We start from the raw sequence: 144,179 nt of genomic DNA on the forward strand, positions 1-144,179 counted from the left end.
GGGAGAGATTGAGCGGGATCCCCCACACCAGAACATCCCATAGCCTAGTGGCTAGAACAGCTTGTGCAATGTGAAAGCCTCAGGTTTGTATCTCTTTTCAGATCAGGCAGAGGGGGGAAACTGAAGCTGGATTTCCCTACACCCCAGGAAAGTAAGCTAACCACTAGGCTGTTGGTTATAAGGGAGGGCCTCCTCTTCCCCCTCAACACGTTACGAATCTAGTCCTTTGCTTTTGTAAAAATGCCTGCAATGGAAACACATTTTTTATGTCAGGACAAAATGCAATGTTTAATTTCAACCAAACTGAAGATTTTTCTGACTTTGATTTGCTGAGAAAAATTGTTTTTGGTTCAATCTGAATTTATTATTATTTTGGTATTGCCAGAAAACTGAAAAAATCCATGATTCACTCAGTTCTACTCAGAAAGTAGCCTTTCAAAACTGTGTGAAGAATGGACCTGGGAGGATACTGTAACTACTACTTACACTTCATCACCTAAAAAAGGAATGTTTAGGCTATTTTAGAAAACGATTGCCTTCACACGGAAGAGTTGTTCTGTCTGAGCTGCTACACAAATCTGTGGGTTTTTTTTCCTAACCTGATGCTAATTTTTCACATGTATAAACAAAAAAAAATTTTTAAGATTCTTTTCCAAGATGTGAAAAAACACTTCATCTTTCTCTGAAGATCTGCCTCTTTACTTTCTAAAAGATTTAACCCATGGTTTCATGCTCTTTTCATGACACATCATGGTTTCCCCAATGGCTCTATACATAACAATGTATTTTCATCATGTCTTTCTTCTTTTGAGGTAGCAGCACTGATCAAGCCATGTCCTAGGATAACGACACAGATCAGTGGTAGCTCCTATTCACAACAAATAAATGCCCGATGGTTGTTAGCATCTAAAAACACTTTTTCTGCAACCTAGTACTGAAGACAAAACTTATGAACCTTTCTGAAAAAGACACAGGAAATGAGGCACCGTATTTCTTATTGTCTTAAGTTATTATTCATTGTATTTATTAGGGCAATGCCTCATGGACCAGCTAAGAATGGGACTCTTATGCTAGGTACGGTGCAGTTAGTTCCTGCCCCAAAGAGCTTACAACCGAGGCCACGTCTAGCACTGCAGTTTACCTACAGAGCTGCACCACTGAAGCGCATGTATTGAAGACACTCTATGCCAACAGGAGACATAACACTGTGCTCCTTAGTGCTTATGCCGGCGTAACTTATGTCATGGTGGTTTATTGACACTCCTGAATGACAAATTATGCCAGCATAAACTGTAGTGTAGCGGGGCCAGCTCTAGGCTCCAGCTAAAGAAGCTGGTGCCTGGGGCAGCAAATCTGAAGGAGCGGCACTTCGGCCATTCTAGCGGCAGCACTCGTCCCTCGGGGGCACTTTGACAGCAGCTTTTTCATTTTCCCTTCCTCAGCGGCGGCACTTCGGTTTCTTTTTCTTTTTCGGCAGCAGCTTTTTTATTTCTTCTTCTTCTTCGGCGGCTGCTTTTTTTTTTTTTGCGCTTCGCTCCTTGGGCGGCAAAAAAGGTAGAGCTGGCCCTGTAGCATAGACAGAGTGCTAACTAGAGAGGGCAGGGCAGGGGAAAGGATAGAATGCACATACACAGCAAACACACTAGAATCCTAGGACTGGAAGGAACCTCAAGAGGTCATCTAGTCCAGTCCCTGCACCCTTGGCAATTTATTCCAGTGCTTAGCCACCCTGACAAAGTTTTTCCTAAATGTCCAACCTAAGCCGCCCTTGCTGCAATTTAAGCCCATTGCTTCTTGCCCTATCCTCAGAGGCTGAGATTTTTTCTCCCTCCTCCTTGTAACAACCTTTTATGTACTTGAAAACTTATGTTCCCTCTCAGTCTTCTCTTCTCCAGACTAAACAAACCCAATTTTTTCAATTTTCCCGCATAGGTCATATTTTCTAGACCTTTAATACTATTAGAAATGCTGACCTTCACTCAAGTTAGTGCTGACAGGCAGAGGCGGAGTTTCATGGTCAGTACAAATTAATTAGAGTTAGATGTCATACAGGCACTCTATTCCTTTAATTAGCGTATGTTATCAGCTTTATCTGTATGTTTTTGATAAAGAATAAGGAGACACTTCTGTAAGCTTTCCACTAGCCTTAGGCTCTACTTTACAAGTGCTATTGTGTGCCCCTACATGATATGGTGGACAGCACTGAAGTAATCAAAAACTTCTTGCTTCTCCTTCTGTCCAGGGGCAATAGTTACTCTAATTCTGCCCCTCCTGGAAATCACTGGTTTTAGGTGCATTTGGTCTACTTGCCGTTTGCCTTGAAAGGAGAGTATGGCTGCACATTCATTTATAGTTGGCATCTTGGTTTAACAAAAAATGTGATTGCAAGAACATAAGTACCTTTTTGTGTACTCTTGCATGCCTGCACAGTACAAAGACAGTTCTAAGGTAACAATAGTTGTTAGAGAAATCAGGAGAGAGGAATCAGCCAGAGACTCCAAGTAGTAGAAGCACCCAAAGCAGGTACTGCTGCACTGTGGCCTTGCTGGTGCCACCTCCTCTACACAATTCTAGGGTTTGGCATACTGGGGAACTCCCCTGAACGCTCTTGGGTTACTAGGACCCAGGTGTTGCCTTCCCTCCCCCCATCACATGCAGTCTTGAGGGGAAAATCTGCAGAAAGGAACCAGCTAGTAGAAACAGCTGCAAATGTTCAATTTCTACCAACTGCTCACAGAAGAGAGGAGGAAAGGAAAATAAGTAGATCTTAAGCATCTAATTTGCCATAGGTCATGGCACTGACCTATCACAAATGAATTCATTATCCCAGATATGAAAAATTGGTAAGTTCTGCTCCTCCAGTAGGCGTCATTAAAGGTGGGACACAATGTCTTAAGGCATAACCAAAAACATTATGAAACAAAGATGAATCAGTGCCACAAACTTATTTTTGCTTGAAAGACTAGTTCTATAACCAGATAGGGAATTAACCCACCCCACCCCAAAAAAAAAGAAGCTAGCAATATTTTGTCATGCTACTATTTTAAAACCTATTTATTGAAATCTTTTGGCACATTAGTGACTGAAGATAAAACATGTAACTAATTCTGTCATATTCTGTAGTTCAGTCAGTGCAATGTCTTTTTTACAGTAATCATGAATATTAATTAAACCTGAAAATGTTAAACTAACCCTGAGGGTGTGCTTTAAGCTTCCAAAACCAAAGACATTCAAGACTTCTATATACCTACTCATTCTGTAGTGCCTAAATATTACGGAAGGGCCTCCAAATACTTGATGATCTTACCTGTTACTGTGCAGTGCAAGTTCATTAGTAACTGAAACCACAACAACATAAGGCTAGAGGAAGTATTGTTCCCGAAGAGAGAAAAATGGAAACCTGGGGCTGAAGAAGAGTCCTACATTCAAGCTCTACACCTCCTTGTGCATGGTACCTAGTACATTTGCTTGGATGAACTATCCTTGGTTCTTTCTGCACTGTGAAATGACACAGATGAGAGACCAAAGTGGAGAGCAAGTAGTGGAGCACCCATAGGAAGACACATCTGGAAGAACAAGGCAAGTAACCTCTCCTTCAAGTTGTGTCCCTATGAGCTCTACTTCAGGTGTCTCCCAAGCAGTATCTGTAGGACAGAGCTTTGGAGCCAGATGCAAGACTGATGATCTGGCCTAGCCTGTACATGGGCATAGTGCTTTGAGAAAGTGTGAACAGATGCCCATTTTTGCATATCTGGCATATCTTTCACCCATGCCATGTAGGTGGATTGGTATCTAGTGAAATGAGCTGTCACATTCTTAAAGGATGCTTAACATTAGTAGCCTCTTAACAAGTAAGGATATAGTAAGAAATCCATTTTGAAAGCCTTTAGATGGAAATTATAAGCTTTTGATCTCACTGCAAGTGAAACTAAACAGTCTCAGAGACACTAAGCCATATGGTTCTGTTCAAATAGAAGGCTAACTCCCTTCTAGCATTCAGAGTATAGAGGGTAGATTCTAGCCTAGAGTGTTGAGGCTTTGGAAAAAAAAACACAAGAACATAACTGATGTGGAAATTAGAGGATATTTTGGGTTAAAAATTTAAGATGTGGTCATAAGGAAACCTTTTTCTAAAAGAAAAAGGTCAAAGTATCTGCCATTCATGCCCCCAGTTCTCCAACTCTGTGGAAATTATGGTAGCCAAAAAAATTGTTTTCTTAAATAAATGTAGCACAGAGCAATTAGCTAGTGGCTCAAATGGAGAGTTCACGAGGCAATTAAGGATTAAGTTAAAATCCAATTAGGAGTGGGTTGTGACACTACACCCCATATTCTTCATAGAGATATTATATGAGTATGACATAACTAAGATGTGTTATATGCAAGATGGGTCATGTGAGGTATCATTGGAAAGGTTACGATTTACTGAATGTGATTATCCTGTTTGTATGCATGTATCATTTCAGTATCTGAAGTTAGGAATATTTACTATATAACAATTACAAGCGGGTTTACACCTGGGGAACACACACTAGACAGTATGCAATCAGCCTGGATGGGCCATTAGGGAGCACAATAGGACTTTGAAGATGCTAATCTCCCACCTTCATGAGAAGCTTCCTGGGATGCTGTGAACAACCTTTGACTCATGACTGCTTTGACATTGCAGGATCATGTCATCTGGTACTCAACTCCATCTTGGACTACTAGTATTTTTCCACTAATAGGGAGTGGGGATCAAACTGGGAAAAAAAGATTTCCGCCATAGGTAAACCCTATTTAAGGCAGAGAAGTGAGTAAATGGGGTTCATTCTTCACTGAATCCCCACCCAGGATGAAACAAAGAGAAAAGGGTGAGGGGGGAGGGAAGAGCTGAGCCCAGGCTGGAAAAGGTGTCTGGCCTGTGAAAAATGCTGAAAGCTTTTAGGGGGAGAAACTACTACTTGTAACGAGTTTCTTTAATGTATTAAGCTTAGTTTGCATGTTTATTTTATTTGTTCCGTAATCTGCTTTGATCTGTTTGCTATCTCTTATAATCACTTAAAATCTATCTTCTGTAGTTAACTTGTTTTTGTTTTCTCTAAATCAGTTTGTGGAATTCATAACTGAGGGGGGCAAAAAGCTGTGCATATCTTCCTCCACATTGAGGGAGAGCGTGAATTTAATGAGCTTAGGCTGTAGCGTTTTCTGTGCAGCACAAGACAATACACTTGTGTTTATACTCCAGAGGGGGAGTACACTTGAGTTCTAGGCAATTCCCTAACTGAGTCTTCCCATGAAGAGCTGATTTCAGTGTCTGTATCTTTTTGCAGCTGGGGAGTGTGTGCGTTGGAGGAGGCTTGAAGGCCTGGCTCAGCAGGACAGTGTAAGGGAGCCCAGGCTGGTGGAACAGGTGGGCTCAAAGGTACCCCAGTACATCAGGTTGCACTCTGGAATGGGGAGTAACCCATCACGTGGGTTTCCTTATTTGTGGGAATAGGTTAATCAATTTGTCATGGCTCAGGGCAACAGCAGTTATATTTCCCTTAGTGGTTCAGCAAGGTCACCCACTCTCAGGTCTTCCGCTCAAAAGAAGTACATTAGGAACATATTTAGTCCACCCTTTATACTATACTGTTCAGAAGTCTTCACGAGCTCCTGGAAACTCCAAATCAATTAGTAGACAATGGATTTTCCTCACTGGGGCCTAGCTTGAAAAGGGTGGATTCAAAGTGTATCATTTGCATTCCCCTTACACCACCTAGGAAATCCTAGTAAAGCCACTTTACATGTATTGTTCCAAAAGGCCCTTTGAAGTTCCTAATATCTTCCAGTGATTGAATTAGTCAATCTCTTATAGAAGTTACATGCAATTCCACAATAACTCATACACAATTGCATTTTAATACAATGGACTCCAAAAGTATTAAAGCTAATTCAATAAGAGAACAAGGCAGGAGAAAGAGCTATCACAGCCGTGGGTGACTGCTTTGAGCAGCAGCTAAACTGCTGGGCTTAAAAGCTCATCTGCTGACTCTTCCAATCAGGCAGTGTAGCCAGTTAGGCAGTCCACTACAGGCCGGATGCACTCTTTAGTTTGCCCTGAGACTGGCTCTGATGCAGGCCCTGTTTCCTGATATGATTCCCTCAAGTTTCTAGACTAACAGATTTACTTCCTAACATACCCGAGTAAAGTTTATTTTAAATTCCTAAATTACACCTTTGTTCTTATACATTTCTTTTTTATATAATTTCATAATTCAGGTAACCTAGTGAGTTCAATTCAGTCCCCAGAGTAGCTAGTTTCCCGATTATCCAGAGTGGCTCCCGCAGCAAGTTACTCAAGATTTACAGTTATTTCAAACAGGAGGAGAAAAATTTGACTCAATATGTTTACAAGACGGTTCACTTGCAAGTCGGTTCAAAAAGAGAATACAAAAAAAACTTGTTTTAGCAGTGATTAACTTGTCACAGTTTCATGGTTAACTGAACCTTTGCCCCCTACTCACCCTTATCTTCCTGGAGAACACCCACTTAAGATTTCAGGTTCTTGGGCAGAGACCCCCACCTCTCCCTCTAGACCAGGGATTTAGGCTTGCAGTCCCTCTGCACCTCACTGATTTCTCTAGCAAGTCTGATTGTGGTCTGTCACCTGTGGTTAACCTTTCTCCAGGGGCTACAATAGTGTATACCAGTTACCAACCAGCTTTCACAAAGCCAAGTACATTTATTCTCAGGATAAAAGCATTACAGAGAAAACATGTAAAAACAATAAAAATCCCTACACACATGCTAGAAGCTTATCAGAAGTTATCCGTCTTATGGGTCCCTAGTAAGTAAGTCTCTCCAACACTTCCACAAGAGTTGGGGTCCCATTTGCACAGAAGTCCTGTCCATTTGCTGGATCAGAAAGAGAGCCCATTGTCATTATAAACTCGATTTTATACCAAAAGCCCTTTTTGCTCTCTGGTAAAAACCAGTCTGAACCAGCATACACAAACCTCCTCAGGGGCTGATAATTCTCTAGAAGTGGTTACAGCCTGAGTGATTTGCCTTAATCACCTCCCTACTCTTTTATTTCCGGGAGGAGCTGTGGTAACACTCCCACAGTGGAGCTACATACAATCCCTGGTCCACTGTGATACATAAACCATTCATGAAACTTAACACGATGTGGTCCCTTGAGATACTGCATGTAGTTGCAATGTCTGTCACAGTACCCTCTTAGAAAGGTATACAATACTGGTCTTTAGAATGTGATGAAAGTAGACTGAATGTCATTTTTTTCAACAAGTTGTACAGAAGCAACATTTTCAGTTAAGATACGACAAACTACAATATTTACTTTTTTCCTAAAATATTTTCCTGGACCAATCATCATGCTATTTATGTCAATATACCCTTATTTTCACCTCAAAAGCAAATATTTTCTCTCGTACCTCTATCAGATTGATACTTTATATCCGGGGTAGGCAACCTATGGCATGTATGCCAAAGGCGGCACACGAGCTGATTTTCAGTGGCACTCACACTGCCCGGGTCCTGGCCACCAGTCCGGGGGGGCTCTGCATTTTCATTTAATTTTAAATGAAGCTTCATTTTAAATGAAGCTTTAAATGAAGCTTAAAATAAACATTTTAAAAACCTTATTTACTTTACATACAACAATAGCTTAGTTATATATTATAGACTTATAAAAAGAGAAGGTCTAAAAATGTTAAAATGTATTACTGGCATACAAAACCTTAAATTAGAGTGAATAAATGAAGACTCAGCACACCGCTTCTGAAAGGTTGCCAACCCCTGCTTTATATAAATGATAGTTCAAAAGTTGCTACAAAAACACATCTAGACAGTTACAATGTAAAAATAGTGTTTATTAATTCTTGGAATACTTCAAACTTACTACATATTATCAAAGTTAACTCATTATTTAATATATTTCATTTTTTTTTTTTTAAAGATGGGCTGTCAAAAGAAACACCAGTCTTTGTATGTCTGATATCGCTGCATAAGGCTGTATCTATTTAGCATTAAAACTTTGGATTTGTTCTGTTCTTGCACATAATTTAAGCTCCCTCACATAAAATGTAAATAGCAATCACAAAACATAAGGGGGTTTGTGAGTGGGAAAGCCATAGTTTTCCAAGATCTGCCACTCATTGTACACTCAGTCATGAAAATACTCATCTAACTGTGAGGTCCAAACTGAGATGGATGACCATTTGGAGAAGCAGGTGGTGGGGGTGGAGGTGGGGGCGGGGGGAATGGGAATGGTGGACTATAAAAGTTAGAGTACATGTTGGGCCCTGTCCACATCATGTTTGGATTTGGGGGTGGAAAGTGATGCATCTCATTACCAACAGGTCCAAATCCTGGAGGAGGAAAAGGATACTGAAGCATTATGGGATTTTTTTGTCTGTGAGGCTGTGGAAACATTGCAGATTCTTGATGTAGCCTGTGATCTGAAGAGTACAAGTGCGGAGGTCTTAGTTGTGGTCTTGAGAAGCTTGGATTAACAGATGGATGGGGAAACCTATCCCTTGAGAAGCCAGGATTAAATTCTCTGCCACGATAGCCTCTTGAATACTTTGAAGTAGGCTGTTGTACAGGCTGATGCTGAACTTCATTTTTCTCACCTTAAAAAATAGCCACAGAATTACTTTTTTTTGTTTGTTTTTTGTTTTTTTAAGTATTTATATTCAAATTTTGGAACTTGTACTATATTTAAAACAGCTTAGTCTAAAAGTCTGGCAAAACAGGTGGTCTTCTCTTCCTCTTTAAAATCTAATACTTAAACAGTATACGAATAAAAATATGCAACCCTCGTTTAAACAAACTCAAAACAAGGACTAGATTATGCTTAGTGTTTATCAGCTGATCTATTTATGTTTTAAAAATGATTAAAAACAAACATATGAACTGTAAGGTATCTTTTAAACATCTAAAATTAGAAAATGTGTCATTAGTGTGGTCAGTGTGGTCAATAAATTACCATTTGTAAACAAAATGTTAAATGAACTCCATTAGGGTGGTGGTGGGGTTTGTTTAAAAAACAAAACAAAACAAAACAAAAAATGCTGAAACAGTGACATTTAGTGGGTTTTTCTTGTAAGATTTGAAGGCTTGAAAATTAGTAGTAAAAAGAAGAAACATCAACTTTTTCCCCCCGCCAGCAGACATGGTTTATTTACCGTAGAAATACTCAAATTATGAATAGCACACACTAAAGTTTTCTTTACAATAAAATTTAACGAGTTTGTTTTGAGTAGAAAAAATATAAAGCTGAAGATGTAAAATTTGTGTTCTGATTCTGTGCAGGAGTTTTCAGATTTTAACTCCACTGAACACTGCTAAGAGTACTGGTACTGGATTTACCTAACAACCAACCAATTGTTTATTGGGTAAATCCAATACGTTGCCTGCAGCCGTCAAAAAACCCACCACATTTTGGTCAGATAAGAAGCCAAGAGATGGTATTTATGCAGAGTTGACCAATATATGCAAGGATAAGTATATCACATTATCAACATGAATTATTGATTCCACATATATTAATATGCCTTAAGCATACAGTATCAATATAACTTTACACTGTATATCTATTTCTAGCAGTTACAGAGCCTGTTTTGACCTATGTCTTTTTACAAGCCTGTTCACTTACGCTAAGTATCACTTTACAAAGTTGAAGTCAGCTTTGACATTAGAACACAAGAAATGTACCAAGGGCAAAATACATTAATGTTCTGACCCAGTACAAGCTGAGGAGGTACCTTCATGAACCAGTATCTCAAATACTAGTATCCAAAATAAGAATAAGGATGGAACAGAACAAGAAGTTAAAGAACTGGGTCAAACTGGTGGATTTTAGTGATATGTACAAAGTTTTGTAACTTGCAATATCATTTATAGGATGATAAACACGCCTAGTTAAAATGTGTAACTTTGGGAGCACCCCTTGTGCATATGTTGAATTTACCACCACCTGCACAAGACAGATTCCCTGAAACTAATATCCTTTAGCAATAAACCTGACTGACAACGGTTATTTGGTCTCTTGACTACATTTCATACCAAACCAAAGTATGGTCAAGCAATTGACTATACAATTTATCAACAGCAATATGCAGAATCTTGATTTCACCATTTAAATTTTACATGTGTCATGCAAGGTAGTGTCAAAGGATATCCCCTATATTAACTAATTATTTAGTTTATCAGAGTAAGCACATAAGAGGCTTAATCAGGATTTTGATTTTTATGATAACAAAAAGCAAGTCATGGAGCCCTTAATTAAAAGGTATTTTGACTCACTTGGGAAGATAATTGTAAAAGCATGTACATTTAAAAAAACCTGAGCTTATTATTCCACTGAAAGGAAAATCAGGATATCTTCGGTCATAAAATATTCACAAGGTTCAGCATTAGTTATCTAGGGAATTTATATTTTTATTGACAACCCTACTGTTGTAAGAACTGAGCCTACAGGTTAATTATGAGCTCATCTGTTAAAAAAAAAAAAGCAAGCAAGTTCATAAGAGGTCACAATCTATAACAAATGTCAATGGGAAAAGGTGCAGAAGCAAAACAGAAAAACTCAATTAGTCCCAATAAAAAAGGACTGGTGATATAACTCAAGGACTATGTTAAAATCATGCTTGGTAAACAAGAAAAGTATGGAACTGAAAATCAATAGGCCAAAATTGGTGTTTCAAAAACTAGGCCTAAAAATTGGTGAAGAAAAATAATGAAAGAATGGATTATTCCATCCAAACCTCCCTTTCAGGGTCCTTAAAAAACAAGACTTTAAAAAAAAAATTAACAAAAGCAGCAGCTGATTGCCAGCAGCTACTGAAAAAAGCTTCCCATCATGGCTGCCATCTCCAGGGTCTCCTGGGACCCAAGAACTTCTTTATCCTGAACTGGAAAGATGTCTTAAGAAAACTGGGTGGGTGAGTGAGAGTGCGCTAGATGACATCACCAGCTCAAGTTGAATCCTGAATACTTTCAGGGATGTTAGACTTTCCCAACTACTTGACGCTCTGTGTGTCCTTTTCTTTCCCCATCTTACTTCTTCCCTTTCCTTTCCCCTTCTGTCTAATAAAAAGCTAAGATTGCATATTTTGTAACACTGCTATAAGCCTTTGGCCAGAAAGTGGCACCTTACAGCAGTGCCCTGACCAGCCCAAGGCTGCTACCAAGTCTTGGAATGGCTGATAAGACTGTGTATTTCCATGGGTGAGGTTGCAAGGGAAAGGCAACCCCAGGCATAGAAGCTGCATTTTCTCTCTGTTATTCTTCTCTCCCCTTTTGTGTTTTTGTCTTATATCTTCTTAGGAAACAAGATCAGTCTTTAACAGCAACAGCAATAACAGCTCCAGCCTATCACAACTAATTACCTCTCTTTTTCCCAAAAAGGACTGCTATAACTATCTTTGATATCATCAAAAAGACTGTCAAACAAGGGTTTTTGTCCTTCTAAAAATTCTCTTCAGCTCAGGGGAAAGGGAACAAGGGATGTTATTAAAATGAAAGCCTTATTAATACTTTACATTTTAAATGCTTAACTGTTTTTCCTTCTTTTCTGTACCTTTAATAAAAGTTAGTAGGATTTTTAATGGCATTTACCATAGCACTAAGCAGGCTGAGGTCTTTGTATACCAAACACTGAACCCAGTTTAAAATGTTTAATGTTGAACACTAACTGGGTTAAGTTAACACCTTTGACTCGTTGGACCCATTTATTCCATCTAAACCAGTACACCATTATATTGTGTTTGCACACACATGCAAACTTAATATTAAGTGTATATAAAATCTTCCATATAACATAATACTTAAGCAAAGTAATATTTTTAGTTCACAATAAAGTTCTCATTTAATCTGTAAATATTTAAGCTCATCTGATAGCAATTCTTTGTTCCAATTTAGTGAGTTATGTTTGTATTTGGCTTTCAGACTCAAAACCAAAAGAGAAAAACAATGGTGAACTCTTGCAAATTCCAGGTCACCACTAGACTAGTGCATCAAGGACAACTCTTGCCAATGATTTAAGCGTTAGACTATTCTAAAAAACTTTGGTGTGTTTGTGAAATTTCTATATATACACACACACACATCAACATAACAGATACTCCATTTTTCCAGTAAAGAATTGACATTATTTAAATGTCAGGTACACCAGAATCCTTGCCAGACTATGTACTCTTTAATGGGTTAATGTAAAGGTGGGGGTGGGGGGGTTAGGTTCCAGGGAAATTTTTTTTCACAGATAAGACATTATATACATATACAGTACAAGTTTTAAATAATTTTATACTAACAATTTCATACTGTACTCACCAATGATGATTGTGAAGCTTGGTTGAGGCAGGGGCATAGCGGGACAGGGGCTTGCCCCACTCCACCCACTGGGCATTCCAGCTAGGGAGTGGGGTCAGGGTGCGGGGGCTTGCCCCGTTCCATTCACCTGGGGCTCCTGTCGGGAGCGGGATGGGGGCGTGGGGGCTTATCCCGTTGTGCCTGCCCAGTGCTGCTGCTGGGGAGCGGGGTCAAGGCAAGGGGTCTTGCCCCAGTCCACCTGCCCAGCGCTCCTGCTGGGGAGCAGGGTGGGGGCTCAGGGGCTTGCGCACTCCCTGACTGGAATGCTGGGCGGGAGGAAGGGGCAAGCCCCTGCACCCCCACCCCACTATCCGGCAGGAGCACTGGGCAGGTGGACTGGGAGGAGACACACAACGTAATAAGGGAACATTGCAGGACTTTAAAGGAGTATGTTCTCTAATAGGTCAGCGACCTAACAACAAAACAACGTTAACTGGGACAACATTAAGTGAGGGGTTACTGTAAATGATGAACTGAGTGCTTCATCAAGATTAAATGTTTTCATTTAGTGGATAGGGTCTTCTCTCTCTATTTAATGCCTCTGCACTGAGGCAACTATGTCCTTCCAGCCAAGCTGACTGTGATGCAGCTCCCATGAAGTCTGTCAGTTTTGATATATGTTGTCTAGAGGGGGACACTAATGAGTCATTTCAAATGCATCCGATGAAGTGAGCTGTAGCTCACGAAAGCTTATGCTCAAATAAATTTGTTAGTCTTTAAGGTGCCACAAGTACTCCTTTTCTTATTTCTCCTTTTGTGAGAGTTTGTGACAGCTGCCCCCACTGTGTTCTCAGCTACTGTCAGCTATGGAGTAAAGAACTGAATTCCGTTCCTAACCATGTTTCATCAATCACACTAGACCAGCAGATTTACTTTTACTGGATAGTACATAAATTCACAATTTAGAATATTCATTATATGTACCACAGATACTTAATAAGTTATGTATATTTACATAGGAAAAAAAAGCAATCATTTAGTAAAACAATCTCCTCATAAAACTTATTAGTGTGTTTATCTGTATCAAATAGTGCAAGTTTAAGGGATGTGCCCTCATGTGTTTTTAATTACAATTTTTAAAAGAATTGAAAGATTTCATGATGAAAGGTACCAAAGCTCCAATATTAAACCAGTATGAAATTTAAAGAAATATCACTATGCTTTTTAGACTTGGTTTGAGGGACTGAGGTTAAACCATTTATTTTTTCTATGGTATTTACTCACTTGAGTCATTCATTTCTGATTTGGGTTTCTTTCTTTCTTGATTCCGAGATTTCTTTTTCTTTAGTATTCCCTGCCTCTCCATTTCATCATCACTGAAATCTAAGGCCTTAGAGAAGTACAAAAAGATGATATTTAGAAAAATTGTCAAAAAAATTGTTATACATTTAAAAGTCAACATTTTAACTTTTAGAATACTTTACACAGGTCCTTTGGAAAATAGGTTGATCAAGTAATTACAGACTATCATAATGCATATGCACAAGGGATTTAAAATTAAGATTTCACGGACAACTTTAATTCTATCATTTCCTAACTTCTGAATGCTTAATGTAGTTTTTTGGATGTAATAACTATATATGTGTATATAAACATACATGCGGTATTAATAGTTACTGGATACTGCCTACAATGTATTTTTACTCATTAGAAGTTAACACAAAACAGGGTCAACCAGTTGTTACACAGCTAATAATTCCTCATTCAAAAATTTGAACTGGCCAGAAAAACCCTCTGCAATATGTTGGCAGCAAAGGCATATTTAGGCCTGATAGAAGTGTGTTGTGAATTTTAAGAGTTTGTCTGATAATATTTAACAGCGTAAGCATAAGCAGAACTGCACATTTGTAAGAAACTGCATGTTAATCATGTTTATGAGTAAAAGACCAGATAAAGTAACTAAAAAAAGCTAGAAAAGATCCACTTGAACCAACACAAAACTTGTAATGATGGAAAATGAAAGTTAACATAGTAATGAGAGACTTATGCATACAAGAAAAGAAAATTATAAATAAGTAAGTTTGTGTAACAAAGGGAGGTTGACGTTGTATTGTCCAGTGTTGGAGGCGATTATGATGGGATCGTTCTGATGAGCTTCCTACTTGTAAGTAACTGATCACCACTTGCTAAGCACTTTGCCGTAATAAAGATTTCTTAGACCCATGTACAGATTAAGTGAATCTCAATCCAACACAGCACATACCATAAATCCTCATATGAGGGGATGGAGAAACATGAATTTTTTTTCTTTTCTTCCCTCAGTCCAACAAATTCCCAGCTACTAACAAAAATATTGATGAAAAGTAAAAGGCACTTTGGCCCAAATTTTAAAGGTATTTAGGCAACTCACTCATGGAAATCAATGCCTAAATGCTTTTAAAAATCTGATCCTTCTAATTATTCAACTGCCTAAAGGTTGTAGTGAGAAATTAACCATTTACACAGAGGACAGGATGCTTGTTAAGCACTCATTATGACGAGTCAAGCTTGAAAAATAATCCAAGACAAAGTATTTTGTGAATAGTGCTAATCAACAGCAACAAAAAAAAAAAAAAAGGTTACTCACTTTCTCGTAACTGTTGTTCTTTGAGATGTGTTGTTCATATCCATTCCAGGCAGGTGTGAGCGTGCCGCATGCATGCCAGCCGGAAGATTTTTCCCCCCAGCAGCATCCATAGAGTTGACCTGGGCGCCCCCTGGAGTGGCACCCAATATTGGGCCCCGCTGATCCCCCACCCCCTCAGTTCCTTCTTGCCGATTATTCCAACAGAGGGGTAAGGATGGTGGGTATTGGAATGGACATGAACACCACATCTCGAAGAACAGTTACGAGAAAGTGAGTAACCGTTTTTCCTTCGAGTGATTGTTCATGTCTGTTCCAGGCAGGTGATTCACAAGCTAGAGCTCAGGAGGTGACATCGGATTATCCACAGAAAAGAGCACAGTTTGCCCAAAAGCCGCATCGTCCCTGGACTGTTGTGTAATTGCATAGCGTGACAAATGTATGCATCGAGGACCACGTAGCTGCCCTGCAAATTTCCTGAATAGGGGCTTGTGCCAGGAACGCCGCAGAGGCCTGGGCCCTGGTAGAGTGAGCGGTTATCTGCGGAGCAGGCTCCTTTGCCAGGGTATAGCATTCCCTAATGCAGGACATTATCCATGACGATATGCGTTGAGAAGATCCTGGGAGGCCCTTCATTCTGTCCGCCACGGTTACAAAGAGTTGGACGGACTTCCGGAATGACTTAGTCTCCTATATAGAGAGAACTAAGGCCCTATGCACATCCAGTGAGGGCAGTCTACGTTCCCTATCGGGAGTGTGGCTTGGGATAAAACACTGGGAGGAAGATGTCCTGGGTCATGTGAAAATGGGAGACAACCTTTGGGAGAAAAGCCGGATGAGGCCTGAGCTGGACCTTATCCTTATGAAAAACTTTGTAAGGGGGCTCAGACGTGAGGGCCCCGAGCTCCAAAACCTGTCAAGCAAAGGTAATTGCCACAAGGAACGCAACCTTGAATGAGAGATGCAACAGAGAGCAGGGGGCCAGAGTTTCAAATGGTGAGCCTGTAAGCCTGAAGAGGATTAAATTGAGGTCCCAGGCAGGGACAGGCTGATGCGCGTGTGGGAAGAGCCTTTCCAAACCCTTAAGAAAACGACTGACCATAGGGTTTGCAAAGACCAAGAGACCATCTAAGTCCAGATGGAAGGCGAAGATATAGTGGCCAAGTGGACACTTATTGATGACCGGAACTAGTCTTGATGCTTTAAGTGAAGGAGGTAGGCCAATATAAATGATATGGGGGCAAGGAGCGGCGACTGATTACGTTGCTCCGCCCAGATGGAAAACCTTTTCCATTGGCCAGGTAAGTAGCCCTGGTAGAGGGCTTTCTACTACCCAGGAGGACTTGTCTGACCTGGTCCGAACAAGACAGCTCTGCAGCACTTAGTCATGAAGCATCCAGGCTGTAAGGTGGAGCGATTCCAGATTCAGGTGCTGGAGTCAGCCCTGGTCCTGTGTGATCAGGTCAGGGACCAGCAGTAAGGCGAGTGGGGCCGCTATGGACATTTCCAAAAGTGAGGTGAACCAGCGCTGACATGGCCACGCCAGCGCTATTAGTATGACTCGGGACCGGTCCCTGCAGATCTTGAAGAGCACTCTGTGGACTAGGGGGATGGGTGGGAAAGCATATAGCAGGCAGCCCTCCCATGAGAGAAGGAAGGAAGGCATCCCCGATGGACCCCGAAGGAACAAAACATCTGACATTTCCTGTTGCCCGGAGTGGCAAACGAGTGTATCTGGGGAGAGCCCCAGAACAGAAGACTGAGCTCACATCTGGCTGAAGGGACCACTCGTGGCCGTTGAAGATCCGGATGAGACTGTCCGCCAGCATATTTCACACCCCTGGGAGGTATGAAGCCTGCAGGTGGATCGAGGGCTTTATGCAGAAATCCCACAGCGCAAGGGTTTCACGGCACAGGGGAGAGGAGCATGCACCCCCGTCTGTTGATATAAAACATCACCGAGGTGTTGTCCATGAGGATTGAAACACATCTGCCCATTATGTGCGTTTTGAAAGCGTAGCATGCCAGACATACTGCCCTCAGCTCTTCGACACTGATGTGAAGAGCAAGGTCCATGGGAGACCAGAGGCCCTGAGTCTTGAGGTCCCCTAGGTGAGCCCCCAACCCAGATCTGAGGCGTCTGACATCAAGGTGAGCAAGGGCTGACAAAAGGTACCCCTGTGCAAACCATTCGAGGGTCAAGCCATCATAGGAGGGAGTCCAGCACCAGGCAGGGCAGGGTTATGACCCTGTTCAATGCATCTTGGGCTGGTCTGTACACCGCCAGCCAAGACTGGAGTGGGCGCAGCCTGAGCCTGGCATGCTGCACCACATATGTGCAGGAGGCCATGTGTCCCAGCAGCTTTAGACAGTTCCTTGCAGACGTCGTGGGGAACAGTCTGAGGTTCTGTATGATGTCCTGAAGTGAGCGAAACCTGGCCTCCGGGAGGTACGCCCTGACTTGGGTAGAGTCCAGAACCGTGCCTATGAACTCTATCCTCTGCAACAGGGACAGGTTAGATTTCTCCTTGTTCAGGAGGAGACCTAAGTCGAGGAAGGTCCTCCTTATAAACTCGACCTGAGCCTCCACCTGGGCTCTCGAGTGATCTCTGATCAGCCCAGTCATCGAGGTATGGAAAAACCTGCATCTGGTGCTTGCGCAAGAACACCACAATGACTGCCATTCATCTTGTGAATACTCGGGGGCAGTCGACAGTCCAAACAGGAGGATGGTAAACTGGTAGTGGCCTCTATTCACCACGAATCTGAGACAGCATCTGTGATATGGGACTATTGCAATATGAAAATACACGTCCTTCAAGTCAAGGGTAGTGTACCAGTCTCCTGGATCCAGTGAGGGGATAATGGAGGTTAGTGAGACCATGCGAAACTTGAGTTTCTTTACATAGTTGTTCAGCTGTCGCAGGTCCAGTATGGGTCTGAGGCCCCCCTTGGCCTTCGGTATGAGGAAATACCAGGAGTAAAAACCCTTGCCTCTGAGCTCCTAAGGAACCGCCTCCACTGCCCCTACCGAGAAGGGGGACTGCACCTCTTGAATTAGAATTAGTTGCTCATGAGAAGGGTCCCTGAAGAGGGATGGGGCAGCAGGTGGGGGGGGGGCAGGAGGGTACAGAATTAGATGGAATATCCTCTCTCTACCATACGGAGCACTCATCGGTCTGAAGTAATTCGAGACCAGGCACAGTAGAAAAGGGATAGACAGGATGAGAAAGTAAGATGGGAAGGATCCAAAGGTTGTACTGGCAAGCCGTCCTCAATCGTACCCTCGAAAGGGTGGTCTAGAGCCTGGTGGGGCCCTGGGCTGGCCTGAGCTTTGTCCAGAGGGTGGGCGTTGCCTCCTCAGAGTGCTCCTGTTCCACCTACGCGGAGCATCCTGGTGGTTTTGGGGTTGGTAAGGATGAGGGCAGGTTGAGGCCTAAAATGTTTGCGCTTGAGAGCAGGCATGTGAAGCCCCAGCGACCAAAGGTAGCCCTCAAGTCCTTCAAGCTGTGAAGTCTCTTATCCATCTTCTCAGAGAAGAGAGCTACACCCCTGAAGGGAAGGTCTTGAATGGTCTGCTGGACCTCGTGGGGAAGACCAGAGCCCTATGGCCAAAGTGTGGGAGGCCACATCCGCTTCATTTAAGGCCGCTTGCAAAGACGCTCAGGAGACCAGTTTCTCCTCCTCCACAACCACAGAGAACTCCCCCTGAGCTTCCTGGGGCAGAAATTTTGTAAACTTAGCCATAGATGAGCAGGTGTTATGCCCATAGCGGCTTACTATGGCCTGCTGGCTGGCTATACGAAGTTGCAGGCCTGCTGTCAAGTAGACTTTCCGGCCAAACAGGTCCAGTTTCTTGGCATCCCTGTTTTTAGGGGTGGATCCTTGAAACCCTTGACGTTCTCTCTGATTGACCACGTCGACTACCAAAGAGTCTGGAGGAGGGTGGGTGTAAAGATGTTCATACTCTCTAGAGGGAACAAAGTAGCGGCGCTCAGATTTCTTGGCTGTAGGTGCCAGAGAAGCAGGAGTTTGCCACAAGTTCTTAGATGTTTCTTTTATCGACTTGATAAATGGCAATGCAGCCTTGGATGGTCCGGAGGGAGCCAGGATGTCTGTCCTCTTCCACCTCCTCTGCGTGAATCCCCAGGCTTTAGGTGGCCCGCCTCAAAAGCTGTTGAAGAACCTAGTTATCCTCCAAAGCTGGGGCCGTCAAAGTCCCCTCGACCGCTTCATCGGGTGAGGACGAGGAAGAGAGAACAGGAGGTGGGCCCAGTTCACTGCCTTCGGCCCCTCCAGGATCCCTCGGCACGCGGTACTCAGGCTGTGGAGCTGGTACTGATGAAGAACTCTGCGTCGCAGCTGGTGCCGGGACAGATAAATCCAGCGGGACTGATGCCATCAGGATTGGTAGGGAGGGAGCTGAGGCTTCTGCCAGTGCCGGAGATGGCTGAGCTATCAGTGCCGAAACCATGAGTCGGCGGGGACACTCCGCCCAAGGGCTGCACCGTCATCAACGGTGCCGTCGCTGACTGTGGCACGAACACCACCGAGGACATAGATACTGTTCTGGAGCACGGACCATGGACTTGACCCTGGCTCTGATGGTATGCCTAGGGTGTCCAGAAGGGCCATTGAGCAGGTGATTGCCACTGTTGCTACCATGGTGCCAGGTATGGTTAGTGACTGCGCCGGGACCTGGACCTTCTGCTCCGAGATCTGCTAGATCAAGCTGAGTCCACCTCCAACTCAGAGGTCTCCAAATAAGACGACCAAGGAGGAGCAGTCCCCTGGGTCGCCAACAAACAACGACTCGATTCCGGGGAGCGGTGCACTCCCTGCGTCTGTGCAGGCGGTGCCGGAGATGGAGACCTATGGGCCATCACGGTTGGCTTACCCCTGGAGTGGAACAGGGAGCTTGCGGTCACCAGAGATTCGTCCCTCCTTTGGGGTGAGGGCGGCACCGGGAAGCACATCAGGTCCGTTGCCACCGCAAACGCGTCGATTGTGGTTGTATGTCCACCAGAGGGACCAAGGAGGGTTCGGACTTGACTGGACCCTGGTGCAGGAGTTGATGAAACCCTGGGCGGAAGCGGTCTGTCCCGAGCCACTCACAGAAGGCGCCAGCCCCTTAGGCTTCAAGGAGGGTGATTGGTCCCTTACTGGCCTCTTCTGTACTGGCACCGGAGATGGAGAACAGTGACGAACTGAGGCTGACACCCTACGGCTCAAGTAGTGGCGGTGCCGGAGGGCTTTAGAATCCTTAGCCCGGCCCATTTTGCATGTCATTGGTACCAGAGTGCTGCACACCGAAGAGAACATGCTCAGTGCCTGGTCGTTGGGTCCCAGGTCAGATTGCGGTCTCAGAGCTGCCCCCATGAGCAGGAGTTTTAGTTTTTAGTCTGTGTCCTTAAGGGTTCTTGGGCAGAAACCCTTGCAAATGCGGCACTTGTCCTTTTGGTGAGTCTCACCAAGGCACTGCAGGCAAGACGAGCGAGGAACACTCTTGGGCATAAACTTTCCACAGGACTCACAGAGTTTAAACCCCGGAGACCCGGGCATACCAGCAAAGGGGAAACGAACTATCTAACAAACCACTACTAACTATATGAAAAAGTATAGAGAATAACTCTTTACACTCAGAACAAAGACACTGCTAAGGCGCTTACTCCAAGAGCGAGCAAAGTTCCAGCTAGCCGTCACGGGTGGTAAAAAGGAACTGAGGGGGTGGGAGGTGGGCGGAGCCAGATATTGGGTGCCATGAAGGCACCACTCCAAGGGGCGCCCAGGCCAACCCTAAGAACGCTGCTAGGAGAAAAATCTTCCGGCTGGTGTGCACACCTGCCTGGAATGGACATGAATAATCACTCGAAGAAAACACCAATACATTTGAACTTAATGCCTCTTACTTTAATCCACAAGTACAGAATATAAAATATACACATTTTATACAATAGAAGTTTCACAACAAAAGTAAATTTTAAAACTGCATGGCAGTGGCAAGAACACTGCTTGCTGAAAGCTGGAGTAATAGGAGGAACACACTTACTTTAAGAATATTGATCTTTAAAGACCATTTTCCACTATTATAATGCATTCAATACTTCTACAACATTTGTATTCTGATTTAGCTTGGCTATGCAGCATTTGGAATTCTGGCTAACAATTCAATTAAGATTAATATTTAATTAATATTAAAAAGTCACAGCATACACACACACTAAGAAGAAGTCTTGTGGTGTGATTAGTTCTTTGAGAACTTGCTCCTTTGTTCTGGACTTAAAACAAAACAAAACCATAACTACAGTCAAAATTATTTTCCTACTATACTAAGAACCCATATTAGTAAGTGCAGAAAAACAAAATGGGCACCTGTTTCTATTAAAGGCAGTGAGCTAACACACTGCTGAAATGCTTGGACTTAAACAAAAATCATTAAAAAGGTAATGCAGACCAGCAAATTGCTATATTTAGACTTGTTGCATTACACTCATAAGTGAACCATAAAAGTCATGAAGTATATGCCAACATAATGTTTATTATTGAAAAAACCTTTCAGCAATTTTTTCCAGTCATGATTCTTAAAAGACCATGCATAAACTTTGCTCCCACCCTAGAACAACTAAGGTACCTCCTGCAGCTAACTTTTTTGTTTCATTTAATGTGTTGTAAGAATCACCTTATGGAAGAGCTGCAACGACTTCCCCTTAGCATTGCAGCAAATGGACCAATCTCAGAGTTTGCTAGAAAAAGCTGTGTGGCTTAACTGCCCAGATATCATCATGTGACCCCAAAGATGGGGGCCCAAAGCATGGGACAATTGAGTTCATGGTTAATCCAGATCTACTTGAAAACAACACTTCTTTTCTGACAAGTTTGTAAAGGCGGAGAGTTATATGGGTCCCTGGTGCCCGTGCTCCACCAATATTTAAGAATGTGGGCCTGGCTCCACCAATGTTTGGGCTTATTGCACTTTGGGGGGGCTCCACACTTCAGGGGGATGAGGGGTCCAGGGCAACCAGGAGGGTTAGTGGGGGGCCTGGCGCTGGCAGCAGTGAGCAACCTGGCCCCAGCCTGCCCTTGCTCCACCCCCATTCCACCCCTTCCCCCAAGTCCCCATCCTGCCTTTCAGGCTTCTGCCCCATCCCCCAAGCGATGCCTGGAGCCAGCGGGGTGGGGCAGGCTGGTGCCGGGTCACTTGCCGCTGCCTGCATCAGGCCCCCCAGACCACCCTGGACCCCGTATCACCCTGAAGCGCGGGGGCCCCCCTAAGTGTGGTAAGCCCAAATAATGGTGGAGCCGGGTCCATGTTCTTTAAATATTGGTGGAGAATGGACACCACAGACCCACCAAAAGTTATATAAACCTGGCGCCATTGCATTAAGCCAATATTTTAAAGAGAGAAAAAGGAAAAGAGGCCTGAAATGAGTTGACCTAAATGTGAGAGAATAGAAGTTAGGTGCTTCAGTGCTTTTGAAAATCCTACTAGGCAAACTGCTCAATATTTAGGCACCTAAATACCTGAAGAAATCAGACCCTAGTTAACTAGAATATGGTTTAATACTAGAAATTAAAAGGAGTATTGGATCATAATTACAGAAAAGTGACTGGGCAAAAAAGAAGGTCCTTCATCCAGCAGCTGGCCACGTAAGACTGCTAGGGACCCTTTTGTAGCCTGTATTGGAGAGAGCTCTTGTACAGCACCAGTAAACCCTGGTTTTTGAAGGCTGTTCTAAAGCTCAAGTGATGCTGAAAAAGGTGGAATGAGCCCCATTCCACAAATAGGAATGCAAGGGCAATGCTCTCAGAGAAGAACTACTGCTGGATAGCTCCACAACTTGTTTCTGGAAGCAGTCTCCAGAAAGAAAGTTTTCTTACTTGTAAACGGGAGTTCTTCAAGATGGCTCTGCATATTCACACATATGGGTTTTGCATTGCCTAGTGGTGCCTAATGATAGAACCTTCTCCAAGCAGCATCCATTAAGAGCGCTCTCTCACCCCCTGCCACATCTTCCTTCAATATCTCCAAATGTTCTGAGGGCAAGGCTATACAAGGGGATGCAATGCCCTCTACCACCTGTGTTCCTTCCACCACCAATACAGAGACACAGAACAAAAGGGCTGAGAAAGAGGGGAAGGCAGGTGGGAAGTAAATAACCTTCATTTCTTCTTTGAGTTCTGCATATTAGATAAGAACAGCCTCCTGGGTCAGAACAAAGGTCCATCTAGCCCAGTATCCTATCTTCTGACAGTGGCCAAAGCCAGAAGCCCCAGAGGAAATGAACAGAAACAGGCAATCATCCATCCCATCACCCATTCCCAGCTTCTGGCAAACAGAGGGTAGGGACCCCATCCCTGCCCATCCTGGCTAATAGCTGTTGATGGACCTATCCTCCATGAACTTATCTAGTTCTTTTTTGAACCCTGTTATAATCTTGGCCTTCACAATGTCCTTTGGCAATGAGTTCCACAGGTTGACTGGGTGTTATGTGAAGAAATACTTCCTTGTTTGTTTGTTGTAAACCTACTGCCTATTAAACATATAGCACAACCTCACTAATTGACAACTGTGACAGAGCCATCCATCACACATTACCAATGTTGTAAGCCAGTTCCCAATTCAGGAAAGCAGTTAAGCACATGTTTAACTCTTATCATGACACATGGGTCTCGAACGTAGGGTTCATAGTCACGGTCATGCCCCAACCTGCCACCTCGCAGTCTCCATTTATAGGTAAAGAATAGAAGCTGCCGCAGCTTCAGTGGAATGAGATTGTACTGTTGCAGGAACAAGAATGTCTGCTAATGTGTAACATTCAGTAATACATTTTAATCCATCTAGAAATAGTCTGGGAATAACTGTATAACCCATGTGATTTTTAACATAAAACATGAATAATCTAGATGATTGTCAAAAGTTTTTAGTTCTACCTAAATATGCAAGAGCTCTTACTTCCAAAGTATGTAAAACAGATCACCCTTATTAATGTGCAGCTTTGGAAAATAAATATCATCAAATTAATTGTCTGGTATGAAAATCAGAAGCCACTTTTGGCAAAAACCTGGGATCGGTCCCAAGAACCACCTTATGTTTATGAAAGGACATAAAGGGTGGATCAGCCATCAAGACATTCAATTCACTCTCACCCTTTTGGCTGCTGTTATGACAATAATGAATTCCATTTTAACGGACAAATAATAAGGAACACTCATCCAAGAATTCAAAAAGGTGGCTTCTCGAGCGTAACTAAAACCAAATTAAGATCTCAAGGAGGGACAAGATTTCTCAAAGGGGGAATGCATAATGCATTGCGCCTTCACAAACCTCTTAACTATATTATGCACAAGCAGCCATCTACCATCTACTAAAAAATGATAAGCAGAGATCTATTTGAAAGTTCAGTTGGCAGCTGAATGAGATAACCCCTTAGTTTTTAAGGTGCATTAAATGTTCTAAAACACAAGGTATGGAAGCCGAGACCAGAAAAACCAGACTTTCACTTCATCCAAGCCACAAATCTGGTCCATTTCAAATAACACAGTCTACCTCTCTAGAATTAAGCAGTATATCCTGAACCAATGAGGAACATGTCTGTTCAAGAGCCAGAGTCTGACCATCCAGGCCGTCAGGCAAAAGCACTGCTGGTCTAGATGAAGAATCCTGCCTCCTTGCTGAGACAGAAGACTACATACAAAGACCCCATTGAACAGCTGAAGGGGATCCATAAGCCACTGTGGATACCACCAAACAGGAGCAACCAGAAGCAACTTAACCCTACCCTGACTTATCTTTCTCACTGCCTTCTGAATCAAAGGAAGCGGGGGGAGGGGAGCATACAAATGGCCCCTTTCCATAGTGTAGAATGAAAGCATCCGATAAGGATTGACTGTTCCTGTCTGCACTTGAATAGAAAAGGCAACACTTTGTGTTGAAACTCATAGCAAACAGGTCTATGTCTTGCTGATCCCAACTGGAAAATATGCTCTGAAATTAACTGATCCTTCAGCAACCATTCATATGTTTGAGACTGTGCCTATTGAGACAATCTGCAATTGCGTTCTGACCTGCTAAATGTAGGACCACTGGATAAATGTCACCAAGAATGCACCAGTCCCATAATCTAATCACCTCCACACATAGCTTAGCAGGGTGAGCACCCACATTTGTTGGCATAACACATAGCAGAACTATTTGCAGAAACTTGCCTTGTGAGGGAGGAATGAGGGACAAACAAATGGCTCAAGTCCAACACAATGTGCAAGCCGCTCTCTTGAAAAGACCAGTGACCTCAAACTTTAAGTTCGTTCAGATGCACCCTTCATCTCTCCCAACATCTGTTGACACACATGAAGTTACTGTCACCAACAGGAGACTGAACTGGACACCTCTGCAAATGTTTGCTGACTACCACATCATGTGCGTCCAGAATGTCTCAAGGCATGATGACTAACATTTGAAGATTGTACAGATTTGTTTGCATACTCAAGGCCATCCAATGCTACACTGGTCTCATTCTGAGACATGTAAATGGAATCCTGTAAGTAGTAGCTGTCATGAAACCCAAAGAAAAGATTAGTATCTTGGTGTCATCTGCAAACTTGCATATCTGAATGTTTAAAATATATTGCAATATCTTTTAAAAATTCTGTCCTATGGTAAAAAGGCTTTCCATGCTCCCGAGTCCAATATGGAGCCTAAGAATAAAAATTCTGAGTTGGACAGGATTTGATTTTTTGACATTGAGAAGTTGTCCCATGTCTGAGGAAAGGGTGGTTGTAAAAGCAATGAGGCTTAATAGATCCTTGCAAATGGCAGCCTTCAATAGCCAATCATCCAAATAAGAGTAAACATAAATACCCTGCATTCTCAACGGAGCCACTACCACAGAGAGGCAATTAGTCAAAACTCTTGATGCTCGAGGCAGGCCAAATGGCAGCACCTTGTCATGGAAATGGTGTTCTGCTGCCACAAATGAAGGTACTTTCAACGATTGTCAAATGATTGTCAAACTGGCTCTGTGGGTATGGGGAAAGCGGTGGATGCGATATACCTTGACTTTAGCAAAGCTTTTGCTACGGTACCCCACAGTATTCTTGCCAGCAAATTAAAAAAGCATGGATTGGATGAATGGATACAAGGTGGATAGAAAGATGGCTAGATCGTTGGGATCAACAGGTAGTGATCAACTGCTCGACGTCTAGTTGGCAGCCAGTGTCAAGCAGAGTGCATAGGGATCGGTCCTGGGGCCAGTTTTGTTCATCTTCATTAACAATCTGGATGATGGGATAGATTGCACCCTCAGCAAGTTTGCAGATGACACTAAGCTGGGGGGAGAGGCAGATACGCTGGAGGGTAGGGACAGGGTCCAGAGTAGACAAATTGGAGGATTGGGCCAAAAGAAATCTGATAAGGTTCAATGAGGACAAGTGCAGAGTCCTGCACTTAGGATGGAAGAATCGCATGCACCGCTACAGGCTGGGGACCGACTGGCTAAGCAGCAGTTCTGCAGAAATGGACCTGGGGTTTAAATGGACGAGAAGCTGGATATGAGTCAACAGTGTGCCCTTCTTGCCAAGGAGGCTAATGGCATATTGGGCTGCATTAGTAGGAGCATTGCCAGCAGATCGAAGAAAGTGATTATTCCCCTCTATTCGGCATTGGTGAGGCCACATCTGGAATATTGCGTCCAGTTTTGGGCCCCCCACTACAGAAAGGATGTGGACAAATTGTAGAGAGTCAAGCAGAGGGCAACAAAAATGATTAGGGGGCTGGGGCACATGACTTATGAGGAGAGGCTGAGGGAACTGGGCTTATTTAGTCTGCAGAAGAGAAGAGCGAGGGGGAATTTGATAGCAGCCTTTAACTACCTGAAGGGGGATTCCAAAGAGGATGGAGCTCGGCTGTTCTCAGTGGTGACAGATGACAGAACAAGAGGTAATGGTCTCAAGTTGCAATGGGGGAGGTCTAGGCTGGATAATTTGAATCTCTGTTAGGATTGCATTCGCTAGTTGCCTTTTGTCATCCAGCAAATCCTGCACACACAGTGCCATCTTTGGAATTCATAACAGGCCACAGCAGCTTGGTAATTTGCCACCCTAATACCAAGAAGAGAACATTTTTATTCCTAGAGAATCAATCTTCTTTCCCTCTCTATCAGCTGAGGTGAAGTGTACCTGTTCAGACTTCAACCTGCTACTAGCAGCAGCCACTATCAATGAATTAGATGCAGGGTGTGTATGGAAATATAAAAACCCCTCCAAAGATAGCTGACATAATTTGTCTGCTTTCTTGGCTATAGACAAAAAGCAAGAGTGGTCCAAGCTGTCTTACCAGGCTGGAGCACACCAACAAGGATTGGTAGACATGGGGAAGTAGCCCCATGAACACCGGATGAGATATCTTCTCCATAGGCACTGAAGGAAAATTCAAAGTGGACACCAGGTGATCCACTAAAACTTACCTCAGGTGGTGGCTCTTGGTCATTCTGCCATGATGCATCAGACCCTTTCTCCCTAAAAGATTGGGCACAAAAATGTTGAGAAGCTTTTAATAGCAATCTAATTAATTGGTTAACAAGAGATTCCTAATTCTGTGACTTTATCCAAAGTAATTACTTTACAAAAAACAACACTAAGATAACAGATAGGCAGCTATGCCACCTTAAATAAAACGTAAGTGGATTTTGAGCTTGTTTTTAAAACAATTTCTAACTAGTTAGAAATACATTTCACAGCTTGGTAGATCATGCAGTTACTACACACCATTTCTACAATGCTCCTACTTTGAGTGAAGGCTTCATATAGTTAAAATTAAGCTTTGGCTGAGTACTTTTTCAAATATTTTTTTTAAAGCCAAATTGTTACAGTAAACTGGGGTACCTGTTGTATGGCCATTCTCTTTCCTAAGTGTCTGTTTTGATAATGGCACAGCATAGTTTGGAGGAATAGATAATGTTAAAAGGAGGTTCTTCTTACTTATGGCCCTGTGTCCAACCAACTCATCCTCCGCCATATTGCCACTTCAGGTTTCAGCTTACCATTGTGTAATGCCAACAGACCCTGTTGTCAGCAGGCGGGATCAAACCTGAGAGCTTAGTGCATGAGCCTCTACCACTACAGCCAACTTGCTGTTAGCTAAGGCTGCAGAGCAGACTCAATCTCTCTCAGTGGTCTCAGTGCCACTTGATGGGACAGAACATCACACCCAGAAAGTATGTGGGTTACGTATGCACTCCCCTTTTTCCCCAAACCACAATGATTACACACTACCTCTTGCTATCACTTTCATCTCATTCCCCTTTCTGTTATCAGAAACCCCTCACACACACATCCATCACCAGCTAGAGAATGCATTCAACTATTCTAGCAGGTTTCTCTGTAGAAAGATGGCTTAAGGAAACAAAGGTAAACACTTCTTGCTTAACACAGAAGATGAACAATTTCCAGTCCTGAGTTAAATTTCACTCAAAAGTTTGTAAAAAACCTAAAGATATCAACGTAAAAAGCAAATGCAAAAATGGTCAGCTTGACTATTGTCCCTGAATTTCCACTAGTCAGTCTTCTGCGAATTAGCAGGTATGACAAGTTAAATTGTACTATCATCCATTTGTGAAAACATCAATACTGTATGCCAAACTTAAAATCATGATATTTGAGAAAAAGTATGCAAGCTTTTTTTTTTTTAAAAAAAAATGAAAATCTCTCCACATTTCTTACAAATAATTTAAAAAATGCTTTGATCTGCAATACCAGGATATTTGCTAAGAAAATTTGTTTATGCTAATGTTCTATTTCAGTGGTAAGCCATGGCTTGAGCAAAGCACAGTGGAGATTTCTAGAAAGCAGTATTGCGGTTCTATTATCCTTTTAAGTTACAGCACCAAATTGAGATGGATCAGAGTTACATTGCCTCAGACTGTGCTATGGGAGGAATGCTATCTCAGAAAGGCAGAATTCTCCAGTCTGCACTGAGCATGCTCACTCTACACCCCTTCGAACTCTCCAATATACCATTGTGTTCCATCTCCTCCCAACTTTCCCTGCCATTCTTGGTGTGTTTGGCCCACAGGTAGCAAACAGAATGAGCAGTCTCTGCACTCTGTGGAAAGCAAAGGTACGTGGGAGGAGGAAGTTAAAGTAGGGTACAGCCTGGTGAATTTTATTATATGTAATGATGGCCATAGTGGCCACTTGTTTGTTTGTCTGTCTCTTACTGACTGAGTCCTTGGTCTTTTCTTCAAAGACTGATAATTCTGTTACCATAGAAATGCATATACTGCCGAATTTATACATTTTGAGTGCAAATAAGAGTTGTAGGAATTCTCTTCTTCTAAATGTTCTTAAGAATATTTCCTGGGATACGCATTTCAGGTTCTTTTCCAAAAAATAGCCCTCGCCACTTCCTGCAGCTCCCCGTGGCTGGGAGCAGTGAACTGCGGCCACGGGGAGCTGCGGACGGCCGTGCCTGCAGACAGTCAATGTAAATGAACTGTCTTGAGGCCCACCAGCGGATTACCTTGACGGGCCGCGTGCGGCCCACAGGCTGCCCACCACCGATCTAAAGTAAATGAACAGAGAATGACTTGTCTGAAAATCTGGTGGAAGTATACAGTTCAAATGCACATAATGGAGAAGCAAGGGGCCACTAGGTGAAGAAACCCAAACCCGTGGATAAACTCAGAGAAAAGAAATACAGACACAGGAACAACGAATCTAACAAGCACTACAAGCTGAAGAGAAGCAAAAGATAAGACAGCAAGAGTAGAGCTGGACTTGCAACAAAGCAGAGGAAAAGTGGTTTCCTCTCTGAAGTGACACAGTATACTGCTGAGAATAATTTCTTTTGTTCTTATTAATAATGATGCATTTGGTGTAACTGTACAAAGTAAGGAAGTGTGTACAAGCTCACCAAAAAGTTAGTTTTGTTAATAATAATAATAATAATAATAACAATAATAATAAAAAAAATGTAAGTTAAGTAGTAAGTAGCTGGTAATAGCCTATATTTATTTATTTTCCTGCTACAATTTTGGGTTTTCCCTTTTAAATAACTGAAAATTTAAAATTATCCCTTTTGTCTTGGCTTGCCTCTGCTTCCCCCCAAATTTAGCATAGCCTAATCTAGCCTGGGATCTCAGCATATGGATACAGATAAAGCTGCAATAGTGGCTTCAAGCAATCTTAAAACTGAAATTCCCACAGGAGAATTAAGATAGACCCAGAGGTGAAAGTAAGCTGGTGCACCGTACCAGGGTGGATCGGCTTCCCCAGGTGCAATTTAAAGGGCCTGCGGCTCCCAGCAGCAGCTGGAGCCCCAGAGTAGTGGCAGTGGGGCTGGGACGGCGATTTAAAGGGCCCGGGGCGGTAACAGCGGCCAAGCCCTGGGCCCTTTAAATCGTCCCCCGGAGCCCCGCCGCCGCTTCCCCAGGGCTCCAGGAATGATTTAAAGGACCCAGGGCTCCGGCCGCCGCTACCGCCCAGGGCCCTTTAAACTGCTGCCAGAGCCCCTGGCTGCCGCTGTTACCCTGGGGAGGGGGAAGGAGGCATTTGCTGATACACGGTGGGCCGGGGCTGGCTCTGACCTCCCCCAGCCCTGCCCCTTCCGCCCAAGGCCCCTCCCCTTCCAGGGGCCAGAGCCGACCACAGCCCAGCCCTGTACCGGTAAGTCCCTAGACTTACTTTCACCCCCTGGATAGACCCGTAAATTCCTAATGCAATATTACTCAGTAGATTTCACCTAATCAAATACTTTAGCATTTTGAACCCAGCTCTGCCACTGCCTCACTGTATTGCATGGTGAAGTCACTGAACTACTCTGTCTCAGTTTCTCTATCTGTGGATAACAATACTTAATTACCTACTTCACAGAGATATTGTGAAAGATAAACTAAACTAGTTATATTTTATAGCACTTTGTAAATTTAAACAAATATGTAAATGTTAAGTTATTTATTATCTAAGTAGTAAATAAAAGCCAGTTTCAAAATTGAGTTTTAACTGAGAGGATGAATTCAAATTCTTGATAAGGAAGAAACAGATATAAAAGATATAGGTGTACCTGGGTTAAATTTAATGGCCTGTGATATGCAGGAGGTCAGACTAGGGGATCTAATGGTTCCCTCTGGCCTTAAACTCTACAAAACTAACACAGAGAGAGAGATAATAATAATAATAATAATAATAATAATAATAAAATCTTCTATCGAGACGGAGCAGATAATGAAAATAACTACTTCAAAGATTTAAAACCAAAACAAAACTGGCTCAAGAATCTGACTTTCATGCATTATTTTACTTGAAATGTTTTACCAGTTCACATTACGGATTCAGAACACTAGGTAAGCTTGATTCCTACATCTAAAAATCTAATTTTAACCAAATTGCACTTTGTGTATTGAATCGCTAGTACTTGCTTTGTTAGGAACTCATTTGAAATTGCATCTGCCATTATAATTTCTCATAGCAAATGTGGTCACACGTCAACGTCTTTAAAAAGCCAAATTGTGTAACCTTATTATATTCTTAGATAAAATATAGAACTCCTTAGGGTTAAGTACATGGTAAACAAAGGGTAAAAAAGATGTAATTGTCTCAACAACAAGCATTACAAACCCAGGAAATTCAATGTTTCATTTAAAAAATATTCAAACAAACATGGTAAGATATGAAAAAAACACTATTAAGGCACCTTAACCTCATCCTACAATTATGCAGTAACCATACAATTAAGATTCATACACAATAGTGTTTGTAGTCTCAAATTAGAAAATACTTGTTTCTGAAAACATTTGACTTTCAATTTTTTCGTCATGGAAAAGCCATGACACCCGAGGGATGGTGGAATGTCTCAGGAGTGTCTCTCTCCTCAAGCATCGAGGCTTCATTCCCTTTGGAAACAATAGGAGACAGTGGTTACTTTCATATAGGACTTTTTTCTAATGAAGAAAAGGAGTACTTGTGACACCTTAGAGACTAACAAATTTGAGCATAAGCTGTAGCTCACGAAAGCTTATGCTCAAATAAATTTGTTAGTCTCTAACAAATTTATCCGATAAATTTATCCAGTGTTAGTCTCTAACAAATTTATTCATCATCCGATGAAGTGAACTGTAGCTCACGAAAGCTTATGCTCAAATAAATTTGTCAGTCTAAGGTGCCACAAGTACTCCTTTTCTTTTTTGCGAATACAGACTAACACGGCTGCTACTCTGAAACCTGTTTTTTCTAATGACAACTCTAACTTCATTATTCTTGTGAGCTATATGATAGCAATCCTTTTGAAAGAGGGTGATTTTTAATAATTTTCTGTAACACAATTTATCAGGGCCTGCTGAAGGAGAAACATTTCGTTATGAAGAATAAGGGAAAAAATTACTTTTATTCCTGTAAAGCTGCTATAAAGGTAGCCAATGAACTGTAAGTTATAACTATATGGGAAGCCTGAAGAGTTTAAACAGTTCCATTATTAAGATCTCTCAGGACACAACAGTTGTCTGACACAGGGTGCTAAGTCCCTTAGTGGACCCATTTTTAAATTAAACTTTAACTTGGATTTATTTGTCAATTATAAAAAAATGTATTCTGTACCCGAAGATTAAGTGCTATAATTTTGGAGAGGATAAAGAATTTTATGTATGAAGAATTCAGTGTAAGTGTAAAAAACTCAACTCCAACTATGGAGCCACTATAGGGGTTTCCATAAGTTTGCAGCACTACAAGAACAAATTATGAGGAATTTTTATCCAATTTTCAAATATGTAGATTAAAATACATAAAACTATACTACCCAATGGTTCAGGGAAACAGCAGGTTGCCCTGCTGAAAAGTTTGCAATTTCTTATAGCATCTGTGAGAGATACGATTCACACAGGCATATCTTGAGACTATTACATTTAACATTACGAATGTAATCTGTATGGTGTGTGCCAGCCCTTAACAGCATGAAAACATCAAAGACTATTACCCTGAGATGAACCAGATGATATGGAGCCATGGAATATTCATAGATCTTTGTACCAGAAAGTGTTAAATATACTTGTGTTCCTGGCTCACTGTGGAATCTGGAATCTCTAGGGGGTGATTACTGTAAAATACCAGAACTAATTATGCACATACCCAGTGACTGCAGCTTCCCTTGAGGGAAGGGACAATGATTAATTTTACCTAATGTTACTAATTGTTTCAGAAAGCTTGGGTATAAAGGCCCTTGGGGGTATAAAGAGCCAGCTTCAACTGAGGGAGGGGGACCCTTTATTTTGATTCAACAAATTAACATGACTTTTGTCCGAGTGGGAGCCAAACCCTGCAAAAGGGTTGAAAGGACTGGAACCTGCCAAGTCTCCACAGGACTGACGGGGAGACACTGTTAAGTTTAATATAGTGTTTAGACCATTTTATTGTTTATATATATATTCTCTGTAAGGCTTTTATCCCAAAATAAACGTACTCTACTTTGAAAGAGCTGTTTTGTTACTTGTAACTACTTGCCTACACTATTCATAGACCTTAGAGAACACAAAGTGCAAGTGCTGGACTCTGGTCAGGCCTACTGGAATAATCACATTGAAGTGCAGGAGGCCTACAAGCCTTGAACTCCAGTCTAGAGAAAGAGGAGCGCATACCTCTGCCAAGAGAGAGGTTACTGCTTGAGGCCTGAGACAAAGTATAGCTTGAGCAAATCACAGAGGGTATCAAAGGTGCGGTTATCCTGAAACTAACAGCATCTATACTCAAAGAACATAAAACTCGAAAAATCTGGTAACTTTTTTTTTTTTTTTTTTTTTTTAAGGAGAAAAGTAGATGAGAGTGAGGAAAACAAGAGTCATCTTACAAGGAGCATAAAAAGTCATATTTTGGAACACAGTCAGAAAGTAGAAGGGTATTTTATTTTATCTACTTTTTAATCTATGTTTTGTTAATATATCTAACTTAATATTATTAAGGGCTAGAGTCACAAAATTAAGCCTGGAACAAAAAACTCAAACAAAATGTGTTCTAGAGAATTATTAAATCTAGGATTGCCGTGAAGCCTGTTGTAATCCTCACAGTAAGTATATCTGATGGACAGATTAAGGAAGAACACCAAGGTACTGAAGTTGATTGATAAGATACACAAAAAATATGTACCAATATTGATAGTTCTTACCACTTCCGACTGAGCAACCTACTTATTCTAGATATTAAAACCCACTTTTAGTTTTTATTATAAAATATCAATCTATTTTATGCATCAGTGGCAACTGAGTTCTCTGAAATGGACTTTAATTGACTTATGTAAATTCTATGGACCATAAATATTCCCCTTCAATGCATACATGGAGGAAGATCCTCTGTGGACAGATCTCCCACAAGGAAGGGTGACTCGGGCTCCTCCGTGATACCATCTCCTCCCTATATCTGGGATCTGTGCTGGGAAGGGGTGGAAGACATGTACATCATTCTTCACCAACTCCACAAAAGTTGGATAAAAGAAAATACAACTTCTCTGTATCCTCTTCAGTGTTCCTAGAGGCAGCTGTTGCCAGGCGAAGTCCCTAGCAGTGCAGCTAAAGGAGGCCATGAGGCCAGGGAGTGGGATTTCCCACTGGAGGCCTAGAGCCAGTGCCTCTGTTTGACTGGCCCAGCCTACTGGGAATCCAACAGATTTAAGCAGAGGCTCTGTACCCTTTTCCAGCTCCTACCCCAACCCTGAAATAATATATGTGGTAGCTACATGAAGGATCCCTACGAGGTTTCCTCCCAAGGGTCTGTACAGAAAAAGGGAAGAGCTGAGCCCAAATTTATTTTCTTGTGTATTAACTGAATGCATCCAGATTCTATAGGAATAAAAAACAAGATAAGTTTGGAAAAATACTGTTATTGTTGGGTATTGCTGAAGAGACTGGTGAAATTTTGGTCCCCAAGGACAAACAGAAGAGAGGTCCTATGGCAAACTAAACAAACAATACATATGTAAATGGGGGAGGTCATCAAAAAGCAATAGTAGATAGTTCTACACAGCTCTTATCAGTGAATGCTTCTATAGGGTTTGTCTTGAAAACAAGTAAATAAACTGAGACTTTCTGAAGATTTAATTTGAAACTTATTCAGACAAATCCAAGCATCTATCAGCTTTCTTAAAGGCTCCTGAGGCTGTCAAAGGCAGCACTAATGAGCCCATGCTAATCATTAAGCTCAAATGTCAATTATATTCAAGACAGAAACTGGGTTTTAACTGAAAATGACAGTTTTCAGAAAAATTTTTTTAGCCATCATAATACTAAAAATCTGGTGTAGCAACCTGTCCAAAAGTAATATAATAAGCTTTTCTGACCACAATTGTGTTATATAAAACTTGTAAATAGAAATAACTGAAGTACACATGTATATTACCCCAAAAGTATCTAATAGCAGCTGCATAAAGGATAGCCAGGGAAAAATTACTAACAATTCTACTTGCACTGTTCTTCCCTCATCGTAGCATCACCTATATTAAGGTATTATAGCTCCACCAACAAGGAAGCCAGGGAACAAGAATCTACAATTCCAAGTGGTTTGAAGTCAGACACAGTAACTTTTCTACCTCAGTCAAGAAACTTTACAGCAAGAAAAATTCTTTTAAGAGACTCACCACCTAACAAGCATTCCCCTACAGAGAAGGAAGACAATGGAGGGAAGAAGAAGGTAACAGACAGTTATTGCAAAGTATATTTCTGCCGAGATGCAATTAAGCAGCTACAACATGCAGTAAGAATTAAGAGCAGTTAATATTCTCATAGCAGCACAGACTTCATACTCTGATCCTCAAGTGCCTACAATATGATCCACAGGTTATAGCATTGCACTGGGACTCATGAGATCTTGATTCAATTCCTGCTCCAATAACAGAGTACCCATATGAGCGTGGGCATGTGTCTCAATCCCCTCCTCTGTAAAACCATACATAGCACTTCCCTGCCTCACACAGGAATTGGGAGGATAAAAATCTATTAATTGTGAAGCACTCAGAACCAACAATGATGAAACACAAATACTTAGGAGGGGAAACCTGCTTTTTGTTGTGTGCACACAGTTGATTATTCCTGAGCAGCAGAAGACTGCCAAGTTGCTTTAATGATGGAATGTAACTCTTATCTTTGATGTCAGAGGAACAAAAACATCTTTTTCACCCTCCACCCCCAGAATTTCTGTAAGAAAACAAATCTGTCAGAAATACCAGAGCGAAGTATCAAAGGGAACCTGTAGCTCTGGTAGGTCATTACATGACACTTTGCAACCATACTGATTGCCCATAAAACTCAAACCTTGCTATAAGCCAGACAGGGAAACAATGACCAACTTGTCATCCTACTTCTGAGCCAGGCTTTTCTTCCTCAGCATATCACAATACAATTCACATGAACAGAGATACTAAATAACCTTCTGCAAGAAGGGGTAATAATTCTTTTATTTTTGAATTTTGGCATTTATTCTTAAGATTTACAAGTCCATCAAAAGGCTAATTTATCAGAAATATTATTTAATAAACCTTAAAATTAAACTCTTTAGATTGGACTTCATGTTTCAGACAAGTGTATTTTCCTTTTTAGCAGGTAATTATTCTTCATTAAAAGCATTACATTAGCAGCTTTCCTCTGGTGTACTGGTTAACAAAACAAAGTGAGGTTTATGCATAAAACACTGAAACTTTACTTTGTTCAATATGGACTGAACACAGGCTACATTTTCAAAAGAGATCATAGCTTCCCTTATGATCCTGATCTTTGAGCTGTTCCTTTTCGAGAACCTACAATCATCTAGTCAGGAGCAGGACCTGGAGCATTACAATTGCTGTCAATCATCAATGATGGCTGCATAGGAGTTCAATTTATAAGAGACCCAAGCTAGCTGTACTTGGAGCTCTGATTCTCAGGTAATAATCACAAGTCTCGGCATACCCAACTACACTGAAGGAATCTGCTGATGCAGGATGAGAAGAATGCAAAGCCAGTCCTAAATGCTTTGTGGCAGCCTTGCATGTAACTATGGGCTAGGTCAGACAATGTACTGCTACTCAATATGACCACCCCACCTTCCACTTGCAGCACATAGATGCAATCTGAGTTGTGTAATATTAACTACAGTTGCAGAAGTGCTATTTTGTCAGAATGCTAGACAATGAATTTTATGTTATATCAAATTTAGAATAAAAAATCAGCATCAGAGGGATTATTATAATAGTGGTAGAGTCTCTTAGGACAGAAGAAAGCTTTCATTTGTGGAAGAAAAAAAATGCAATACATTGCAAAGAAAAGAGGTGGGTTTTTTTTTGCAGAAATTGTGACAATTACAATAAAATTAAACTATTTCAGACATAGGAAGATTGGAAGTCTGGTTATGTATTTTACATTGTTTTAAAAATAAGTTTCAGTAATTGCTCAAACACTTATAGATTCATAGATACTAAGGTCAGAAGGAAACATTTGATCTAGTCCGACCTCCTGCACAGCGCAGGCCACAGAATCTCACTCACCCACTCCTACAAAAAACCTCACCTATGTCTGAGCTATTGAAGTCATCAAATCGTGGTTTAAAGACTTCAAGGAGCAGAGAAGTCTCCCTCAAGTGACCCGTGCCCCATGCTACAGAGGAAGGCGAAAAACATCCAGGGCCTCTTCCAATCTGCCCTGGAGGAAAATTCCTTCCCGACCCCAAACATGGCGATCAGCTAAACCCTGAGAATATGGGCAAGATTCACCAGCCAGATACTACAGAAAATTCTTTCCTGGGTAACTCAGATCCCATCCATCTAATATCCCATCTCAGGGGATTAGTCTTATTTACCCTGAATATTTAAAGATCAATTACTTACCAAAATCCCATTGTCCCATCATACCATCTCCTCCATAAACTTATCAAGTAGAATCTTAAAACCAGATAGATCTTTTGCCCCCACTGCTTCCCTCGGAAGGCTATTCCAAAACTTCACTCCTCTGATGCTTAGAAACCTTTGTCTAATTTCAAGTCTAAACTTCCTGGCGTCCAGTTTACACCCATTTGTTCTTGTGTCCACATTGGTGCTGAGCTTAAATAATTCCTCTCCCTCTCCTGAAGGAGAAGCTTGAAGATTATAAAGATAATTATTAGAGGAACATATGTACACTACAATATGTACAACTTCGTTATTACAGCATGGCTGTGAATTTCTGGAACAGTTTTCTTTAAAAACAACTACAGAAAACACAAAAGTACATGCAGAGCAAATTAGATCATCTTTGTCAAAGTTGGTAGTACCAAATCTTTACCTATTTTTTTTTCGTTCCTATTCTGGCCAGTTTAAGATACTGTGCTTTGTTTAGCTACATTAAAATATACATTAGATTAATATTTTAATAAGTTAGAGACTCACTGTTTTAATTTCTCTGTGAATATATACTGGGTAAAGTCCTCCACTGATGGTGCAAAATACACAGTATCTTGGATATTAATACCTTTTGCTTCAATATGCTCAGGACTGTTAAATAGCAACACATAGAAGGGATGCAAAACAGGACCAAATATCTCATATATCTGAAAGGAGAAAAAAAAGAATTACAATTTACCTGAAGAAACAACTTCTAAGGAGAAAATCAACTGTGAAATTTTAAATGTAAACATTATTGGTTATTATCAAGACAACATTAGCTAGTGCAGTGGTTCCCAAACTTGTTCCGCCACTTGTGCAGGGAAAGCCCCTGCCGGGCCGGGCCGGTTCGTTTACCTGCCGCGTCCGCAGGTTCGGCCAATCGCGGCTCCCAGTGGCCGCGGTTCGCTGCTCTAGGCCAATGGGAGCTTCCAGCAGCTCCCATTGGCCTGGAACAGCGATCTGTGCCACTGGGAGCTGTGATTGGCCGAATCTGCGGACACGACAGGAAAACAAACCGGCCCGGCCCGGCAGGGGCTTTCCCTGCACAAGCGGCGGAACAAGTTTAGGAACCACTGAACTAGTGCATTTAAAAAAAATAGGACGCATCAAATTAATTTTTTGCATGTTGAGTTTTTGTAATCGGATTTTTTTTTTTATGGAGTTGATTGACAGACTTCTGTCTTCTGTAAAGATCACTGCTAAAAAGTAATTTTCTTCTTTTCATATCTAACCTTGTCACCACCACACTAGTAGCAGTTTCTCACCAAATGCAAACTCCTCATCCTTGCAAACATAGTCTTACCTCCACCCATCTCTCATTATCCTCTTCTACTGCTTTGACTCCCTCTGCTCCTCCCTGTCCTTTTGCCTTGTAACCTCTTTGCTTTCCTTTCTAACTCTTGGTCTCCTCTCTTTTGTCATGTTGCTTGTCAAAGTTCAGGGCAAGGCACTTGTATTTCCCCTCCATGGTCTACCAAGGGCAATCACTCTACATTACTGGCTCCTCATCCGTCACCTTTCTTGGACAGAGAACCACATCTCTATCATTCCTGCCTGAATGGGTTTTTTCCCCCCACCCAGGCTGCACAGTTCCCTACCTACAATGGATATTTCCAGCAAGCTGGACTGCCCAAAGAGCCAGCATCTGCACTTCGCTTTCTCCCAGAGATTAGGAACAGTGTAATTGCCACAGTTGCAAGTGACAACACAGCTTTCTAAGAAAGCACATTTATTCTTAAGGTGAAAGCATTACAGAGAATACACTGAAAACAATAAAAGCATGCTAAAAATCTTACTAGAGATCACCCCAACTCCAATCTCTGTACGTATCAGTCTTTCAAAGTCCACAACTGGGTTTCCGCATGGGTTACCAGGTCATAAGCATCTTAGATTCAGAACCATAATCACCAAAAATAGTTCCATCTTTCCTTTATACTGCTCTTGACTTAAATCTTATCTCACATAACAGGTGATCAGCAAACTATGACCCACTCCTCTTGGCATAGCTTCAGAAGTATGGAGTTTTTTGCATAATCAGAGGTGGGGAATTTGCATTCAACCCTACCCCCCAACATTCCCCAGGAAAACCACTTAACACTTTTTGTTCCAAAAGCCCATTCTTATCTAGCACATTGTTCACTATAGTCCTTTGAACCCCCAGCTCTCACATCTCCCCCTTCAAAATGTTACACACTATCCCAGTTCACAATAATATATAGACCAGGGGATCTCAAACTTTCTTTCTGAGGCCTTCCCAACATGCTATAAAAACTCCAAGGCTCACCAGTGCCACAACAACTGTTTTCTACATAGAAAAAGCAGGACTAGCGTTCGAGCATAATAAGCAGGGCAACTGCCCAGGACCCCACACCATGGGGGGCCTGTGAAGCTAAGTTGCTCAGGCTTTGGCTTCAGCCCTGGGTGGCAGGGCTTGGAATCCCAGGCTTCAGCCTCATGCGGTGGGGCTTCAGCTTTCTGCTCGGGGTCACAGCAAGTCTAATGCTGGTCCTGCTTGGTGGACCCCCTGAATCCTGCCTGGGGCACCCCAGTGGGCCCCAGAACCCTAACTGAGAACCACTGATATAAACCATTTATTTAATACAGTGGTCCCCAAACTTTTTGCTGCTATAGCATATTCATGTTCCCAGAAGAGTGTGGCAGGCGCCGGATGACCAGGCACCAAAATGCTGCCAAGAAGCTGATCAAGAAGTATCGCCGCCGAAATGCCACCAAGAAACGGCAGCATTTCGGCGGCTGGTTGTCCGGCAGCCACACTCCTAGGTGGCATGTTTTCTGGAGGAAGTGCTCCCCTCTCAGTAGGCAGGCGCACCTAAAGGCCCCAGCTGGCGCCTGCGGGCACCGCATTGGGGACCACTAATTTAATACAATGGACCCCAAAGATAATGCAACTTAATTCTATAAGGTCTCTCCAAGATAGGACAGGAAATTGCCCTACCACACTGTCCTCTATACCCAAGGCCCTACCAAATTCATGGTCCATTTTTGTAAATTTTAGTCATAGCACTTTAAAAATCTTGAATTTCACAGTTTCAAATATTTAAATCTTAAATTTCATGGTGTTGTAATAAAACGAATACATATTTAAAAACAGCAAAATATAAACATGTAAAGCCCTTAAGATTCTACATTTCTCAAACTGGGGTTGCAAGGCTATTGTAAGGGGGTCACAGTATTGTCACCCTTATTTCTGTGCTGCCTTCAGAGTTGGACAGCCAGAGAGCAGTGGCTGCTGGTTGACTGCCCAGCTCTGAAGGCACCACTTTGTACCCATATAATATAGGGTACTTTTATAGTATAGGATAAACGTATACAAAAGACAGGTTTCAGAGTAGCAGCCGTGTTAGTCTATATTCTCAAAAAGAAAAGGAGTACTTGTGGCACCTTAGGTAACAAATTTATCTGAGCATAAGCTTTCATGAGCTACAGCTCACTTCATTGGATGCATTCGGTGGAAAATACAGTGGGGAGATTTATACACAGACACAGAGAGAACATGAAACAATGGGTTTTATCATATACACTGTAAGGAGAGCGATGATAAAACCCATTGTTTCATGTGTGTGTGTGTGTGTGTGTGTGTGTGTGTGTGTGTGTGTGTGTGTGTGTGTGTGTGTGTGTGTGAGAATCTCCCCACTGTATTTTCCACTGAATGCATCCGATGAAGTGAGCTGTAGCTCACGAAAGCTTATGCTCAAATAAATTTGTTAGTCTCTAAGGTGCCACAAGTACTCCTTTTCTTTTTGCGTACACAAGAGACCAGATTTCACAGTCCATGACACATTTTTCATGACCGTGAATTTGGTAGGGCCTACACCAGGAATAGTCTCTGTGTCTTTGTCTACCAAGAACTTTCTACCCCTACTTCAGATTCACCTCTTCACGCAACCCTTCCTCCCTTCTTCACATCCACACTGCATCCCTCACTTGTACGGCTGTGTTTGTGCAACTTGTCTTACTTAGACTGGAAACTCTTTGAACCAGGAAATGTGTCCCTATAGGTTCACTATGTATTGTGTAATTGCCCACATTTGCAAGTTACCACAAAGCTTTACAGCACTAGATGATTTGTAATAATCCCAGTATCATGCTCATATTCTTTTTTAATCTAAATTATAATTTTACTTATCTAAAATATATAATTTAGATAAGTAATTCATTTTCTTTTGATATAATTCAAACAGCTTGTATGTAATCTGAAACACTTCTCATAATGGATCAACTGATTTTTCAAAATCTGCATTTAAATTAAGATAATCAGCTTTAAGACTGTTAGCAACCACTATCTTGATGAGAAGTAACAGATTGTAAAAATCTCCTTCCTTTACACCTTTATTGCTTGTTCAATACAGAGAAAGCCTTCACTGTATAGATAGTACACAATGTGCAGAAACATTTTAATACTTAAAGTATAAAAGCAGAATGGAAACTTATTTTACAGACTCTTGGGCTTTTCATTTCTGGCTTCTGATACCGATACCGCCACAAATTGTTGCTATTCAATTGGAAGGTAGCAATTTTTAAGGAAGTATTTTTCAAGAACAATTTCCTTCCCTGTTTAAAACAAAATGGATATAATTCTTTTCAAGTATGTATAAAATAAAGGGAAAAGTACAATTTAATCTAAAAAACCCACTTAAATTCGTTCTGCAATTAGATAGCTTCAAAGTTTTCACTGAGTTCTGAGGAAAAACAGAAGTCTTAATGAAGTCTTGATAAGCAGGTGGATCATACTGAAATTTAGTGGAGAAAGACCTGGCCACATGTGTCTAGAAACAAACATAGTAAGGAAGTGAGATTAAAAGGAACCAAGCAGGGGTCAGGCGTGACAGAAATCCTTTGACTTACCAAACAGAAGAAGTCTGAAGAACCAGTGCCCGATAGTGATAGTTTCTGCAAAGGTTTGGAGAGGAGAAAGAAGGTAACAGAGCCCTATACTCTCCATGCTAGCCAGAGAAGGGGAGTGCAGAGCACACATTCTAAGATAGAAGGCACTATTACTCCAGCTGGTAAGGAATTTTCTTCATCATCACAGTTTTTCCCATCGGAAAATGAAACATACCTGTTAAGGAAATTTTTGTTGGGAATATTTCCCAGATCTAGGATGGATTTTCTGTTTTTTTAACCACAGAAAATCCCACCTCAGAAAAGCCAGTAGGCTGGTAGTTAGGACTCTCACCTGTGATTTGAGAGGCCCAGATTCAAGTCCTCAATTTATCCCATAAATAAATATTATATATATATATATTTTCGTATAAATAATTCTATATTCACTGGGCCAGACAGATAGTCTATAATAACTATAGTCAGCCTAACAAACTGATTTGAGCATAAGCTTTTGTGAGCTACAGCTCACTTCATCGGATGCATTTGGTGGAAAATAGAGGGGAGATTTATACACATACACAGAACATGAAACAATGGGTTTTATCATACACACTGTAAGGAGAGAGTGATCACTTAAGATGAGCCATCACCAGCAGCGGGGGGGGGAGGGAGGAAAACCTTTCATGGTGACAAGCAAGGTAGGCTATTTCCAGCAGTTAACAAGAACATCTGAGGAACAGTGGGGGGTGGGGGGAGAAATAACATTGGGAAAAAGAGTTTTACTTTGTGTAATGACTCATCCATTCCCAGTCTCTAGTCAAGCCTAAGTTAATTGTATCCAGTTTGCAAATTAAATTACAATTCAGCAGTCTCTCATTGGAGTCTGTTTTTGAAGTTTTTTTGTTGAAGAATTGCCACTTTTAGGTCTGTAGATCGAGTGACCAAAGAGATTGAAGTGTTCTCCGACTGGGTTTTGAATGTTATAATTCTTGATGTCTGATTTGTGTCCATTTATTCTTTTACGTAGAGACTCTCCAGTTTGACCAATGTTCATGGCAGAGGGGCATTGCTGGCACATGATGGCATATATCACATTGGTAGATGCGCAGGTGAACGAGCCTCTGATAGTGTGGCTGATGGGATTAGGCCCTACGATGGTGTCCCCTGAATAGACAGGTGGACAGAGTTGGCAACGGGCTTTGTTGCAAGGATAGGTTCCTGGGTTAGTGGTTCTGTTGTGTGGTTGCTGGTGAGTATTTGCTTCAGATTGGGGGGGATGTCTGTAAGCAAGGACTGGCCTGTCTCCCAAGATCCGTGAGAGTGATGGGTCGTCCTTCAGGATGGGTTGTAGATCCTTGATGATGCGTTGGAGAGGTTTTAGTTGGGGGCTGAAGGTGATGGTTAGTGGCGTTCTGTTATTTTCTTTGTTGGGCCTATCCTGTAGTAGGTGACTTCTGGGTACTCTTCTGGCTCCGTCAATCTGTTTCTTCACTTCAGCAGGTGGGTATTGTAGTTGTAGGAATGCATGATAGAGATCTTGTAGGTGTTTGTCTCTGTCTGAGTGGTTGGAGCAAATGCGGTTACATCGTAGAGCTTGGCTGTAGACAATGGATCGTGTGGTATGATCTGGATGAAAGCTAGAGGCATGTAGGTAGGAATAGCGGTCAGTAGGTTTCCGATATAGGGTGGCGTTTATGTGACCATCGCTTATTAGCACCGTAGTGTCCAGGAAGTGGATCTCTTGTGTGGACTGGTCCAGGCTGAGGTTGATGGTGGGATAGAAATTGTTGAAATCATGGTGGAATTCCTCAAGGGCTTCTTTTCCATGGGTCCAGATGATGAAGGTGTCATCAATGTAGTGCAAGTAGAGTAGGGGCATTAGGGGACGAGAGCTGAGGAAGCGTTGTTCTAAGTCAGGCATAAAAATGTTGGCATACTGTGGGGCCATGCGGGTACCCATCGCAGTGCCGCTGATTTGAAGGTATACATTGTCCCCAAATGTGAAATAGTTATGGGTGAAGACAAAGTCACAAATTTGCAAACTGGATACAATTAACTTAGGCTTGAATGGAGACTGGGAATGGATGAGTCATTACACAAAGTAAAACTATTTCCCCATGGTATTTCTCTCCCCCACCCCACCCCCCACTGTTCCTCAGATGTTCTTGTTAACTGCTGGAAATGGCCTACCTTGCTTGTCACCATGAAAGGTTTTCCTCCTTTCCCCCCCCGTTGCTGGTGATGGCTCATCTTAAGTGATCACTCTCCTTACAGTGTGTATGATAAAACCCATTGTTTCATGTTCTCTCTCTCTCTGTGTGTGTGTGTGTGTGTGTGTGTGTGTGTGTGTGTGTGTGTGTGTGTGTGTGTGTGTGTAAGTAAATCTCCCCTCTATTTTCCACCAAATGCATCCAATGAAGTGAGCTGTAGCTCACGAAAGCTTATGCTCAAATAAATTTGTTAGTCTCCTAAGTGCCACAAGTACTCCTTTTCTTTTTGCGAATACAGACTAACACGGCTGCTACTCTGAAACCTATAGTGATTATGGCACTCACATGGGACTGGGGGAGGAAGTGGGGAGAGTAGAGACCTCACTTTTTATTAAACATTTTGAAACATCTGGATTTTGTCCTGTTGCAAAGTAGAAAAGTTTCTGAACTATCATGGGAAAACCTTTTCCCACCCAGCTCTAGACACAATCTCTTTTCCCCATCCCTCTGAAAAGCTGTAACTCTGGTAATCATGCGACATCCATCAAAGCCCCTACATCATTGGTATAAATTTTACAGTAGCTGTCAGGAAGTTCTAAATTCTAAAGCCAAATCAAACCCTTAGATTCAAGCACCTGGAATTGGTACCCTAACACCCCTCCGCTCCCTCTCCTGCACCAAGTATAGGTCTGTTTTCTATTTAAGGCAACGCGGAAAAACTCTTTCTCCTTTGCATGCGTCAGAGTCTATTATTCCACAGGCAGCTGACTCAACAGACTGGTAGAAACAAAACCCTATTATCTTTCTTATCACCAGAAACTTACCTTCTGAAAAGTTGTTGATCAATGTCGGGATACCTATTCTGAAGAGAGCTGCAGATAGTTCCTGACTACACAAAGACTCCCATTCCTAAAATTATACAGCAAGCTTGCTAGTAGTTAGATATCAATACTAAGTGTTGATAAAGAGGTTTCACGATTTTATTTTTAAATAGGAAATGTGCACTCAGTCTTAATTTATACAGAATTATAGCAGGAGCCAGAAGCAACTTAACTCTTTCATTATAAAAAAAAGTTTATTTAAAAAAAAAAAACCCCAACACCCACCTTCATTGTTTGAATCAAAACTTTGAAATTTTCCCGAGCGAAAGCCCTGTAAATCAACTTTCATAAGCAGCTAATGTTTATTAGTCAATTTTCTCAGAGAATATATCTGATTATATCTGAACACAACATTAGCCCAAGGTTAAAACAGCAGCAGAGATCTAAAAACACCCCATACCTTTCCTATAGTTTAGGAGTAGATCCTATCCTCTCCAAACTTTTTCTAGTTCCCTGCACAGTGCCCATTTACTGCTAAAGAGCTAACTGTTAGATCATTTTTACATGCCTGAAATCAAACGGCAGCAGAAACTCTTATCTTGTCCTGTAATTCTTTAAAAGGACAAAGATCTTGAAATCTAGTCAGTTTAAAATAAAATGGGAGAGTTTTTCACTGGTGCAACCCCACATTAAAAGAAAGTCAATGTTTGTAATTTTCAAACCCTTTCTTTTTTGGTGGAAAAAGAGTGCTTCTCCCCCACTGCTGTCCAATTCCCACATAAACAAGAGGGGGAAATGGACTACAGTGAAAATGACTACAGAGCAACAGTTCTCGAACTTTAGGAACCCGAGTACCCCAATTTTGATTTAAAAATTTGAGACCCTCCAAACCCCCACCCCACCCCAACTCCACACCTTCTCCAAGACCACACCTCACCTCTTCCCACCCTCTGCCCCTCCTCTTTCCACCTCCTCCCCCAAGCACGCCCTATCCCTGCTCCTTCCCCTCCCTCCCAGTGCCTCCTTCACCCCACTGAACAGCTGTTCTGCAGCATGCAGGAGGTGCTGTGAGGGAGGGGAACGAGGAGGAGTTGATCAGCGGGGCCAGTGGCCCCAGACATGATTCACTGACTTCCTGGAGGACCCTCATGGACCTCCAGGGATCTGTGGATCAGTTTGAGAAACCCTGCTATAGAAAAATGCTGTCAAATGCACAAAACAAAAAACCTGATGTTTCATTTATAGCTATGTTGAATGTAACTTGTAAGAGAAGGTAAAATGTTCATATATGCATGATTTGAAGTTTGCGTCCCTTTAAGAAATATTTTCATTTACAAGTATGCCTCTGAAGTGCCTTATTGAAAACTCAGTTTTATAAAAACACTAAGACTTTTTTCCTTGAAAGTATTAGAAGTATGGTTAATTATTCTAGCATTACCTATACAGTCTGTTAAATGCAAGATATGTAGGTTAGGCGTTCAAACACATATGCAAAAATAGTCACACTAAACTAAAAAGCTAGCAAAGTAACCTAGCAAATATTTTACAGAACAAACTGCAATACAATACAATAGCTTTTGTGTTTCACACACCTTTCCTGCTGCATGTCGATCTCCTTTAAAAATGATGCTTTCCTCATTTACTGGAGGTAGGCCTTTCAGAGATTCAATTATTACTAAAATACAAGAAGATTTAAAATATATTAACCTTTAAAAATGTATTTAAACAAATTTTAACAAGAAGCAGTAATTGCAAATAATAAAGAGCATGTTTAATTACGAAACAACTTTAAGAAATAAAATTTGTGGATGAAACACCAATGCATATTTGTCATGAGATATACATACATTAAACTGTATTTGAAATACAGTTTCACCCTTATACATGTAATATATCAAAATGTATTTGTTTGCCGTATCAGATTTTATTAGCAAGATGAGGAGTTATAAAAGCACCCACCCAAGAAAGAACAATAACTCCAAGGTTATATAATAAAACCTCTCTTGCAATACTGCAAGAATGACACACTGATGGAGATTCTAGGTAGGAAGAAGAGAAAAGGAAAAGTTATGTACAGGACCAATATTTATATTAGACCTTCATGGGGGAGGGAGATGAATGAGAAGAAATTAGTTCAGATAGAAATTTTTAAAAAGGAACAAAAACAATAGAATAGTTTCACATACTAGGAGCCATCATAGGTACGCAAAACTTGCCTTCTGGCCCAAAATAATGTGGATCCCCTAAAAGCTTCTCATCTTTCAAGTGAGAGCAGCGGGATTATATGAAAAAGTAGCAAGTCACTAGTTATCACTAAGTATAATTTGACCCTGTCAAGTTTGTGGAGAAAGTGGTTTGCTGGTTTAGATTTACTTTTGGATGCAATCGTTCAGAAGACTGAAGTTATGTCCTGGACTATGGGTCTTTAGCATGTTTCAAAGACTGTTCAAAGTGTGTTGGTTTGTTGGGTGGGTGGAGGTGGGTTTGTTTTGGGTAATTTTTGGTTTGTTTTAAAGAAAAACACAATTTGGCTAACTACAGTGATAAATCCTAGATCAGAATGACCAAATAATACAGATTAAATGCACAACAATTGCATAGTACACTATTTGAGTTGCACTCAATCTCCACCATCTTTGCCCAGCCAAAATTGAAATATCAGTCCCATGAACACAGCAAAAGTTGTTAGCTTCTCTACAAAGTTAGTTTGTTCTTGCTTCAAAGATACTGGGCCTTTGAAACTCAGCTGCAGTGAAAATATTTGAGCACAACTGCACAGCTAACAACTTCAAAGAACGGCTACTGTATGTATTATCGAGATATTTATAACTAATTTAAAACCATTATTTATAATTTTTAGAACCTTCCCCAAACCTATTATACTCTGTTTGAATTACAGGACCAGCTGCATCACCTGGTAGAGGATGTGTTAACAGCTTCTCTAAAAAAGAGAGTCACAAGAATCTTTTATAATTAAGTGCTCTTCAATCTAAGTATAGGGGTCACCACCAGCTGCCACTATGGTTTATTGTAAGTAGGGCCCTACCAAATTCACAGACCATGAAATCTGGTCTTGTGTGCTTTTACCCTCTACTATAATGATTTAAAATTGGGGGTCCTGATCCAAAAGGGATTTACATGGGGGTCACAGTATTGCCTCCTTACTTCTGCGCTTCCAGGTGCCCAGCTCTGAAGGCAGCGCCCTGCCAGGAGCAGCACAAAAGCAAGGTTGGCAATACCATACCATGCCACCCTTACTTCTGCACTGCAGCCTTCAAAGATGGGCTGCTGGAGAGTGGCAGCTGTTGACTGAAGGCCCAGCTCCGCAGGCAGCAGCGCAGAAGTAAGGGTAGCAATACCATACCATCGTTACTTCTGCACTGCTACTGAAGACAGCAGCTTCTGCTTTCCAGCTGCCCAGCTCTGAAGACAGTGCCACTGCCAGCAGCACCACAGAACTAAGGGTAGCAATGCTGCAACCCTCGCTATAACCACTGTGCGACCGCCCCATAACTCCTTTTTGGATCAGGATGCCTACAATTACACCACTGTGAAATTCCAGATTTAAACAGCTGAAATCATGAAATTTACAATTTTTAAAACCCTAGAACCATGAAATTGACCAAAATGGACCGTGAATTTGGTAGGGCCTGAATTATAAGTTATAAAATTTGAACATAGCTGTTAAAATACCATGTGAGTCTCTGAGGCTTGACAGCTGCTTCCTAGATACTGCTAGGCAAAATTCTCCAGCTTCAGTCCACTGAGCACACACACATCTACTTGAAGAATTATTAACTTTGTATGTTTTAAATTATGTACAAGTGCCATGGGCTTCAGGATAGTCACTTCTTGTTTATAAGATTGAACAAAACAGTTAAATGACTCAGTCTGAAAAGATGTGAAAGGCACTAACTTGTCCCCAGTGAAGTGAATGGTTGCCAGAGCATTTGCAGAAGAGAAGGTGTGCAGCAATTAAGTGCTAGAAATTTGCTGCATGGAAAAAAAAAAAAAAAGAGGGAAGGCTGCCTATAGGAAAAATAGTGTTCTGCAGACATCGTTATAGATCTAGGCCAAATTCTCTCTCTGGTGCTTGTGTTAACTTAATTTTTGGTTATAAGCATTATCATTTGAAGGCAGAACTGTGGATACATCTGTATTTTGTTTCTACTGAGTCAGTACATCTCAGTTAACTGTATATTTTTTAAAATAATGCTACCATCTTTTTCCTGCCTTTTAAAAAGGTCATCCCAATATCCTGTATTGTGGTTATCCTCCCTTCCAGCAAAGAACTAGACTTGTCAGAAGGGAAGCTAAGATGTGCCAAAACACTATGGCACAGAGGTTATAACTTCATGTTATGTTGTCGCTATAAATATGGAAGCCTTATTGCTTCCACACAGTGCTGCTGTTAAAGCTAATTGTAAAAAAGTGATTAGATTCCTGACAGAGAGCTATAATACTCCATAATTGATGGGAGCTTACTAGAGTGGTATAACTGAACAGGCACTGAGCAGTAGCTTTATTTAAAAAAAACAAAAAAAAAAAACAAAAAAAACCCGATTATAGCAATTCTAGAACATTTATGATACTGCTACCTTAAAATATTTAATGAACATACAATACCATAAGGTACTCTTCATGTACCTGAAAGCCATTACCTTGTACTGAGGTGTTTAGCATATGTTTAGAGCAGTACCAGAAACAAGCATTCTTAAAAGATATAACCACCTCAAAATGCATCAGGGATTATTTGTTTTTAAGAATTGGTATCAGATAGCCTAAAGGCTACTATTAAGACACCAGTATAAGAAGTAGAATATATGAGGAAAAAAGTTCCCTGGAATTGGACTTATAGCGCTTCCTTTAAAGATCTGTTTAGGATGGTGGGACACTAGCACCTCTAAGGGGAGGACCATGCAGACAGGACAGGCTCTCTCAAATATTAATACATTATAAAAACTGCTACAAAGTCATTGTTCTAACAGACCTATTCCTTTAAACACATATGCAAAAAATTCTGTTTTGAACACGGTTTGGTAGACAGGAAATAAGTCTACTGGATTCTTTTAATTAGGTTTTTTTTAATGTATTTTCATCTTTGAAGAAATGGAAGTTTATTCCTTTTGTAGTCTCTTAAAAAAAAAAGTTGATTGTATTCAAGGATTTTATTTATTTTTGCTGCTTTATTGCACAGAATTTAAGATCTGTTCCTTTATTCTGATTTATAGAAATTAGTGTTGATAGTTGCTGGCCCACAGAAAATCAATGGGCCTCCTGGGCACAACATTCAGGAATACTAAATCCAGACTCAACGGTAAATCGTCCCCTCTTGAGGCAGCATAATGCTCAATTAAACATTCTCATCGTCTCATCACCATTAATGTAGACTCTTGATCACTTAGGCCTTGTCCGCAGTAAAGCAGCTTTCTGCATTTTAACTCCCGATGCGTACACACTGCCACTCCACTTAGTGCGCAGAAACTGTACAGTTGCAGTGTTGTAAACAAAAAAAAGCCACCCCGATGAGAGGCGTACAGCGCTGCGGTGCCAGTGTAGACACCCTGGTCGATTACAGCGCTGCACCACAATGCCTGTTCTCACCTCTGGTCATCAGTTTGAACTTTACTGCCCTGCCTCAGGTGACAAACTGTGAGCCCCACACCTTAAATTCCTTGGGAATTTTTGAAAGTCCCCTTCCTGTTTGCTTGGTGATGTGTGTAGTGGTCTCAGCGCATCTTTCCAGGTGGCCATGCCTGCTCCACGCACCAGGCAATCCACTGCTTGGGGCAATATCAAGTTGCTGGACCTCATCAGCATTTGGGGAGAGGAGGCTGTCCAGTCCCAGCTACGCTGCAGCAGTAGAAATTATGATACCTATGGACAGATTTCATAGAATCATAGAATATCAGGGTTGGAAGGGACCCCAGAAGGTCATCTAGTCCAACCCCCTGCTCAAAGCAGGACCAAGTCCCAGTTAAATCATCCCAGCCAGGGCTTTGTCAAGCCTGACCTTAAAAACCTCTAAGGAAGGAGATTCTACCACCTCCCTAGGTAACGCATTCCAGTGTTTCACCACCCTCTTAGTGAAAAAGTTTTTCCTAATATCCAATCTAAACCTCCCCCATTGCAACTTGAGACCATTACTCCTCGTTCTGTCATCTGCTACCATTGAGAACAGTCTAGAGCCATCCTCTTTGAAACCCCCTTTCAGGTAGTTGAAAGCAGCTATCAAATCCCCCCTCATTCTTCTCTTCTGCAGACTAAACAATCCCAGCTCCCTCAGCCTCTCCTCATAAGTCATGTGCTCTAGACCCCTAATCATTTTCGTTGCCCTTCGTTGTACTCTTTCCAATTTATCCACATCCTTCCTGTAGTGTGGGGCCCAAAACTGGACACAGTACTCCAGATGAGGCCTCACCAGTGTCGAATAGAGGGGAACGATCACGTCCCTCGATCTGCTCGCTATGCCCCTACTTATACATCCCAAAATGCCATTGGCCTTCTTGGCAACAAGGGCACACTGCTGACTCATATCCAGCTTCTCGTCCACTGTCACCCCTAGGTCCTTTTCCGCAGAACTGCTGCCGAGCCATTCGGTCCCTAGTCTGTAGCGGTGCATTGGATTCTTCCATCCTAAGTGCAGGACCCTGCACTTATCCTTATTGAACCTCATTAGATTTCTTTTGGCCCAATCCTCCAATTTGTCTAGGTCCTTCTGTATCCTATCCCTCCCCTCCAGCGTATCTACCACTCCTCCCAGTTTAGTATCATCCGCAAATTTGCTGAGAGTGCAATCCACACCATCCTCCAGATCATTTATGAAGATATTGAACAAAACGGGCCCCAGGACCGACCCCTGGGGCACTCCACTTGACACCGGCTGCCAACTAGACATGGAGCCATTGATCACTACCCGTTGAGCCCGACAATCTAGCCAGCTTTCTACCCACCTTATAGTGCATTCATCCAGCCCATACTTCCTTAACTTGCTGACAAGAATGCTGTGGGAGACCGTGTCAAAAGCTTTGCTAAAGTCAAGAAACAATACATCCACTGCTTTCCCTTCATCCACAGAACCAGTAATCTCATCATAAAAGGCGATTAGATTAGTCAGGCATGACCTTCCCTTGGTGAATCCATGCTGACTGTTCCTGATCACTTTCCTCTCCTCTAAGTGCTTCAGGATTGATTCTTTGAGGACCTGCTCCATGATTTTTCCAGGGACTGAGGTGAGGCTGACCGGCCTGTAGTTCCCAGGATCCTCCTTCTTCCCTTTTTTAAAAATGGGCACTACATTAGCCTTTTTCCAGTCATCCGGGACTTCCCCCGTTCGCCACGAGTTTTCAAAGATAATGGCCAAGGGCTCTGCAATCACAGCCGCCAATTCCTTCAGCACTCTCGGATGCAATTCGTCCGGCCCTATGGACTTGTGCACGTCCAGCTTTTCTAAATAGTCCCTAACCACCTCTATCTCTACAGAGGGCTGGCCATCTCTTCCCCATTTTGTGTTGCCCAGCACAGCAGTCTGGGAGCTGACCTTGTTAGTGAGACAGTGCACAATGCATGACAGAAAGGGGCCATGACCGGGACACACTGCAGTGCAGGGTCAAAGAGAAGGAGCTGCGGAACACCTGACAAGGCATGGGAGGCAAACTGCCACTCCACCCACAAACTGCCAGTTCTACAAAAAGCCGGACCGTGATGCTGGGTGGCGACCCCACCTCCATTGCGAAGGCCATCGTGGATACTTCAGTGGCTTGCATGCCAGTCGAGAGTGGACCAAGCCAGGAGGAGCAAATCTTGGATAAGGATGTGGAGCAGGACCCAGAGGCAGAGGACGACTCGGAGGTCAGAGATGCATGCAGCTAGTTCTTTTCTACCCTGAAAGAGGCTAACAAGTCACAGCTGTCGGAGCTTGGCGAAGTGCAAACAGAACAGGAGGCCCCTGGTAAATGGCTTTGATTTTGGGAAAAAGTGAGTTGTTGGGGCGGGAGGTTGCAAAAAGCAGGCTAGTGTCTGTACGATGCACATACCACTACATGCCTAGTCTGAGCGGCGGAACAGGATGTTGATTGACTTCCTCACTTCACAGGAATCTGCTTCAGAAATCTCCATGAAACTCTCATGGAAAGACTGGGAAATCCGTTGTCACAGGTTCTTTGGCAGAGCTGCTTTGTTTCTTTCCCTATTAACGGTAACTTTCCTGCACCACTCTGCTGTCACTGGGCAGGGGGGTGGGGTACAACACCATTGCTGTACACAGGCGAGCCAAATAAGGGCCAGGGCGGACGCTGCAATCTTGGAGAAGACCCTTGCTTGATTTCCTGCTCACCCTCAGCAGGGAGATATCTTCCCTAATGAACACAGCCTGTGGAAAATGTGGGGACAGGAATGATTATCAGGCCCCCCTCTACAGTGCTAGCTCTCCCCAAGAGCCACATGCTCAGCATACAGTAGAGTCCTGGAACACTGATTTACCCTGCAGTTACTCACCATTTGGGGGGGGGGGGGTCTTGTGGCTCATGTGTGATTGCCTGGGGTCAGCCAGTTAGTGACAGGAATGTGAATAGTGGCTGTGTTTTACACCAGTGGTCTGCATGTTCTAAACAATACTGCTTGTGTAAAATGTTGCATTTTGGCTTCACAGAGATGATTTTGTGAGATCAGCCTCCCTCTTCGTTATTGCTGGCTGAATGGCTGTGCAGAATTAGAAAGTGGCCACGAAAAACTAGAGGACTTTCTGCGTGATGTCATGATGCACTCCGAAGCTGAAAAACAAGAATTGAAGTGACGCGACAGTGAGAAGAGGGACCAAAGGGAGAAAGCGGCACACCAGAACAAAGCCATGACGCGGCTCTTAAACATTATGGAAGGCCAAGCGGACACGCTCTAGGCGCTATTAGCACTGCAAACCGAGCAGCTCCACTCCCGACCTCCCCTGCAGCCATTGTCACAAAACTCTTTCCCATGCGCCGCCGCCCCTCTCCCCCCTCCCCCCCAAGACACCATGAACTCACTCTTATCAAGATCGGGGCTCCAGTCTGTACCTGATGCATTCTACTCCTGCCCCATCAAAGCCCAGCCTTGCAGACTCCCAGTACCCACCGCATTCAACACCCAGCCCTCTGCAGTTTAGTCCTGCTGAAGTACAGTACCCACTGCACTGTACTCCAAAGGACAAGGTTGGATACGATACCTGGACATACACAAATCTTTAACCATCCCAGGACCCCACCTCCCCGTGGGACCTTCCCCTCCCCCATACCCTTCAGTGCTGATGTGTTATTTTGTTTCTCTCCCCCCTCTGGTTGTTTTTTAATAAAAAAATTGTTTTAGTTTGAAAGCAATCTTCATTCCATTAATTGAAAGCAAACAGAGCCCTGCAAAGCAACAGGCAATTTTCTTAAACCTTCACAGTGCATTGTCCCCACCAATCACAATCATCTCCTAGCATTACAAGCACTTAACTCCCGAGCATAGCAACAATTATTAGTGGCTTTCAGTTTCAATTTGCATCCCTGGATCCTTATGGCTCCACGCTGTGCCCCTCTAATAGCCCTGGTCTTTGGCTATTCAAACTCAGCCTCCAGGTGCTGAGCCTCAGCAGTCCAGCCCTCAGTGAACCTTTCACCCGTCCGTTCACAATTATGGCGCGTACAGCATACTGCTATAAGCATTGGAATATTGTCATCGGCCAAGTCCAGCTTCCCACATAGGCAGCACCAGCGGACCTTTAAACAGCCAAAAGCATACTCAGTCATTCTGCACTTGCTCAGCCCATTGTCGAACTGCTCCTTGCTGCTGCCAAGGTGCCCCATGTATGGCTTCATAAGCTATGGCATTAAGGTTATAGGCAAGGTCTCCCAGGATCACAATGAGCATTTCGACTTCCCCTATGGTGATCTTCTGGAAGAAAGTCCCTGCTTGCAGCTTCCTGAATAGGCCAGTGTCCTGAAAGATGCATGCGTCATGCACTTTTCCGGACCAGCCTGCATTAATGTCCGTGAAACGCCCACGGTGATCCACAAGCACCCGGAGAACCATAGAGAAATACCCCTTCCAATTAATGTACTTGGTAGCTAGGTGATCTGGTACCAGAATTGGAATATGCGTGCCATCTATTGCTCCCGCACCGCCCCCTGCCCCCCCACGCTCCCCACACACAGTTAGGGAAGCCCATTTGTGCATAGCCATCCACAATGTCACACGCTTTTCCCAAAGCCACGGTCTTTTGGAGCAGGATGCAGTTAATGGCCCTGCACGCCTCCATCAACATGAGTCCAAAAGTCGACTTTCCCACTCCAAACTGGTTAGTGACCGATTGATAGGAGTCTGGAGTAGCCAGCTCCCACAGTGCAATTGCCACGCCCTTCTGCAATGATAGGGCAGCTCCGATTCTCGTGTCCTTCTGCCGCAGGGCTGGGGCAAGCTTATCACATAGTCCTATGAATGTGGCTTCCCTCATCCAAAAGTTCTGCAGCTACTGCTCATCACCCCAGATGTGCATGACAGTGTGATCCCACGCCTCAGTGCTCGTTTCCCGAGCCCAAAAGCAGCGTTCCATTGTGGTCAGCACCTCCATGAATGCCACAAGCAATCTCGTGTCGTAGTTACCATGTGTGGCGAGATCAACGTCCAGCTCCTCTTGCCTTTGTAGTTGAAGGAATACCTCCACTGCCACTTGTGACGTGTTAGTGAGAACGAGCAGCATACTGGTCAGAAGTTCGGAAGCCATTCCTGCAGTCCAAACAGGCAAAGCGTGCCGTACACAAACTGTTGAAAGATGGTGCCAAATGTAGACAAAAGCACAGGGATTGCTGGGAAGCGAAGAAATGCATCACAGGTATTGGGACAGCACCCAGGATGCCCCGCAACCCCCTCTTAGCGGCAGAAAAGGAAGAGATGCTCTGTGGGATAGCTGTCCAGAGTGCACCACTCCAAATACCGCTGCATGGGCCACAAGTGTGAACACGCTCTTGCGCAGGCAGCTGCCAATGTGAACACACAACAGCACTTTCCCTTCAGTGCTTTCTGAGCAGTGATGTAACTGCCAGCGATGCAACTGTCAGCGTAGACATACCCTTAACGTCACTGCAAAACTTCACTAAACATTTCTAAGCAGCAGCATTGTTGGTAATTTTTGCAATGGGACTTTAAACAATAAAGTGTCCCAGTAGGCTAATTTAGTAAAACTGCTATAAGTACAGTGTGTTTCTCACTGTTAGATGTCTAACTTATCAACCAAGTCTGCAAGCATGCTACCATAAGACTACCCCACTTATTCAATCTCTGGGGGTGTAGAAAAACTGAACTACCTTCAGTTCTCTCATAAGAAGCCAAAGTAAACAGTAAATTAAACTTACTGGAAGTTTGTGCTTAGTTCAAACTCACACAAGGGAAGACACCTTAAAAAAAAATTCACATATGCCTTTTTGCTCCAACGTAAACTTTCCCCACCCCTCCATGTATTCTGCAGCAAAACAAACCCAAGTTCTGTGGCAGTCGGAACACAGCAGGCCAGAGGTTCTACAGCAGCTTTAGGTACATTTTAAAATGGAGGTTTTATTGTACTATTTATTTTCCACAGTAGTTATTTATTCTAACATTAAAAATTAGTTTACTACTGTGATAAGTGTGGAAATTTTTGGTAACATTTTTATAGCCATAGCCTCAATCTACCCATCCATATTGTCCTGCTATACACCGACTGTCACGGAGGGAGCAGGGGGCAGTAAGGGATGGGGATGGTTATGTCACATATTTGAGTTGGTAAGAAGGAGCCATCAACAACTGAATGGAATCAGAACATAAGAATGGAGAATCTGGAAGAGACAACAAGACTCTCAATGACTGAACATTAATGATTAACATCTGGAAAGCCAAAGCAGGCTTAATGTGTGAACAGTGGTTACGAACAAGAAATAAAGGAATGAAGTGTCAGGTGGCTGTTAAGAACTGGGCTTGGGAGTTTGGGACACAGAGGGTATGTCTGCACAGCAATATAAGCATAGGGTTAGTGGGACTTGAATCAGAAGACCCAAGTCTAGTAACCATATCCCAGAGTCCCTAGCACCCACCTCCCAATGAAATGTGGCTGCTCTAGCTCTAGGACTGTGATATACGGTGAGAAAAACTTTGAGCAGTAAAGTGCAAGTTACAGGAAGTTTGATCTGCTCACTCACACAGCCTGCTGAGCAGTCACTTTGGTCTGTGCACTTTCAGCTACTGAAACCAGCAACATGGAGAAGGTGCCTTTTGATGAACTTCTCTTGCTTGTGCTTTCACTTGTGCGTCAGGAAACTGGTAGAGCATTCGTGAGGCACTGGTAGCCCTTTAAGTGGCATTTTATGTCACACCAAAAGGTACGTGACCGAGGCGGCAGCAGAATACCACCCCCACCATAGACTCTTACTGGCAGATGCTATAATTGGCATAGCCGCTGATGCCATCTTACACAGACCACCACTTCTGGCACAGGGCCACAAGCACAGATTGGTGGGATCACATCATCATGGGATGACCAGCAGTGGGTCCAGAACTTTTGGATGAAAAAAGCCAAAATTCTGGAGCTTTGTGAACAGCTTGTCCCCATCCTCCAACGTAAAGACACACCGCTGAGGTCACCTTTGCCAGTCCAAAAGTGGGTTGCTATAACTGTCTGGAAGCCGATTACCCAACTGCTACAGGTCCATTGCCAAACAGTTTGGGGTTGGAAAGTAGATGGTGGGTAAGGTAGTCATGGAGGTTTCTGAGGAAATCAGGAGTCTGGTTTATCCCCAAGGAGACAGGCATTAAAGATATTCCTGAGGAAATTACCGATTTTGAGGGAATGGGGTTTCCTAATTATGCCAGGCTTATCGAGAGGACTCATGTGTCCACAGTTTGCCCTCCTCAAGAACCACATGAGTACATAAATAGCATTGTTATGCGGGCACTAATAGACCATAAAAGCATTTTTATGAAAGTCAACATGCGCTATATAGGAAAAGTTCACAATGCCAAACTGTACTCTTATTTTAGAGGCCCTGGAAAAAAAAAAAATAAAGGCTTAAGTAGCAGTTGTAGAATGGCTGTTGAATGTGCTTTTGGCAGATTAAAGTCACATTGGAGGGGTCTACAAACCCATTTGGATGCCAATGTCATTAATGTTGTCCACATTGTCACTTGCTGTGCTCTTCACAACCTTTGTGAAGCCAGAGGTGAGCCATTTCCTCCTTAACAGACCTATGATAGCAAGGGGACACTGGAACAGTACCCTCAACCAGAAAGTACAGCCACCACTGTGGGAACTGGTTGCAGCTAAGCAGCAGAGGTCAGAGGTGCTTTGTGTTCTCACATTATGGACTTTAATGTCCTAATGGAAGAGGGGGAATAGTACCTGTATGAATGTGCTTGGAGGGGAGTGGGCTTCATTACCATGCAATATAAAAGTCAATGACACAAATAATGAATTTGGTGAGGGGGATGGGGTAGCAGAATGGCTGTACAGACCATATTTATTGAAATATGAATCGCTGTACCTAGCTAAATAGAGGAATACTGCTCACTAATGTTTAATTGCTCCTGAACATTTTAAGCTGTATTAACTCAAATCATGATTGCAATGTGTGATGCAGTGATAATAAACTTACTTGAAAACATAGCACGCTTTATTTGTAAAAATGTCTTAAAACAGTAAAAACAGCCTTGGGCAGATCCACAAAAAAGGACCCAACACAATCTACTTCTACATGTCCCCAGGCCCCACATTCTCCTTTCCCTTCTTTACATATTTTCTCCTCACTTGACAGCAGGGGAGATGGATGGAGGTTTCCACTGGAAAGGGGTTGAAGAAGAAAGGCTGCATGGTGTGTAGTTGTCCTGCCCCGCACCTCATGACTCCTGAATGCACAAGCTGCCCCAAAATGGAGATATCCAAGCTACTGCTGGTATCTTGCAGGGTGATCATGCCATGGTGTGGGGGAGGCAGCAGGAGCTGGTGCTCTTGCAGTCATTATGGACAGGAGTTGCTGAACAGTTCTCTCCGTTGAGCTCTGTCCTCTTCCCTTAGCTGCCATTCCTGTTCCAAGAACAGATTTGCAAGTGCCTGCTCCCTCACTGAAACCCTGTCTTCCATTTGGGCAGCAAAGGTTAGCCTTTCCTGCTGCCTGTCAGCGTGCCATTGTTCCAGTCTTTCAGCTCTTTTCTTCTGGTACTGGACCTGCTGGTCTACCCTCTCAAGAACATCAATCATAACGTCATCGTGGAAACACTTCCTTTTGGAATCATCCATGAGGATACGTTGGGCCGTGGATCAAGTTCCTGAAGAACAGCAGGCAACATAGCTTGAAGGTCCTGAAACAGGACAAAGAAACAGCGGGTTACTGTCTAAACTAGCTTTGTGCAGGAGCACAGAATTAATGGATTGTGGAATCTGAAGGACATAAAAGGTAACATTTCTAAAGCGAACCAACACATTGTGAAGGGGATACCTCATACTGCCTCCAGACATAGCCAAGTTTATTGCAGTGCGAGATGCAGAAACAGTGGTAAGTTTAAAACTAATTTTTTCTGTTTCAAAAAAAAAATTGTAACTTAGTGCCATATTTGGGTGGGCAGAAAGGGGTATAGTGCCTTTGCTACAAAAAGGCTTTTTCTGACATTTCAGGCCTTTCATATTTTGGAAGACAACTGTTTTTGTGGTGATCTATTGGCAGAGGGAGATGTTATTCCAAGCTGGTGGATGGAGACCTGCAATGTATACAGCTCATTTATTTAAACATATAGTGACTGAGCAGCACATTTGTGAGTGGAATGCATTGGTCAGCTGTATGGGGGGGGCCTGGAAAATATGCCTTTCCCCACAATGTAGGTAACTATCTGGAGTTTCTGCTTCAGGAAAAGTTTGCTGCTATTAGCAACCAGGTTTGGGTCAGAATCCATGAGGGAATTAACACGATGCTGTGTTTACTCATTTAACAGCTTGTACCATTATTGCTGCATGCAAAACACACTGAAATCTGCAGCTTTTCTCCACCCCACATCCGGCACAGTTCTGGGGTGAAACATGACACTACACTCATACTTTGGAGACATGATTTTGTGACCCACAGACTGCATGGATTACCTTTAATTGAATGGACTAGATTTGGAAATAGAATACTGTTTCCCAAACACACACACACAGTTCACAAGTGGCTCAGTAGACCCAGGAGGAGCGATTACAGAGTCGCAAACTTATTACTGAAAGGAAAACAAGAATGACCCTAGCCAACAACTGTGACATAGTTAAAATAACTTTCAGCTGTCTATGAACATTTGAAATTCCAAGTCACCATTTTGAACTCCATTTGGGGGACTAGGGGGGGAGACATCTAGGTGCTGTTATACAGTCAGCCATTAGTAACTGAACACCAGTAGCCAAGCCTTATTTTTGCATTGCTTCTTACAGCAGAAACCTCTCCCACTACTGTAATAATAAACTTTACATTTGAGTCACACTTACTGGGCTCTGGGGTAGCGTCTGTCTCCATCAGGTTCTCTGCAGGTTTGTCAGTGGGCTGTTCCTTGTCAGGGATGGAGAATGGTAGAAAGCAAACAGTTCTTCCAAGTAGGGTCAGAGAATTTGCTGTTGATCCTGATCCACAGCCTGCTCTGGGATTTTTTTTCATTAAAAAGGAGAGAGTCTATTCAAGCTCCTCACTGGGAGCCTGTTGCTGGCTACCATCAGTTCCCATGCTGCATTCAGGGGCCAGCAGGAGATACCCCTGCTGACTAAGTCATCATGAAGCAGAGTGGACTCTGTGCTGGGTGCAGTGTCCAAAACCCATAGACGACATAAAATGGGCATGTTGTTGATGAGTTGCCTGAGGTGTGGTTCTTGTCCCTAGTCTTCCAGTACTCACTCTTCAGCCTCTTAATACGCTCCCTGCACTGGACACTTGTCCAAAAAAAAAAAAAAAAAAAAAAAATCTGTAGAGCTGCCAGTTTTTTAAGCTATCTTCTGGTACGCATAGTCAGACCTGGCACTTTTGCTGAAGTCCACAATTTTACTGGCCACCAAATCTGGTTGTGTTCTCGTGACCATGAAGCAGCTCGCTTTGCAAAAGGTTTGATCAGTTCGCTCTCCATTGCAAACCCAGGAGGCTCTCTGATAGTATGCTTACAGACTGATGATCAGAAAAGAATGGGCAACGCCAACCTGAGCTGCTGCTGTTTGCAAAGTGGGGGTGGCTTCTTGTTTTCAATAGAGTGGATTGTAGATTCTTGGGATAGGGAGGACGAAGGAAGTTATCCCATAGAATTGTGGGATTCTGGCTAACTCCCAGGACCCGAGTCAAACAGGGTTGCATTTACACTGCAAAGCAATAGGACTCGAACCCTGTATCCTGGCTTAACTCCAGTTCAGACCCTCCAGCCCTGCGACCCTCGATCCAAGGTTAGCACAACTGCAGTGCAGATGCAAGAGGAGTTAGGCTGGAGCCCAGGCTCAAGAATGGGCTTACATTGCAACGTAGACATATCCAGAGACAGATATTGGGAAACACCACAGATCTCAGAAGAGAATGGAATCTTGGGACCATTGCTACCAATATGGATTCTGACTTAGACTTGGTTTTAACCTTAGACTTGCTCACCTAAGGTCTGCCATATGTTCTATTCCAGTTGACTAATAAATGCCATCTTGTTTTGAAAAGGCTGCCTGCTTCACTGCAAATACTTTGCTGGTTGCATTGCTCCTTCAGAAGGTACAGCCTCTCTCAGAAGTCTGATTTCAGTTGGACTTTGTTGAAAGCAACAGTAAGAAGCGGGTGTGCTACAGCCCAAAAGTTCAGACTCAGAATCGGGGGCTGCATGACTCGAACTGAAAGAAGTATGGCCCCTTTGGGCCTCACACACTGAAAAATAGGGTTGCTCCAATCCCTTTAAATCTGCGACGTATACATTTTACTTTTCAGTGCACCACAAACTTTTGTATTTACAATGAATCGTTACATTGTAGACAATATGAAGTTGGATGCTTTGCCAGTGTGGCAGGGGCAATGTAGACTTTAGTATCCAAAAGGAAGGACACAGTTTGAGATTGTGGGATAAACAAACTACCTGAAGGCAAGGCCATAGGAAGAAAGCCCATTCCCAGAAGAATTAAAAGGAAAGAAAAACAGAGGTGCAGAGAGGTAGTGACATGCCCATGCCTCACAGCAGGTCAGTAGCAGAGATGAGAACCTAAGACTTGATTTAAATTCTTTATACAAATGATACCTTGCTTAAATTATGTGAAATGCTAACGGCTAAAGTGATAATTGAAACAGTTGACTCACATTGCCATTATAATGTTTCAGAACTGACAACCAATTGAGATTACTGGGCCAGTTCACACATCTCAACTATTACATAAGGCAGTCTGCAGACTCAGGGCATGGGGCAAGCTCATCACATAGTCCTATGAATGTGGCTTTCCTCATTCAAAAGTTCTGCAGCCACTGCTCGTCATCCCAGATGTGCATCACAACGTAATCCCATCACTCAGTGTTTCCCGAGCCCAAAAGCAGCGTTCCCGTGGTCAGCGCCTCTGAGTTCTACAAGCAATCTCGTGCCATAGCTAGTATGCATGGAAAGATCAATGTCACACTCCTCTTGCCTTTGTAAGAAATAATTCCACTGCCATTCATGACATCTTAGCAAGAGCGAGCAGCATACTGGTCAAGAGTCCTGAGCTCTGAACAGTCTGAGACCTGGGCTATTAGAGGGACACAGCACAGGGCCGTAAGGATCAGGGATTCCTTGAGGCAGCAATTGGAAGCTGAAAGCCACTGAAAGCAGCTGAAAGCCAATATTTGTTGCTATGCTCGGGAGCGTAGTGCTTGTAATGCTAGAAAGTGATTGGTGCAGACAATGAAATATGTGGGTTTAACATAATTCTATGTTGCTTTGCAGGGCTCTTTTCGCTTTCAATTAATAGAATAAAGATTGCTTTCAAACCAACACAATTCTTTTATTAAAAGACAACCAGAGGAGAGAGTCAAAACAAAAAAAAAATCAACAGCAGTGAGGGGGATGGGAGAAGGGAAGGTCCCAAGATAGGAGGGGTCCCAGGATGGCTACAGACATGTGTATGTCCAGGGATCATATCCAACTTTCTCCTTTGGAGTACAATGCAGCAGGTACGGTACTTCAGCGGGGCCAAACTGCAGAGGGCTGGGTGTTGAGTCCAGTGGGTAGTGGGAGTCCGCAGTGCTGAACTGTGAGTGGGGAAGAATGGAATGTAGCGGGTATAGACTGGAGCCAGGAGGTTCAGGGGGGAGGGGAGGTAGGGGGGTGGGAAGAGAGAAGCATGGGAAAGTTTTGTGACAGCAGCTGCAGGGGAGGGCAGGCATGCATGGAGCTGCTCGGTTTGAAGAGCTAGTATTGCCTGGAGCGTGACTGCTTGGTGCTCCATAACCTTTAAGAGTCGCTCTGTGGCTTCATTCTGTCATGCTGCGTTCTCCTTTCGGTCCCTCTTCTCACTGTCCAGCCACTCCTTCAATTCTTTTCTTGGAAGCAGAGTGCATCATAACATACAGAAAGTCCTCCTTAGTTCTTCTTGACCACTTTCTAATTCTGCACAGCCGTTCAGCTGCTGATAACAAAGAGGGAGGCTGGGCTCCCAAGGTCATCTCTGTGAAGTTTAAACTCAACATTTTACAGAAGCAATACTGTTTGCAACACAGAGAACATTGATTCAGTGATTTAAAAACACAGCCAGTACTCGTACACCTGTCACTAACTGGCTGACCCAAGGCAAGCACACATGCCACAAGACCCCCAAAATGGCGAGCAGCTGCAAGGACAGGGTAAATCACTCTTTCCCAACCCTGCTGTACACTGGGCATGTGGCTCTTAAAGAGCCAGCATTGTAGGGGGGAGGCCTGATAATCATTCCTCTCCCCACACTTTCCACAGGATGTGATCATTATGGAAGATATCTTGCTGCTGAGGTGAGCAGGAAATCAAGGGAGGGTCTTCTCCAAGACTGCAGCTTCTGCCCTGGCCCCTATGCAGCTCGCCTGTGCGTGGCAATGGTCCGCCCCCCTCCCCCCGGCCCCCGACAGCACAGTGGCGCAGGAACATTACCGTTAATGGGGCAAGAAACAAAGCAGCTCTGCTGAAGAACCTTCAGCAGCGGATCGCCCAGTATCTCCAGGAGAGTTTCCTGGAGATCCCCGTGAAGTGAGGGATTCAATCAACAGCCTGTTTCACCGCTCAGACTAGGCATGCAGTGGGAGACAAGCCTGCTTTTTGCAACCCTCCTGCCCCCAACAACTCACTTCAGCAATTCCCAAAATCAAATCCACTTACCAGGGACCTCCTCTCCTGTTTGCGCTTCACCAACATCTGACAGCTATGACTGGCTAGTTGCGTCCAGGATAGAAAACAGCTCCTGGCTGCATTTCTCTCTGACATCTGAGTCATCCTCTGCCTCTGGATCCCCCTCCACATCCTCATGCAAGATTTCCTCCTCCTGGCTCTGTCCACTCTCAACTGGAATACAAGCCACTGAAGTATCCACAGTGGTCTTCGCAGTGGAGGTGGGGTCGCCACTGAGTATTGTATCCAGCTCTTTGTAGAACCGGCAGTTAGTGGGCACAGTACCAGAGCAGCAGTTTGCCTTCCATGTGCCTTGTGGTAGGCGTTCCACAGCTCCATCACTTTGACCCTGCACTGCAACGTGTCCCGGTCTTGGCCCCTTTCTGTCATGCATTGTGAAATCTGTCCATAGATATCATAATTCCTACGGCTGGAGTGCATTTGGGACTGCACAGCCTCCTCTCCCCAAACACTGATGAGGTCCAGCAGCTCGACATTGCTCCAAGCTGGGGATCGCCTGGTTCGTGGAGCAGGCATGGCCACCTGGAAAGATGTGCTGAGACCACTGCACGCACCACCAAGCAAACAGGAAGGGGACTTTCAAAATTCCAAAGGAATTTACAGGGTGGGGATGATGGTTGGTCACCTGAGGGCACAGCCATAGAGTTCAAACTGATGACCAGAGAGGTGAGAACAGGCATTGTGGGACACCTCCTGGAGGCCAATCGCAGCACTGTAGCCCCGGCGCAAAAAGCTGTACACCTGTCATTGGGGTGTTTTTTTTTTTTTAAAGTGTTACAACTGCGCAGTTTCTGCAACTAAATGGCATGGCAGCGTGTACACTTCAGCAGAAAACTGATTTACTGCTCAGAAATTTGTCAAGGTAGATAGGGCCTCAGGAATACACCACCCACCCCTGTACTGGTTTACATTTGGAAGGTTCCTTTGAAGCCATAAGGACTATAAACTTAGGCCAAAATTTTAAAAGTCTGTAAAATCAAGCCATGTCTAGACTAGAGAGTTTACAGCAGCATAGCTGTACCGATGCAGCTTCACCACTGTAAGATCTCCCACGAAGCCACTCTATGCCAGTAGGAGAGAGCACTCCCATCCATATAATTAAACCATCGTCAATGAGTGGTGGTGGTGGCGGCGACAGCTACTTTGGCAGGAGAGTGTCTCCCGCTGACATAGCACTGTCCACACCAGCACGTCTGTCGGTGTAACTTATGTCGCTCAGGGGTGTGTAAGTCATACTGACAAAAGTGTGAGTGTAGACATAACCTCAGTCTCTTAAAATTTCATGTAGACAACTAAAGATAAGTGATTCTCAGAAAATAAGCAACTGAGGGAGAGAGATTAGGCCCCATTTTATTCCTTTTACTTCCTTCCAGAGGATCTGTATCACGGTGACTATCGTTCCAAGCGAGGACAACTGAACTCAACTTCCTCCCAAGATTCATTTTGACTCCTTTGAACAGCTAGAAAAATGCAAGGGGACTGCATGAACAGTTCCTTCCTTTCTCCCAGTAACTTCTGTCACAGTTTAAATTTGGTTCCTAATAAAAGAGGTTGTCAGGTTCAAATTCATTTAAAAAGAAAAAACAGTGGGTTTCCTTATCTATTACCAACAAAAATTTAGATTCAAATAAATGTTAAGTGATCTAATTTATTTTTTGGATTTCACTCAAAGGAAGAAAAAACTACTAGTCAATTTCAGGCTTGTTTAAAGTGAGTTTTAATTCCTGGTTTTCAAAGGTGATAGGCTTCTGCAACAATTAGGTCTGAAATATTTTTAAAGGAATAATGTGCTCCCACAAATAAGCTTTAAGTTATTTTTTTAAATAAGATTTCATAGAAACATTTATTTAATGTCATGTGCTTAGAAGTATGATTTCACAAGATCTACATTTGGGACCTATGTGGACATGAAATATCCCTTTAATATAAACTGCCTGTATCTATGCTTTCATCCACTATACTTCACAATCCCACGTGGGCTCACCCTGCAAACAGCACAATACATGAAGCATTTCTGCACTTTAATCATGCTCTATCCTATGACTGCTGGCACTGGCAACCAATACCTGGGTCAAGGTGCCAGGAGCTAAGTAATAAAAAATGTGAAAAGGATGAACAAATGCACAGTGCAAACGCTGCGGGAAAAACACAAGGTTGTTTCTCTATGACCATATTCTGAAGGAGAGAGGAGAAAGCATTCTGGCCTGCATTGCTATAGAATGTTGAAGGCTTTCCTTCACCGTCCTATACACCTTCTAAGGGTATGTCTTCACTACCAACGTTAAAGCATAGTCGTGGCACCAGCACTGGGGGAGAGCTCTCCCAGCACTGTAAAAAAAACCCACCCCCATGAGTAGCAGCAGCTCCCAGCACCAGTGCACTGTCTACACTGCCACTTTACAGCGCTGAAACTTGTATCGCTCAGGGGGGTGTTTTTTCATATCCCTGAAGCGAGAAAGTTTCAGCACTGTAAAGTGGCAGTGTCGACAAGACCTACAACAATTTAAACATAACACGTGACTAAATCAAACCAAAACTCATTTTAAAGTGAGAACTTTTGCTCCATGATTTTCCTGAGCTTGTCACCTTACCCTTTCACCAAAAAACACAGCCAACTTGACACCTTGTTCCTTTGTCTATTGCTGTTATCATGCTGTGTTCACTTGGTCAATGTCCTTTGGCTTCCCAATTATGTGTTAATGTTTGGTCACTGAGGGTATGTCTACACAGCAAAGAAAAACCTGCTGTTTCGTTGCTGTGTAGACATCCAGGTTCAGGCTGGAGTGCAGGCTTTGGGACCCTCCCACTCTGCAGGACTTGTCTTTTGCTGCGTAGACATATCCTGAGTTTCAAAATTGTCTCTTCCAGAGTCTCCATTCATATATGCTGATTCTGTTCAGCTCTTGATGGCACTTTCACACTAAATCAGACAGTGACTTAACAATACAATAGCCACAGAGGCGCATTCTGCAGAAGTAATGGACAACCTACCCTAATTCTCAGTTACTGAGGGACAATCTCCACTCATTGATATATTTTGCTTTCCTCAACCAAATCTCTGTACAACTTCTCATGAGTAATGTACCCGAATACTTGGATACTAATATCACAACTGTAGTCTTAAATTTATTCACCTAAATTTTAGTTATTGCTGATTATGTACTCTATCATATGACTTTTAAAAACAAAACATTTGTGGATAATCTAAGCACTATACCCAGATGTACAGACACTTTTCTCAACCTATGTATTACATAATTTTTTTTTTTTAACATTAGCTTTAATAAAGTGTTTCTGTTCAGTAGAATAGTTTGCATTCAATGCCCTACCTTCTTTTCCCTTACATTCTGCAAGTCAATGGAAATGGAGTACTGCCTTAAAAAGTGTGATAGTGGCAATAAACACCGTTCCCAAAATACTAACAACAACAACAACATACAGACCCACACCCCTATATATATCCTTCAATTCTAGTACACGGATATGCAGCTTCTTTTCCAAGTGGTTCCAGTTCTCATGAATACATATATAAATGTATTTTCATTTAAACAAAATAAGAGAATTATATCTTGCTTACCCAACTGCTCAATAATGCTTGAAACTGTCCCAAAGGGCTTCAACTCAACATCCTCAGGCAGAATTATTGTCAAATCTTCAACAGGAGGTGGTCCCTGCTAATACAGAAGTAATTAATTTTCAAAATATAATACTTTGTGGTTAGACATACCCTGCCAACCACTGAGGAATGATTTTAAACATTTACTTTTGTAGTTCAAGAAAAAAGTTATGGCTAATTTTTAGTAATAATTCATTCTAATAAATGGCATTCAAACAAAATTGTTCAAATTAAAGAGAGCTGAAATTACATCTGGAGAAATGTTATTTTACGTATTTTTTAAATACTTCCACACCACGGCACAGCTGCATGACATCTAAGACAGTTTTACTCAGAGAAGATTAACTTGAACAGTTAAGAGAAATTTGTTTTTAAACTTTACTTTCTGACATGAATTTTTAGATGATTATATAATCATATCCATGTAAAACACTGGAAAATATTTCTGTAGCAGCAGACAAAAATGGTATTAAATGCAGCACAGCAGAGATTAAAAAATCTGATATAACAGCATGGAGAAGAGTGTATTAAACCTAAAAATTATTGAATTATATAGGATACTAGTACTGCAATAAATTAAGCCTTTAGTAAGAAGACGTCTGAGCTGTTGTCCGGCACACAATAAAACAGCCTATGAGAACATTTTAAAAATATGTTTAGGGTTCTTTTACCCCCACCCCCTGCCAAAAGATACATAGGTACAAACCAGTATATGTAATATACATAGCTAAAGTTATATCTATACTGCAGTCCATAGACGTGACTGCAGCAAATGTAGACATACCTAGCACAATCTTGATCTAGCTAGACTAAAGCTAGCTTGAGTAACAATAGCCATGAAGCTATAGCGACACAGGCAGAAGCCACTGAATTACGTATCCATGGGTGCTGGGTGGCAGAGCTACCCTATCCAGCCACCAGTCTGCGATCAAGCCTCCTGAATGCAGCATAAGCATACCCTAAGATTCACTCCACGTAACAGAAGGTTGAAGACCCATCATAGTACAGCAATCATCACCACCCTCCAAACTTAACATTTTTCTCTAAAACCATTAGCATACAAAACTTAAAAATACTCAAAATTGTATTAATTATCCTCATCATCCCATTTTATTGTATTGCATTGATATTGTTAAGAGGACACCATGTACAACTTCTCCCTATATTCCTGCAAGTTTGCTACAGACCTCTTATCTTATGGTATTAAGATAATTTACACGTTAGTTCACTCATCCTTGAATCCAATGTCTTCTGGATTCTCTTGGGTAGAGTTCACAAATACTCATCAGACCTCAAACTCCTAGCTTCATTTTTGTTATTTTTGCCCTCCACAATCAGGAAACCCCACAGTATTAAAAACCAGATAATAGTGAAGACTCTTTTTATCCAGTTTCCTAGGATGGACTTGTATACTAAGATAAACAATTTTGATATCATACCTCCCCAACCCAACCCAACCAGCAATGGGGCCTAAATCTACAATGTTTGTGCCACATTTCAGACATGTTAATTATTGGAATAAATTTGCATCTGAACAGTGGAGGAATGATTTGAGGGGTTTTGTATAACTACAGTGCTTCCCTTGCATCAACATCATTAGAGGCTTTGGTAGTTGTATATAGTACTTCATCCAACACTATTCGCTCCCTTATCCTGAGATATTTCATACCATTCTAAATTTAGATTAACAAATTTTCACTGAATTTTTATATTAGCAGAGACCATACTTTTAGGAGGGCTTCGGGTATACAAAATGTATTTCAGGAACAGAGTAAAGCCAATGATTACTTTATAGACTCACATAAAATATGCAGGGTCTGAACATATACTACTACTACTACTACTACTACTACTACAACAACAACAACAGGCAGGCAGGCATCTGGAAAGCTTTACCCTTACACTTTTGCAGTTATGCAAAAAGGTACAAAGGTTTGGAACCAGAACATATCTGCCTGATATTTAATACCAGGCTCGTTCCATACATGAAACTCTGAATTGACCAAATTAATTTAGAAAAAGAAATGATTCAGGATTGGCCTTAGACAGGATAGGGATAGAAAGTTAGCCAGATTGTCTCTACTTTCAATATGTAACTATCCTTTGTATTGGGCTCTCATATCCCTAAATAACTAAAACACACATTAGCTTAATATATTCCTCAATAGCTTCTTGGAGGCATCATGTAGACAAGCTCGCCTCCATCTTGGCAGACAAGCTTTTAATCTTGGCAGAAGTTCAGCTCTTCAGGATTCAAAACCCCAACAAATTGCCATTGACAAGGTATGTTCTACAGTTTCAGGCTGAGGACTTCTAGGCCTCAGTTCTCCTTCCTACCACACAAACATTGATAGACTTTTTAATTGGTTCCAAAAGTCCTTGGGAAGAGACCATCTGAAGGTTACTCTGCTGCACCCAGAGTTCTTCACAATGGATCCTGCACATTCCCACTCATGGGACAATGGAACTTTTCACAGCAGTGCCCATTGCAGTGCTCGTGTCTTCTACTCTTTTCCTTGCATTTTCTAAGAATTAAGGAGAAGAGTGCTCCAGTTGCCAGAGTGCCTTCCTTTGCCTCCTCAGGTCCAAGACCTAAGTTAAGAATCCAGGGAAGAGGAAGATGGGCAGGGAATTTGAATGTGCAAAGAATTTCAGGTACAGGTAACCATCATTTTTACTTTGTAGCAGAACCCTCTTTACATTCCCAACACATAGGATAGTTTGGGAAGAAGTACTGTCATCTGAGAAAGGTGGGACATAAAGCCCTAATTAAACAGTTACTGAAGTACCACTTTACCAAACTGAGAATCTGACCCTGCATGCTAGGACTAGTGCATAGCGTTTAGTAAAAGTGCAGAGTTCCACAGAGCAGCTCTATACATTTCTACAGGGGGAATATATCTAAAGCACAAGGCCTCTTTGGCACTATGGAACGTTATCTAATACCTAATGGGAGAGTAGAGGCTAGCTACCTTCAATACGTGTTTTCTTTGGGTAGAGAGGAAACATCTAAAATAGACTGGTAGTCTGCTTCTACTCTCAAGCAGAAGCTCAGACATTTGGTGTTGTGCCTGGTTGTGAACAGATTTCCCGAGGCAAAGCTCTCATCTATCACTGATGTCTTTAGAGACCAGCTTGTCTTGCAAGTGAGGAGGAAAAACTTTAGCATCCAGCTAATTGGTTTCAATTCTAGAACACTGATATGTAGCTTTTCCAAGTGGTTCCAATCATCATGAATTGTTAGGTTGCTGAAGTGGGATTCTCCATCCCAAATTGGGTTGCTGATGAAGCTATGGAGTTTAAAATTTCTCCTTTCAGAATTCAGAGGAGTAGCTATGTTACTCTGTATCAGTAAGAACAATGAGGAGTCCTTATGGCACATTAGAGACTAACCAATTTATTTGGGCATAAGCTTTCATGGGATAACACCCACTTCATCAGATGCATGGAGTGGAAAATACAGAAAGCAGGTATAAATATACAGCAGATGAAAAGATGGGAATTGCCTTACCCATCAGTGCTAACAAGGCCTATTCAAATCAAGGTGGATGTGGCCCATTCCCAGCAGTTGACAAGGTCTGCGTATCAGAGGGAAAATTATTTTTTTGTAGTGACCCAGCCACTCCCAGTCTTTATTCAGGCCTTATTTGTTGGTGTCAAGTTTGTAAATTAATTCCGGTTCTGCAGTTTCTCATTGAAGTTTTTTTGGTTGAAGAATGGTGACTTTTAAGTCTGTTAGTGAGTGTCCACAGAGAATGAAGTGCTCTCCTACTGGTTTCTGAATGTTACAATTCTTGATGTCTGATTTGTGTCCATTTATTCTTTTGCGTAGAGACTGTCCGATTTGGCCAACACTCTGTCTACCATGAAAGATAGGAGAGCTTCTCTTGGGAGAGTCAATTTCAACTAGGCAGATGTTTTGCTAGCCAACATTGCAAAGCTCTCATCTTGAGCTGTGCATTGGGGTTACGTACGTAGCTGAGGCTATTAGGTCTGAGGAAGAACACTGCTGTCTAGTTGGAGTTCTCTTAACATCTAATTATTGCTGACTGAATTTTCAGGAAGGGTTCCTCTGTAAGAAAGGCTCCTCCTGCTTGAAAATCCAGAATCATGTAATGAAGGGGAATTTCTGTATAGGAAGTAAGTGCTTTTTTCCCCAATTTATTCTGAGTCAGTTTCTCTGAACAGTAGCATGTCAGCCATATTGCTGGACAGATTTCTACATCGGGGTATGCAGGGTGTCACCGTTACAGGGCAAGCTGCACTTTAGACCCCTTTTAATCCCTCTTGAGTACCCCCTGCAGGTGGGAGGCCTGGCTTCCTTTACCCTCTCATGGGAAAAACCCATGCAGTTCACTCACTCAGACTGGGTCTCCCCCTTTAGCAATCATGTTAACCCAACAGGACCAACTAAGTTTGGCACCTGTAAGCCCTTTTCCTCCAGGAGCCTGTGACATCAGCTGATTAAAGTGACTCAAACAATCAAAACAAAATATTATTCATTCACCCAGGAGTACATAACATCTAAAGCAAAAGATTGAAACAAAAAGTCCTATAGACATAGGTTTTACCTACATTGTCATATTTCCTTGCAAGCTTTTATACACACCCTTTCAGCCAGTTACCTCTAACTCTGAGTTGGGGGAGATAGCCTAACTACTGCAGTTTCTGTGACTTTCTAAGGCCCCGTCTACACTACCGCTATGTTGGCAAAATTTATGGTGCTCAGGGATGTGAAAAAAACAACTCACCCCTGAGGGACATACGATAAATTTCACCTGCACAAGTGGTAGTGTGCACAACACATTGTCGGTGGGAGAGCTGCTTCCACCAACATAACTACCGCCCCTTGTTGAAGTGGTTTTATTATGTTAACGAGAGAGTTCTCTCCCACCAGCATAAAGCCTGTGGGAGGAGAAGGGGGGGGTGGGGGGGAACATGGCTCTGCAAACTGACCCTCTCTGCAAGCACTGCCCTTGCAGCTCCCATTTGCCACAGCTCCCCGCTCCCAGCCAATGGGAGCTGCGGGGAAGGTGCTTGCAGGCAGGAGCAGTGCGCGAAGGAGACCCCTGCCGCCCCCCCCCACCCCGACCATGCTGGCCGCTTCCGGGAGCAGCATGGGGCCAGGACGGGCAGGGAGCATGCCTTAGCAGCAACCCCACTGCACCACAGGAGATCGCGATCAACTGGGAGATCCTCTAGGATCAAATAGCCGATCACGATTGACCGGTTGGTGACCACCGATGTAGATACTATTCTGATGCTTTATCCCTCCCTAAAGCAAAACAGCTTGTGGGATGAAAACCCTGTTTGTATAGAGATACTAATACGGCTCTGCTCTCATATAAAGTACTCATTTGGTTTCACAGCCCTGCCAAGCTTGTGGTTGACTATATTATAGTGAGCAACACATCCTTAATGTTTCAAAGGTGCTGATGGGTCTTCAATGCTAAATAGTGTAGTAAATGGTAAATTTAACCATAGACAAGTACCAGCTAACAAAACAACACTTGAAGGTAAATCAGCAATATTACAGAACCAGACAGACCACTGGTATAGCTACAGAGCCTGTCATTGTTTGACTCAATCACTCAATTTCCTTGCTTTTATGGGGTGAAGTTCTAAACACAAAAAAACCCTGCAAAAGTAGAGAACACTAATGCTAGTCCTCAGTCTTGATAAATCTCACTATACTTCAGTGTGCTCTAGGCAAGCATGCTATCTTATATACACGCAAGATGAGCTGGTAACAGTAGGACAAGGACACGGCAACAGGCTTAAAAAATTCTGAATGTCTTTGCTTTTTCCATGTTTAAGTTTATTCAAATTGTATATATATTTAATTGGCATGAATTTAGGGGAGTCCCACACAATACACAGAAGATCCATAAAACCCATAGTATTGTAGGATCCTATTCCAACCCCATCTAGCCCAGTATCCCGTCTGACAATGGCCAGCACCGGCTGTTTCAAAGGAAGATGCAAAAGCCATTAACAGGAAGATATGGTACCATCTACCCCAATTAAGATCTCCTCCTAGTCCTTAATAGTTTGAAGTTTACTTAAGCTCTAAACCAGGAGATATTTATTCCTTCCAAGTCACTCTGTTCGCATTAAATATTACAACTCTGAGTATTCAATAGTCATATTGTCATCCAATCCGTATAAATTCTTGCCCTCAATGACACACAGCAGTACTGAGTTCCAGTCTAAATATGCATCAAGTGAAAAAGCATTTCCCTTTTTCAGTATTCAATTTGCCACCTTTCAATTTCACCAACCATTCCCTTGTTCTTGTGTTGAGACAGGGAGAACAGATGCTCCTGGTCTATCATCTCTATATGCTTCATTCTTTTACATACTTCTATCATGTCCCTTCTTATTTGCCTCTTTTCTAAAATAAACAATCCTGACGAGTTAAATCATTTTCATTGCCCTTTTCTGAACACCCTCTAACTTAGTAGTATTCTTTATGTGAGAAGATCACTATTACTGCACACAGTATTATAAATGAGGGCATATTATCAATTTATATAATGGCATCAAGATAATGTAATCCTTTTATTCTTACTTCACCTAAAGTAGATTATGGCTAATTACCCATCCTCATGTTATCAGAAAGAAGCCAGTTTTAAATATCTTAATTAGAATTTAGTTCTTATCTTGAAATAGGGAGTAATAATTACAGAAATATTTAAATAAGTTTGTACCATTTACGAAACTCAGGAGAAAAGAAAAGAACAATTAGATTCACATCAAGATGTTTCATCTGCACTACTTAGAACAGAACTAATTGCAAGCACACAAAATATAAAAATCTATAACAAGTTCTGTTACCCACCAGACAATTCTCATTAATATGAATGGAGATGAGGGATGGTAGCATAATCTTTGAAACCTTCGGGAGCTTAAGAGCCAAGACATTTGGGAGGGCCAAAATTTACTTTTCCAAGGTTTGATACCTCTACAAACATTTTAAAATAATTTGTAAAACTTGCAGAATACATTCAAGTTTTACAAGTCCCACATTTGAAAGAAAGATTTTTTTAATTTTGTTTTAAAAATTAAAAGAGCCCAGGGAAATCTGCCTGACAAATGATGAAGAAAAACACTAACAAATACTTCCAGATTAGTGACAAATTGCTTTAGAGAGCCTTCTAATGGACCTAATGCAACCATGAACAGAAAATACATATACACACATTTTGAGTTGTGTGAACTTCTCCTCACTTCTGTTAAATTGGTCTTATTTAATACACTGAAATGTCTCTGAAAATTCTGAAATAGTATACAAGCTTGTAATTTATAATGAATGTTAATTATAAGTAGTCTATATTTCCTCTAACAAGTCTATGACTGACTCTTTGTGAAGTGAAAAACCAATAAATAAAGACAGCCATATTAGGTCAGACCAAGGGTCTATCTAGCCCATTTTCGTGTCTTCTGACAGTGGCAGGTGCCGGACGCTTCAGAGGGAATGAACAAAACAGGGCAATTATTGCATGATTTATCTAGTCCCACCTTCTGGAAGATGGAGGCTTATGGACACCCAGAGCATGGGGTTGCATCCCTGACCATCTTGATGGACATACCCGCTATGAGCATATCTAATTCTTTTTAAAACCCAGTTATACTTTTAGCCTTCACAACATCTCCTAGCAACGAGTTCCACAGGTTGATTGTAGGTTGTCTGAAAAAGTACTTCCTTAGGTTTGTTTTAAGCCTGTTTATTTTGTTGGGTAAGCCCTGGTTCTTGTGTTACGAGAAGGAGTAAATAACATTTCCCTATTCATTTTCTCCATATCATTCAACAGAGATTTTGTAGACCTCTATTATATCACCCATAGTCATCTTTTCCAAGATGAACAGTCAAAGTCTTAAATCTCTCCTCATAAGGAAGCTGCTCCATACCCTAATTATTTTTCTTGCCATTCTCTGTACTTTTTCCAATTCTAATATATCTTTTCTGAGATGGGGTGACCAGAACCACATGCAGTATTCAAGCTGTGGGTGTACCATGGATTCATACAGTGGCATTACATTTTCTGACTATCGATCCTTTTCCTAATAGTTCTTTATATTTATATGGTTCTGTTAACTTTTTAACTGCCATTGTACATTAAGTGGATGTTTTCAGAGAAATATCCACAATGATTCCAAGATCTGTTTCTTGAGTGCTAACAGCTAATTTAAGCCACATCCTTTTGTATGTACAGTTGTATGTTTTTTCAGTGTGCATTACTTTTCTTCTGACATTACTTGTCAACACTGAATTTTATCTGCCATTTTCTTACCTAGTCACCCACTTCAGTGAGATCTCTTTGTAACTCTTCAGAGTCAGCTTTAGACTTAACTATCTTAAATAAATTGGTATGGTCTGCAAACTTAGCCACCTCACTGTTTACCCCATTTTCAAGACCACTTATCAGTATGTTGAATAGCACAGGTCCCAGTACAGATCCTTGGTGGATCATGCTATTTATCTCTCTCCATTCTGAAATTGATCATTTATTCCTACCCTTTGTTTCTTATCTTTTAACCAGTTATTGATCCACGAGATGACCTTCCCTCTTATCCTATGACTGCTTACATTGCTTAAGAGCCTTTGGTAAAGGACCTTGTCAGAGGCCTTCTGAAAGTCCAAGTCCACTGGATCACCCTTGCCCATGTTTGTTGACCCTCTCAAAGAATTCTAATAGATTGGTGAGGCATAACTTCGCTTTACACTTCCCCCACATATTGTATTCATCTATGTGTCTGATAATTTTGGTTTTTTACTATAGTTTCAAGCAATCTGACCAGTACTGAAGTTAGTCTTGCCAGCCTATAATTGCCAGGATCACCTCTGGAGCCTTTTTTTAAGTCAGCATTACATTAGCTATCCAGTCATCTGGTACAGAGATTGATTTAAGTGATAGGTTACTACAATAAGTAGTTCTGCATTTTTATTTGAGTTCCTTCAGAACTCTTGTGTGAATACCATCTGGTCCTGGTGACTTGTTACTGTTCATCAATTTGTTCCAAAACCTCCTCTCCTGACACCACAATCTGACAGTTCCTCAGATTTGTCATCAAAAGAGAATGGCTCAGGTATGGGAATCTCCCTCACATCCTCTATAGTGAAGACTGATGCAAAGAATACATTTAAGATCTCTACAACAGCCTTGCCTTTCAGGAGTGCTCATTTACCACTTTGATCATCCAATGGCCCCACTGATTGTTTAGCAGGCTTCCTGATTTTTATGTTCTTAAAAAAGTAATGTTGTTGGTTTATTTCTTTTGCTAGTTGCTCTTCGAATTCTCTTCTAACCTGCCTAATTACACGTCTACTCTTGACTTGCCAGCGTTTATGTTCATTTCTCTTTTCCTCTGTAGGATTTCACTTCCAATTTTTAAAAGATGTCTTTTTACTCTAACCACCTCTTGTACTCCATTTCACCATGGTAGCATTCTTTTGGCACTCTTACTGTTTTTCTTTTTTAATTTGGGATATACAGTTTAAGCCTCTATTATGGTATTTTTAAGTTTCCATGCAGTTTGCAGGCATTTCACCTGTGACTATTCCTTTTAATTTCCATTAACTAGCCTCCTCATTTTTGTGTAGATCCTCTTTTTGAAGATGAATGCTCTTGTGGTGGGTTTCTTTGGGTTTTCCCCCCCTACAAGAGGGTTGCATTTAATTACATGATGGTTGCTAAAACCGAGTGGTTCAGCTATATTCACCTGTTGGACCAGATCCCGTGCACCACTTAGGACTAAATCTTAAATAATCAACTCTGGTACTTCTCAGGAAGTGAGAGCCATATACCCATTGATCATTTTATTTTAAAAAAGGAATTTTACAAAAGCTGCAAGTTTAATACATTTAACACGATAACTGAAAAACCTTGGAAAGGTAGCTTTCATAATATACTTACTTCAAGAGGCAATTCATCTTTTGTTTTAACATGGGAAGATGTGTTATCCTTTCCATTTTGCTGACCATCATCACTTTCAGCAGATCCAATTGAAAGAGAACATGAAGAAGAGGAGGCAGAAGATGAACTATCAGAATCCGTATCACTGCACAAGACAAAAAACAGAAGTTAAAAACATCTATGTCTTTTTGTAAGAAAACTCCTATTGTACAGTAAAATAAAAGACATGAGGATTATACTTGCATCTATTATCCTTGGATAACTCAAATAAGGGCACAACACAAGATTAGGCCATGGAACAAAACCACTGTAAGGGACTGCGGAAGACTGTTACGGCCTAGCCAGGGAACTTCCGCTTTCTCAAGCCGAGAGGTTACTGTGGGACATAGATAGCTGCTTCGTTATTGTGGGTAGAGATAGTTTTTGAAGGACACAGCTGCTTTGCATGGTTCTTCGCCAGGTAATGGAAAGCCCTCCTTTGAGAAGTACCTAATTTTATATTCATGAGCTGTTTTTGTGTAATGCTTATTAATGCTGACTGTCTGCCCCTCCGTTGGTCTCCGTCCCAGGCAAAGCTCCGGTGTGCTGGGTTCCCTGCCTCTGTGACTGCAACGCTTGGAGTCCCCTTTGTGGGTGGGTCACTAACCTTCAATAAAGCCAATAACTCACTGCTGTGTGTAACCCTCATTTTTCTCAGAGTATTCCTGCCAGGCCTGTGGTGCTTCAAGCATGTTGGCCCAGAACAACCACCATCTTTCTTAGATTGTAAACTTACTGGGTCTATGAGTGTTTACATAGTCCTGACTGAGGTCCCATTTTACTAGGCTTCCTGAACACCATTGTAATAAAAATAATTGCAAATATATTATAAATTATAACAGGGTTCAGAAAAGAACTAAATCAGTTCATGGAGGATAGGTCCATCAATGGCTACTTGCCAGGATGGCCAGGGATGCAACACCATGCTCAGATGGTCCCTAGTCTGTTTGCCAGAAGCTGGGAGTGGATGACAGGGGATAGAGAACTTGATGATTGCCTGTTCTGTTTATTTCCCCTGAAGAACTTGGCATTGGCCGCTGTCAGAAGACAGGATACTGGGCTAGTATGCAAGTTCTTATGTTCTTGTTCCACTGAGCAGAGGGGCTCCCAGGTTCTGTATTAGTTAAAGTTTCTGAGTCATCTTCAAAGATAACCCTGAATTCACTGCAGCACTCTGGCCTGGAGGTTGGAAAGGTATGTCTGAACATGGCAAGGTCTGCAACTAGGGAGCGCAATCAACTGTCATCAGCAATTGTCCAAATTACTTCTCCCCTGAAGGGCTAAAATCCATACGCTTTTTATGTTACAACCTGATATATAGACTGTGTCAGCTCTTTTTACAGGCCCAAAATCCAGAGTTTGATCAAGACGACAGAGGCCTAGCAAATAGTGAACAATATTAGCTAAGAAGCAGAACAAACAAAGGACAACCTTGCTTTTTGTTAAGATAAGCTTGGTCAGCAAGAAGCCAAGTGGAAATTATAATTGGGGGCTTTATCTCAAAGTTGCAAACAGGGCCCCTTTCATTCAAGGTCTGTTTCTTCTGTAGAAGAGGTGTTTTCCTACACACGAGCCTTGAGTTTATGGAAGAAGTTCCAACACATCAGTATGAGATATGATATTCTCCCTTTCACAGATGTGGATCCCAAATCAGAATTCAACATATATATATTTTATATTAACATACTCTATATATTGTTTAAAGGAAAACACCTGTGTACTAATTAAGTGTTATGTGTTAACCTGAAACCATAGGCAGAGACATTATGTAACCTTTTGACCATTGGCTACTGTGCTTATCTTGTCTTGCTGCTAGACCTATCCAGGGGTTTGGGACTGCCTACCCCATCATTTCCCTCCGCCCAGGGAAAATCCATATAATCCATTGTAATCGTTTGGCAGCGTCTCTGAGCTTAATAAGCGAGGTGACACTCCATCAGTGCTGTACGTAATAAACCCACATGCTTGATTCTTCATGGTGTCCATATTTTTTTCCTTCACCCCCCCCCCCCCACTACCTTTTCCAACTTCAGCTTCAGCCAACTCTCCCAAAGTCAGTTTCATTGCATTCTCAAAAATCTCTCTTCTATATCTGATAGAAGAGACAGAGCAAAGTAGCAGCAGCAAACTATGGTACTACAGTTTAGGACTCTTTGCAATTTCCCAGACACATACTAAAAGGAGAGTAACAAAATGGAATCTCTAGGAAGCTATTTAAAAAAGCCTTAAAGGAGAATTAGCAATATCAATCCTCCAAGTTTATTCACAAAAGGAGGAAAAAAGCCACTGCAGAAACAGCCTAATTCAGACATATCAGCAACACCTCAGTCAAGAGTAACAAAAGGTTTTGATAGAGCTCCTATCTAGTTGTGCAGAAAGGTCTAATCAACTAAGGCCCAGTCTACATCTAATAAATAGATCAACATATCTACATCAGTGAATGTCATGAAAAAATTCACACCCTGCACAATGTAGTTAGGTTCACCTATCCCCCACTATAGACACAGCTAGGTCAACAAAAGAATTCTTCCATTGACCTAACTACTGCCTCTTCTGGGAGTCAATTTACTATAGGCAGCATCATTGCTGCTGTAGCACATGTATAGGGTGACCTGATTTCCCATTTTTAAAGGGACAGTCACATATTTAAGCCCTCCTGCAGGTGTCTGGACTTTTTCTTAAAAACAGGCAAACTGTCCCATATTTTCTGTTTCTCCCTTTCTCCCCCCCCCACCAATCAATAATGGAGGGTCCTGCTGCTGGCCAGATCCCTGCTTGCCAGCTGCCCAGACCAGCGATAAGTGCGGGGGCAGGGTTTCCAGTTGCAGATGATGGGTGTGCAAGGCTGGTGGCAGGGCAAAGCTGCAACATGCGGGGACAGACGCTCCCCTTGCTGGTCCATCAGCGCAGCCCCCGCTGCGTGCCAGCTCTCAACCAGCAGAGCCTCGCCCCGTCCTGTTTCCAGCCAGCACTGGCTGTGCGCTACATGTTGCCTCTGCTGCCCACCCATCGGCCCTTTACATGCTGCCCCTCTTGCTGTCCTCTCCCTGCTTTACCCCTTCACACACCCCCTCCCAGCCCCGCTGCTCCTCTATATCCTCCCCAGCGGGGTGCATCCTGCTTCAAGAGCTGCGCAGAGAACCAGCCCCTCATCGGAGCACTCAGCTCACCAACAGCCTTGCCAGCAGGCTCCTTCCTTCCCCTCTGTGTTTGGCTGGGCTGGCTCCCAGGGAAAGCCCAAGACCCTCCGGCCCGGGGGCACTGACTAGGAGGAGCCAAGCCCTGCATGTGCTAAAGCCCCGCACAGCACTGGCACAGGTTAGACTCTCCGCGCCTCAGCTAAGCTCTGGAGTGGTGGTTGGGGGGGGGGGGGGGGAAGCGATTTCCAGCCTGTTTGCACCCCAATCCTGCAGGCTCCACAGCACCCTCTTCACCTGTCCCCCTCCCCAGGTCCTGCCCCCAGGAAGCGTGGGGCTGCTCCATCCCCTAGGTACCCTCTCCAGCTGAGCCACCTCTCTGGCTGGGTTCGCTGAAGCCCCTGCAGTCAGATTCCTTGGGCCCTGGTGCACAATGCATCCTTAGGGCTTACCCCTTCCTGCCTGCGCTGTAGCCATGGGACAGGAGGCGGCTGGGTTACGCTGGTGGCCAGCAGCAGCCTGGAGGTGTTAGCTGCCTTTCAACACTGTGCGAGCAGGAACAGACAGGAGCTGCTTCCAGCCACAGGGGTGGGGGTGGAAGAGATGAGCTCTGCAAAGACAGGGGCCAGGTCATCCCTTCCCCTCCTCCTGCCCTGTGGCTGGAAGCAGCTCCCATCCCTTCCCTCCCACACAGTGCCGAAAGGCTGCTGCTGGCCACATTCTGATGGGAACCCTGGCGGAAATCGGAGGGGGGGAGGGGGGCAAAAGACATGTAATCTTGCGTGCCCCACCCTCCCGCGTACATTGCCACAGGAAGATGTGGTGCCAGGTACCAGGAGAGGAGGGTCTGTCCCAAAGGCCCAGCCAGGCATGGAGGGTCAGGTCAGTCACACACCCCCAACACCTATGTAAGAGAGCTGTACCAGAATGTGTGTGTGTCACCCCTCCCTGCAAGTCAAAGAAATGGGCTTGCACTTCAAATGGAAAGTGATGAGGTTTGTGATGATCCTTTATGGGGGAAGCTCATTCCAGTGTCTTGTACCATCAGCCGAGAATCATTTCTGTGAGGGAGACAGAACTTTTACTCTCGTTGTTGAGAGTTCCATTATGCAAAAGGAAAAGGTAACTGTTAACCACAGTCTTTGTCTCAGGATTTTAGGCAGAGTTTTAGTTCTCTTGGACCCATAAAGTGCTTTAAAGATAAGGACTGAGACCTTGATTCAAAATTATATGGGAAGTCAGTGCAGAGAGCAGAGAACAGGTCTGCTATGATGCAGAGGAAATGCACCTCAGTGTTTTGTTCTAGATAGTGTTTCTTAAGTGCCAAAGGCTTCATGCCCAGGTATATTGAATTGCCGCAGTCCAACCAAGAGGTGAAAAAGGCATGAACAACTGAGACCAAGTCTTTGTACACCAGGGTGTGATGGAGTCTCCTAGCCAAATGGAGAGGATAGAAACATTACTTACGGCTGTATTCAAGTGTGCATCTTGTAGTTAGTAAATTGCAGTTCCCCAAGCATGCTCAGGACTCCAGCATACAAAACCAACAGGTCAGCATGTTTATCTCCTGATAAGTTTCAGAATAGCAGCCGTGTTAGTCTGTATTTGCAAAAAGGAAAGGAGTTCTTGTGGCACCTTAGAGACTAACAAATTTATTTGAGCATAAGCTTTCGTGAGCTACAGCTCACTTTGCATCCGATGAAGTGAGCTGTAGCTCACGAAAGCTTATGCTCAAATAAATTTGTTAGTCTCTAAGGTGCCACAAGAACTCCTTTCCTATCTCCTGATAGTGAATCTATAGAAGGATTCAAATCAGTCTGATCTGACTTAGCCACAAAGTAGATGGAAGATTCCTCTCACCAACTGTATTACACTTCTGCTCACATCTGTACTTACAAAGCGAGTCTGTTCTCACTTACCTTTCATACCCCAAAGAACAGTTCTGCAAGCCTGGACTAGATACATTTTTACCCTTCACTATAGCTTCAACATAGCTATGCAAGTTAGAAGTCCCCTAAATCAACTCTTTCAAATTTGTTCACCATGATCCACCAATACTAGTGCAAAAGAAACTAGTACAGCTAGTACTAGTACAGTAATTTTTAAAATTATGACTCCCCATCCACACACTCACCCAACAAAAAGTAGAAATTAGGGTTTGGCTTAAAACACCAGTTAGATGCCAATAACCTCGACAATTAACAACCTGCCTTGAATTTTGAATTTTCACATTTTCAGCACGTAATGCTTAGTTCGCCTCCCTTTCCGCAGGGAAGACAACACCTGTGAGGAGGACAAGGCACAAGAGCACATCCCGAGGGCTGCTGGGGGACAAAGCCAGTATAACCATAATCTCTGAAATACACATGAATGGGGCAACGATACTTTTCTGATGGTGGAGACTGGCGGGCCCAGGGCTCTGCCGGTCAGCGCTTCCCCCAAGCCGCACAAGCGTGAAACTGACAAACCCCCCGCTCAGTTTCGCGGCTGCTCCTGCCAACCCCGAAACTGACCGGAGCTGGGAGGGCCAAGGGCCGGCACGGGGACGAGAATGGGCTACGCACCTGTCCGAGTCGGCACTGCTCTCTCCGGGCGGCTCCTCCTGCAGGCCCTGAGCGCCGGGGGCTCCTCCGGCCGCAGGCGCCGAGGCCTGGCCAAGCTCCTCGCCACCCCCGGGGTCCTCCTGCCCCGGCTGCGGCCCCCCTGTGCTGGGAGTCCCCGGAGCGCCCCCGCTATCAAACTTCAGCGTCTCCAACTGCTCCACCACCTCCATCTCCCCCCGCCCGTCCCCCACCGCAACGGCTCACGGCCACGCGGCTCAGTCTCGCCGCTGCCTCCCCTACTTCCGGCTTCCTCCACACGTGCGGAGGGGCCTGGAACGACTCTCCGGGCAGCGGCCGCGCGCGCGCGCGCATGCGTACTGCGTCAGCGGGCGGGCTCACGTCCCACTTCGCCCAGCCTTTTATTCGCCCCTCCCCCCCCCACGTGTGCGCGTGTGCGAAAAATAATAATAATTTAAAAAAAAAAAAAAAAAGCCCGCGAGTCCGTGAGAAGCTGCTCCCTGAGGAGCGCCAGTTCTGCCTTCCCCTCCCCTTGGCCCTTGTGGCAGCCGCAGGCAGGCGCGGGCCCAAGCAGAGAGAGGGCTTTGAAGTGGCCCCACGTAGTCTCCCCCCCCCGTCCCCGACTGGGAGAGTTTGCGCGAGTCCCGCTCTGACGGGCGGCGGCGCCGCTGCGTGACCCCGCAGCACCCAGCCGCGCACGGTTACATCTTACGCCCCCCCCCCTCAAAGCCCCCAGAGTAGGGGGGAGGAGAGTGAAGTGCGTAAAACGAGCACGCTCGACCCCTTCAGCACTGCACTGTCGGAGGGGCACAGGGCCAAGGCATGGCGGGAGGGGGCTGGGTGCGTCCCAACGCCCTGCCCCAGGTCAGAACCCCTTCCTGCCCCCAAACTCCCTCCCAGACCCTGCACCCTCTCCATTAATATAGTAGAAATGTGCGGCCCGTGACCACGCACCAAAATTCGTGGAAAGAAAAGGAGGACTTGGGGCACCTTAGAGACTAACAAATTTATTAGAGCATAAGCTTTCGTGAGCTACAGCTCACTTCAGCGGATGCATTCGTAGTGGCCCCCCTGCAAAAATTATGGGCCACCCATGATCAAGATGATAGTTCACAGTGGTTTAGAATAGGGTACCAGGAATCACAGCACGTTGTGTTTTCTGTATATGTCTGGAGCCATTGAAATGCAAATAATAATATCCCTCAAGCTATACTTTCCGTTCCCTCCCCCCAGTAATTTTTTTGTGTTTAAAAAAAATAAAGGGTTTATGGACAATTAAGTTTTGAAATAACACAGAAGCCCCAACATGAAAAACAATGACGTTAACAAACCTATAAAGGCTTTTTCAGTTAATAATTTAACTCGTAATACAAAGGAAACAAAAGTAAAGTGACATGGAAGAAATCTGACACTGCTTTGATGATCCCACCTCCCCTATTTTCCCCCAAGCAGTCACAACTATCAACCACGAGAGTACTCATACATGGCGCTTGATAAACCCTATGAGCAACAGTGGTTTTTTTGTGATTTAAAAATAAAGCCACATTACAATTTTATTAAATAAATTAAAAACAGTTTCAAAAATGTGAAAATTTTAAAATTTATTTTGACATATACTTAGAGGCTCACAGTAAAAAGACTGAACAAAATTGTGCAGGCATTAAAGTGCACTAGGACAGTTTACCTGGTCATTCTTAATCCACTAATAAGACTTCATTTTTCTGTTTCTACTCCCTCATACTGTGCAAGAAAAAAGTTTCAAATTTTGACTTAGTTATTCATGCACCTTTACAAAAGTACTTTGCTTCCCTTAGGCCCAATGGTAGAAAGGCCCTCAAAACACTTAACGGGTTACGTTCAGCCCTAGCATTGGGTGAAAATTTTCAGCTAATAGAAATTTCACCAAAAAATGCCTTTTTCAGATTGTCAAAAACTACTGTGAGGAAGGAACAAAAAACTAAAAAACAGATTACTTCTTAAAGGGTACTTAAGTGCTCCCCAGGGATAGTTCAATGGTTTGAGCATTGGCCTGTAAAACCCAGGGCTGTAAGTTCAATCCTTGAGGGGACCATTTAGGGATCTGGGGCAAAAATTGGGGATTGGTCCTGCTTTGAACAGGGGGTTGGACTAGATGATTTCCTTCCAACCCTGATATTCTATGAAATCAAAGCATTTTGCATGTAACAGAAACATTGATGAATGATAGCATTGTAGTGCATTAATAGTGGCCTAAGGACAAGCAAAGGGCCCTTGCCAAAATTGTATGCTTTATTAGTTAGTGTCATTGCAATGCTCTATTGAGCTTTTGCAGTAGCACCATTTCCAAGACACATTTTGGCTCCTTGTCCTTGATGTTTGAACACACAACAGAACCAGGAGTGTGCACATAGGTTGGGTCAGCTGCCTATACAAGTTTTGGAAAGCAGTTCTGTTCTGTGACCACTTGCTGTGAAAGTCTTCTCCTTTGCATTCACAGAAGTGGAAAGCATAAGCACACTGCTATAATCCAAACATCATGGCCACATTGGCATCCAGCTGGTTCCAGAGGCATCGCCAATGGGCTTTCGGATGTCTAAAGGTATACTGCATGACCTTTCCGCAGCTACTCTGTCTGTGTTGAACTCCCTTTTCCTTGGGTCATCAATGTCGGAGTACAGCTTCATTAGCCATGGTAGCAGCAGGGTTGCCCAAAATAAAGGTCAGCACAGAAGCACCATACACAATGACATTGTTTCAGGGGATATAAGTCCCTTCTTGCCGCTGTAGTACAGTCACAACTTCCTGAGCACCCTGGTATCACGGACTTTTCCCATCGTCTGAAATTGTGCTATTATTTCAGGGATGCTGGTGATGGCAGCTACCTATTGGTAGATCACAGTAGTGATGAGTCAACAGTCTAACACTCTTGCAAAAAAAGCTAACATCATTCTGGGATGTATTAGCGGGAGTGTTGTAAGCAAGACACGAGAAGTAATTCTTCTGCTTTACTCTGCACTGATGAGGCCTCAACTGGAGTATTGTATCCAGTTCTGGGCAGGAAAGATGTGGACAAATTGGAGAAAGTCCAGAGAAGAGTGACAAAAATGATTAAAGGTCTAGAAAACATGACCTATGAGGGAAGATTGAAAAAATTGGGTTGTTTAATCAGTACGGTAGACTGAGAGGGGACATAACAGTTTTCAAGTACCTAAAGGGTTGTTACAAGGAGGAGGGAGAAAAAAAATTTTCCTTAACCTCTGAGGATAGGACAAGTAGCAATGGACTTAACTTGCAGCAAGGGCGGTTTAGGTTGGACATTAGGAAAAACTTCCTAACTGTCAGCATGGTTAAGGACTGGAATAAATTGCCTAGGGAGGTTGTGGAATCTCCACCACTGGGGATTTTTAAGAACAGATTAGACAAACACCTGTCAGGGATGGTCTAGATCAGTGGTTCTTAACCCTGGGGGTGCGAGATGCCCTTTCTGGTGGTGCAAGACATGCCGGATTTTTTTAGAAGGTAAATCATCGAAAACACAAATTAAGTGCAGGCATGTAAGTACAACTACTTTGTTTCATCAAACCTATGTATTTATTAACATTATACATTTTTAACGATTACTGTAATATACAAACAGGTTTAAAGAACTGACCTTCTTCAATGATTTTTGATAAGAGGTGCAAGAACATATTTTGAGAACCAAGGGGTGCAGGCTGCAGTAAAGGTTAAGAACCACTGATCTAGATAATACTTAGTCCTGCCATGAGTGCAGGGGACTGGATTAGATGACCTCTCGAGGTCCTTTCCAGTCCTATGGTTCTATGATAGCCTCTACAGCCACTGTCCCTACAGTTGACTTCCCCAACCCCGAACAGTTTTGCAACTGACTGATAACTGTCAAGTGCTGCAAGCTTCCAAACAGTGATGACCACCCACTTCTGGCACTGGAGTTTGATGCAAGCTCCTCGCCCAACTCGAAAAGGGTATGCTTCTTCATCCTGATGGTCTACAGCCACTGGTCGGCATCCCAGGTTTCCAAGACAATGTAGTCCCACCACACCATTCTGGGTCTCCGGGACCCAAAGAGACAGTTCACCCATGGATTCCAATCCCAACATTTAAGCTAGCTTTTCCATAGGATGCCACTGGACTTTCATTCTTCCACTGGGCCAGCTGTCTTCAGCGACTCAAAATTCTCCAGAGCGAATGTTTCCAGCGTCCAGTTCTGGACCTCTGGAACATTTATCCCACAAGAAGTAGCAGAAACAAATCCTCACACTCCATGTCTCCAAAGTAGTTTGGAAGAAAGGTGAGATAAGCAGAAGCTGCTGTCACCAAAATGTGGGGGAAAACATCTTATGTTACCTGCAACATGCAGCAAGGCTGTTCCCAGAGTGTCTCCTATGATGCAAAGGATTCTGGGGCACCACCCCTGAATTCATGGTTCTACTGTTGTGTGCTGAAAAGGGTCAGTTTGGATGTGAGTACTGCCCAGGCACAGCATATACGCATACCTGGAACGGCATGTGTGAATAAGTATAGAGTGCCCCTCTAGCAGTGTACGTACATGTTCCTGTGTCCACTTGCAAGTGTAGATGTATCCTTAGAAGCCACATGACTTGTGATTTGTTTAAGGACATAAGAACGGCCATACTGGGTCAAATCAAAGGTCCATCTATCCCAGTATCCTGTCTTCCGACAGTGGCCAATGCCAGGTGCCCCAGAGGAAATTAACAGAACAGGAATACAGACTAACACGGCTGCTACTCTGAAACCTAACAGAACAGGTAATCGAGTGATCCAACTGCTGTCACCCATTTCCAGCTTCTGGCAAACAGAGGCTATGGACACCATCCCCGCCCATCTTGGCTAATAGCCATTGATGGACCTATCCTCCATGAACTTATCTAGTTCTTTTTTGAACCCTGTTATAGTTTTTGAACACTCTGACAAGAATTCCCACAGGTTGACTGTGTGTAGTGTGAAAAAATACTTCCTTTTGTTTGTTTTAAACCTGCTGCCTATTAATTTAATTTGTGAGCCCTAGTTCTTGTGTTATGAGAAGGAGTAAATAACACATCCTTAGTTACTTTCTCCACATCAGTCATGATTTTATAGACCTCTATCATATCCCCTCTTAGTCGTCTCTTTTCCAAGCTGAAAAGTCCCAGTCTTATTAATCTCTTCTCATATGGAAGGCGTTACATACCCCTAATCATTTTTGTTGCCCTAAATGATTACATGGAAGCAGAGTTATTTTGCAGACAGGGACCTACTTATGGGCTAAAGCCAAAGAGGCAGCAAAAGCTGGCTGTGAATGGAGGGCAGAGGCCTCTGCATGGGGAACAGTGGAATCAGGGACAGGAGTGGAAGTGGGGTGGCTGCTTTTTGGAGGAGTGAGGTAAGCTACTGAGACTCAGCAAGGAGAGTTTCTACCTGCTCCTCAGTCTGACCCCAGGCACCCTGATGGTCACTCCAATCTCTCCAGCTTCCACCCCCAACATGTATGTGCAGTTTAAAGGGAATGATGCACAGGAGTGGAAACATAGATCAGCCCCCACAATATTTCCATTGAATAGGTGCTAGCCCTCACCGCCCGTCCCATCCCTGTTCCACCATCCTGTCAAACTGTGCCCACTATAATTAGTAGGAATATGTTTGGGATTTATTATTAATTTGTATTACTGTCATACACCTAGATACTCCAGTCATGGATCTGGACCCCCATTGTGCTAGGAGCTGTACATACACAGAACAAATAGTCTATATCCCAAAGGGTAGGGCCCAGTCTTACAAGGCACAGAGCATCTTTCAGAGTAGCAGCCGTGTTTGTCCAACTGCTTGGGTAGGGTACAGAGCCAGTTATAGCCTCCGAAAAGGAGAAGTATTGGACAAGGAGACATTGTAGGTAGAAAATTAAGAAAGTCTTGTGCTATTTTATTAAAGATTGTAATTTGTTATTGGCCTGATCTTGTACTTTATAGGATTAGGCCCTATATTAAAATAGATCATTATGGCATTAAGAAAAACACTGCAACTACTGTTAATCTATTGGGCAAAGGTACAGTCAATGTTTATATTCAATTAGTTATTACCATCTCTAATTTGCTCTAACAATATGAATAATAGTTTTCAGTTTATCATCATTTTAAAAATTATGTTTGCTTAATTGATTCCTAATTTCAATGTTTACTGTATTTCATAATTTATTTAAAGTAGTAAATTGTAAGTTTTATTTTCATTAGGCATCTATTTACTTACATGACAGAACAACGATAGAGACCATTGCTACTGTTTTGGGTAGGCATGAACATGCCATTATGGTGATTTTTTTTTTTAAATCAAATCTTGAGTGGTGCTGGAGATATGAGCAATTCACCATTCATGTTAGTATTTCATATGGCTCAGGTAAGGGGCTGACAGAACAGCACCATAAACATTTTCTGTGATTAAAATTCATTTAAAATGTATAGGATTACTCGCTAAAGTTTAATCAATACCACACCATCTTTAACAATGCCAAACTATGACTTATAACCACCGTATGCAGGAGGGTTTACCATTATAGGTACATTTTTATTCTCTTGTAGATTAAGTCAGAATTTTGGCCCTAAGCTGTCAAACACTTATGCACTTAATTTTACTCAAGTTAGTAGTCCCATAGAAGTAGTAGGACTAATTCACCATGTGAAGTTAAGCCCCTGAGTAAATGTTTGTAGGATAATGCAGCATTATTTTACTGTGGTAGGTTTACCTGAAATTTGTATGTACAATTTAACTAGAATAGGGCTACTGTTAAATATTTTTGCAGATTTAATATTATTTTGTAAACTCTTTGGAACAGGAATTGTATCTGCCTCTCTGTTTGTATTGCATCAATCACAATAAGGCTTCATTTCAACCCTCATCAGAGTTCCTGGGCACTTATAAAATATAAATATTACACATTAACAACATTAAATGTTAACAGCTCTTCATAGTTGCACAGTCAATGTCTCAAAAATAAATGGTGAGCTGTCATCAAAAAGAATATATTTTAAATCTCACTAGTGATATGGTTTTGTCTCATTTTGATTACATGAAACTAAGAAAGAATGACACAAACAGGGAGGTACATGCAGGGGTGGCAAGTTAGTATAATTTTTGGTGGTGCCCAGAATGGGTCCAAGTCCCACCCCTCCCCCCTCAATGTGCCTTGTAAGCCGATATATATTTTTTTAAATAATGTAAAAATGGACTGGAAACAGTAAGCGTTTAACAGTTTCCCTATATTGCACAATGTGGGGGGCAGGGATGAAGGCTCTGGCTGGGGGTAAGGGCTCTGGGGTGGGCTGGAGATGAGGGGTTTGGTGTGAGGGAGGGGTTCAGGGAGAGGGTTGGGATGTGGGGGGATGAGGGCTCTGACTGGGGATGAGGGGTTTGGGATGTGGGAGGGGCTCAGGGCTAGGGCAGAGGGTTGGGGTGCGAGGGTGAGGGCTGTGGGTGGGGCCAGGGATGAGGGGTTCATGGTGCAGGAGGGGGCTCAGGGATGGGGCAGAGGGTTGGGGTGCAGGGGGGTGAGGGCTCTGGCTGGGGGGGCTCTGGGGTGAGCTGGGGATAAGGGGTTAGGGGTGTTGGAGGGGGCTCAGTCAGAAGTTTTGGGTGCAGGGGTGAGGGCTCTGGCTGGGGGTATGGGCTCTGGGGTGGGGTGAGGCTGGGGGTGAGGAGTTTGGGGTGCAGGCAGGCTGCCCCCGGTCTGGAGCCAGAGAGGAGGACTCCACAGTCCCCCCAGCCCTCTCCCTGCTGGCAGCACATTCACCTGGCACTGGCACTGCACATGCTCCTAGGGGCCAAGCCCCCTTGCCTCCCCTGTGGTGAATGCTGTGGGGGAGGGCTGCCCCACGTGTGTGCCTCCTCCCCTCCTCCCTCAGCCAGCCGCTGGCGCTGCTTCATTTTGTAGCCGGCAGTGGCAGCAGCCAGCGAGGGAGCGCAGCGCAGAGCAGCAGGGCAACCGCCTGCTGCCCAAGACCCAAGTAGGGCTGCTCTGGGGGAGGCACATGGTGGCAGCAGGCGGGGCCGGGACTCACTCTGTGAGAGGCGCGCAGGGCAGCAGGTGGAGCTGCGGGAGAGACCCGGCCCCGAATATTGGTGGAGCCAGGCCCCCGGAACCTGAATTTGCTGGAGCACAGGTATCCCGGGCCTATATTACTCACTGCCCCTGGGTACGTGTAGCACAGAAGATTGATGAAAGGCAGGATCCTGCTAAGGCCCCAGCCCTGCAAAGACTTATGCACATACTTAATTTAAGAGTTAAGCAAGCCTTTCCAGGATTGGATCCTAAGACCAAATAAGGTGACTGTAGCAGGCTGCGGTAAATCATCAAGAGAGAATGTTCAGAGGTTCAGGCTGGAACACAATCAGCATCTCTGGCCTCTGGGTAAGAGTTATTGCAGGGATTCTGGTTCAACCCAAACTGACATCAGCTTGATAGAAGTCTCTAGCTGCAATCCTTCCATGCAATTTTATACACCCCAAACTCAAAAATATAACGGAAAGCATAAAGCATACAAGGTAGTCACTATAAAAAGAAAAGGAGTACTTGTGGCACCTTAGAGACTAACAAATTTATTTGAGCAGAAGCTTTCATGAGCTACAGCTCACTTCATTGGATGCATCATTATCATAGGTAGTCATTATGTTTCCTGAGAACAATCTCTTTCTTATCAATGGGACTGGTAGTACTGACAATTATGTTTGCCTGACACTTCCCTTTATGAAATCATGTTTTCAGTTGCATATAACTTTGCTAGGATTTACTGTTTGAGCTGAAATTTTCTGTCGTGTCAGCCTCAAGCAGAATCTTTCTGGAAAATGTCAGCCAAACAGTCAGCTGTCTTCAGGGAAGAGACAAGGGAAAATCCATTGCTTTGCCCATGTGAAATAATTCTAGTAACTTTTATTTGAAAAGCTCTAGCAACCCAATGCTTTGAAATAGGGAAATGAAATTTGGTACAAGGTAGGGAGATGGCCTTTGTGCCAACGATGTGCCTTTTACCATCTCTGAAAATCCATCAAAATTTGGCCAGGTTACAAACCTTTGAAAAATTGCACATGCTCAGTAGAGGCTTCTGTCATTTTAGCCTCTAAATTCCACTAAGATTTCATCTGGAGTGGGCATATTCAAACTTGGAACTGCACGGGCTTTTTTCCTACAATTCTCTGTGCTGCCATGAACTGTGCTGGGTCCAGATCTGGATCCAAGCACGCACGAGTGCTGGAACAAATTTTATGGTGGGGGTTCTGAGAGCCATTGAACCAAACTGTAAACCTGTATATGATAGAAACCACTTGAAGCCAGGGGGTGTGACAGCACCCCCAGTATCACTTGTTCCAGCACCTACGCAGGCACCTGAACTGAGACCAGGGAGACTGTCAGCCCTGTGCTCTCAGTGCTCCTTTGCTTGTCCCAGGCAGTCTGGAGGAAGTAACAGCCTGATTTAATGCTGAGGATACAAGAATAAGATCCAGGGAAACCTGGAAGTGGGAGAAGGAACTTGAGAGGGGGATACTGCGACTGGGTGGGTGATTAAACAAACTAGGACTGGGAGCCTGGGACAGAAACTGGGACTGGGAACTGGTGGGAAGAATGGGACTGAGGGGGCAAAGAGAATGGGAAAAGAACCATGGGGAAAGGAGCGGCAGGGAGACAGTGAAATTGGGTAAGGAGTCTGGAGAGGAAGATTGGGATTGGGAGTCAGAGATGACAGGAAATGTGGGTGTGGAACAGGTGACTTGAGTCTAGGATAGGTGAGAGAGATCTAATGAACAGCTGGGAGGGTGTGAACTGAGACTGCCTGGCAAGGAGACAAGGAGGTGAAGCTTGGGGCTGAAATTGGGATTTGCTAATCAAGGAGATTGGAATTTGGATGAAAAACCTGGAGAATGAAGATAGACTAAATTAGGTGAAGAGAATGTGACCGGGACAAAGAGCTTGGGTGGAAAAGAGACAGGACCCGGAAAAGGCCAGGCTAGATGGGACAGGGCAAAGGGGGACAAGCTTAGAACAGAAGAGACAGTGCCTCCTGGATCACACTTGCCTCTAGATCCTGTAAGGCAACCCAAGATTTCCAAGTTTCATTATTCCTCTGCTGACAGCAAATATCTGGGAAACCTGCTGGCAAAGTGTCCCATCCCCCACTGTCGATGGACCACAGAGATTGACAATCTACCACTCCCATCAGTCCTATCCATTGGTTCAAGTGGCAGTAGTCTGTGAGATGGATCTAAATGTTACAGCCCTGCTGATGACACATTGAGATGTCAGTATTATGCCACATGATGGAATTTCTGTTATTTCAGTTTGCTTTTTTAAAAAGACGTAGGAAAATTTATGCTAAAAAATGTTAAGAACATTAAGATTGCAAAGTCATGGACTCAAAAGTTTGGAAATGCCAATATATTAAGGTTGTGTCTGCAACCTTAATTCAACCCCCTCATGTATGTGCTTATGATACAATCTTTAATTATATGATCAGATGTTATTTTTTCCACAGGATCCCTGCCTTATTCAGTGCACAAGATGGACCTGCTCTGACTCAACACTATAGAATTGATTCAAATCAGAGACATTCCAATCAGTAGAAGGCTCATGTATGGAAGCTAACTTTGTGACATAACTTTCAAGTACTGAAGACAGCAGCTCAACATGCAAAGGGCAGGGAATAGACTAAATTAGCCATCTAAATATCTGGACATAAAAACAATATTAAAATTAATAAATAATATCAGTGGCTTCAAATTTGTCAAATGACTGATTTGAAATGTCATTGTGACAGGTTTTTTGGTGAATTCATGGAAGGGACCCCAACGCCCTGCAGCACTGCACCCAGTTGTTACCCTAAGAGGAGCCACGCTAGACAACACCCTGGAACATCGTTTAATTCCCCAGCCATAATTCAGAGACGGTGCAGGAAGGCATTCCAAGCTAGGAGCTAATTAGGTGCAAATAAGTTCCCTGCTAAATGTAAACATCGTAATAATAATAAAACACTGATTCCTGTCGTGCAATTCTTGTTCAAGCAAAGAACTAAGTGATTTTTAAGACTCTCATGAATCATACTGTGACATTCCATTCCATATCCCTTATGAAAATATGTTTATATGTCCATATTCCTTATGAAAATATACTTATGATATGCTTATGACATAACTGAGATGTACTTTATTCAAGATGGCTCATGTAAGATATCATTGGAAAGGTTATGATTTACTGAATGTGATTATCCAATTTATATGCCTGTATCATTTCTGTATCTGAAGTTAGGAATATTAACTATGTATCTGTATTTCAAATGTGCTACTTTGGGTGTCAACCCCAACCAGCCCTTCAGGTACAACAGTGGAAAAGCCAGGCAAGGCTAATGGGCCATTAGTAGAGACAATGGACTGTAAAAGAGCTTAGTCTTCCTGTGGATGCTGGAGACAGCCTACTAGTAATGACTGCCACAGCCCTGCAGAGACATGGAGCCGAGTCACCTGGTGCTGGATACCCCTCCTCCCCTTTTGGAATTCAAGTGGTTTTCCACCAGAAGACAAAAGGTTCCTGCCTTACACAAGAGCTATATATGGCAGAGAAGTGACATCATCATGTTCTCCTCTGCATCCCCACCTGAAGAGACACTGAAAAACACCTGGAAGCAAAAACTGAACTGGGGGGAGAAGGGCTGAACCGAAGCTGGAAGGGCATCTAGTTTTTGCGTAATAATGCCTGAGGTCCCAAGAGAGAGACCAGTGCAGCAGCCTTTCAAGACTTTCTGTTATCTGCCTGCACCAATACCTAGGGTGAGAAATACTGTTTGTAACCAATTTCTTTAGTGAAACTAGCTTAGTTTGCGTGTTTGGTTTATTAGCTTAGTACTCTGCTTTGTTCTGTTTGCTACCCCTTTTACCACTTAAAAATCTGCCTTTTTTAGTTAATAAAATTTGTTTTGTTTACAATATAACCCAGTTTCTGCAATTTCTAACTGGTGAGGGTGGGGTGAGAAATTGTGTATACCTTCCTCCAAATTGAGGGAGGAGGCAGATTTCATAATATACCTTGGGTCTGCATTCCAAGGGAGGTGGTCACCTGCGTGCTGAAGCAAGTCCCTTAAGCTGAGTCTTTCCAGAGCTGATCTGCAGCTGGGTGTGGCCCTGCCTGTGTGTGTGTTAGAGGAGGCTTTAATAGCCTGGCTCAGCAAGACAGGTAAAAGTGGGCCCATGCTGGCAGAACAGGTAGACTCAGTGGTATCTCAGCACATCAGGTGATTTCCGAAGGGGTCCAACCCATCACACATACCTTCCCTATATATGCCTTGTAAAAGTATTTTAGTATTTTGAGATCATCCTGCAGCAACCACATTTGTTGTACTTTACAAGTTTCCTCCATTTTGAGAAAATTATCATTTCCAGCAGAATTCTTCATTTTGAGTAAATGGAATCTCTCTCAAATTGGAGAATCTTTCAAATCAGAAGACTATTTAGTATGAACATAGGGCTTCTCTTAGAATAATGGTTATAAAAGGCATTATAAATAATAAACATCAGCGTCCATTCAACAAGAGCAGAAATTGAAACAATCTGCAAAGCCGCAATGCAAGCACTAACATGTTCTAGGATAAAAAGAGAAATATTTAATATATGAACAGCTGAAACTGTCTAGCTCACATGCCCTACTTTGAACCATTTTCCTCTTCTTCCGATGTATTTAGGTGCCTCATTTTACCCATTAAGAAAAGGAGTACTTGTGGCACCTTAGAGACTAACAAATTTATTAGAGCATAAGCTTTCGTGGTGCATCCGATGAAGTGAGCTGTAGCTCACGAAAGCTTATGCTCTAATAAATTTGTTAGTCTCTAAGGTGCCACAAGTACTCCTTTTCTTTTTGCGAATACAGACTAACACGGCTGCTACTCTGAAACCTGTGATTTTACCCATTCTCTCCTTTGCCAGATAAAGTAAGTACAATCAGCATTACACTGTGTGTGTGACATCATAAAAAAAATCTGCTAATCTGCTTATCTAGTCAACATGTTCTAAGGTGGAGCTGAAACTTCTAGGCATGGCACCTTCATGACTCTTCCTGTCCATTAAATCTCTGCCAGCTCTTGTCACCTCCCTCCAGCCCAGAGGAGAGTGAATGGAATCTGCTTTGGTGGAGCAAGAGTGGGAACAGGAGTCCTTTAGATTTTGTGCCTGCTCATGGTGCTCTCACTACTCTTCTTTCTATCTCCCTTCTCGGACGACAGGGAAGACTGCTGTCTTCTGGGTCACTAGCATAGATCATCATGTCCATCGAACACATTTTCAAATTGTTACATATATTCAGTAAAATGTTGCCATTAATTACAATACTAGTTTTCATGATCTTAACATTTGATGCATGTTCTTCCTGAGACTGTGATCCAATACCATCTGTTAAGATAGAACTAGAAATTATTTCAGGCCTGTTCTCTGCCATATGCAATTCCTTCTGTTGAAGCTCCAGGAAGCCATTTTTGACACTTATTTTATCAGTTCCTGCCAAAAGCTGCTGAAGGAGTTCTGCCTCCTTGACTCCATAATACTTTTAAAGTTAAAAGTGACACCATAAAAATTGCAATGTATTGTTGTTATGATGCTGGGTTAATTTTTTTTCTATACACTTTAGGAACCAGTTAAAAATCTCAGGTAAAACCTCAAGATTGCAAATTTCTTTGGGATTAATACACTATATTACGAGTGTCAGGAGAAAAAGTAGAAAAAAGCACTAATGAAAAAGAAAGACACATTCTGTATTGTTATTGATAACTTTATTTCATCATTGTCTTGCATTCCAATTAATATTTTTCTTGCAGTCAGATTTGTATCAGTAATCCACAATCCTTATGTTTTCCCATGATATTAATAAGTCAATTTTTACTTGCATAAATTGTTTTTGGTTCCAACATTTCATCTTTGCCGCTATATCAATACTATGGCTTGCACAGTTAAAATGTCTTGTTCTGAAACAAGTTTAAAAGTTACTGTGCAGCACTTTGTCACCTGTTCTAAAACTTCAAGTTTGTTTGTTGTTTCTATATATGAAATCCTTTTCTGATAACTAGATAAAATAAAACATAAACAAAGAGCTTGACCTTCTAGCTACAGAAGACATTTTTCAAAACATCTGCTTTCAAATTTGGAAGAAATAAACAAAGCTCCTCTAGGGTTTATTTTTGAAATGTTCATCATTTTCTTTATCCTTCCAAACACAACCAGTAATTTCTTGATGATTGAGCTCCCTACAGACAATTTCTTTTATAACAATTTTCCATCCATTCACTGGCATACTAATGGTTCATCTCCAGCTATTCTCAGAGAATGTGTAGTTCATTTATCATCTCTTCTAGTAGGTTCTATTAGACATTTCCTGGTTATGATTTGTATCACTATTGATTTGGATCCAGTCTTTTTACTTATGCCAATTTAAGTACCGTTTTATCAGTTGTCAAGCTTGTAAACTGCATGTTGCTAATCCCAACAATCTGTGCAGCTCAAGTGTTAGTTTGCAATGTGACTGCTCTCGCTGGGTCTAGGCTAACTCAAGAGATGAAAACCCAAGTGTGAATAACTTGCACTAACTCTGCACTGAAGAAATACCCTTAATCATGCCTCAGGCATGTCTAACTCAATAGAGACAAATTAATAGATTTACCTCAATGCCACTCATTAGCTCAGATACATGCCACACACCTGCAGGTCCCATCACACAATGACAGAAAGACCACTCAACAGACAAGATAACATAGGAGAGATAGAGGGAAGTGGCTGTGGTTAGTGGGTTTGTCCTGGCCAGGAGAAGCGTATAGGAGAATGGAGGTAGGCAGAACAGAGGCTGGACGTGGTCCAAAGTCTCTGAAAGAGCTGGGAGTTGAACACAGATTACAGAGTCCCATTTTAGTATCTTAACTACAACACCTTTCTGCCTACCTATGCAAGTGTGATGTGTTCTTGCCAGCCCATTCCCTTCATCTTGTACTTGTAGTACATCATTTATATATTTAAAACCCTCTTTTTTAATATTAAGATTCTGGAACATAAAAAACAACCAAATAGGAAATCCAAGGTTAAACCTGACATTCCCAAGCTCTACTTTTCAAAGGGAGGGGACTGTGTTTCACCCCGTTCTCTACTCTGGGTTTGCATATACATATTCCGGTATGCATGTTTTTGTATACTCTCTTGCACATTCAGATGACAAATTCCATCACTTGTAATAGAGGTGTATAGCTGCATGTACACAAATCTCATTGTGTGTGTATGCAAGGGACTGTGCACAGAAAGTGAACATGTAGGTGTGAGAGTCTTCAAAATCATGAAACCACAAATGTCAGCCCTGTCCATTGAAAATAAGACACAGAATGTCAAATTTAACCTTGGATTTCCTCTTTCAAAGTTGTGCATGCACAAATGGAGGCTGCCATTTGAAAAATCTTTGGCTGATATGAAAAAGTCAGTATTGTTAAGAGCAGAATGGCAAACTTACACTGAAAAGAGCTGCCACAACAAATAAAAGAGACAAACCAAGCTGAGACTGACTCTGGAAACAAAACAGATTTCATTGATATGGATAGGAGTCACTAATGTGGATATACAATTCTTTTTTTCAAGGAGATAATTGAGTATTATTCCCATACAAATTAGGAAACTTTGGCACAGAAAAGTTAAATGACTCACACTAGGTCACACAAGATCTCCCTGGAAGAATGGTAGTAGAAATCAAGCTTCCTAACTCCTTGGCCAGTACCTTAACCACAAAAGCATTACTTCCCTCGTTCCTCGTCAATTACAGTAGATGCAATTTTGGAATCCTCAGCACAAGACTGTAACTAAGATTATTTCTGGATATTCTTCAACATGGCAATACTTGAAAAACCTGCCTACCATGTATGCCATCATCATAGTGGAAGTGGACAAGAGTGTAAAACAGTATGGTATGTTTAAACAAGAAGGGCTGTTGTTAAAGTGAACTGATTTGTTTTGATCTAGGATTTCCAATATATTTATCCTGTGATACTCTGCTTATAGTTTTGAAGCAAGCATCACTTTTGTACTTCCAAATGGAAACCAAATTCCTTTTCCATCGACAACATTGAATGCAACTGACAAAACCCATGCACAGGTTGAACAAGAAACTGTCAGTATAGTTTTGGAGATTAGATTTGTTCATAGGGACGGCCATTTATTTTGATCACAGATAACTGATCTAAACACAGCATTCTTCTTCAATAGCAGAATGCCTATACCAATGAGCTCATTTCTTGTTTGTTCACACTTACATCATGCAATACAAAATATAAAATTGTATTCTAGGTCCCAAGGCCTCTCACATCTGCTCTACATAAATGATGAATAATTAAGAACTGCTTCAGAGATCTTTGATGAAATCGACAAAATGATCTGTCACTGGTAAAAACTGATCCACTGAGAGAGTGGAAAGGATCTTTTACTACTAATGAAGGAGGTTCTTCACAATGTCAACAGGAGACTGGTTCTGATTTAGCACCATATTACACATCTTTCTGCAGCGGATTGGTTTCACCCCAGCTTATGCTCACTTCTACTGATATAAATCAGGATGCAGGACCCCATCACTGGAAAGTTGTTCAAAGGACTTTGCATCCACATAAGGCAGCCATAACCTATCCTCTGCCAGGGCATGAAGGGGTTCAAGCACAACTCAAAACTGTGCTGTGTTAGGCTAGGACAGCTGGACACGGCAGTTGGGGAGATGCCATGATTTAGTGAACCTCTTCAGCAACCTTTACTGGTGGGATCCTATGGAGCTTTGGCCCAAATTAATACTGCTTCTCCAATGTAACCCCTGAGGTTGGAAATACCTTCTGCCCTCTATGAGCAAATTTCCAGTGGAGAGCATTGTGTCTTGCTGGCATAGGGAGTTGCAGTTTGCATCTTACTGCACTCACTGGGATGGATCTGGCTCAGTAACATAGGGTGTGTTAGCATCAGAGATGCTCTGTAATAATGTCTGAATATTAATAACTGGATGTTTATTGTATGAGCATATTTGTTTAATTTAATAGGGAGCTGTAAGGAAAAACAGCAATAAAACATAATGGTTTGAGATAAGCCAGTTCTCCACAAACACTTGAGGGCTGTTAAGGGACAATGCCTAGACAGCTAGTGTGACTGCTGCCCTCTTGGCCAACACATCAGAAATTGAATGGGGACCTCTAGCACTATAAGTGTTAATTCCCACAGCTTGGGCTAAAGAGTCAGAAATCTGTAGCTGGGGGGCTATAACAATTTTACCCCCTCCTCAGCCCACTTGCTAAACTAATTTTGTCCAGAAGGGCCACTGCCTGGGAACACAGAAGAATAAAAGGACTACAGCAGTTTAAAAAGGGTCTCTCTCCCCCAAAAGTTGGGAGGAGTTGTTCAGGGGAACTAGACTGAGGTGCATGCACCCATTATTGTATCTAAAGAAGCGAGGCCTGCCTAGGTTATCATTAGAGCATGATAAGCCATTAGGTAAGATAGTCATGCATATAGACTGTTGTTTTAAGATCTTTTCTCTCTAAAATGCTTTGTTCCTACTGTTAAAATAAACAATACTTTGTTTTAAGAAGGCTATTTAGCCACTGTATACTCCTGTAGGGAAGAACGGTTGGTATCAAATCCAGTTGGACCATCTGGGTAAGCACATTTGATACACAAGGTACTTTAGCCCAGTTCCCCACCCTGAGAGTGGGAGAATTGTGTAATTACACCCAACATAGGTAAAAAGATGAGGCCTGACACCTGAGGGGGTCACACAGAGAGACTAGAAGGGAACAGAAGTACAGCTAGCTCTGTAACATAAGAGACACGTGATCTCACTCTCACACATCAGATTAAATGCTGGAGTTAGCACACACTAAATGCAAAGGCGTATGGTAGTATTTGAACATGATCATTAGGTGTCATGTTGGGACCTGTAATTGATCAGACAATTGACAACACTGCAAAAAAAGGTTTCAGAGTAGCAGCAGTGTTAGTCTGTATTCGCAAAAAGAAAAGGAGTACTTGTGGCACCTTAGTTGCATCCGATGAAGTGAAAGCTTATGCTCTAATAAATTTGTTAGTCTCTATGGTGCCACAAGTACTCCTTTTCTCACTGCAAAAAAAAATTATTGATTGTCATCTGGGTCCATCATAACTTCATCATGGTCTCATGAGTTTTACGTACGTTCAATTGTCCTCTGCAGTGCTTCTGAAAACCCAAACAGCCATGGTCACAACAAACAACCTGCCTTTTCCAATCTATATCTGACAAGAAGATTGTGCCCCTTCTGTTTTCAGACTTAACCTCAGAGATCCATGCCCAGGTTTGATTATTGGAGTTTTCCGTACCTAAGAATGCAACTGCCAACCTTACAGAATCTACAACTGGCTCAGAATACAGCATGCCATTTGCTCTGCAAAACAGGTTAGATTCTAGATAGAACAATAATAAATCCTCTGATCCCCAGTGGCACCAGAACACTTAATTTCTTTTCTTTTGTGGAAGGAGCGGGGAAGTGTCTGAAAAGCAAGGCACTTTAAGGAATCAGAAGCTGCAAATAGAAAACAAAAATATAGTGGAGGCAATAAATTTTGCCACCACTGCTGACCCCTTTGGTAATCAAGTTGAATTTAATTTCATCAAGGAAAAATGCATGATTTATTTTAATGCAAGACAAAGATACCCTGAACTTTAAAACTCATTAATGTCATTGGAAAAACTGAACAATGCCTATAATTTTCTTAATTTGGTTTACTTACTGAAGTAACTCAATATATTAAAAGGAAACATAATCCAGAGTAGCTCGTTCATTTTCAGTCCACTTGGGAATTTTTGTTCATTGGGAAAGATTCAGCTCCTCATTTCCACAAACGTTTATGGGGTGGAAACAGGGTATACTCAGAATGGTTAATTTCAGAGTAATAGCCGTGTTAATCTGTATAGATCACTCTTGTTACAGTGTGTATGGTAACATCCATCGTTTTATGTTCTCTGTGTATATAAATCTCCCCACTGTATTTTCCACAGCATGCATCCATTGAAGTGAGCTGTAACTCACAAAAGCTTATGCTCAAATAAATTTGTTAGTCTCTAAGGTGCCACAAGTACTCCTTTTCTTTTTCAGAATGGTTACTTACACACACAAAGGCAGCATGCATATCTGCACTATTTCTGCAGCTCTGGGGCAGAAGAAGAGCTTTAGCGATGGAAGAATTCTTGAAGAACAAGAAGCCTGGGATGTTGTCTGCCGCTCCAAGTATACAAGCAGAGCCACTGTCTGAAACTCCCCTTCCTTGTATTTTCAGCCTGCACTGACCTTGTTTTGTAGGCAAATGGTACCCTTGATCTGACTTCCCAACCATCTGTCCTACCAAACTATATATAGACCACCTCTAGCCCCTTCTATTAGTTACTTCTTTTTTCTATGGCAAGTAGACAGGGAGCACTGCTTAGAAGAGCTCTCAGCAAGGGCTGGAAGGATGCAGGATGAAAGATTGGAGATCCCATTCTCTTATAGAGAATCAATTTTGTCAATATAGGCTGGAATTGGGGGAACTGACACAGGGCAATGAGGCATAAGTGACTGACAAGAATGGGAGAGGCATTGCTTGGAGCAGATGGAGAGAAAATGAACCAGCAGTGAAAGGGAATTGGATCGGAGCAGACAAAGAGAAGTGACAGCAAAATATGACATGAGACAGTGTTACACTAGTAAAAATGATACCAACAGGATCTTGTAAGAGGGACAAGGCAAATTGCCAAGTTTATTGTAAATACAACAAAATATTCCTATATGCAATTTCTATATAGATCCTTTCACACACACAAACATTCACACTCAGGTTCTACATGAAAGGTTGTTATAGTTACCAGCCTAGATGTTGCTCGTGCCAAGTCACTGGCCAGGTGGCCTGGACACGAGAGTGAAGCCGAGTCATTGTCAGATGTGCATCTGATGCTCCTGGAGGGTGGTCGTAGAACCAGACTCAAAGAACACAGTCCCTGGACCCAATTTTTATAGGTCTGTGGTTCAATACAAGTCTATGGAAATTGCTTCATCATGCTGAATTTATAATTGAGATGTCCATCAATCAGCTCAATCAGCAGGAGGTACATCCATGACGGTTCCATGATGGCTAGGTGTTATCTTCTTGTTCTTCCTTGATGCGTTTTGGGTGGATTCTGGTTCGCCCTCTGGGGTCATCCGGTTATCTTCACTTTGCATATTCTTCAGCCCATTGATAATCAAGGTTGAAATTCTTAGGATTAGGCTGGCACCATTTACTAACCAATTATTTCCTTGCTTCAGGCTCTCAATTCCATGCACTCATCATTCATTCTTTTACTTAACAACACAATCTATGACTCTTGATTCATTTAACAAGTTTTATCCCACTATCTATTTTCCCCTCTTTGGATACCAAGATTTACATAGGCATGACAAGGGGCCCTCGTGGGGGAAGAGCATCAAGGCGTTGTTTTAAAAAACAGCATTGTTTCCTCAAAGTTCTTATCACTTTCCAGCACAGACTCTTTGTCCAGTACCGGACTGAAATAATTAGCACTTTGGCCTTGCATTTGTTACAGAGTGAAATTCAACAGCATGGAACTGATGTTCATACCTTTTTACAATACCTATATACTTTTTTGTCTATCTTTATTTCTACTACTACATAATTATAATACTATCATACTTATATAACTTTGAGGGCAACCCAACAGCAGAGACTGGTAGTATCTGGAGGAAGTAATAGTAAATTACTGGATTGTGGTTATTAAGAGGAGACTGACGAAGGAGAAGCAGTGACATTAAAGCTTTGGGCAATGTAGGTGATTTAAATGTTAGTTTAATAGGGACGTTGACATATGAAACCATTCCCTGCGGTCACAGTAAAGCCAAATCCTAATTGATTAATAAAAATGTATAGCTCAGGAAAGTAATTGTAATATTTACAAACTTTGCCCATTCATTTTTCATTATTTGTTTTCATGGTTGTTCAGTAAAATTATGTCTCCTAGGGCATGAAGGCTTGATCAGCTCCATGAAAAGTTAGAGAGAACATTGATTCAGATCACTAACAGATGATCAAAATGCAGCATCTTAATTCCATCTGGTATCACATGCAAAAAAGAAAAAGAAAGCAAGCCCCAGATACTTAGGCCAAGAATTACATATGGGCCTATCAGAAGAGTCCTTTAAAATAGTTTAGATGAAATAATTGTATTTCTAATACAGTTATATTTAAATTAAAGACATTTTCATTAAAATGTGGTTCTATTTGAAAAGTGACTCAAATAAAAATTTAGCATCCTGGAAATTCCACTTATTCTTGCGAGAGAGGAAAAATCAATCCAATATCCCTTATTACTGTAGTAGATTGAGTGTTACTATTATTTAATTATTCTATGCCTTGATCCTGTACCACCAAAATCAAGGGAAGCAGGACAGGGCCCCATAGATGTTATACAAAATGGAAATATAATCAAGCAATAGAATTGTCTTTACAGTGTATGATAGCCACTGAAATATAAAACAAAAAAGGTAGTTTAACTAAGGTGACAAAAAGGTTGAGAAAATTTGGAATATGACTACAAAGCAGATATTTTCTCATGCTGTTACCTCTATCTGTAACCATATTATTTGCATACCTATCTGTTTTTTAATTTATGTTCTGCTTAATCTTTGTAACCTTCATGTACAGAGCATAGAAATCAAATAACAAAAAGACTGCTGAAAGATAATCACAGTAACCAATAAGAAAAGGCAAATAATTTGTTTGATTTATCACTTTATTGCCACTTCCCTGTTTAATCACTGCTGTATTAAAATTTCTTTTTATCATCTGGTATTACATGGAATAATAAATGTACTTTTCAAATGATAGTTTAAAAAAATTAATACAAAGTTGTGTGTGTGTGTTTTATTTCTTTGATGACGCTGACTAGTATCAATAATTTGGCAGTATTACCAAAGCCTTTTGATGTTTTGCAAACAGTAGGTTAGCCAATGCAACAATTACTTACCCAGGTACTCCTAGGTGATTTTTAATTTTACACTACTATATCTTTTATTTACATTGCACCATTAGTAAGAACTGGATTTTTTTTCAGGCACCCTTTTCTTTTTGTACATTAAAATACACTAACATAGTACTCAGAAATGTGGAAAGAATAAATATAGAGGATAGATTCAGTTTTCCATTCCAGAAATGGCAGTAGAGTCAACAGTGAACATCTGGCATTTCTTCAAACTAATAATCCAGATGGTGAATTCATATCTGAAGCATGTTGATAATATAATTTCACCAATTACTACTACTGTTTCTTGTCCTCACAGATAAAATGCTCAGTTTTCTGATCTCACATTAGTTAATTTAGAAACTAGATGAATTTACACCACAGAATCTCAATTTTGGAGAAAGGCAGTATTTATATATTTGAACGTTTTCAAATACTGTGCTTCTTGAACATTTCTGTTCAAGGAAGACAGAAAATAGGCAATGTTACTTATTGACATTTGTACTGTTTCTCAGTGTATGCAAATCAAAGTGTGTGTTTCATCCAGGCCTATAATTTATTGATATCACCATAGTTCTGCTGCACAAATGGGCCAATTTATGGAGAGGCTGGGCAAGAGGACTTGGCAGCCACCATCATGCTGGTAGACCAGTATGGAGCTGCTCTATAATATGTAGCCTATAGCTGTGGACTGCCTGAGCAGGTGCTTCAGGAGCCTGCAAGTGGCTCCACATTGGGGGAGGAGTCAGTCCTTTCCATAAAGCAAAACACTGATTCAGTCCTTTCCATAAAGCCTGTGTTCTTAGGCTTACTGTCAGTAACGGGACTTTCCACATACAAAGCTATTAAGTGAAATGCTAGCCCCATTGAAGTGAATGGGAGTTTTTCCATTGATTTCAATGGAATTGGGATTTCACTCACTGTTTCTATCTGGCTGTGCAGAGTTGGTAAAGTCCCAATCATTGATCTCAGGGGTGTTGGATTGGCCTGTAAAAACAGCACAGTGGTTTATAATCAGAGTACTTTGTCTGAAATCTTAAAAGTTAGAAATTTAATGTATCTATTAATATTTAGCTTATGTTTCAGAGTAGCAGCCGTGTTAGTCTGTATTCTCAAAAAGAAAAGGAGTACTTGTGGCACCTTAGAGACTAACAAATTTATTAGAGCATAAGCTTTCGTGAGCTACAGCTCACTTCATCGGATGCATTTAATGCATCCGATGAAGTGAGCTGTAGCTCACGAAAGCTTATGCTCTAATAAATTTGTTAGTCTCTAAGGTGCCACAAGTACTCCTTTTCTTATTTAGCTTATATAGCTCTTTTTCATTTCTAGATCTCAAAGCAGGTAAATAAGTTTGTATTTTGCAGAAAATAATCTGGGCCATCAGAGAAATGCAGGTATAGTATCCCAGAAAGTAATAGCTCAATCCAACACTTGCTTTTGGATCTTTCAGAAAGTTTGCTGGTTTTGTAATGAAAAGCTATCTCCAGTCTTACTTTCTTGCAGAGTAAATTTCTGGTCATTATATATTTCCTTTGGTGGAACACTTTTTTTCAAATGCTTGACAGCTGGTGTAATGGTTCTCTAGATATTGTGATACAGCATGGCCAGAAGGCAGCAGGAGAGTGATATAGGAGAGATATGTAAGTCCCAGGATGAGGAGAAGCCTTATTCCCTGTAGAGGGAAAAGAAGTTTCTATAGATTAATTAAAAGCACCTGAAGCCAATTAGAGCACCTGAAGCTAGTCACCTGATAAAAACCCCCTGCTTCAATCAGCCAGGGGAAGGAGTTGGAGCAGAATGGTTTGGAGTTGGAGCACAGAGCAGTTTGGAGAAGTGCCGTGGCTGGCTAGAAGACAAGACCCTAGGTAAAGAGACACCCAGCTTGTGCAGAGAGCGAGCGAGCGAGCGAGCGAGCACAAGCACGCAGGAAGCCCCACAAGCTGAAGAGCAGGAGAGGGAAGCAGCCCAGGGGAAGGAAGAACTAGTTCAAGTGGTTTACCACTATCCCTAAGGCCCCTGGACTGGGACCTGGAGTAGAGGGTGGGCCCGGGTCCTTCACTCTCCACTACCCTTCTCTGGGTTACTAGTGGGATAGTAAATACCCTAGTTCAGGGGCAGGAAACTGTGCCCTGAACCCCCCCCCCCCCAAAGAGGAAGTGCGGGACCCATCATAATCGTTCCGGCAATTTGCCACAATATGTTCCTCTTCAGATCAGTCATGACTACACAGCAGATAAGTAAAAGTGATATCCACACATGGCTCTCTAGCTATCTAAGAAAAGGTTAAATTACTCTCTCTCTCTCTCTATGTGTGTGTATATATATATATATATATATATATATATATATATATATATAATGATCTCAAGCAGTATGACTCCTGTTAATTGAGGACATATAGCTCTAATAACCATTCAGCATCAAAGAAAATTTCAGGTATTATTCACTCCCTGAGGCCAGGAGGTATTTCCATACTTTCTCTCCATCCCCATTTTGAAAAATCAGAGGCTGAAAGAATCCATTTTATGACTGGAATCAGCAGCAAATAACTATGACAGTGACTGAAAGTTTTCTTCGTCAAACTGATGTCTGTTGACTTCTGCAATGTGTATAATATCCCTAGTTGCTGTCTCTGTGGACTAGGGCTCTGCACAATATTTCATGAATTGGGGGTCAGGGCAGTCACTTCCTGAAGGATGAATTTTCTCGGATAAATAGCCTATTAAACTTTGACAGGAACCCTTTGTATTGCAAAGGTCGATGCTGTAATTTGGTTACTTGACATCTGTCATGTTTGATTTCTTGGCTCATTAAATAACTCATGGGCTGTGGAAGGAGTCAATTATGGTTTCCTGTCTCCAATAAATGTTTAGCAGAATTGAAGCATCCGGAGAATATGGTATAACACTTTATCACAACATCACTGAGGCTTTTGATAGAACAACCAATCACACACTTGTATGATTCTTTAGTATAGCCCCACACTAATTCTTCAGTTAGATTACCCAATCTCAAGGAAAAACATGTGTGCCTTATGGGTATGCAAATTGAGGGGACATTATTGAGCCTCTCCTCTTGTTTTGTTCTCCAATTCCATTTCTGATTTTGGTCTCATAACTCATTCAAGGGTCTTGTGACATTGACCTGGATCTACCTAGGAACACAGGTGCCTAAACCCCAGATGTAGGAAATACTGCAATCCACAAAACCCTTGGTTGGCTGCTACCTAACCTTGTAGGCACCTGAACTCACTCAACGTCTTTCACTGGAAAAGTTCCCCTGGCACCTATGTTTCTGCCTGTGGGCATGTACACTGTTGCCTGACTAGGCATCTGGGAGCCTAAAGCCCCAGTACAATTCAGGAACAGAGGGAAAATAAGCACTCCTCCACCTATCTCAGATGTGGGGCCTGAGCTGTGAGGTGTGCTCAGAGGCCAATTAAGTCCCCCCAAGACAGCCAGAGGAGGATGAGTTCCCTTATAACCTTTAGCCAAGTGATTAGGGTACTCACTCAGGAGGTGACAGAACCCTAATTCAATTCCCTCCTCTGCCTGATGAGGAGAGAGGATTTGAATAGCAATCTGTCAGGTGAGTGCTCTGGGGATCACAATTTTACGTGCCTGCCTTTACCCCTTCATTTTCTTGGGAGCTTAGGTACCTAATTCAGCCCTGGTCTACACTAGGCATTGAGGTTGAATTTAACAGCATTAAATTGATGTAAACCTGCACCCGTCCACATGACGAAGCCCTTTTTTTCGACTTAAAGGGCTCTTAAAATCAATTTCCTTACTCCACCCCCGACAAGGGAATTAGCACTGAAATCTGTTTTGCTGGGTCAAATTTGGGGTACTGTGGATGCAATTAGATGGTATTGGCCTCCGGGAGCTATCCCAGAGTGCTCCATTGTGACCGCTCTGGACAGCACTCTCAACTCAGATGCATTGACCAGGTAAACAGGAAAAGGCCCGAGAACTTTTGAATTTCAATTTCCTGTTTGGCCAGTGTGGCAAGCTGCAGGTGACCATGCAGAGCTCATCAGCAGAGGTGACCATGATGGAGTCCCAGAATTGAAAAAGAGCTCCAGCATGGACCGAACGGGAGGTACAGGATCTGATCGCTGTATGGGGAGAGGAATCCTTGCTATCAGAACTACGTTCCAGTTTTCGAAATACCAAAACATTTGTCAAAAATCTCCCAGGGCATGAAGGACAGAGGCCATAACAGGGACCCAAAGCAGTGCCGCGTGAAACTTAAGGAGCTGAGGCAAGGCTACCAGAAAACCAGGCCGCTCCGGGTCAGAGCCCCAAACATGCTGCTTCTATGATGAGCTGCATGCCATTTTAGGGGGTTCAGCCACCACTACTTCAGCTGTGTTGTTTGACTCCTTCAATGGAGATGGAGGCAACACGGAAGCAGGTTTGGGGACGAGGAAGACGATAATGATGAGGTTGTAGATAGCTCACAGCAAACAAGCGGAGAAACTGGTTTTCCCAACAGCCAGGAACTGTTTCTCACCCTGAACCTGCCAGTACCCCCTGAACCCACCCAATGCTGCCTCCCGGACCCACCAGGCGGAGAAGGGACCTCTGGTGAGTATACTTTTTAAAATACTATACAAAAGCCAGCATGTTTAATGATTAATTTGCCCTGGCATTTGTGGCTCTCCTGGATATACTCCCAAAGCCTTTGCAAAAGGTTTCTGGGGAGGGCAGCCTTATTCCATCCACCATGATAGGACACTTTACCACTCCAGACCAGTAGCATGTACTTGGGAATCATTGTAGAACAAAGCATTGCAGTGTACGTTTGCTGGCGTTCAAACAACATCCATTCTTTATCTCTCTATTATCCTCAGGAGAGTGATATCATTCATAGTCACCTGGTTGAAATAGGATGCTTTTCTTAAGGGGACGTTCAGAGGTGCCCGTTCCTGCTGGGCTGTTTGCCTATGGCTGAACAGAAATGTTCCCCCGTTAGCCACGCGGTGGGGGGGAGGCAAAATGTGACCTTGTAACGAAAGCACATGTGCTATGTATGCAATGTTAACAGCAGGGTTTACCGTGAAAGAGTGTGCCCATTGTTCTATAAAATGTGTCTTTTCAAATACCACTGTCCCTTTTTTTTTCCTGCACCAGCTGCATGTGTTTCAAGGATCACAGGATCTTCTCCTTCCCAGAGGCTAGCGAAGATTAGAAGGCAAAAAAAACACACTCACGATGAAATGTTCTCTGAGCTTATGCTGTCCTCCCACACTGACAGAGCACAGATGAATGCATGGAGGCAGACGATGTCAGAGTGCAGGAAAGCACAAAATGACCAGGAGGAGAGGTGGCGGGCTGAAGAGAGGGCTGAAGCTGAAAAGGTGGCAGCAGCGTGATGAGACAAGGCAGGATTCAATGCTGAGGCTGCTGGAGGATCAAACTAATATGCTCCAGAGTATGGTTGAGCTGAAGGAAAGGCCCTCCTCCCCAAGTTCCATAGCCTCCTCACCCAGACGCCCAAGAACACGGTGGGGGGGCCTCCAGCCATCCAGCCACTCCACCCCAGAGGATTACCCAAGTAACAGAAAGTTGGCATTCAATAAGTTTTAAAGTTTTAAACTTTTAAAGTGCTGTGTGGCCTTGTCCTTCCCTCCTCCACCACCCCTCCTGGGCTACCTTGGTAATTATCCCCCTATTTGTGTGATGAATTAATAAAGAATGCATGAATGTGAAGCAACAATGACTTTCTTGCCTCTGCAAGCAGTGATCAAAGGGAGGTGGGGAGTATGGTTAGTTTACAGGGAAGTAGAGTGAACCAAGGGGCAGGGGTTTCATCAAGGAGAAACAAACAGAACATTCACACCGTAGCCTGGCCAGTCATGAAACTGGTTTTCAAAGCTTCTCTGATACGCACCGCACCCTCCTGTGCTCTTCTAATCACCCTGCTGTCTGGCTGTGCATAACCAGCAGCCAGGCAATTTGCCTCAACCTCCCACCCCGCCATAAACGTCTCCCCCTTGCTCTCACAGATATTGTGGAGCGCACAGCAAGCAGTAATAACAGTGGGAATATTGGTTTCGCTGAGGTCTAACCGAGTCAGTAAACTTCACCACCACGCTGTTAAACGTCCAAATGCACATTCTACCACCATTCTGCACTTGTTCAGCCTGTAGTTGAACAGCTCCTGACTACTCTCCAGGCTGCCTATGTATGGCTTCATGAGGCATAAAGGGGTAGGCTGGGTCCCCAAGGATAACTATAGGCATTTCAACATCCCCAATGGTTATTTTCTGGTCTGGGAAGAAAGTCCCTTCCTGCAGCTTTTGAAACAGACCAGAGTTCCTAAAGATGCAAGCTTCATGTACCTTTCCCAGCCATCCCACGTTGATGTTGGTGAAACGTCCCTTGTGATCCACCAGTGCTTGCAGCACTATTGAAAAGTACCCCTTGCAGTTTATGTACTCACTGGCTTGGTGCTCCAGTGCCAAGATAGGGATATGGGTTCCATCTATGGCCCCACCACAGTTAGGGAATCCCATTGCAGCAAAGCCATCCACTATGACCTGCACATTTCCCAGGGTCACTACTCTTGATATCAGCAGATCTTTGATTGCGTTGGCTACTTGCATCACAGCAGCCCTAACAGTAGATTTGCCCACTCCAAATTGATTCCCGACTGACCGATAGCTGTCCGGCGTTGCAAGCTTCCACAGGGCTATTGCCACTCGCTTCTCAACTGTGATGGCTGCTCTCATCTTGGTATTCTTGCGCCTCAGGGCAGGGGAAAAGCAAGTCACAAAGTTCCATGAAAGTGCCCTTCCGCATGCGAAAGTTTCACAGCCACTGGGAATCGTCCCAGACTTGCAACACTATGTGGTCCCACCAGTCTGTGCTTGTTTCCCGAGCCCAGAATCGGCGTTCCACCACATGAGCCTGCCCCATTAGCACCATGATGCCCACATTGCCAGGGCACGTGCTGTGAGAGAAGTCTGTGTCCATGTCCTCATCACTCTTGTAACCGCGCTGACATTGCCTACTCACCCGGTTTCGCTTTGCCAGGTTCTGGTGCTGCATATACTGCTGGATAATGCATGTGGTGTTTAATGTGCTCCTAATTGCCAAAGCGATCTGAACAGGCTCCATGCTTGCCGTGGTATGGCGTCTGCACAGAAAAAAGGTGCGGAACGATTGTCTGCTGTTGCCTTGACGGAGGGAGGGGCGACTGATGACATGGATTACAGGGTTGGCTTACAGGGAATTAAAATCAACAAAGGGGGTGGCTTTGCGAGAAACTGAATAGGCGCCTCAAGGATAGAACTCAAAACTGGGTTTAGCAGGCCGTTGATTTCACAGAGGGAGGGAGGGAGGAGAAAAAGAATACAAAACAAATCTGGACTATTTCTTGTTTTGAGCCACTTCATCTATCTTTATACATCTTGCTGGCAGCAGACTGTGCAGTACGACCACTAGCCATCATCACCTCCTGAGCGCTCGGCAGAAGACGGCGCAGTATTACTGCTGGCCATCATCTTCTGCTGGCTGCTGATTAAAGACAGTGCACTGCTGGTAGGACTTAATCACCATGTGACGAAACAAGGGAAAATGACCTGGCTGAGTCACTCCCATGTTTGCCCAGGTGCCCGGTTAAAAGAGCACCCACGACTATGTCGACGACGGCTACCAGTCATACTGCATAGTCTGCTGCCAAAAGGCAATAAACTGCTGCTGTGTAGCAATGCAGTACCATGTCTGCCAGCACCCAGGAGACATACGGTGATGGTTAGCTGAGTGGGCTCCATACTTGCCATGGTATGGCATCTGCACAGGTAACTCAAGAAAAAAGGCACAAAACGATTGTCTACCCTTGCTTTTATGGAGGGAGGGAGGGAACAGGGGCCTGACGATATGTACCCAGAACCACCCGCGACAATGTTTTAGCCCCATCAGGCACTGGGATTTCTACCCAGAATTCAAATGGGCGGTGGAGATTGCAGGAACTGTGGGATAGCTACCCACAGTGCAAAGCTCTGGAAGTCGACGGTTGCCTCGGTACTGTGGACACAGTCCGCCAACTACATGCACTTAGAGATCTTAGGGATCTTATAAACACATCTTTTATATGTAAGACAGTGAAAACTGCTATAATTTCAGTGTAACTCATGACAACACAGTCAGCTGTGCTCTAGTTGTACATCTAATATGTGAGGATCTCTTGAGAAATATTTACAGATCATGAAACGAAACAACTGATAACAAGTGCCTTACTCATACATAGCATAGTAAGGTGTGAGCAGATGCGTGTAAGGCCCTAATCCTGCAATCAGTTGCATTTGGGTATGCCAGTGTACCTACTGTGACAAAAGTTCCTGCTCTACCTTGGTAGGCCTTGCGGTTATTGGCAGATTTGCTCGCCTTGGAGCTTCACGGCAGCCCTCAGCTTGGCCGTTTTTCTTGAACCCACAGTCCAGGTCGACTCCTCCTGTGTCTGACCAGGAGTTGGGAGGATTTAGGGGGAACCCGGGCCCACGCTCTACTCTGGGTTCCAGCACAGGGCCCTGTGGAATGCAGCTGTCTAGAGTGCCCCCTGGAACAGCTGTGCAACAGCTACAACTCCCTGGGCTACTTCCCCATAGCCTCCTCCCAACACCTTCTTTATCCTCACCATAGGACCTTCCTCCTGGTGTCTGATAATGCTTGTACCCTTCAGTCCTCCAACAATCAGTGTTCTCGCTCCTAGTGCCTCTTGCTCCCAGCTCCTCACACGCACACCACAAACTGAAGTGAGCTCCTTTTTTAAAACCCAGGTGCCCTGATTAGCCTGCCTTAATTAATTCTAGCAGCTTCTTGATTGGCTGCAGGTGTTCTAATCAGCCTGTCTTAATTGTCTCCAGAAGGTTCCTGATTGTTCTGGAACCTTCCCTGTTACCTTACCCAGGGAAAAGGGACCTACTTAGCCTGGGGCTAATATATCTCCTTCTATTACTCTCCTATAGCCATCTGGCCTGACTCTGTCACACTACACAGAGCCCCAGTGGGGATCTGCATGTAATCAGTTACAGAATGAGGGTCGTTGTTGCCTTACATGCTCTTCTAAGGTACTTCATTTGAGATCTGCCACACTATTGCTATTTTCTGGGCATTTTCTGGCAATTGTACTGAACTGTGCTATTTTTGAATACCAAAATACATATTGTGTGGTATGGAACACAGATGGTACATACCCAGTGGAATTTACATTCTAAATTAGACATACAATAAGGGTCAGACAAAATATACCAGATGACAAAATGAGGGTTCAGTCCCAAAGCAGTGGAAGTGGTCTGATTTGTTTATTTTTTTTTCTTTCTTTAGTGGATATTTCTGATAAGGCTTCACAGAAAATATATCTGAAGGAGGGACTTGAATGAAAAGAGGCTGGCCATTTGGTGGTGGTTTTCTATTATAAACAAAAAGTTACTAGAGAAAAGGTTGAAGTTATCAAAGCTTTGTGCCTGAATCCAAGGCCTCAATCCTGCAAGGTGTTAAGCACACGTGCTGAAATCTCTGCAAGACTGGGACCCAAGTCTCCATAAGTGAAAAGCTAGTGCACTTATATGCAAAGATAATGCCTTTAGTGACATCATAAAGCAAGTGCCTGGATGTATATGAACTGAGTCACTTTAATCAGTGCTAACAGAGCTCAACGGTAGATCTTTATGATGCAGACTTCAAGACTGTGGAACTAGACATAACCAGTAACTATACACAGTGAAATCGCTTCTCCTACAAAGACAAAACAATCATCCCTTGCAACAACTTAAAAAAAACAAAAACAACCAACATTAAAATGTGCATGTGGGGAAAACTCTTGTGTATGCAATCCTGTCAGGCTTTATGGAAAAGCTTTGAGATCCTGAAATGCTTAATACTATTAAATATAATTTTTAATATATGTATTTAGGCCTATATGAAAGAAAGTTACAAGTAGAAAACTTTGAAGAGATACCTGAAACTGATCCTGGCCACTTCAAATTATTGAAGACTATTCTGATTTAGGAATGATGTCACATTTCAATGATCTACTTTGTTTAGAATCAAAGGAAAGTCATTATGGTGACTGAAATATGATTGTAACTGCATTTTAAATAATAATCCTGATCCTGTTTCCATTTACATCAATAAGAGTTTTTTGTGGGAACATGATTGTGCCCAGAAATTGTTAATGATTTTGCTTAATTATATATTGACAATTTTTTTTCAGCATCACCAAGATGATCTGCTATGTCTGTAGAGTAAATCTGGGCCAAACCAGTTTTCCAAATTAAAGACAGAGAAAACTGGGGTTTATCATGGAAACTGGTAGTTACCTTAACGATGCAGAGGCTAACTCTATGCAGTTGCATCAGACACCCTCCCTCCAACAGACACTCTCACATGTGTAATATACTCTATCGGGCTCTTGAGAATGCATAATGGGGGGAAAGTTGTTAAGGTTTCCAAACTAGAGCTAAATGTACAGTTTGAAAGAAGAAAACAAAACTCAGCTTCTCTTAGGCACATCCTAGTTCCAAAAGACTTAATAAAAACAGTTTGAGGTGTTTAAGCAGAGATCTTGTTTTCAACCTATTAACTACAAACACCTCCAAAATATGGAAGGTAAATAGTTACAGTCTAAAACAAGTTTTGTTCATTGAATTGATCCAAACCATAGTCCTTTGAGATTCAAGTCTCTCTTCAGAAAAAGAAAGAAGCATTGTTTAATTATTAACACATCATGCTACTGGGGACTCTTTAGAAGAGGCACTTTCTTGTAGTCAGGTTGGAGGAAAGGAAGAAACTGATGGCACTACACAAGCCACAGAAATTATTGATGAGTTGGAGGGGGGCTTGTGCAAACCTCTAGTTAATAGAGCAGACCTTTGGCCCCAAAAAGAAGAATCTCAGCTTTCATTAAAAAAATGTCTAGGCCCTTTTCTTGAGAAGATAGCCTTGAAAATATAAAATTATATAAATTGATCTCTATGATTTAAAACAAACAAGTATCTTGGCTCAATTTCAGCAGCAAATGTCTGGTAAGCAGGTTACTAAAATATCCACACCACCCCCCGTGCACACACTTCTTATGTAAAATGCTGAAGTTAAATCTGGGGTGTTTATAAAAAAGAATAACACCCCAAAATTCTCAGGTCAACCCTGATCATAGTGACTGGGAATCTTGTTTGAGAGGCCATCCTCAGAATGCTGTTAAATTGTAAAATGTAACTTGTTAAATTTTCTAGCCTGATATTTTCGAGCTGGCTATTCACTCAAGTAGCTGCTGTACTGTGTGGGTGCCTGTCTTTGTCATGCAATTACTGCAAGGGGAACTCCCCTCCTACATCCCCTAACAGCACCATTAAGAGCATGAGAGGTGGATACATGACATAGTCTCTGAACGATGCATCCCTGCAGGTTGCTCCAGCAATGAATAGGAAGAAAACATGGCCAAGTTACTTCTGCACTGAGTGGGAATCCTGAAACTGACTTCTCTCCCAGACATTTTATCAAGCATGAAGCTTTGAGAACCTGGACTGCGAAATAGCCTGGAGACCCAGTCCTTCCAGACACTCCACCAGTCAGGGTAAATCTATTTTCCCAACAAACTGATCATGCCATCTAGGAAAGACTTGCTCTCTCATTTCATCCTTCTAAACCAGCAAATGGAGACTGCCAGCTGTTAAGGGAGACTCATCCCTGTAAGAGCCAAAGGGGATCTATTCCCAACCAACCAAAAGAGGGGACCCACTCCTCACCAACCAACCATAACACGAGGCCTCTGAATGAAATGCCTGCATCCACTGCTACTAGCAAAGGCTACAGATCACCCACCTCTGCTTTGAGGCACTGCTGCCAGGTCATGGAGTCAGACAGAGAGGCCTCCATGAGCTGCAAGGAGAAGTGGTAGTGGTGGATTGAGACAGCTGTGTGGGTTGATGATTTTGGTGTGGGGGTATTATTTTATCTAGGCAATGTTGAATGTAGCCATAACTCAGGTGGAACGTTTCTGATCCCCTTGTTAACATTTTGGTAGCAAATCAATGAAACAAACAGACCTTTATCCTTTCCTGCTTCTGTATTTTTGGGAATGTTTGGAGGTAGTTGGTATTCAGCTATATTTCCCCATTCAAATCTACAAAATAATCAGCTTTCATTGCTTATAATAATTAAGATGAGATGAAAGACCAGAAAGCTCCATGGGATTGTTACTGTTGAAGAAAATGACACTAATAACCACAGAGAGAAACACTCTTTAATTGCCTAAAACAGATAGAATGGGTTTCAATTGTTGTCTTTAAGGGATTATACTCATAGCAGCAGGTTATGTTAGGCAGTATTTTTTTTCAAACAATTAAATGCTGAGGGTAAAGCCACAGGGTTTATTTCAGAGTGGGGGGAAAGTTAATTATACCCTTCCACTTGCTAGGAACATTATTTCTATTACACAACAGGAAAAAACAGCAACCATCAACTTTTTTAAAAAGTTTTTTTCTGCCTGCTGTCGTTTGACTTTTCTGCGCTACCATATTCTTGGACTTGCTTATCCATCTATTTATTCCCCTTTAGAATAACAGCATAGCCCCTCAGAGTCATTAGCATAGTTATCTTCAAAACACCCCTATGAGGAAGGGAAGTACTATTAGCCTCATTTTACAGATGGGGAACTGAGGCACAGAAAGACTAAGGCTATATCAACAGTACAAGCTTGGAGTGTGATTCCCCTGCTCATGTACCCATACTTATACTAGCTCTCATAGAACTAGTGTGAGTACAAATAGTAGTGTAGCCCCGGTAGTGGCAGCGAAGGCACAGCTGAGCCATGCCAAGTACATAACCACCCGTTTCAAGTGGGTTTATAGCACTGCTCAGCTGTACCACCGTTGCAGCTGCGCTACCATGACTATACTGCTATTTATTCGCACACCAGCTTGATGAGAACTAATGAAGGTATGTGTACATGAGCAAGGGAATCACATCCCTAGCTCATACTGTAGATTAGCCTCTAAGGCAGTGGTTCTTAACCTGGGGTGCATGCACCCCCTGGGGATGCGAGATGCCCTGTCCAGGGATGCGAGACATCCCAGATTTTTTAGAAGGTAAATCATTGAAAACACAAATTAAGGACAGGCACATAAGTACAACTACTTTGTTTCAAACCTATGTATTTATTAACATGCATTTAACGATTACTGTATACAAACAAAAAATATATCTAGGTTTAAAGAACTGACCTACTTCAATGATTTTTGATAAGGGGTGCAAGAATATATTTTGAGAACCACAGGAGTGCAGGCTGCAGTAAAGGTTAAGAATCACTGCTCTAAGAATATGTCTAAACTGTAGCTGGTAGGTGTAATTTCAAGTTCAGGTAGATGTACACATGCTAGCTTTCATTGAGCTAGTATGCTAAAAATAATTGTGTGGCCACAGTGGCACGGGGAGCGACTTAAGCTAGCTGCCTGAGTATAATCCAATCCTAGGTACATGCTGGGCCCAAACCACTGTCCATGCTGCCATTTTTAGCATGCTAGATTGATCAAAGTTAGTCCCTGTATATCTACTTGAACTGGGAAATAAAGAAGAGTTAAGGACAATTGGTCCATTACTAGAGGGAAGTGGTAGAATTATCAATACTAATAATCATTCAGAAAAGGTAGAAGTAGTATCAATACATATTTTTGGTTTGTATTTGGGTAAAAAAATAGATAATGTAGTTTCATCAAATACTGATGATAATGTTCTTTCCATTCCTCTAGTGTCTCTGGAGGATATTAGATGGAAGCTACTAAAGTTGGAAATTTTTAAATCAGCAGGTCCAAATAACTGGCATCCAAGAGTTTTAAAAGGATGACTGAGAGCTTCATTGGACCATTAATGTGGATTGGATTTTCAATAAGTCTTGGAGCAATGGGGAAGTTCCAGAAGACTGGAAAAAAGCTAATGTTTTGCCAAGTTTTAAAAAAGGGTAAATGGAATGACCTGGATAGTTATACTTGTCAGCCTGATACTGATCCCGGGCAAGATAATAGAATGGCTGATACAGGACTCAAATAATAAAGAATTAAAGGAGGGTAATGTAATCAATGCAAATCAATATCATAAAATAGATCCTGTCAAACTAACTTGATATCTTTTATGATGAGATTACATGTTTGGTTGATAAAGATATTAATGTTGATGTAATACACTGAGAATTCTCTAGGCATTTGACTTGGTACCACATGACATTTTGATTGAAAAACTATAATATAAAATGAACATACACTTTAAATGGATTAAAAACTCACATTTTGAGACCTAACAGTTAGCAATTGTAAACAGGGAATTGTCATCATTTGGATCCAACAGGGATCAGTTCTTGGCTCTATGCTATATAACATTTTTATCAGTGACCTGGAAAAAAAAAACCCAAAAACCCTGATAAAGTTTGCAGATGATACAAAATTGCGGGAATAGTAAATAACAAAGAACAGGTCAGAGCAATCTGGATTACTTGGAAAACTGAGCTCAAGCAAATGGCTAAATGTTTAATATAGCTAAATATATAAGAGTATACATCTAGGAACAAAGAACATCGGCTATACTTAACAGGATGGGGGACTGCATCTTGGGAAGCAGTGACTCTGAAAAAGATTAGGGGATTATGGTGGATAATCAGCTAAACATGAGTTCCCAGTGTGACACTGTGTACAAAAAAACTAATGCGATCCTGGGATGCATGAACAGAGGAATCTTGAGTGAGATTAAAAAGATTACTTTAGCTCTATATTTGGCACTAGTGAGACTGCTGATGGAATATTGTGTCCAGTCCTGGTGCCCACAATTCAAGAAGGATGTTGATAAATTGGAGAGGGTTCAGAGAAGAGTCTTCAGAATGGTTAAAGGGTTAGAAAACATAATGATAGACTCAAGGAGCTCAATCTATTCATCTTAACAAAAAGGTTAAATGGTGATTTGATTAGCCTATAAGTATCAACATAAGGAACAAATAGTAATAGGCTCTTCAATCTAGCAGAGAAAGGGATAACACAATCCAATGGTTGAAAAATGAAGGTAGACAAATTCAGACTGGAAATAAGGTAATTTTTGATAGAGTAATTAACCATAGAAACAATTTACTAAGGGTCATAGTGGATTCTACATCACTGACCATTTTTAAATCAAAGTTGAATGTTTTTTCTAAAATATATGCTCTAGAATTATTTTGGGGAAGTTCAGTCACCTGTGTTATATAGGACTGAATAGATGATCACAAAATGGTTCCTTCTAGCCTTGGAATCTATGACTTTTCTAGCTGCAGTGTAGATGTACCCAAAGTAACTTGCCGAGAGTTGCACAAGAAATCTGTGGCCGTGTCTGTACTTGGGTCTCCTGAGTCATGCCACAAGACTATCCTTCTCCTCTGCTGATGCCACTTTGAGGGTGGGACTCTTAGATTAATAATTGTGTGAGCACAACACAAACAAGTGAATAATTCTCAGGGAATGGGCTGTCTCTGGTTGGAGAGATGCTGGCACACAGTGTCAAAAAGCATTTCAGTATTCTTTGTGTGAGGAGGACTGTTTTTTTCTAGGCAGCATCATGGAAATGTTCTCCTGTCATACAATTTTAAATGATTGCTTTCTCCAACCTGGCCAAGTTAAACCCATTAATTCTTCACTGGCATATTTTAATAAGCGTGTTTTCCACAAAAATCTTAAAAGGAAAAAACTCTGCAAAAAGTGGTCCATTTATCTTATTCAATAATAATAAAGAAAATGAATTCTACTGCCATTAATTACATCGTGCTTCATTGATGGTCCTGCTTTCTGATCAATGACCTTTTTCTGGTGTAAAACAAATAAATAAAAGTAATAAACTCAATAACAGTGGAGATAAGGAAATTTTAAATACAGATCAACTCATTTGTTCACTTAATATTTGTTGACAAAGCCCGCAGTAATGCTATCATTCTTGCAAACTTCGCGTGAACGACAGGTTCTAATGCACAAGCATATACTCTAATTAAGAAAAGGTTGTTGTATGTCTGGCTCACAGTGATTGACAGAGCAATACACTGGAGTGTTGGAGTTCATAATAAGTATAATGATCTTAGTTAAAAGAAGTTACATTCTTCATTACAATTTGCATAAATTAACCAACTCTGCAAGTTTTCTCTGCAATCAATTATATAAACTAGAAATCTAAATTTGATTTTAATATCTAACCAGATTGCAGAAGGAGAGCTTGCAAAATAAAGGTAGAGTCCATTGCAGGGCAATGTTAAAAAAATTGAAGTACAATTTCTGATTTAAATTACATTCTCAACTGATCAGTTCAATCAAATAAGAATTTGCTACATGACGAGGAGAATAAAGACTGAATGGGACCCAGATCCACCAAAAAGCCACAGTCCTCAAACTTTCTGCACAGCCTCTGCCTCCCAGTGCCAATCAAATCCTTGACCAGGACCCTGACCAATAAACATTTGTGTCAGTTTAGTCCTCACTGGTGCCTTGGCATGGTGTAATGCATGTTTCCTACTCAACATTACTTTAAGCAATGAATGCAGTATTGTGGTTGTGAGCCATGCAATTGCTCACTTGTCTAGGATTATCATCTTCCTGACTTCAGAGAGGCAAGGAGTAGGGTACTCCAATACTGCCAATGGCACATCCGGGCGCTTTAGCACCTTTTAGTTTTAAATTCAGAGGCGTTAAAACACTTCAATCCTAATTGTCTACTGACATCAAATTTGAACTGAGGATTGGTAAAATGAAATATTGGAACTGAGACATTTTTAATAGTCTGAACAATAGTTTATAACCCTAATTCTCTGCATGGATAATATGCACTTTTATGTTGAAGTCAGATTGTGAGCATGATCTCTCAAGGAACCAAAGTTTAGTCTGAGGTTATGTAAGTAGTCACGTTTGTGATCCCATCAGTCCCTCCATTCACTCATGATCTCATAAGATATTGAGTAAATTCAATATAGATTCTCCACTTGTGACAGATTAAAAGGCAGTACCAATTCTCAAGAAAGAGGTGGGTTTGAGGAATGTTAAATGAAGACTTCAGAAATGCTCACCCAAATGGATATCTGATCTACTTGCCAAGTCAAAGGAACGATTCTGTGCAGAGGATGAATATAACTCCAAGTTGCAGCCTTACAGGTCTTTTAATTTCTGAGACATTCTTCAAAGGTTGCTATAGACCTACGTGAACATGTTACAAGAGTTAGATACTGAGACCCACAAGGTCACAACAAAGCTTGATTCATTTATACAGTCTTTGAAAAGTGATAATTTTCACTCTGAAGTCATGTTCCTAAAATAGATAATCTAGCACTTCTCCATTGCTCCAAGATTTATTGAAAATCCACTGAAAATTCAGTTTATTCGCAGGTGCAAATTTAAATGTTGTTTTCCCATGAACATTTATGCAAATAAAATACTTTCAGTGAATGTTCATTGAAAACTATCACAAAAGAGATACTACACTGTCTAAGAGTGTTGGATCATTCTTCCCTCTAGGGTCTGTCCCACCAGTAAAGGACTTAGAGCTGAATTTTAAAGGTATTTAGATACCTAATTGTTAACTTCAATGGAAGTTAGGTGCCTAAATACCTTTAAAAATCTGGCCCTTACTCTTAGTTCAAGCATTGGAGGTCTCTGATTCAGTGACTTAGTTCTAGCTCTGGATTCTCTCTTGATGACTGATGAAAGTGAGGGCTAAGCACAACTGAAGGAAATTCATTTTAAGATTTAAGTGAATACTAAAACTTGTGCACATTATTTACCTCGCTGCCAGTCATTTCTCTTCAACAGAGAATGGTGATACGCAACTTCTCATCTTCCCCAACAGCCCAGATGTGTGAAATCTTACAAAATTCCCTACTCTTTCAATGTCTATGTAAGACCATTTGGAGAATTAATGAGATACCTCAGATTTGATCAGTACACTAATGACTCTCAGCTGTATATCTCATTTTTCACAGATGCAGCCAGTGCTGGCACAGATACTACAATGCCTAGGGGAGATCATACATGGATGAAAAGCAGCTGCCTCAAACTAAACCCAAGCAAAGCTAGAGTGATGATTGTCAGAGAGGAAAGTTTTGGTGGACTAACAGAAACACCATCCTCCCCTTCTGCTAAGGGCTTAACCACCATCATTTTTTTCTGAACAGGTCTTTCTTTATTCTATGTGCTACCAAACAGTGTATGAACTCTTACTAAACCGAATTTTGACAGTGCTATATACCTAAGATCAAAATAAGTTTAGCTCAAGGCATTTTACAAAAAAGATTGGAATATTTTTCTTCTAAATTTGAGGGAACATCATTTAACCATGTGACAAGGCACAGTTCCTCTGCTCCTGTCTTCTCACATAAATGACTGACACATCCAGTCTGTAACCACCACTGGGTATTAGATTTGTGTTTTATAAGCCACCACGCTCTTACACTCCCATGCAGCAATTCTTATTTATAGTGTTATACAATCATAATGGAGCTCACTCCATGCCAAGACAGTCCTCTCCCTTGGACTTCCTTCCTGTGCTCCTTTTCTACTCTTGCAGTTTAGGGACTAAATAGGTCCTTCGCTCTCCCCAGTCCAGGCTGATATAGTAACTAGCCATTCCTACCCTCAATTAGGCCCCCTCTCTGGCACTAACTGGATTTACAGTTACCAGAGTGCTGATTCAGCTGCTGGTTCTCAGCACTCTGTGACAAATCCCCAAACAACTATTTAAAATTGTTTTTCATCTACCTCCAGAGTCCCAAAAAATTATAATTGTCACAACTCTTAAATGTAGCACACAAGGACCAGTATGAAATTTGTCTGCAATTTGAAATGCTAGATTTCCCAACAGATCTCTTTGACAAGCTACAATGTTACTCAGATGTACTTGCATTAACTCAACTGGAAGTATTTTCCCACAGGGTGTTTTTGGAAAACTACAGCGTATGCAACATTTTTTTTTGTTAGTGGAGAAGTATCAGATTGTTTGACATCCTTGACTAATATAATCACAAACCCGAGGAAATCCTATCAGTCCTTGTAGAAGCACCATAATGTTGGCTCTGAAAGGAAAGGGCAGCTCACCCAGTTTGAAGAGTCATAATACAACGGTAAAAAAGTAACAAAAAGCTTATCATTTTGACAGAGAGAGACATTAACACTCAATACTTTCTCAAGTTGCATAGAGAGAGAATTTTTTTTAATCAATATGTTGGCTAAAGAGCAGAGGACAGAACTATACTGAATATTGAAGTAAGCAGCTATGTTGCCTCCCACAACCAGCTCTCTACAAATTATTTTGTGGTACAGTTGTAATGAAGATTTTAACAATTTTCTACATTATTATTCTCTGTTTTGTTTTTCCCAAGGGAAGAGAAAAAGTGACTAAGAAAGAGATGTCAGTTTCAATAAATAACATCAGTTTCCAATTGTGCGGGGAGCCTTGAACCAGGCAGGCTGTAAAGCAAAAAGTGTTGGGTATGTCCCACAGAAAGTGCACTTAAACTCTGCTCCAGAAACATCACCATGGAGGCATCAAAGGCTGAAATAAGTCACAACCTGAACATTTGTATTTGAAGTATTTGTGTATGGCACTCATTTTCATAGCATCTAGGGATGTCATGCTATTTGAAAAGCTACAGTTATAATAAACAGCATCAGTCAATGTTACTGTAGCCAATACATACTATTATGTATGCAGCTTCATAGTGTGTAAAATAACTAGTACCTTCCACTGTTTTGTACATCACACATTACCATTCAAAAATGTATTGAAAAACCTGATTAGCTAGCTGCATTCTACCCTTTGGATGATCGCACTCAACAAAATTCCAGAAGGAACAAATTCTATAGGCAAGGTCTCTGTATCAGAAAAATGCCCTGTAGACAAAGCAAGAGAAAAATGACTGTATTTATATTCTAGCCATTTATGTATTGGATGCAGCAACAAAGCATGTGAAGTAGTGAACATGGAACAATGAAAGATACTCTTAACTGTGTTTGTGCTTGATATCAAGTTGCCATTATGAAAAAGGAAATGAATTAGCTGTTGCAAGTTCCACCTATGAGACGATCTAGTATTTAAAACAGGCTGTACACGCACACATTGTTTGCGTTGACTATGATTTCCTTCTTCAATCTTAGTCCATGCCAATAAATTCACCCCAACCTCAGCATACTTTTTCAGCTGAAAGTAAAAAGTAAAGTTGTAACACTATTGAAACACTAGAGAAATGGGCATATTATGTTGAGAAAACAAATCTTCTTTTTGTAGAGAAATCATTCTAAGTGCCAAATGCAGTCTGGAGTAAGTGGAGGGCTGTCAATGTTGTACCTTCATTTAAAAAAAAAGTGCCAAACATGAGCTTGGGATTTTTTTGTTTGTTTTATTTTTTGTTTTTTTATGAAGTTTTGTTATTGTCCATCACTTCCCCATGAAAATTGGTAGAAACAATAATTTAAAACAGAATTATAAAACACTTGGATGACATGATATGATGGGCTAAACTAGAACTGCTCTGCAAAGGAAAACTATGCCTCTCTAATCTACTAGAATGGTTTGAGAAGGTCAACAAAAATGGCTAAAGGGGACCAATTGATATAATGTATTTGGACTTTCAAACAGTCTTTGCCACAGTCCCTCAGAATAAGCTATTAAGGAAAACCAACTAGTGATAAGATAAATATCTGTCTCAAAGTAAAAACTGGGTAATATACAGGGGAAAGAAGGTATAGGAATAAATAGTCACTTTTCAACATAACAAATGGTTAATGGTGGGGATGGTCTGCTCCAAGAATCTATATTAGGGCTGGTGTTCTTTTTCAAACTCCATGCAAGGAGAGCTAAGATAACAGATTCTTCAAATTTTCCTTACTCCAAGGGACAAATTATGGCAAACCCCACTGTAGATGTGACAATGTTTTGATCATGGTAGAATCAAAAATTTTCATGATTCTTCCCATTAATTCATAGATTGCAGAGAGTTTATATTTTCCTCCAGCTGGACCAGTTGAACAAGAGGTTTATCAACCTTACAGAAACAGGTTGACATGAGGGTGACCAGATGTCCCGATTTTATAGAGACAGTCCCGATTTTTGGGTCTTTCCTATATAGGCTCCTATTACCCCACACCCCCATCTCAATTTTTCACACGTGCTGTCTGGCCACCCTAGTTGACATCAACTGAACTGATTAGATTCAAGAAAAGTGAAAAACAATATGTATTATATTTTCACATACTATTGTTAAATACTTATTAGGGAAAAAATCCTCAGCAAAAAAATGCTAAGATAAAGCTTTCAGAGTAGCAGCCGTGTTAGTCTGTATTCGCAAAAAAGGAGTACTTGTGGCACCTTTGAGACTAACAAATTTATTTAAGCATAAGCTTTCGTGAGCTACAGTTCACTTCATCGGATGCAAGATAAAGCTAAGATTTTAAATACATATTATTTAAAATATTGTCAGAGTGGTGTAGTTATAAAAAACACTTGAAAGTGATAAACTCTTAATTTAAGTTTCCACAAATAATTCTGATCCTTTATCAATTCACATCCTTTGCCTTTCTCCCAACCATTATATCTAGGCCAAGCATTTAGTTTTAAAAATTAGAAGGCACTGCCCACTGTCGTATTCCAGGTCTGGTCTACACTTAGGGGTATAAAAAAATCCATGTCCCTGAGTGATGTAGCTAAGCTGATCCAACCCCCAGTGAGGACAGTGCTAGATCTGAGGAATTCTTCCATTAACCTAATTACCATGTCTCGGGAAAGTGGATTACCTATCCCAGTAGGAGAACTCCTCCTGTTGGTGTAAGTAGTGTCTTCCCTGAGCTCACAGACTATTTATATTTGTCAAAACTGGAGAGATATCCTTGAAAATCCCTGTGACAGAGTGTTGGAAACCAACAGCATAGCTAAAATTCTGATCTAGAGTGGACCTGACTTTGCCTAATTAGTAGATTAGAATGGGCTGGGGGAAGACTAAAGAGCTAATTCGTCCATTCACACAGGGAGTAGAAGAATTCACAGGAAGGAAAGGGGAGGCTGGCGGCAGACTAGCAGAGCCAGAACCTGGAAGGATCTCCAGGTGGAGAGATCTCTTTCCTCTCCTCACATTGGCAGAGAGCTAAGAAGAAACTAATGCTGTAAATAATGTTGTGTATGGATCAGTAAAGATGGTGGAAGAATGTAAATAAACTACACAATGGCATTTAACAACGGAAGGTCTCCAGACAGTCTGTGTAGACACAGCAGAAGACAGAGGCACCTTGTCACAATCCCCTTTTCTTTATAATGTGTTGATTTTTCTTAATGCAGAAAGCTAAAGTGAGGTATTTTTCCCCATCTCTACTTTGTAATTAATTGGTCTCATAGTGCACTGCTTGTGACATAAAGATCAGAGTCTCATTAAAGAGGGATTAACTGGACAATTACACAGTGGTGAATGCAACTGCTTCCCCTGTCACCTGTTAGAATAAGATGACTCTGACCATAAATAGTTTTTAGAGAAAAATCTATTGAATGTGGAACCTGAAGTGGAATGAGTGTATAGTCTAATTTCAAAGACATGGAGGGTTTATTTTGAAAATATTTGCATTCTATTCAGGTAGAGACTTGTAGCTTCATGAATTCTACAAAATTGGATGGCTCCTCATTTCACCAGTAATGCTGCACAGCCAAGAGAATGATTGGCTGACTTGGTGTAATCTAAGGAAACAGCTAAGGTAGTGCTCCTTACAATGTAAAATTCTTGGAGTTGACATGACTTTGTACTGAACAGTGTACTGGCAAGGAACATTGGCCAACAGGGCTTAATTCAACACATTGACTGTTAAGCACTCTAGTTCATGCCTTCTATGATCACCAGGGGGATTACTGCTAATACATGTTTTCTGGCAGAATTGTTGGTGAAATTTAGGATAAGTCATGCTGTAGATGGTCAGGCTTTGAGTCCTGGGTGTGTTATAAAATTTAGACATTTAAAAAAGCCAATTGGGGTTTTTTAAAATTATTATTTCCCTGCTGACAGATGTACCACACATATCCTGCAGTCTGCAAAAACTGCATATTAACTTAGCTTGTAATCAGTATCTTATAAATTTTATTTCCCTTGGATATTAAAAACTCTAATGAAAAACTGAACATGCAAGATGTCTGTTGACGGGAAAGCAACCAAGGTAACTGATTTTGGGAACCAATTGCTAACCTCATTTTTATTAAACCTACAGAAGTTTTAAATAATTTCACAAACATACACTGGCTAAAATGATACCCGAGTTGTACTGAGAGGGTCACAGTCTGCAGTACTCCTGTCATTGTTATTCTTACTAATGAAGGGTGGGTTTTTCCTTATTATTGGGCTAAATTGGAACTTACGCTCCACTGCTTGGGCATGCAGTCTGAGAACCTTGGGTCCAGGCCATCAAGGGGTCCATCATGTACATTTTCTCTTCTCCTTGAGCAAGTGGATGGAAATAGTCAGCACTTTGGATCCACTCTCTTGATGGCTGGTGCAGCGGGTGCTCATATAGGCCAGCAGCAAAATACTCTCCTGCCCTGAGCAAGGAGAAAGCAGGGAGGGAATTGTGCCTCAGAAAGGGTACCTTGAGTCAGAATGCCTGCTCTTGAGTTGGTGCAGCCTTCACAGCAGCCTTTGCTCGGGGTTGTGTCTAAAGGCATAATCTAACCTACAAGTAGGAAAGGTTGTTAAGCTTTGCATTTCATTTTTGCTATAATGGTGTAGCCACCGCTTCAGAATGCTAAAAGTAGTGATAGTACAAGGAAGTGAATTTTACTGAGGTTTCTTCTCTGACAGCTTTTATTGTAATTGGGAGCAAATTTGGTTTTTGTGGTGTTTAGATGTTGCTTATAATTATTAGAATTGGGAGCACTGGCTGTTGGGAGTCTGAAAGGACAGGAAACAGGAAGGAGGGGGGAGGAGTTGAGAGGCTGGGAGAAAACTACCAAGGGTGCCGCAGCAGCTTGGTAAAGAGGTTTCCACTTTGAAAATAAAGTCCTGTTGAAACTTGTTAGTACCTTGCCTGGTTGATACAATGTTTTGGTGATGAGGATGGATCTTCTGCCTCTGAACCCACCTGCACCCTTTCTGCAAAGCCCAGGTGAGCCTCCAATTGCTTTTACTACCTGGATCCATATGTTTGGGACTTATCTGTTTGCAATCAGTGCTACAGAGATTTCTGAAGTAAGAAAGCGTGCTCTGCTAATCCACTGCCTTGGAGCAGAAGGGCAGCATATATTTTACACTTTTCCCCTTGCAGATGATAAATATGAGACTGCACTCACTGCATTAAAGAATTTTTTTGCCAAAAGTGCCAAAAGTGAATGTAGTAACTAATCGCTACAGATTTCACCAGTGTGAGCAGAAACCAGGGGAAACTATAATGCACTATATTGCTTCCCTGAGGAGTCTGATTGTAATTTGTGACTTTGGGAATATGGCAGATGAGATTATTAGAGACCAGCTCATTGAGAAAACAACCATGCTTCATGTAAGAGAATGCTTACTTCTAAAACCACAACTTACACTAGAAAAAGCAATAACCATTACTACTACTCAGATTGAGTCAGCTACAGCTGAAGCCAAAATAATGAGCATGGATACAGGAAGCACAGTCCAGGCTGTGACTCCTTTGCAGAAAAGTTCACTACCACTGCAGACACACAATTGCAAGAGGAAAACAAATGAAAAACCACCAAATCAGCAAATTCAAAATACAGTAAAAGCATGCTTTCACTGTGGATCCCCACAACACCTTGCAAGCTACACAGGATGTCCAGCAAAAGTAGCTCAGTGCAATCATTGCAAAAAGATTGGACATTTTGCTAAAGTATGTAGCAGTAGCCAGTTCAATCAACAGGTACATGCAGTTACAATACCAGATGTTACTGTGCTGAGCGTGGACAAAATCACTACTGCACATATTCCAGAACAGATAAAGTACACTGTAAACGTTTCCACCATACCCTCAGGCAAACCACACTCTATTCAGCTAATGTTGGACACTGGCTCAACAGTATCTATTACTACCCGATTCCATCTATCTGCATTACTTTAAAGATGTGCCTCTTACTGAACCCAAACTTCACTTGGTGTGCTATTTGAAAAACCATATTCCAGTACATGGCTGCCTGCCAGTAATAGTTACTTTTGGTGATTGCTGTGCAACTGCAGAGTTCTACATTGTCCACAAAGGCACTCCTATCCTTGGCAGAGATTTATTGACTGCTTTAAATCTCAGGGTAGTTAATGGATGAATTGATCTTCCTTGCGGTACACACACCAGTTTCAGCTGAGACCCAACACCAACTTGAGGAGAAACTTGGCCGTGCTTATGGGTTTCTGCATAAAGTTAAAATGCGGAATAATGTGATGGCTGTACGTCAGAAGTTACGGTGCTTACCATTTTCAGTCAGGGAAACTATTTCAGAGGAACTTAAAAAACTTGTTCAAAAAGGACATTATTGAAGAGAGAGACTCCTTGGAATGGGTTTCACCCATAGTAGTGACGCAGAAGAAGTATGGAGGCATTTGCCTTTGTGTGGACTTAAGGGAGCCAAATAAAGCTATAGTGATTGACAGCCATCCTCTTCCTCACATAGAAGAAGAATTTGCAGAACTCCGTGGAGCAAAGATGTTTTTTACTCTTGATTTGCAGAGCGCATACAACCAGGTTATGTTGCATGAAGACAGTAGAGACCTCACAGCATTTATTACACATGAAGGACTATTTCATTTTAAACGTGTTCCATACGGTCTCGCATCTGCCCCAAGTGCCTTTCAAAAATCATGTCATTGATTCTGAAGAATGTGCTATATAGATGATATTATCATGTTTGGAAATACTTCTGAGGAGCAAGACAATAATCTGCAGTCTGTACTAAACTGCATCAGCACAGCAGGCGTCAAGCTTAATAGACCCAAATGCAAATTTAGACAAACTGAACTCTCCTTTCTGGGGCATACAATTTCACAGGCTGGACTAAAACCAGATCCAGATCATATCCTGGCAATTTCAAATGCTCCTCCTCCAACAGATTTGCAAACCTTATATTCCTTCTTGGGTCTTACCTCCTGGTATGCAAAATTCGTTCCCAATTATGCTTCTGTCATTGAACCATTATGGGAATTACTACGGAGAAGTTCAACCTTAATCTGGACAACGGATGCACAAGCTAGGTTTGAAACGGTGAAAGACTTGATTGCACTTAGTCCACTATTCAGTCCTGCATTGCCCACAATTGTAACTACTGATGCTTCTGATTATGGATTTGGGGCTGTTCTCAGACAACTGCATGAGGACAACACAGAGAGGACTGTTGCATTTGCTTCAAGGACACTAAGTAATGCTGAGAGAAAATATTCTACAGTCGAAAAAGAAGCACTTACTTGTGTCTGGGCTACTGAAAAATTGAGAACTTACCTGTGGCGCCGCATGTTCAAGTTGTGCACAGACCACAGCCCTTTGACGACGTTGCTCACCACAAAAGGAATGGGAAGAGCAGGATACGTATTGCTCGATGGTCTGCAAGACTACTCTTTCAATTATGAACTGGAATATAAGCCTGGAAACCAAAATGTGATCGCTGATTGCCTTTCTTGCCTGCCTTTGCCTTCACCAGATGGTCCACCGGAGGATGAGGATGTAGTAGTTGCGCTTGTTACGAGCGCTCTCACTGCAGTTACAAGAGAACAATTTCAAGCTGTTTGTTCAGCTTGTCCAATTCAACAAAAAACTATGGGAATTTCTGACAAAGAGATGGCCCAGTCACCCTAAAAACCTTGACCCAGTTTTGCTGCCTTATTTTAGAGTTCGGGATGAATTTTGTTTGATGGCTATGTGCTACGAGGTACACACCAGCTCCTTGTGCCAGAAGAATTACAGTCAAAACCTCATACACCTGGCACACGATACTCATCAAGAATTGTCTGAATCAAACAACTACAGGATCTTGGTGGCCAGGGATAGACTCTCAAACTCAACTGGTGGCCAGGGATAGACTCTCAAACTCATAAAATCCTCTGTCACTTGCCAAATGCATGATAAGACAGCAGTGACATGTACCCCTCCATTACAGCCTGTTTCTCTTTCTGAATCTGCATGGGAAAAAGTGGCAATTGACATTGTAGAGCCCTTTGATACTGCTCCAATTGACTGCCGTTATGCCATCACTTTAATAGACTATTTCAGTAAATGGCCTGAGGTAGTGTTTATATCGCAAATCTCTTCTGCTACAGTAATTAAGTTCCTCTCTTCAGTTTTAGCAGGGAAGGTAACCCCAAAGAACTAGTTTCAGATAATGGTAGTCAATTTACTTCCCTGGAGTTTGAAACTTTTCTAGCACAGAGAAACATTTTACACAGAAGGTCATCCCTATATTACCCTCAAGCCAATGGGGAAATCGAACGGTTTAACAGAATTTTGAAAGAGTTTGCAAACAGCTAAACTGGAAGGGCGATTGTGGATACCCTTCACTACTGATATCTTGCAAGCATACTGAGCTACACGACATGCCGCAACGCAAAGATCACCCACAGAGTTACTGCATGGGAAACAGATGAATACTAAACTGAATATTGCTGGATTGTTAAAGGCACAACCTGATGCCCCAACTGAGGATGATGTGAGAAAAACACTTGAACAGAATCAAGCAAAGACTAAGGCTTTCACAGACAAGCGGTGGGGTGCTAAGGAACCAAAGTTTGAGTGTGGTTCCTTCGTTAGAACACGAAAACCTGGAATTTTACACAAAGGGGTCCATAAATTCACAGATCCTCTTAAAATCATAGAGAAGAAGGGATCTTACACCTATCGACTTTCTGATGGGTGGGTATGGAATGCTTCTTATCTTGCACTTGCCCATGCACCAAGAGGAGATTATGCCAACACCCAGTCTGCATTGGATGACTTCATCATAGTACCAACACAATAAGACATTGCACTGGAACTGGGGCTTGAGAGACAGCCTGTCAGACCCAGACAACCACCTGTCTGGACTAGAAACTATGTTATGTAGTATCTACAGTGTTTTCAGCATAATATTTCTGCCAACAGTATAGTGTCTTGTTTCTTATTTGTTCCTATGGTTAGAACAATAATGTTTATTTTAATTGGGAGAGTTTCTTAAGAGAGGAGGGAATGTGGTATTTAGATGTTGCTTGTAATTATTAGAATTGGGAGCACTGGCTGTTGGGAGTCTGAAAGAACGGGAAACAGGAAGGAAGGGGGAGGAGTCGAGAGACTGGGAGAAGCTACAGAGGGTGCAGCAGCAGCTTGGTAAAGAGGTTTTCACTTTGAAAATAAAGTCCTGTTGAAGCTTGTTAGTACCTTGCCTGGTTGATACAACAGTTTTGATAGGACAAGTCCTGGGAAAAATTAGAGTGCGTCTAGCACTTGTGAAATAAGTTGATCTGGCCTAAAGTCTGCTGTTTATTCACAGAATAGATACAATCAAGTGAATGGTAGTGCAAACTTCCCACACAATCCCTCCTCAGTGTACCTCAACTTGACCTGGAAACCAACTTTAGGGGACAGAGAGGAGTGCAGTCTCTATGCTCATTAAATTGTTGTTGGTCTGAGCAGAAACACAAAGATTTAGTTCCAATTAAGAGAGGTCTGAAAGCACTCACTGCTCTAACTTTTGAAGATTCTGACCTTGAACTGCACATTAAAGTTTAGTCTTCTCAAGGTGTTTCCCTCTGGATGAATTGACCTGGATGTAGGCAGGCACATGCTTTTCAGGCAATATTCTGAAGAATAAAGATAATTAGAAGTCTTAGTAAGAAGTATACATGCCATCCTGGCACACTGTGAAGAAACAGAGGAGTAGCCGTATTAGTCTGGATCTGTAAAAGCGGCAAAGAGTCCTGTGGCATCTTATAGACTAACAGATGTATTTAAGCATAAGCTTTTGTGGGTGACCCACTTCATCAGATTCATGAAGAAACATTTATACTTCAAATAGGATATAATTTAGGATAATCATCATCTCAGGAATTAAACACAATCAACCCTGGTCAGTCCAATATAGTTATGGAGAAGGGCTAGTAATATGTTTATACCATCTCATCTTCCTAAATTTAGCTTTGTTTTTGCTGTGATCTTTCAGACCTTGCTAAAGAATTAATAACCAAAATCATAAGAACATTCCCAAAGAAGCATATAAACATAAGCACTAAGTTATTGGAAACAATTTCCTATCAGTGTTAATACACTTATATATTTTAAAATGTAAAATGTTTAGTTTATTGCTGCACTAACCAATTGGAACTTAAATCACAAAGTAAAATTAATAAAGGAAAGCAGAGGCAAGCTAGATCAACGTCTTCATTTCTCTTTTAATCCTGCTAAGTGACACCGATTTGCTGATGGATCCTGCTCTGGATGAATGTAGGTTTACTAAAATTCTTTCCACCTATTAATCAAATACTATTGTCCCAAAAACAGCATCACAAAGATTTCAGGTTACCTATGGGCTCTTTATTTTTTTCTCTTTAAAGAATAAACATTTTTGGGGAATGTTCCAAATAAAATAAATAAGCAGGAATTGTAAGCTGAAGGAAAGGCAATAGTCATAACACTGAGACTTTAAAAGATAGTATATAATGCTGGCTAATAATAACAGGATAATATTGATTTAGAAGAATAAAAAATCCTGATGTTGATAATCAGGTCATGAGAATCTTTCTAAAAAAAATTATGTCTGGATTTGGCCACGTGAATCCTGCACTCATGAAAACAGAAAACATAAGTATGCTCTTTTACTGGGTCCAATGGAGTCACAGGCAACTATCTTCACTGAAAGCCGAGCAATCAGTTTCCTTGATGCTTGGTGTTATATATTAGTGTATGGGAGAAACTAGAGTTAAGGGGACAAAGAAAAAGATACAAAAATGGAGAAGGGAGACATTAAAATAGATACTAAACAGTCTCTTCCTGAGTGAAACATTATAGCCACAATAATAAAGGAAGCAGGAAGTGAAGAACCAGATTAAAAGCTATACATTCTTATAATTGGTCCATCATAGTTCTGAATATAATAATACATACCAACAATATAGACTGAATGTATTAGATGGCTTTTGAGAATTTTACTTTATTGAATTAAATTTATATTACACATTTACTGTCCATTCTCTATAGGGTCTTATGGCATATCCATTACTGTGGTCTTTGAGCTCCTTCTAGTATTATATTATATATTATTGTAGAATCCAGGACCCCTAGTCATATATCAGGACCCCATTGTGCTAGGTTCTGTACAGACACAGAACAAAACAGATAGTCCCTGCCCCCAAAGAGTTTGCAAGCTAAAGGCTCATTCTGAATTGAAGTGACCTTCATTTGTTTAGTTTAACTGACTGAAATAGTCACTTTAATTCTGAATGAGAGGGGTAATGCAGTTTAACTAATCCACTTTAAATTCGCTCCTTTTGTTGATTCAGATTAATTTTCCTGAATATTCCTGTACAGGCAAGCCCTATGTATTAAACAAGAGACTGATAGATGGGGAAGTACAAAGAAACACTTAAACCATATTGGTCAGCGTTATAAGCTGTGGTATCAGTGCACAGCAGCCTAACCAAGGTCAATTTTTTGTTGGCATTACAGACAAGGCGAGTTTTATAGAGGTGTCTTGAGGATGAGTTAGTACTGGAGATGTTTATAAAGAGCACTACCCAAGCATGAAGAAAGAAGAAAGAAGAAGCATGGAAGAAAGTGAAAAGTTTGGGTTTTTTTGAAAATTTAACCAGTGCAATAGAGACTGGCATCACTGGAGCAGGGGTGAGGATCAAACTTTCCATAGTGAATGAGATACGATAGGTAGGGTGTATATAGACCATGATGGGACTTTAAAGTTAGACAAGTAGCCTATGTTTGATATAATAAATAAGAAGAAGCCAATGGAGGGATGCAGAGAGGAGTCAAAGCAACGCGCTAGGGAAATGATCTTTGCAGCAGTATTCTGAATGGATATCAGCAGGGTAAGATTGCATTTGCCAAAGCTATAAAAAAGGATGTTACGGGGCACCGACTCATCCAGCGGCACCTCCTGCTGCTCGTCTGTGGGAATTAGCGTGTCAGCCTCTGGAGTGCCCTCTGTTGTCTGGTGATCCGCCTTACCACTGTGCCCGGTCCGTCCAAGGACCCGGTGCCTCCTCCCACTGGGGTGCTGCCCCCAGCAATAAACCCCCAACAATCCCTGAAGGTCTCCCCTCCCCGGGGAACCCCCACCCACTACCCCCACCTCGCCTCAGTCTTAGCTACTGCCAATCATCGCTTAGCCCCACTCCCCAGGGCAGACTGCAGTGTATCAGCTACTCATCACCAACAAGGGGGGTGGGACCTGCTGCCTCTGTCTACACGCGGGCTGCCCCCTTGTACTCCAGTACCTAATAAGCCCTAATCTAGGCCTCACAGCCTGGGGGTTTCCAGGCCAGAACTCACCTTCTCCCCTGGCCTTTCCCCCTCAGCCCTGCTCCAATCTAGGTCCTCCCGCAGGTCCCTGCAGCCAGGCCCTTCTCTTTCTGAAGAAAGCAGAAAAGAAACTGGCTAAACTTCAGCCTAGCAGCCCCTTTATAAGCCCCATCTGTGGGGAGAACTCGGGCACACTTTCTTCACTGGGTCCCAGCCAGGGACTAACAGTGGTGAATGGCTTCTCCACTGGGTCAGCAGAGATCCCACCGAAATACACCGACTCATGCTCCAGCACCAAAACCAGAATAAAGTCTGGTTTCCCTGGGTTACTTCCAGCCACAGTCCAGGCAGAGGGTTCCATAGTCCAAGGGTCCTCCATCTTCTCGGGCTACACTGCAGAAAGCAGTCATTGCAATTCCCCTCCTGGGTCGGACTCCTCTCGGGGCAGGGTGCTGTACAGCTTTGGAGTCCAGCAGCAGTCTGGAGACATCTGGCTCCTGTTCAACTGAGCTGCAGGGCCTGCCTTTTCTACTTCCTTTGCTTCTGGTGCAGGGGGCAGACCTGGCCTGCCTCTGCCCTCCATGGGGAAGTTTAGTGATCTCTCAGGCTCAGGCTAAGACTCAGAGGGAGGCCACTCTGCCCTATTCCACCCTCATCCCATGGCCCGCTGGGGACATTGGTTGACGGCTCCTTCACAGAGCCATGAGCATGGGCAAGTACCTGGCATGGTTCACCCCCATTCCTGAGGCCTGCACCTTCTGCGGCATGAGGGAGAACCTGGTGCACGCCTACCTTGAATCTCTTGAGAGATCAGGAGATGGGTCACTGGGGCAAGTGTAGAGGTTAGAGGAGGAGTGCAGATGAGAAACTTCTGCATTTATGACTAGGGACTACTACAACTTGAGACATTTCATAAGCATTCTTACATTATACAGTTACACCATACTATGTATGTATTCTGCAAACTATGATGTGCCCCCTGGTGATCAATACAGATAATTTAGTCAGCCGCTTATATAGATCAAAGTGATAGTTACAAATTTGATGACAAATGAAAGGAAGACACTCTGACAGCTGTTTTGGAAAAGGTTTTTTTTTTTTGTTCCTGGGGGGAAAAAAAGTAGTATAGCTGTTTGGGCTTGGGCTGAAGCCTGGACTCAGACTCTCTCCCTCTCTGGACTCAGTGCCTGGCCTCCAGCCTGAGCCCAAACATCAGTACTACAGCCAAAGCTCCGCAAACCCAAATCAAACTGACCCAGGCTCTGAGACTTTATGCCACAGGTTTGTCTTTGCAGCATAGACATACCCTATAAAACCAATCCTGCTCCAGTGGAAGTCAATGGTAAAACTCCCACTTATACTAGTGGAGGAGGATCAGGAATAAGCTCTCTCTCCCTCCCTTCCTCTGTTCTTTTTTTATTGTCCATCACATAGACTAAGCACTGTACAGGGTAGTAATTGTTTGCACAACTGGGCTATACATTATCACTTGTACACTCATTGTTTATGTTATATATATAAGAAATGCTAAAACTGAGATGTTCACAAGTCACTATGGAAATGAACTGGCTCTTGCCATGTTCTGTAGTAAAGGTTTCAAAAATGCAGCAATAATGTATATATTATATTGCTGCATTTTTGAAACCTTTACTACAGAACATGGCAAGACCCAGTTCATTTCCATAGTGACTTGTGAATGTCTCAGTTTTAGCATTTCTAAAATAACAAAGCTATCACCCACACATCGCTAATGTGATTCTTCTTAGTGTAAACACTTTAATACCTAACACCACAGAATAAGTACAGTAGATGCAGTTTTTTTATTTTTGTGAAAAATAAAAGCTGATAGCATGAACACAAAGTGTGGTCAGAATTTTTATGGAAGATATAGGAAAATGTGATGAGTCTTCTCAGTGAACAGGAGAAATGCCTTGAACTCTTTGTCATTTGTAATGACAGTCTTTCTCCACTGCCAATTTACCTAGTTTTAAGTTATCTGGACCATATCCTCTTCTTTTCATGGAAGCATATTTGAAAGATGAGGATATACTCAAACCTATCCTGTCATCTGTAGTCATACAAGCTTTATGGGGTTCACATGCCACTCAGTACAAGCCCTTTCATCTGCAGACTTCATGCCAGACTCACAGTGTTATGAGCTGGGTGAAATGTTGTGGGTTGAGTTAAACCCTCTTTAAACTGATGTGTGAATGAGTCCCCCATTTAAATCAGTTGTAAGACAGTTGGGAGGGGGGCCTCACCTAAAACGAAGCGTAAGAGTCTGCCCAGAAACTAGCATCAGGTGAGAGGAGGGTTTGACTGGGTATGGTCACCAAATGCGGTGATGTGGGGGGGGGGTGAGGGGAGAGAAGGGTAAATGGAGGAAGATAACACCCAACAGATTGAGTGAGAGGGGTGGCTGAAGTAGCAGCTGAAAGCATGTGGTGGACCCTGTAAGAAACCTGAAGAGATTTTTGAGTCAGGGGTTTAGGCTGAAAAGCATTCCTGCAGAACAAGCTGTTTTCTGTTATTTGATTCCCTCTGAGTTCAGATACTTTGTACATTATTTGTAAATAGACAAAATAATATCAGAGAAATATGTAACTATCACCAATTTCTACTCCCAACTGGAATATCCTCAGGACCACAAACTTTGACTAGCCACTTAGGTCGAAAAGGGACAACAGTGGTGTCAGGAGCAGGATCCAGCTTCCAAGAAGGGATATTGTGAGCTGTTATTCCTGCTGCACTAAGATGGAACAAATAACGAAAGTACTTTCAGAAATCAAAAATGGCCAGCAGGATTTTAAAACAAGAGTTGGAGATTTCACAAGAAATTAAGACCAGATTTAAAACAAGTGCTGGAGGTTTCCCAGATGACTTGCAGGCTGAGATGACATTCCTATTGGAGTAGCAACTACAAAGTGTCTGGACATATGGGAAACCCAGCTAAAACACACCAGGCTGGAATGGTAAAGTAGAGATAAGGTGAATGCCATAGACCAGAGGATTTTCCACAAAGCAATAAAGACCAAGCAAGTTTTAGCCAATACGGAACTTGCCAAGTGAGAGGAACTGCAACAAGGACTTTTGGAGCTAAAAACTCAGCTATAGGAGGAAGTCAAAGGGTCATTGTCCACAATGGAAGGCAGCCATCTGGGGAGGAATTAAGCCTGCCAGAGGATTTGGGTAAAACCAGACATTTACAATAGTTTTCTGCCCCCTTTGTAACCTACACAGGGGAGAGATCAGGTTGTCTCAGCACAAATAATGCAAAAACTCACTATCTTTGAGGGGGAAACTCCTTGGGAGGCTTATTTGGCTCAATTCAACATTATAGCTTAAATGAATGGCCGGAAGGCGGGACAAAAAGGAGGATATACTAGCAGCCAACTCGGGTGGCCCAGCTCTGATGGTGCAGAATTTATCCCCAGAAAAGAGATGGAATGATCTGGACCTGCTACAAGTCCTTGACATATGGTTTGAATCTAGACATCAATCTGAGTTGGCCAGGGCACAGCACCTGTAGTGATTTGTGTTCCTGGCATATCTGGATTCCACCAAAGCCTTCCAGGATAGATTTGCAACGGACCAATTTATAGGTGTTCAGCAGGACTTGGATTTACAGATTAAGGTCAGTGAAATGAAGCCAAAGATAGTCAGAGAGATTGTGGGATTTGCCACAGAACTTGAATGTTTTCTTGCAGTAGCTCACCAGAAGAGGAAGCAACTGTAAGGGAGGAAGATGGAAGCTGACTTCCATTAGCCTTGTAAGTACAGCTCCATGCTCAATATGTCTGATGAAAGAGGGGATTCTAATCTGGTTCATGGCTGCACTGAATGATTGGAACAAATGATAAACTTAGCTTGTAAAACAAGGGAAATTGGCAATAATGTAAGAATTAAAGCAAAGAGTTCAGTTAAATGCTGGTACTATCATGAAATTGGCCACAAAGAGGATTGTTATAAATTTAAGGTGGGCCAAGACAGACTGTCACACGTGTCTACTGAACGCATCTCTCCCAGTTTGGGAAACAAGGGGACACCAGGCTGAAGAGACAAAGCTTGGAGGTACAAGGGCCAGCTCCACAGGTTTCTCTTAGATTTGAGTTTGGCTATTGAGTGTGTAATATGATCTATGATGTGTATAGGAATAACTGGCACATGTTCAAAGATATAAGACCAGATGTGCTAAAAAAAGCTAGGGAATAGAGGGATCCAAAACGCCTTAATTGGTCTCAAACAGAGATAGTGACTGGGGTAACAAAACCTGTTTGAAGACAAATGCATCCGATGAAGTGAGCTGTAGCTCTAATAAATTTGTTAGTCTCTAAGGTGCCACAAGTACTCCTTTTCTTTTTGCGAATACAGACTAACACGGCTGCTACTCTGAAACCTGTTTGAAGACTGGACCTTTGAAATTCGAACAAGAAATCTGGGTGACTGTAATAGCGAATGAACTAAGATTTGGGTTTCATTAAGGCTAATAACTGAAAACAATACAAGGAAAGGTGTCTTGCAAATTCAGTCTGTAGAAATCCCTTTAAAGATATGGCCCAGGTAAGATAAATTGTGTGTAGGCAGTTGACTTGCAGTGAATGAATTGTCCAACCACTGAGGGCAGAAAGTATTGTAACAGCTATATGATGTGTGTTAGCTTTCCAGCAAGGCAAAGATGAGGAGTGGTTGAAACCCATTTTTAGACCCAAGGTATTGGGGGATTCTTGGCTTCTAAAACTCTTGTGGATCAGAACAAAGAACTGATCCCAGTTCATTTGCTGAATGTTTATGGCAAGAAGCAAACAGTAAAACTGGGACTGCAGTGGCAAAATGTGAACTGGCAGATCTGGTGTAGAAGAAAACTATAAGGGAAAAGAGGGCAAAGATGAGGTCCCAGAGTTTCTACTGGACTTGGTACAGTGGAGTTCTGCACACTTAAATGGGGAACAGCAGAACAGTGTAAGAGACTTTCTGGTTATGAATCAGGAGTTGTTCTCTTGATCCAACAAAGATATAGGTTGTACTACTCTGGTCCAGCACAAGATTGGTTCTGGGGGGAACTGACCCATTAAACAGGCACCTCGCTAGTTACCAGCAGCAGAAAGGGAAGAGACACTACAGGCCATGAAGGAAATGAATCAGGACAGCATTGCTGAGGCTTCAGCCAGTTCTGGGGGCCTCACCCATAGTTCTGGTTAAAAAAAAAAGGGTGGCAGCACCAGGTACGTATAGACTATAGAAAGTTACAGGAAGTCATTTTAAAGGCTTCTTATCCATTATCATGAATAGATGGTGTCAGGGTTCCCTCCCCACTCTGAACTCTAGGGTACAGACATGGGGACCTGCATGAAAGACCCCCTAAGCTTATTTCTATCAGTTTAGGTTAAAAACTCCCCAAGGCACAAATTCTCCCTTGTACCTTGGATTAGGTAACGCTGCCACCACTAAGTGATTTAGACAAACTCAGGGAAAGGACCACTTGGAGTTCCTACTCCCCCCTAATATCCCCCCAAGTCCCCATACCCCCTTTCCTGGGGACGCTTGAGAATAAACAAGCTGAGCACAGACCAACCTTGGGTTTTTTTAGGACACAAAAAAAACCCAATCAGATTCTAAAAGAAACAGAACTTTATTAGAAAGAAAAAAGGTAAAAGAAGCACCTCTATAAAATTAGAATGGAAGATAATCTTACAGGGCAATCATATTCAAAAACACAGAGGATTTCCCTCTGGGCCAAACTTTAAAGTTACAAAAAGAAAACCAGGAATACACCTTCCTCTCAGCACAGAGAAAATCACAAGCCAAAACAAAAATAAGCTAACGCATTCCCTTGCTAGTACTTACTGATTGTAATGGAGTTGGATTGCTTGCTTCCTTGATCTGCGTCCAGCAAGCACAATGATGGCTTTTGGCTTGTGCAATTCACCAGCCACACTTGAAGCTAATGGAGAGGGTATTACAAGGAAAGCCATTCTCAGCCTACGTTGTATACCTAGAGGATATTGTGGTGCATGCTAAAACATTTGAACAGGAACTAAAACATTTACAAGTGAACTGTGTTAAGCTGAAGGTGGCCAATTTGAAACTGAATCAAAAAACATGTGAGTTGTTCCAAAAAGAGGTAGTTTAGCTTGGGCACACAATTAACAAGGAGGGAATTTTCATGGACAAAAGAAAATTCCCTGATGCCAACAGATGTGCAGCATTTTATAGGGCTCTGCTACTATTACAGAAGGATCATTTGTAGGTTGTCAATATTGCAAAACCACTGCATAGGTTGGGTGAGAAAGGGAAACCATTTTAGCTATCTGCAGAGTGTGATGTAGCATCTTCAGAGTTGAAAAAGGCTCAGACTGCTCCTGTCTTGGCCTATCCATGTTTCAAAACCCCTTTCACATTGAACACAGAGGCTTGTGATT

The 144,179-nt window shown here is 42.3% G+C and overlaps 1 protein-coding gene and 1 long non-coding RNA gene across 3 annotated transcripts; both read right to left on the bottom strand.

The window, feature by feature from the left end:
• Positions 1-7,838: 7,838 nt before the first annotated feature.
• On the bottom strand, positions 7,839-84,575 carry NAF1 (nuclear assembly factor 1 ribonucleoprotein). Of its 2 annotated transcripts, none has more exons than XM_038400070.2 (8): positions 84,284-84,575; positions 78,544-78,688; positions 68,588-68,681; positions 47,253-47,335; positions 38,289-38,449; positions 27,385-27,436; positions 13,585-13,690; positions 7,839-8,618 (listed from the first exon to the last, which is right to left on the bottom strand). In XM_038400070.2, exons 1-8 carry the CDS (start codon positions 84,490-84,492, stop codon positions 8,170-8,172), a joined length of 1,299 nt encoding a protein of 432 aa, XP_038255998.1. In that variant the 5' UTR covers positions 84,493-84,575; the 3' UTR covers positions 7,839-8,169. The 2 variants fall into 2 exon arrangements, with proteins under 2 accessions (XP_038255998.1, XP_038255997.1); XM_038400069.2 differs by having other exon boundaries at positions 68,588-68,684; positions 84,284-84,573.
• LOC122459866 lies at positions 59,295-63,585 on the bottom strand. The gene is made up of 2 exons (XR_006280816.1): positions 60,770-63,585; positions 59,295-59,997 (listed from the first exon to the last, which is right to left on the bottom strand). It is a non-coding gene; the product is annotated as an uncharacterized LOC122459866 (long non-coding RNA).
• Positions 84,576-144,179: the final 59,604 nt, after the last annotated feature.

This window comes from Dermochelys coriacea, chromosome 4 (assembly GCF_009764565.3).
Source record: "Dermochelys coriacea isolate rDerCor1 chromosome 4, rDerCor1.pri.v4, whole genome shotgun sequence".
Taxonomy (NCBI): Eukaryota; Metazoa; Chordata; order Testudines; family Dermochelyidae; genus Dermochelys; species Dermochelys coriacea.

Excerpts from the sequence above, each read along its gene's own strand:
- NAF1 (XM_038400069.2), bottom strand. The coding sequence starts at position 84,492 with ATGGAGGTGGTGGAGCAGTTGGAGACGCTGAAGTTTGATAGCGGGGGC. Across the intron at positions 68,685-78,543 it reads AAGATGAATTGCCTCTTGAA|CAGGGACCACCTCCTGTTGA; the intron begins GTAAGTATATTA and ends CTTCTGTATTAG. Across the intron at positions 13,691-27,384 it reads ACCAAGAGCCACCACCTGAG|GCCTTAGATTTCAGTGATGA; the intron begins GTAAGTTTTAGT and ends TACTTCTCTAAG.